The 115,356-nt window shown below is 35.0% G+C and overlaps 4 protein-coding genes across 6 annotated transcripts; 2 read left to right on the top strand and 2 right to left on the bottom strand.

The window, feature by feature from the left end:
• Positions 1–11,780: 11,780 nt before the first annotated feature.
• LOC111510336 (L-sorbose 1-dehydrogenase) lies at positions 11,781–43,621 on the bottom strand. 3 transcript variants are annotated; one of them, XM_074181561.1, is made up of 6 exons: positions 43,456–43,619; positions 38,881–38,991; positions 35,285–35,503; positions 21,418–21,528; positions 16,201–16,419; positions 11,781–13,315 (listed from the first exon to the last, which is right to left on the bottom strand). In XM_074181561.1, exons 1-6 carry the CDS (start codon positions 43,547–43,549, stop codon positions 11,847–11,849), a joined length of 2,223 nt encoding a protein of 740 aa, XP_074037662.1. In that variant the 5' UTR covers positions 43,550–43,619; the 3' UTR covers positions 11,781–11,846. The 3 variants fall into 3 exon arrangements, with proteins under 3 accessions (XP_074037662.1, XP_023022005.2, XP_074037663.1); XM_023166237.2 differs by lacking the exons at positions 35,285–35,503; positions 38,881–38,991; positions 43,456–43,619 and adding an exon at positions 26,624–26,783; XM_074181562.1 differs by lacking the exons at positions 11,781–13,315; positions 16,201–16,419; positions 21,418–21,528 and adding an exon at positions 28,921–30,419 and having other exon boundaries at positions 43,456–43,621.
• Positions 43,622–56,200: 12,579 nt separating this feature from the next.
• On the bottom strand, positions 56,201–68,105 carry LOC111502415 (glucose dehydrogenase [FAD, quinone]). Its single transcript, XM_074181563.1, has 5 exons — positions 67,958–68,105; positions 61,847–61,969; positions 60,022–60,132; positions 57,810–58,028; positions 56,201–57,733 (listed from the first exon to the last, which is right to left on the bottom strand). The coding sequence occupies exons 2-5, from the start codon at positions 61,941–61,943 to the stop codon at positions 56,268–56,270; spliced, it is 1,893 nt and encodes a 630-aa protein (XP_074037664.1). The 5' UTR covers positions 61,944–61,969; positions 67,958–68,105; the 3' UTR covers positions 56,201–56,267.
• Positions 68,106–77,267: 9,162 nt separating this feature from the next.
• On the top strand, positions 77,268–91,877 carry LOC111502414 (uncharacterized). The gene is made up of 4 exons (XM_023156490.2): positions 77,268–77,428; positions 82,120–82,279; positions 84,335–84,748; positions 90,221–91,877. The coding sequence occupies exons 1-4, from the start codon at positions 77,417–77,419 to the stop codon at positions 91,726–91,728; spliced, it is 2,094 nt and encodes a 697-aa protein (XP_023012258.2). The 5' UTR covers positions 77,268–77,416; the 3' UTR covers positions 91,729–91,877.
• Positions 91,878–106,135: 14,258 nt separating this feature from the next.
• LOC111502413 (uncharacterized) lies at positions 106,136–111,448 on the top strand. The gene is made up of 2 exons (XM_023156489.2): positions 106,136–106,282; positions 111,079–111,448. Exons 1-2 carry the CDS (start codon positions 106,271–106,273, stop codon positions 111,370–111,372), a joined length of 306 nt encoding a protein of 101 aa, XP_023012257.2. The 5' UTR covers positions 106,136–106,270; the 3' UTR covers positions 111,373–111,448.
• The last annotated feature ends 3,908 nt before the right edge of the window (positions 111,449–115,356 follow it).

Below are 115,356 nucleotides of genomic sequence, written 5' to 3' on the forward strand. Positions count from 1 at the left end.
CAAGACCGAAAACGCACGCCAAGTTCCATCAAATGTCGAAGTTTTGCTTGCTGTTTTTTTGGATTACCGTGGCGTAGTACATCAGGAGTTCTTGCCACATGGTCGTACGGTCAATAAGGAGTATTATCTTGAATTTTTACGCCGCTTGCTAGAAGCAATCAAAGAAAACGTCCGGTATTGTGGAAAATTATTTCATAGCTTTAGCATCACGATAATGCACCTGCTCACTCGTCATTCCTATTCCTATTTTTTTTTTGTCGTAAATAATACTGTAATCATACCTCAGCCACCATTTTGACCAGATTTGGCCCCCTGCGAATTTTAAATGCAGACTTCTACTTTATTTGAAAATTAAATTTCAATCACTGAATCTTTTCCATTTGTTTCATTTTTGCCAATTATAAATCTATAGATGAGGTCATTGACTGGACTAATTTTTCAAAAATATTCAATGTTTTCAAAACTTCCTCTTTCCCAATACGAGTAAAGTAGTTGTTATATGTTCAAACTGGAAGAGGTTCATTCTTAGAAGAGATTAGTTTTTGGAAAAGAAGGGTTTTTGACTTTTTACTTCTCCATCTTCATACAAAAAACTGTAGGAATCTTCAGAAGAAAGGAAGGAAACAATTGAGTAATTTCCATAGAAATTACTTTTAGATACAAACTGGGAGAAAACACCCTCCCAAAACGTCTACTTTCACATGAACATTGTTTTACACGGACCAAAACATATTTTCGAAACAAATACTTTTTTAATGAAAAATAAATCATTCACCATCTTCGGTCTTTGAATATAACAATATTCGAACAATATAACAATATTAAATCTGTTTATTGCAAACAATCAATACAACTTTAACATCGTAAATGAAGGAACATCCTATTTCTTATTAGACGAAGTAACAGTAACTGACTAGTTTATAATAAATTAATGGATGTAGCCGTTACTACGTGGTAAGAAATCATAATGAAGAAAAAAGAATTGAAACTTTTATTTGTAACTAACGTTACTGCAGTTTCATCCTATAAGGACATTAATGTATAAGTTTAATGTAGAAGTTTGAAAATGTCCTTATAGGACAAAACTGCACATTGTCCTTATAGGACAAAACTGCACATTTTCAAACTTATACATTAAACTTATACATTAATGCCCTTATAGGACGAAACTGCAGTAACGTTAGTTACAAATAAAAGTGGTAAAAACATAGAAAGTTTCAATTCTCTTTTCTTGACTATTTTATAGCATTAAAAAAACCTAAGCCAAAAAAATGTGCTGGTGTAGATATAGTATCCCATGTTATATTATAAAAGGTTGCTCAGAGTTTCCTCAAGAACCGTTGACTTATACAGGGTGTTCATTTGAAAACTTCCCACCACGGATTTATCGAAAACTACTGATTGAAAGAAAAAACGCCGAGACACGTCAGAAGATACATCAAAGGGGACAACTTTTTAACCAATAACTACTTCACCCCCTTTCACCCTCTGCACCCCAGGATCATTTCCTTGAAAATTTTAAATGACAAGGGGTATCGAGTGATAGCTTGTTTGAAAAGTCTTCCGAAGTCCTTCATTATGACGTTTATTTTTTTCAAATCGGTCGATTCGTTTTCCAGAAAATTAGAAAAATATTATTGATCCTAATTTGGGAATTTTCGAAACAATACATACAAAAATATTACATTTTATTTCAATAATTGTTCAAAATGTTGCCCGTTGGTGGCCAAACAATGATATAGGCGATGTTCAAATTCCTGACGGACATTTTCAAATACATGTTGTTGGATATCATGGCAGCAGTCGATAATGCGTTGACGAAGTTCATTCAAATTTGCAGGTTGGGGAGTGAACACAATGGACTTCAAATGGCCCCATAGAAAAAAGTCTAATGGCGTCAAATCCGGGGACCTAGCAGGCCATTCTATAGGCCCTCTTCGCCCTATCCATTTATCGGGAAACTCGTTGTCTAGCCATTGTCGAACCGGAAGAACATAGTGAGGAGGAGCACCGTCTTGCTGGAAATATATCTGAGCCTCATCAAGTGTAGGGTTTCCATCCTCTTCGATTTGGTTTTCAATGGTTTCAGTGATAAGCGGATTGATAGTAGTTTCCAACATATCCAAATAAATGTCTCCATTTAAATTTCTATCAATGAACAATGGCCCAAGCACTTTGTTTCCTAAAATGCCTGCCCATACATTAAATTTTGAGGGTACTGGGTGTGCCCTTCCACAAAAGCATGCGGATTTTCATTGCTCCAATACCTACAGTTATGCTTATTAACAAATCCATTTAGATAAAATGTGCATTCATCAGTGAAGCAGACATTCTTCACACGAATGGTATTATCATTAATCGCTGCAGTCATTATTTCACAAAACTCCACTCGCCTATCAAAATCATCTTCGGTTAACTCTTGCAATATTTTCATTTTGAATGGATGAAATTTATGGAGTTTAGTAACTGTGCGTACAGAGCCTAATGAAATATGAGTCGCAGCAGCAATTTTGCGTAACGAAGTATTAGGATTTATTCCAAAATGACCTAAAACTTCAATTTGAGCGGCTTCATCCAAAACTCTTCTATTATCACGTTTTTTATTTGCAACCGATCCAGTTTGAGTAAATTTAGTAACTAGGTCCAAAACATACCTATGCGAAGTTAACTTATCTGGATGTCTGGCATTAAACGTGACGGCAGTTTGCCGAGCACATTGATTTTGGGCACCATAAATCAGAATAATTTCCACTCTTTTGGCTAGTGTGTAAACCATTTTCGAAATAGATTCTGAATCAATGATTTACTTTTCACGATCTGAAAACTGTGACAGAGGTAACTGACAGGAAATTCAATTCCTTCTTTCACCTAGCAACTGAGAATAACTACACATGTAAACAATAAAAACAGTTCGCCTAGGATATCTGTGTTGATGAAAAAATCGCGGAAAAAATTGGGATTGGTATTTGGTTATTGCCACGTCTAATCATTCGAACTGCTGTTTATGTTGGTAGTTTTCGTTTTGAATTATAAACGAATTGTGGATTTGGCAAACCTTAAATGTAATTGAAATGAAAAGTGATATTTTCGTGTGTTTTTGTTTTCTATCGGAACAAATAAAAATTAATGCAGATTTTTCTAATTTTCTGGAAAACGAATCGACCGATTTGAAAAAAATAAACGTCAAAATGAAGGACTTCGGAAGACTTTTCAAACAAGCTATCACTCGATACCCCTTGTCATTTAAAATTTTCAAGGAAATGATCCTGGGGTGCAGAGGGTGAAAGGGGGTGAAGTAGTTATTGGTTGAAAAGTTGTCCCCTTTGATGTATCTTCTGACGTGTCTCGGCGTTTTTTCTTTCAATCAGTAGTTTTCGATAAATCCGTGGTGGGAAGTTTTCAAATGAACACCCTGTATATTATATATAATCTTTCTTTGAGAGAAAATAAGATTTCATCACGATGGAAGCGTGCTACCGTAACTCCTACACAAAAACCTGGTAAAATGTCACTAATAATAAATTACAGGCCAATTGCTGCGCTACCTGCTCCTGATAAATTGTTCGAACAGATAATATATCCAACAGTGTGGTACAAAGTAAAAACTTTAATACATGAAGAACAACATGGCTTTATGCCAAAGAAATCAGCTTCCACAACTATGTTATCTTTCAGTCATAACGTACTTGGAAGTATGAAAAATTCTACTCAGATCGAATGATGTATTGTTAAACAAACTCTATGTGAAGATACTGGAGGAACTATGAAATTCGGTGCTAACTATTCAGATGAGTACCAGTCAATATCAGGAGTGCCGCAAGGGTCACATTTTGGGCCTCTACTGTTTCTTATTTTTATTAATGAACCAACAGCAGAAATTGAATATTCGAATTGTTTACTCTTTGCAGATGACCTTAAATTTGATTGAAAAGCTGCAAAAAGATTTTGAAAACGTTGACCAATGGTAAAATGAGTTACCATTTAATACGTCAAAATGTGTTGTAATGACTTGCACAAGAAAGAGAAAAAAAAAGTATGCATCTAAAATGGAAAATATCACATTAGCACGAGCAAAAGTTGGGGGTACTATATGACTCAACCTTGTCGTTCAAAACCACATTGAAATAGTAGTCTCGCAGGGTTTACGGAGTTTGGGTTTTGTTTTAAGGCAAAGTAAATATTTTAGAAATTTAGAATATATCTTTAGGATATATAACGCTCTGGTGAGACCCAAATGGCACCCGTATCATTTCATATATAAAAATAATTTGGAAAAAAATAAAAATAGGCTATTATGGCATTCATATTCTGGGATATATGAATTCTACCCAAATTATTATTTTGTGAGAACTGATGATCTCAGGAAAGAATTAAAAATTTTGAGTTTAGAGAACAGAATAATCGCAATATGTTACAACATTTTTAATAACTATCTCAACTGTCCTTAGGGACGTAGTTTAATGAAAAGAAGAAACCCCATTGAAATTACAAGATCGACACCTCTTTTCGAAATTCCATTAGTCACCATGACTCAAGGTACCCCAATCGTAACGAAGTTGAAAGTCACAAACCCAGCTTTGTACAACCCCTTAAAAGAATTTCTCACTGGTTTGAAAAATTATTTAATGAGGATCAATCATTAGCTTATCTGTTGAATTTTTGGATTAGTTATTTATTCTTTCTTATAACATAGGTATATCTTTAGTTTCTTTCATTGTATACTGGCTTTGAATTCATGATACTTGTACAACTATCTTCTCATGTAAGTAGGTTACACCTGTATGAGATTAAATAAATAAATGAAGAAGTAGCAGGTTGCTGTAAAACAACATTTTGGAATCATCAATTTTGCTGAACTTGATATACGGAATTGAAACTTTCAGCGTGAAATGAGTTTAATGAAAACACAAAAAATTGAGTTCAGTTCTATGAGTTATAATCTCACTGCTGGTATTTTTTTCAGATCCTTGTCATTGCCGCTACTCTCGCTGTCGCTTGTGCCGCCCCCTCTGGCTGGGAAGGTTGGGGACATGGACATGGAGCCGCCTTCATAGCAGCCCCAGTTGCCCATGCAGCAATTGTTGCCGCTCCTGTTGCTTACACTGGAGTTGTTGTGGCTGGACTAGCTCATCACGGGGACGTGATTTCTCATGGGTGGGGACACGGTTGGGGTCATGGTGGATGGTAATTCGTAAACAACAATAAACTGTTTCTGTAAACGTTTTTGTAGTATAGCGGTCTTTAAAGAACAGTCGTTGTTCTTCTTGCTTCTGCATTACTGGAAATTGGTACTTTCTACTTATGCCGGTTTATGCATTGTTTTTTTACTGATTCCTCTCAGTTGATGATTTTTATTGAAATGTGTTTAATAAACATTCATTTGAAATACAAATATTTCTCATTTTCATAGTTATATGGAAAATGATATCAGCAGCTATTAATTCAGATGAGAATTCTAAGCACTAAAAAAATAAAACAAAAAATGGCAGTAGGCTAAGGACAGTTAAGAAAATCTTCATTTCTAAGCTGATTTTTTCATTAATATTTGTTTTATAATAACGATAAAGTTATCATCAAAAGTTTATCTTGCAAGGCCGCTTTAGTAAATGAAAAATGTAACAAATAATGGAAATTTAAATAGATACAAGGAACTCTCAATGAAGTTCATATTTGTCTGATTCACAATGAAGTAAATTTCAAAATTCAATTCAATTCAATTCGGTTTTAATGCTTATAATTAGGGACTATAACTAACTACAAAGTGTAATAAAATAACAGAAATAACATACTTTACAATGAACACGTATTATATCTGGAAAAAAAATACCAATGAACTGCAGGCAAATAATGAAATTGGTTACAGAAAGTATATGTTGAAAACGTGTAATAGAAATAAAATGCAAACTATGAAATTTCACTTATTAGATTTTTTTTCAATTGATATTTGAATTTTGTAATGGAATAATACTTCTTTATTTTTTCTGGAATTGAATTATATATAATGATCCCATCATGATATATCGACTTTTTTCCAAAATTTGTGACAAAAATTTGGTTTGTATTGTGGCATGATTGTGAATATGTCCTATTGGAATAGAATTTAAGTTTGATTTCTTTGTATTATTTTCCACAGAATGAATGAAGCAGCTAATTTTGATGTTTGTTTGAAGGTGGTTGACAATGTTTCGTGGTGTATTTCATCAGTTTGGACTTCCATTGTCTAATATAATATAAATTGATTTGAAATCTCTGAATAAAATAAAAAGATTTACCGAAAATAACAATTTTATTAAAAAACTGAAATTATAAGGAAATAACATACAAGCTACAACCAGAAAATAAAAAATTGAAATAATTATAAAAGCTGAAAATTAAAGAATATCATTAACAGAAATGAAAAATAAAAATTAAAAGATTCCAAACCAAGTTACGTCACGACGTTTCGGTTGTTAGTTTGGAATCTTTTAATTTTTAATTTTATTTTTCATTTCTGTTAATAGAATTTTTTAATTTTCGGCTTTTATTAATATTTCAAATTTTTTATTTTCTGGTTGTAGCTTGTATGTTATTTTCTTGTAATTTCAGTTTTTTAATAAAATTGTTATTTTCGGTAAATCTCTTTATTTTTTTTCAGGGATTTCAAATCAGTTTATATTATATTAGACAATGGAAGTCCGAACTGATGAAATAGGCTAATTTTGAGTTCATAGAGTGAATTCAAGTACAATAAAAGGTTTGGCTCATATAAGTTCAATGTTCACGAAAATTTCCATTTTGTGCATTTAGAAACTTGAGTTTCTAACAAACTGACCATGCCCCTACGGTCCTAAGGTATGATTGATTCAAGAAAACTATTACATACGGAAGCACAGAAGGACCACATATTTTTATTTATTTCTTGGAAATAACGACTTTTAAATTCTAAATTTTGACTTTAAACTTCAAATTTTTAATTCAGTCTTAAAATTTTGACTTCAATCTTGAAATTTTAATTCTAAATTCGGAATTTTCAGATGAAAGTTAACTCAAATCTCAAAATTTCGAAAATGAAGTCTAAAATTCAAGATTGGAGTTGAAATGTTGAATTCAGAGTCGTAATTTCGGGTTTACAGTCAGAATTACTGAATATTGAAGATGAACGAGGCTTCCCAAGGCGGTCAGTTGTAAAGTCGAATTTCGACATCGAATGCCAACGAGATACGCCCTCTATCTTTCACTGCAAGGCAACTAATTGTGAACTAGAGCACAAACACAACTCCTTCATGCTTCAACACCTGACAGCGCTGGGATATGATCCCATAGATGGGAAATTTCGACTTTAAACTCAAAATTTTGAATTTTCGGCTCGTTACCTTTTTGGATTTTGAGAACGGAAAGGGTTCACTTTTCGAAACGTTGACCATCTGAAGAAAGATAAGTAAGTAAATTTCATGTTTACTGAACATTCGGACTCTTCAGTAATTTGTTGTTTTTTAATAGGTCTATGAAGAAGTCTGCGATGCCATATGTCTATATTTTAAGGATATCTTATATATAATTTGATAGTTGAACGGCTATTTAGGCTGATGAAGAATAATTTTCATCAAATTGAATAGGAAAATTATCTGAACATTTCATACACATCACACAATACAACTCTAATAAATATGTTAGGAGCAAAATTGAAACCCTCGCGTGACAAAATAAATCAGGCGGCCTCAAAAACCGATTTGGCCCACCTGATAAAGAAAGATTTCAGTTGCATTGAATTTATTTCATATAGTGAATCACTTTGCAGTTTGAGGTACTTACCTGATTTGAAATTATTCATTCATTCGTTTGTTACAAAACTCCCAGACAAAATTATGCTGGTATATGGAAGTTAATAAAAATGTTCAAGGGGAAATTAATAACAACTTTTGATAATAAGAGAATATGAACATTCTAATGATTATAAATTGATGTTTATCATTGATCTAAAAAATGTTCTTTGACGTTTTTGGCACCATACATTTGTTCGAGTGAATTTTGTCAAAGGACATTACGGGTATTAATAGTTACAAGCTAATTACAGAAAAAGTGTAAACATTATATATTCTACTGCCTGTGCGAAGTTGGGTTTGGTCGCTAGTTACAAATATTTCTTATAAGAGACAAAGGTATGTAAATAAATGACTGTTCACAGCCTCACTATTTAGCTAATTCTTGTTTTTATATATAACTTCATTTTATCTAAAATTAACAAGTGTCTTACTTCAAGCAATTCAGATGTCTCAAGTGCTCAGAGGACTAGAATATGATGAAATACTTCAAATATAGTTGGTCATTGCGTGACATAGATGGGCTGAAATTACGAAATAACAGAATAGTATATTTACAGATTAGTATTTATGAATACTTATTGGTAAAGGTATATACAATGCACTATACTTTTTATGAGATTTTCAACTATTTTGTGAACAAACCCATTTTCATTTTTTGTACATATCCAAAACAATCATCAATCAAGGAAATACAAATCGATTAGTGTTTTCAATAAATATTTTTATTTTTCAGGTATACGAAACAACTAACGATGATGAAAAATGTTTTCTACAAGTACCCAATTGAACACAGTATGAAAAAAAAACTTTGAAAGCCTTCGACAACATGAATGATAAATTTGCGATGTTATCCAAATTGAAAATCCAGTAAATCGTAAAAAAATTGAGAGCGGAAAAATTCTTGTTCATTTTCGTTGAGAAAATGTTATTTAGGTGCAGTACAATTCGAAACCTTGATTATATATCGAGTGCTTTACGTCATTCTTTTCATTCTCAATTTTTCGACTTGTCGACAACGTATAAAATCTTAGAAAAATGTGCAATACAGTGCATTCCATTTAAAACGAGCCACCCTGAATAACTTTTGGTACAATGATTTGCAGGAAAAATTCAACCATATTATACAGAGGGACACATTTTTACATTTTCACATATGATGTTACTTCTCCTATCGCACCCCCAGAGCATGTCACCAATTTCTTCAAAAGGATCACCCTATATTGTTTCGCATTATCAGATGCTCCATGATGAACAGATTTCAACAAAGTATGAACATATGGTCTGAAGCTTATGGTTCGGGAGCTACAAATTATTTGAGTTGAAAACGAGCCACCCTGAATGAACTTCTGTATAATCGGTTACCTAGGTTTCATAGGTGTTTTTATGAAGTATACTTTAAAAAAGTCTTATTTTGCCTAATGAAGTTTGAATTCGATATCGATATATTCGATATATTCGATATCTTCATTTTGTATTTGTCTCATTCTACAATAACGATTATCTACCAGATAAAGTTACAATTGGTGTTTCTGTTTTTGTGAATTATTGAGACGCAATGGTTTATATGCTTCGAGAACGTAGGTATTAAAATAGTGAGTTTGTACTATCAGAATGGAAATAGTGCTAGAGCTGCTGCCCGTATGTTCAATGATAATCGTCTAGAAAGAAATGTACGACACAAATACGTTTCGGAATTATTGAACAAATTTATGGAAACTGAATCTGTTAACAATAAAAAGCATAACCGTTCAGGAGTTGCTAACGATGAAGCTATTTGTACTGCAGTTTTAGGGCACGTTTGACTAATGGAAAATTCGCAATCTCTAACTAAGTTATCACGAGAATCAGGAATCAGTCGCACGAATGTTTTCAGGATCCTTCATTAGTACAAATTTTATCCATATAAGATTAGACTAGTTGATGAATTGAACGAAGACGATTTCGATAGACTCATCGAGTTCTGTGAAACTCTCACTGAACGGATCAAATTGCATCAGAATTTATTGTATAAAATTTGTTTTTCGGATGGATGTACGTTAAGATTGAGTGGAGAGGTGAATCGGTAAAATTGTCGATACTGGAGTGATACGAATCCTCATTAATACCATCAAGTTCATACCCAACGACCCCAAAAACTGAATGTTTGGGCAGAAATTTTAGGTGACCACATTTATTTTATCGATGATAATTTGACTAGTGATAAATATTTGGATATGTTGGAGAACTGAATAATACTGTGCATCAATAGAGCAATAATTGAAGAGGATATAAATTTATTCGAAAACGAAATAGTTTTTCAGCAGGATGGTGCAACTCCTCATTATGCAGCTCCAGTGCGACAATTTTTGGATGATCATTTTCCTGGTCGCTGGATTGGCAGAAGAGGTCCTACAGAATGGCTACCGAGGTCTCCGGATCTCACTCCTGTAGATTCATTTCTATGGGATAATTTGAAGTCTGAAGTGTATGAGATAGAATCAACAACATTAGAAGATTTGAGAGAGAATATCATGAGGCATTGCAGAGAAATAACTCCCGAAATTCTTAACCATGTGAGGGCGGCAATGTAAGCTCGTTTGTACCATTGTATGGAAGTTGGTGGAAACGTTTTTGAACACTTACTCCTGAAAGTTTTTTTCTTCCATTGTCCAGTCATCAGAGTTTGATTCAAGAATTAATAAACAATCTTTTTTTTTATTTATTGCTTCCATATTTGTCTCTAGAACGAATATTTCAAAATGTGGCATCCTGTATAATTGTTGACCTGTTTTTTATTTTTCCTGAAAATCATTGTTCTGAAAGTTATTCAGGGTGGCTCGTTTACAACTCAAATAATTTGTAGCTCCCGAACCATAAGCTTCAGACCATATGTTTTACTTTGTTGAAATCTTCTCATCATGCAACATCTGATAATACGAAAAAATATAGGGTGATCCCTTTAAAAAAATTGATGACGTGCTCTGGGGGTGCGATAGGGAAAGTAACATCATATGTGAATATGTCATATTTTTCCTGACAATCATTGTACCAAAAGTTATTCAGGGTGGCTCGTTTTAAATGCAATGCCTCAAAGAAGCATACGGTTTTCACTAATGGTAGGAGTGATTCAAAATCAAGGTTTATGTATTTAACGACTGGATATGATTTATTATTGTTATGTGTGAATTCGTTGAAATGTGGCGATGTAATCGATGATAAGCCGGGGCGGTGGTGCTACCCTGTGAGTTTTATGGAGAATGCTGTGCCTTCTTTTATAGATGTACAAAATAGTTCGCGATGGCATATATCAGATCTTTTGAGGATGATTTACTTTACCCATTTTAGGGTCGGCACTTTGTGCCTCTGTTGAGATTAGTGAATCAGAGCCGGTAAATTATTCATATTCAAACTGAACATATTAGCAAATGCTCGTGCTTCGTGACATCGATAACATTATCTTGAACTCTTTTATGGTTATATTGATGACGATGACGATGACCAAAAAATAGATTTGTAAAAATGCCTAGAACACTCGGTAATTGGCATTGAGTATACTGACAATCTGTCATGCCGATAAATTTGTCACAGACATTTTTGAACATTGAATTTTTGATCAAGTGGTAGTCGGAGATAATGTGGTGATTGGGAAGTTATTTAGATAGATACGATTTCAATCCTCAGCATTTCATGCACATTATATTCGCCCTTCACACCTTACAATTTCAATTGATATCTCAGGAATGAAGAAAGGTTGCAATTGCGTCAGTTTTGTTCAACGTAGTGTATATTTTGAAGGTTGAGGTCATACTTTCGTTTTCTTCTATTTTGATTGTTGCAAACAAACTTTTATTGTTGTGTTTTGAAATTAAGCAATTAGGATGAAAATAGTATACATTATAGTACAATTCCATAAAAGTAGAAACTGAATTTTCAGAAGTATTATTGCATTAAAACGAGAATTCAGTGCCTACTATTTTGGAGTTGAAGTATAAACACAAATATTACATACGTTTTATTGTTTTCATATTCTCAGATAAATATAATGGATATTTACCAAAAAGCTTTTCAGCTATATTGAGCTTTGATGACATCGGATATTTTTTCACCGATCATCATACACGTTGCACTGGGAGGTGCAGATGCCGTGAGAGGAAATACACTAGCATCAGCAACTCTCAATTTTTTCACACCGAAAACTTCCAAATTATTATTTACCACTCCTGTTTTACGATCCGTACCCATTCGACAACTACCAGAGGTGTGGTATCCCGAAGAACTAGTGTACCTCAAAAAGCAGTACCAGTAATCTTTCGACATGAACTTGTGATTGCGACACTGAGGTAATGGACTACCTATATATTTTACACCAAATCTTCTAAAAGATGGAGTATCCATCAAACTGAATGCCCGCTTAATGCCATCGTACATCACAGCAATATCTTTATTCTCAGGATCGGAAAGGAGTTTCAAATCTATCAGAGGATATTCATACGGACTGTTGTTCTGGAGTTTGACGGTACCTCTGGATTGGGGATTCACAAACAACATCGTCATTTGAATGGCATTTGTATCATTGCCCCAAGTTTCATAATAGGTATCGTTTTGCCAGTTGGTGATCTTCGGTTCCAGAGACGAACGAGCAGTTGGCAGGCAATATAGCATAAAATCTGCAAGGTTAGAGTCATTATTCACCTCTGATTTATACCATGCTACTCCATGAGAAGGAGCTCCCGTAGTAAGTGTTCCAACCCCATGTAAGTAATCTTCAATTTTGTCTTCAAGTGTTTGCGTGGGAATGTAAAGATTTGATGAAAATGAAAAAAGAAGGGACTGATTTATAATATCGTCAGTTAATTCACTGCCAACCCCTTCTAGATCTTCAATCACATCTATACCTTTTTCTTTCAAATGTTTTTTTGGGCCCAAACCAGACAGCATGAGAATATGAGGGCTGGCGAAAACTCCCGCAGAAAGTATAACTTCTTTTTTCGCTTCAACAAAATAAATCTTTCCGTGTCTGGTGAATGTAACACCTTTGGCGGTTTTAGTACCTTTATCTATCTCTACTCTAGTTACGAAACTCTCTGTCAGTACTTGAAGGTTTTTTCGACCTGAGACGGGCTTTACAAAAGCTGCACCGGTATCGAACCTTCTACCATGTTTATTGTAATATTGATAAACCGAAGCAACATGATGATCAGGTCCATTGTAATCAGAGATGTTGAATCCTAATTGTTTGTTGGCTTCTAAGAAAACACCACTAAGTTCGTCTACTCCACCTTGCACCACATTCAGAGGTCCATTAGTACCATGGGAGTCCTTATCGTACGTTGTCCAAGGGTTGGTGTGAACAAAGTGCTCGGATTTTTTATAGAGGGGTAATACTTTGGAATATGACCACGAAGGATCTTTCAAGATTTCGGCCCATTTGTTCAGTGCTAGTGGATCTGCACGGCCGTATATTCCTCCATTGATTAAAGTAGTTCCTCCCATTCCTTTTCCTAATGAGGTTCTGCACCTCTGATCAACCATTCCTGAAAATGAAAAAGTTTTGCATATATACCTTGAACTGGAGATTGTATTGAAAAAAACAAGTGAACTTAATCTTTTGAAGGAATCTAAAGAAATATAAAAGGTGAAATGAGAAGATGGTGATTTCAGAGCCCATAAAACGTTGTAATCGTGACCCAATACCTTCTATACAGATCTTTATAGAGGTACCAGGCTAAGTTATGAATGCAGGTTTTCCATTCTTCGGATCTAGAAGAAAATACATAAGTAGGAAGTAGTCAAGACTGCTCTTCTTGCAGTGCGGCTATTTATGATTTCAGTAATGAAATTAAATCCCGAATGACAGGTGAATAGGATACGCTCAATTGTTTTCGCTTACCGCCATTGTGAATAACTAATACCTACGTCATGAAGATGATAAGTTTTTCTTATCCTAGAAAAGAAAAGTGATACGTTGAGTGATTAGGAGTCTTTTAGTCACACAAAGAAAACAAATTGCTCCAGAAGAGATCGTCATCAAAATGGCTACTCAAAGAAGCTGACAGAACAACTTCTATTTTCAAAAAATTTCAAGACTCACAACAGAAGAGGCATTTATCATTAGTACTTCCTCTTTTCTTTGGGTAAGAAAATAGTTGAGTGTGAATTAACGAAGACCAAGTCAAAAATTCAAATATATAACCCATGAAAGTCAGAGAAAGTCTATAAAGGACATTTTTGAAGAAGGGTGTTTTAAGGAAAACCAATGAATGTTTCCAAAAAAAATATTATCGTCATTTGAAAAAATTATCTAAAATCTCTATTGTGTCTGGAAGAAAATACTAGACTGAGGGTCGTAGCGAAGCAGTTTTCAGGTAAATCATGTTTTTTTACCAGGAAAAAAAAATTGTGATGTTACTTGGAGAAAAGATAGGTCAAGAGCTTATTCTAATATAAACACAAGTATTTATACCCAAACCAGGTAGGATAGACCAAAAGCATTCCGACCAATTAGTCCCACATCGTTCTTTTTAAAAACTATGGAGAGGCTATGTGAGCGGTACATAAGAAATGGAGTACTAGTTCACAACCCACTTCCTCCAAATCAGCATGCATATACTTCGGGAAGGTCTACCGATTTGACCCTTCACCATGTGGTTGGCAGAATCGAAAGATCGTTGGACAACAAAGAATCCATTCTGGGTATATTCATAGATATCGAGGGAACGTTTGATGAAACAAACTTTCCAACAATTACCCAGCAACTAAACTCCAGGAATGTACCTTTTTTCAGTAGGAGAATGGATACTCAAGATGCTCTCTAGTAGAGCAATAAGTATCAATGTAGAGTACATCACAGTGAGAGGACTGGTCATGAGGGGATGTCCACAGGGAGGGGTCTTATCACCCCTTCTTTGGAATATAGTTCTCGATACCCTGATTAATCACCTCAGCAATAATGGATTCTACACAATTGCATTTGCAGATGACATAGTTACCATGCAGATCGGCAAACTTGTGAATACACTGTGCGATAGAGCGCAGGATGGGCTGCTCGAATTAATAGAAACATGGTGTAAAGAACACTCAATATCGATCAATCCCGAAAAGACTGAGATTGTCCTTTTCACCAGGAAAAGAAGTTTATCGGGCTTAAACCTCCCGAAATCTTCAAAAGCAAACTGAAATTCTCTGAAGAGGTGAAACACCTTAGTACTATCCTCGACAGGAAGCTAACATGAAACTCTCATCTACAGAGTAGAGCAAAAACAACATATGCGGCTTATGAGCAATGTCAGAGGACAGTGGGAAGCGCATGGGGTCTTTCACCCCGTGTGGTCACCTGGATCTACACTGTAATAATAAGAAAATGTTAACGTACGGAGCCATTGCACGGGGACCAAGTTCTACAAGTGATGGCCATCCAAAAATTATATCAAATACAGTGATTGGCTTGTTTAAACATCACAGGAGTCATGAGAACAACACCAACCGCGGCAATCGAATTAATCACTGGTCTGACCCCTCTGGACCTGTACGTTAAGAAAATTCCCTTAATGGCCATGTTACGATTGCGCACGGCTGGTGTAAACTTCGAAGTAGAAATGGGTCAATTGAGGCTGAGCGTATGGTGAGAAGCGCTTACTGCGCAGCCTCTGCTGCAGGCTACTAGTGATGCAATTGAACCCAGGTTTATGTTCAATAAAACCTAGGAAATACAAATAAAACAGAACACAGAGTTAGATGCTACAAATGCAATATGCATATATACAGACGGCTCAAAAACCAAAGAAGGCTCAGGATTTGTAGTGTACTCGAGATCAATAAGCCTAAGGATTAAGTGAGGAATGGAAAAAAATACCAGCATGGTTCAAACAGAATTGGCTAGTATCTCAATCGCCACAAAAGAAATAACCAGGAAAGAAATTTCTGGCAAAAACATAACAATCTGCACTGATAGCAGACAGGCCCTATTAGCTTTTGTTTTTTTTTCTGATTGATTCGGCCGTTACCTGATGAAGATCCGTAGTAATTTCAAAAACTGGAGAATAAAATCGTGAGGTGTAGTTTTTGAAAAAAGGCCCTATTAGCCTTGAACAGACAACGTGTTACCTCAGGGCAAGTACTAGAGTGCCACCAAGATTTAGTCACCCTCCCTACTCTACAGATACAGAGATACCACAAGCCTTCGTCTTATAGTATGAATATGAATTTCGAAAAGTCAATGCATTTCAGTCATGTTAGTAGGAAGGTTTCGAATTATACTTACTCTCTTACTCAGTACCTTTATGCTGAAGGCTGACATATTCGTAGTTATTTATGATTATGTAATATTAGAAAATGTCTACTGTAACTATCTAGATTCAATTCGATGTCAAAAATATAAAATGATGCACTAAGTCTACCTTAACTTCCAGGATAAATTTACCTTGACAAGCTCCGGTTTGTGGTACGCTCATAAAGCCCCAATTGTACTCCGAAAGGGTGGATTGATAAAGGTAAGTGAGGAACTGAAGCAAACTGTAGTCTGGCCATCTTCCAGCTTCCAACACCAATACTGTGAAATCTTTCCTTTCTGATAATCTTCTAGCTATAACAGCTCCCGTTGTTCCTCCTCCCACGATAATGAAGTCGAAAGAACCATATTCTGCGTGGAAATACTTTCATAAGAGAAATTGAAACTGCATCTCCCCATATTATTCTATAACTGTTTCAAATGAATAAATAGTAAGAGAACATTTTCAAAAACGAATTTCTATTCGTTTGCTCTGAAAAAAAGAAAATGAATGTCAAATTTGTCAAGGTCAAGTTACATACTCCGTCCATTTGAAAAATGAGGTGAACTTTCATTAAAAAAAAATTCAATCAATTTATATTTTGTCCCCTTCAAAGTAGTCCCCCTCAGATATAATACACCTGTATGTGAGAGGTAGAAAAGTCACAGGGGGGCAAATCTGGTGAATACGGTGGCTGAGGCATGATTGCGGGGTAATTTTTGGCCAAAAAATTTCGAACAAGCAATGACGAGCGAACAGGTGCATTATCGTGATGCAAAAATCATGAATTGTTTTTCTACAATACCGATCGTTTTCAAAGTATTCCTTCTCGCAAGCGGCACATAACTTCAAGATAATACTCCTTGTTGACCGTACAACCATGTGGCAAAAACTCCTGATACACTCCGCCTCGGTAACCGAAGGAAACGGTGAGCAAAACCTTGACATGTATCGAACTTCACGTGCTATATTTGGTTGTGGCACTCCTTGGATCTTCCATTGGGACGACTGGATGTTGGTTTCGATGTCATAACCATATACTTATGGTTCGTCACCAGTTGTAAGCAAATCTGGATCGCCTTTGACGTCATTCAATAATTCCTGAGCGATACTCATATGACGTTTTTCTTTGAGCCAAATTCAGCAATTTTGAAACAAACATCGTTGCCACATGCTTCAGTCCCAAAATTTTCAAAAAAATTGCATAGCATGAGCTAATCGATATGCCAATATCCTCAGCAACTTCTGTAATGGTGATTCGACGATTCTTCATCGCATTTTTTTTCACTTTCTCAACATATTCATCGGTTGTTGATGTGCTGGGGAGTCCAGGGCGAGCTTCGTCATTCACATCTTCTCCACCTTCTGTAAAAAGATTGTACTACTTATAAATATGTTTCTGACTCAGAGTACAATCATCGTATGCCACTGTCAACATTTCAAGTGTTATTGAGCACTCAGTTCCATTTTTACACAACACTTGATGAAAATGCTCAGACTCATTTTTTTCTATAAGAGAAACTCGCCGAACACGCAGAAAGAAGTCTAACTTTTATGCCTCTCACCAACAAACTGTTAGTAAACGTTCGCGAGTGTACCATAAAAAAATCGCTAATCGAAGGAAGTCAGCGAAATTTGAACATTTAGCTCATTTTTTTAACAGTCCGCGTATTGTATTCTTGGAAAATGTAATGAATGTGAAATGTTCACTGCACACCCGATTGGCTTCGTCAGAAATGTTAATACTTACAGCTTGTTTAGGTGTGCGTTCGTTAGAAGACTATGAGAGCGAGAAAGAAAGAGAGAATTCCCAAGTCTCTTCCTAGATTTAACAAGCTGTACACCTGAACATTCATAGTCACATATGAAAACGCCTGAGGAAACTTCTATAGAGTGAAACACGTGTTGCAGTTCAGTAAACTGTTCACTAAAAATCTCATAATGAAGTGATACTTGAATATATTGTAATTTTGTAAATTTTTATAGGTATATATCGCGAAAAACTCTCATATCAAGTGAAAAGTGTTATGTAATGAAATTATGGGATTGGCTTTCTGCATACAAAAAATGTAGGAATCTTCTGAAGAAAGGAAGAAAGCATTTCATTTCAAAATAAATTTTATACAACGATGTGTAGATCATGCAAAAAAGTAATTTTCAGACACAAACTAGAAGAAAAAGCACTTTCGAAACAACTATTTTCCCCCAAAGTACGCACCATATGGGAAACTTATTCATTAAGGGTTTTTCGACAAAATGTTATTCTTGATAAAAGTTTGTGCACTCCCTAAAACTAAAGATTCACTAACAATATTCAGTGAAACACACGTAATATACGAGGAGCCTCCAAATATTTGATTTTGAGACAGGAGTATTTTGGAAAATTTCGAAAAATGTCAATTAGAAAAGTTGTTCAGCATCAAAAAATACATATAGATTTGAAGTAATGCCATCTAAATGGAGTTTAATTTTTTCACCCATTTTTTTTAATGGGGACTACGAAAAACTCATTTTTGCTAAAACGATAATTAGACTGCATCCTGTATATGACGATTCATTTCAAAATATTACGAATTACACAGCTATGGTGTTAACCACAGTGGATTTTTTTGAAGAATAAAATAATTTTCAAAGTTTTTGGTGCAAAGTTATTTTTATTTTTTGTTAACAACGAAAAGTACTCAAATTTATACAGTATTGTAACGAGAAATCAATATTCAATGTCTAAAATAATTCTCCAAAATAATCTACAGAAAATCAATGAGTTTATTCCAAAATAGCTATTTTATTTTGATGTTTTGTGATTTGATATTATTGAATATTAAGTTCTTGTTACAATACTGTATAATTTTGAGTAATTTTCGGTGTTAACAAAAAATAAAAATAACTATGCACCAAAAACTCTTCAAAACTGTGGTTAACACCATAGTTGTGTAATTCGCAATATTACAGGCTTTTAAAACGAAGCGTCGTATAGAGGATGCTGTCTATTCATTGTTTTAGCAATTTTTTTTTTCGTAGTCCCCATTTAAAAAAATGGGTAAAAAAATTAAGCATCACTCAGATAGCCATGACCAAATCTAGACGTATTTTCTAATGCTGAACAACTTTTCCAAATAACATTTTCCAAGATTTTTAAATTTTCAAAATAAGAGTACTTTACTCTTGTCTCAAAATCAAATATTTGAAGACCCCTCGTATACCACGTGTCTTTTACTGTATTTTGTTAGTGCATGTTTAGTTTTAGGGGATGCACAAACTTTTATCAGGAATAATTTTTTGTTGAAAAACTCTTAATAAATAAGTTTTCCATATGGGGCATACTTTGGGGATGACACTGTATAAACATTGAAATACACGAAGGAAAAAATACCTTCGATACAACTACTTCTATATAAACATTGAATCATTCGAAAAAATCTTTCTCTATTCAGTTTGTACTCCAAACATTAGTTATGTAATTGAATCAGACATCATTCACAGGGTTGCTATACAATGTGAAGGCTATAATCGGCCCAGAACCCTTCTGCGGATTAATGAAAGCATGTATAAAGACATCCATGAATTCATGGATACAAGTCGAATCGATAGGTTGGAAGAATAAGCTCCCAGGAATGAGGTAGGCTAAAGAGTTCATAAAGAAACCATCGCCCGGATTCATGGAAGATCTGCTAAACCACAACCGTACGGCTGTAAGGTTAGTGGTGGGTCTACCTATGGGGCATAGCCAACTCAGGAAACATATGAGCAACATGGGTCTGACAGAAGAAACCCAATGCAGGTTCTGTCAAGAAAAGGAAGAAACCGCGATAGCAAGGCTGAGACTCACAAGATGCGGGGAAGAGAAATCAGAGGCTGCCAGGTATATGAAGGGGTCATTGTTGAGGCTATGAAGTCCCATCAAAGAAATCAAGCTAGACAATGAGCTCTAACAACCAAGGAGCTTCACAATAAATCTGAAAAGGTTCCAGTGAATCAAGTAACGGGCTAGTTCCCCGTCAATCTAATCTAATCTAAGGTATTTGAAAGAGGTAGAATTTCATGGAACACTCAATGAAACTTCAATGGCGGATTTCCGATGTTTCGGGTATTGTATTTTATTGCCTTCTGGAACACTGTCATCCTCAATGGCGGACTTTCGATGTTTCGTGTGTTGAATTTTATTGCCGTCTGGAACACTGTCATCCTCAATGGCGGACTTTCGATGTTTCGTGTGTTGGATTTTATTGCCTTCTGGAACACTGTCATCCTCAATGGCGGACTTTCGATGTTTCGGGTATTGGATTTTATTACCTTCTCGGTACCAATTTGACTCATTTCATTCATAAACACACGTCGTTATGTCACGAATGGGTTGACTCTACTCATGTCATCCATGACAGTACGTATTGATATTCATTCGCTTATTTGATTCAAATAGAGCCATAGAAATTTCGTTCAAATCGAAAAGAATATTTTTCATATTTTTTTGTATACTAATAAAGGACGACAAAGCCAAAACCTTTTTTTCCTAAAATTGATCTCTTCTAAAAATATACACTTTTCAATTTAAACAGTACTTGAACTCAACGTATGTATTTTATTTTAAAATGTTAATATAATGAATTGAAGGGTTTGATGCAATGCGTTTCTTTTTCTAAGTTAGTAAATGAAAGTTTATATCCAACTACTGAAGTAATTGGGTATAACAAAAAGTAATTGTAATGAATTTTGTTTTACGTTTATTCTTCAAAAAATATTTTGTAATTGATTAATTTCGATAGTATTGCCCTCAAAATGGTCAAAAATATCAAGTATCATGTAAATAACTTGTGATTTATTTTTGGAAATAATTCAGTGAGGTAACTTCGAAAATTGGAAAAGACAAATTTCCATCGAACAAAAACGGTAATGCCGTCCTTAATAATATTCATTTATTTTCCTGAAGAAAATTGAAACAAAAATTCAATCTGTCTCGAGAGTTTTCAATAATATTACTTAAACAAATGTATACCCTACTTAATGTACGTATGGATATCAAACAGCATTTCGAAATAGATCGTACACATTTTTTAATTTTGAAATACTGTCATTTTTTTCATTTATTCGAATTTCGTTCTGTTGAGGTTCAAATATTGTATCTCCATGTATGATTATTCATACTAATAATTATAGAAGTTCCTCAATGAATTCTATAATTATGATCATAGGTAGTGTTATTGATTTTCATCAAGTAACGGATCAGAGTATTCATAATTCATATTTTCATATTTGATACTTCGATAAGCAATAAATAAAAGAAAAACACTTGTGATGTTCGATGTTCAAGTCATGGTTAATGACATGATCTCCAGGTTAAGCAGCAATTGAGAATTGTTATTTACGATTACCTGTGACTTTGTCGTCAGTTGGTTTATACATGTTGGCGTTGGTGAGTGGTTCATAGGTTGTGGCGTTAGAAAATCCTTCCTCTATTAGTTTCGCTAAACGTTTCACTTCATCTGGAAAGAAAAAGTCAAACAACGTAGTATTCAGTAACAAAATTCAGTCCACTATTAATTTTGCCAGAAATCAAAAATGTACTATTCGTACGTTTTGTTACCTAATAACTTTTTTATGTAGGAAAATATTATTGATTTTCCTTCAAAAGAAAGCTGCTGAAATTTCATGATATCCCACTCGTAAGCTTGTGAGTTATTGTGCTAAGAGTGAAACTACTTTTGATGTTATACTTTTACACGGTTTTTTGATGAGAAAAAATACTTGTGATGCACTGTTTGGAACCTTTGGTGTAGTAATGAATATTACTGGAGTTTTTTCCCAACACCAAATCGTTACTTTTAAGACCTCGACTCGTGTTTCGATCACCAAGTGATCATCTTCAACATTAAGATTGAACTATTTACTCTTCCTTCCACTTTACATAAAAAAATCAAACGTTGATTTCTGCACGCCAAAATTAAATCATTATTGTCGAAGAAATGTGTTCAATTCATCAGTTACTTGTCATTTACTTCCCAAAATAACTTTCTGTAAAAATATTATCTAGTTTTTTTGTACGGCGAAATTGGTACACATAATGAACCCAAGTAATCGTGTGGTAAAAACAAAGCGAAACACACTAATGACAACCATGTCAAAATAAAAATTATGGAAATTTTAGAAACAATTGGATACGACAATTTTTAGATTCACAGATGCAAATAAAAAAACACATCAATCATTATAAACAAGAAAACTCCTTATTCGTTTCGTACCTACTTTGATTCAGTTTTGTCGCTTAATTTCGTTCACATATACATTTCACTGCATACTTATGTGTCAACTCATTTTTGAAACTGATTAAGTTTTTCAAAATAACTTTTTATTTTTTATTCCTATGTCCAATTTTCTGTTCGATACTTTTGTCGCAAAATGGTGTCTAGTTGAAGTTGAGTTGATTCTGCTGCGTTAAATGGCAGTTATTAACATAACCTAGTCAGAACACGACATTAATGACCATAACAATCGATGACGTTGACTCCGAGAAAAACTAGAAATTTCATATCTTAATGCAGATTGGTTCAGAGACAATCTTTACTCAATGTGACAGTCAATAAGAAACAAATGTTAGGTAAACCCATGCATTAGGTTTCATTCACTGAAAAGGTGAATGTGCTATTATCGGTCAACGTACCAGGAATCGCGCATTTCAATAAGACCTCGTTCATCCTCAGTTTCGACTACTGAGGGTTGTCGATCGTGAGGGGGCAACAGCTGGTTGACAAAAACACATTTACAGAGGCATTTCTAATTTCTATTCGATATAGTTTGACAGCTGTGTACTAAAATTTGTTTTTGATGAAAAAAAGAACGAGTTTTTTTTAGTGATTTGCAAAAAAAAATCAGAATTTGTAAAAAAAATAATTGAGAAAATTGATAGTTTTCCACTATCACAAGGAAAAATCACCAGCATATATAAACAAAGTTGAAGGTAATCGAAATGTTACCTTCAATGATTTTTGGAACTATGACATTTCAAAAATAGAAATAATTCTGACCTTGGAAGTCATACTTTCAACGAACAAAACGTGTCTACTGATGAGAAAGCTGAGCTTCCTACAAAACGTTTTTTGTCTGTTTATGCTCCTACCAAAACTTAATTCAACGTAGATTTCTCATGGTGTTATATGAAATAATATCCACGTAATCACAGAAATTACAGAGGGCTGAGATAAATTAAACTTTGGAAAGTAACACCAGAAAGTCCATTTCTCCCTAAATACATTCTCAAGACTTGCAATGCATGTCTGAAAAGGTCTATACTGTAGGTTTAAAATTTTATTGACACAACTGAAGATTGAAAATAACTGCAATTACCTCAACACCTATATTGGGAAATATAATGGAAATAGAAAATTATTGTAGGTTATTTATGATATAATGATGGTTCGAACAAATAGCATATTTAAAATTACACAATAATAGAGACAATTATATAACACCACGATAACATGGTTTTCTGTGAAGTTGATCGATTTTTATAATTCTGAAAATTTTTACCAATAATACTTATACAGTGTGACCCATTTTTAATGGAAACACCCTCCTAAAATTTGAAGTTTGAATCGATTTTAATTATTTTTTTAATGCCAAGTACTGAAAGGTCTTCCTTGGGACAAAATTTGAATTGTTTGTTAAAGTTTCAGGGCATACTACGATATTTTTTCTTAGTCGAAAATCGGGATTTTTTATTAGCGATTTTTTTATTGGAAAAAATCACTATGCCACTGAATTCAGAGTGCCTCTAACTAGGTGTGACCAAAATTTCATGAAAAAATATTCATTATTAACAAAGTTAAGACAACTCAAAAATTCGAAAACTCACACAGCTAACAGTCACAATATATCTTTTTTTATGATTTCAACAATAAAGTACCGCCAGATGAAAAGAAAAACAAATAGTGTAAATATTTTTAATGAAAATAACGGAATCACATTAACACAATCCAACTAACAATGAAGCAAAAATTTTAATAAACGTAACTAATAACTAATTATTGAAATATTTCGATTCAGTGCAACTCATACTCTAGTAGCCTCTACTAATCCACCACGTATTTCGATACACGTGTCGTAGCGCTTACGAATGTTTCTGATTACGTTCCTTAGTTCCTGAGGCCTAATATCTGCACATACCTGTCGAATTCTTGCACAAAGTTCATTTCATCTCTTGAGCGGTTTTTGTAAACCTTTTGTGTGTCCCCAGAGAAAAAAGTCCAAAACTGTGAGATCTGTAGATCTGGGTGGCCACTCTATTAACGAACTACCACGGCCTATTCATCAGTTTGGAAAATGTTTGTTAAGCCATTGCCTCACAGCTCTGGCATAATGAACTGAACACCCATCTAACTGGACAATTAAATTTGATCGTTCGTTGATTGGCAGTTCGTGAATAGCATCCCAAAACTCTGTGTTTAAAAATTCTAGAAACCTCTGCGCATTAATGTTTTCCTCAAAAAAGAAAGGACCAATAATTCGTTCGTTCAATATCCCACACCAGACTTTAATTTTTTGGGAATACTGGCTTTTACAATTTGTTACCCAGTCAGGATTATCCGCTGCCCAATAGCGACAATTCTGTGATGACACTACTCCATTTGTAGTGAAAGTGGCTTCGTCGGTATATAAAATATTTTTAGGAAATTTATATTGTTTAAATATTCCCCTTGGGTCCATAAACAATATTCCAGGCGTCTTGCTTCGTCGCCTTCTTGAAGTGTGTGTAAAAATTTTGGCTTGAAAGGTTTAATATTCTTCGCCTTGAGACATCTCCGAATAGTTTCTCGTGGAATATTCATATCTAAAGTGGCATTCCTTATACTGACATTAGAATTATTTCCAAAATAATCAAAATTGATTTGATTATTCCTGTCATTCCTGTTTCGTCTTTGTACAGGATTACTTTTCAACATCATTTTTGATACTGCACCAGTTTCATTGAATATTTTATTTATTTTATTTACCGTACCGCAGCTAATACGAGGACGATCTGGATGTCTCTCATTAAATACTCTACAAACCTCTCTAGCACTTCTAATGTCATCTCCCGAAAGGCGTACAATTTCAATTTTCTCTCTTACTCACAATCTTGCAGCCATGACACAAAATAATTCGAAGAACTGTAAGGTGAATGTTGTTGACAATAGTACACTTAAATCTTTCACAAGTGTCAAACTGTAATATCATTTCCATGGCAACTAAGATTTAAATTGAAATATTAGGTCTTAGTTTTAGTTAATTTGCGTGAAAACTTGAATGTAATTCCGTTATTTTCATTAAAAATATTTACGCTATTTGTTTTTTTTTCAGCCGGCGGCACTTAATTGTTGAAATCATAAAAAAATATTCTCATGGCTATATCTGTTGATATAGTGTTTTTTTTGTGACTGTTAGCTGTGTGAGTTTTCGAATTTTTGAGTTGTCATAACTTTGTTAATAATGAATATTTTTTCATGAAATTTTGGTCACACCTGTTTAGAGGCGCTCTGGATCCAGTGGCGTAGTGATTTTTTCAATAAAAAAATCGCTAATAAAAAATCCCGATTTTCGACTAAGAAAAAATATCCTAGTATGCCCTGAAACTTTAATAATCATTTCAAATTTTGTCCCAAGGTAGACCTTTTAGTACTCGAAATTTCAAAAAAAAAATTATTAAAATCGGGTCACAACTTCAAATTTTAGGGGGATGTTTCCATTAAAAATGGGTCACACTGTATAACATTTACTTGAAGATATCTCTTAGCAAAAAGCAGAAAGGCATCAACTTTGAAAAAATCTAACTTGACCTTCTATTTGCTTTGTTCATCAACGACTCACCTTTTGTATTAGAGAAATAGCAATCCAGAAAGCTTTTTCTTAAAAACTACTGTCTGAAAAATAAAACTTTTTCGATTCAAAATCGAAGAAAGGTTAGGGACTTATGTCTTTTTCTCGAATACCTTTAGAAAGAAGTTTTCGATCGACTATTTTGCATGACTCCTTCAAGAGCAGTGTATGTCAAACATACGCATCATCATTGGTTCTACTCAATACAATTCAAACTGCACCTTTTAAGAACCTTTCCAGCTGGAGAAAGGGGTTTTTGTTTTCATTTCAGCACAGGTACCGCCCTCAAAGCATCTAAACGATATTTCCGCAGTTTCTGTGTCCAAATAATCAGTTACACTCACACATAAAACGCATGAATATCAATTAAGTTGTAGCTCAATGAACGATAAATAAAATATTTTCCGAACAACTTTCATTGAAAATTTTTCAAAAAATTCTTTCTATTTCTTAACGAAAAAGTGTCAACTTTGAAAACTGACGAATGTCTTCAGTGACAATTGTTTCTGATATAATTCTAATAACACCAATTGTCAAAATCCAATTTCATTTATTAATTATTACAGAAATAAATACCAATATGTTGCAGATTATATTGATGTTGCTGTATATCATTGATCACATTTAATATAAAATAGCATTCAAGAGGTGAAAAATCAAATAAAAAATTGCAAACAACTTTGAAAAAATAATAAGGATAAAGACTATATGAAAATATAATTTGCCCACCTGATGTTTTTGGACACGAATCGCCATTGCAACTACTGAAAAGTACGAACAAAATGAAAGATATACGAGTAGTTATTCCTAAAAAATGCATTACGAGCCTTTTAGTAATACTACCTGGTGATATACTGACACTGCAAAAAGTTTCAACTTTCTGGCGAATAAAATAAATTCTTATCAAAAATAACGACACCTGCTTGATATCGCAGCTTATCGGCGAAACACATACATATTTTAATTTATGAGCTCATATCAAGAAAAAACCTTTCCAGTACGTTATATTCCTTTTCATGAATACTAATTGGTTATATATAATATACCACATAATATATACCTCGCCACCGAGTGATTGGCACTTACTCGGTGGCGTGGTAGCAACCATAAAGAAAGAGGAAACAGAAAATATTTGAAATTTGATAAATGACATTCTATTTCCAAACTTCAAATGTGGTAACGGTGTCTGAGGACTTTCATACCGCCACCAAATAATCAGTCTTGACCCACTCGTCCTTCTGACGAGCATCAGTCCTAAGGTTAAGGGAGCTGGGCTCCAACCTGCTTGAAACGAAGATTACTTTCCACCACATTTTGTCTTTAATTGAGGACCACCTGCCCGGTACTGACGATGTCCAACAGGCTGAAAAAGCTGTCTACTGATGGCTTTTGAATTGAAATAAAATTGGGAATAATCAGAATAGTATTCATCTTCATCTTTTGGATTTCATGAAATTATTTCCAGCAGCTTGACTGCATTAACCTATTTTGAATATAAATATACAAAATTCAAATTTTTTAAAAAAAAATTCTTTAAACCACTGGTAAATGTATATTTCAACTGATTCAGAAGCGAATTCGGTATTCTTTCCATATGATTGATCATAATCCTAGTTGAGATTTTTATATAAACGAAAGTACGGCGGTGCAGCTGATTCATATCTGGTATCACATTTATTACCACATATTATTATCACATAATACCGCCATTTGTAAATAATTTGCTTAGTAAAGGTCAATATACCTAGTTTTTGATAAATGTAAACAACTTTCAGAAACTTCCGAACGTATTCCTCTTATTACCTTTTTTTGCATTATGAGATTCTTATCAACATGTGCAGATCCACCCCACATGGTGCTGTGAAAAAGAGCATGATGACTGATATTAACAACACTTTCATTTACAATATCCTTGACATTTTTCAAGAGTTAAGAGCCTTCTATGTCAACTCAAAATCTTATGTTACTCTCAAACATTCCACCAATGATTCATCTTCCAGAATTGAGTTGAGATTTAGAGTGAAGGGGAACGTATGTCTTTTTTCATTATCAAGACACAATCTTATCTTACAAAAACACTGTTTCCTCACTAGAACCAAAAAACTGTCTCGTGAGTCTCAAAATAAAAACCGCGGTAGTTTTTCAAAAATATTTGAGAAATTGCTATTGTTTTTTTCTCATTGGCTCACCTTGTATGACTTTGATGTTGATCAATAATAATTATTTCAATATTACTTCCAAAGAGAACCAGGTCCTCATTCAACTGAGTATTCACTGAGAATAGAATCAACCTCAACACGGCACCAAAAAAGCTGCAATCTGTTCGTTCTCCAGAATAATTTTTTAAACATTGGATAGACAACTCTGAAGGTACCTAATGTCTGTGTTAATTATTATTATTGTATTGCGCAGGACCAATCATATTTCAATGAAATTGATGATGTACCCACTCAAGTCTTGGCTGGATATCTTTTTTAAATAATCAACTTGTGCATCAAAACTGAAACATTTCTAGACATTCCTGAGAATGTTTTCCAATCTGGTAGGACGTGTCTACTCTAGAATGACAAAACATTTTCTGCGGAACAAATCTTTTGAAAGGATCGTATTTCAGTTATTAGAAGAAATAGTTGAAGGTTTAAATTCTGGAAAAAAATCATATTTATCGAAAGCTTTCGGTAGCGTGGATTATCCCACTCTCCTACTAAAATTAGAAAGCTGTGAGTATATAAATATTGGACGATTTGATAGGATGTACTCACCACTCGAACTGGTAAGTAATCAAGAAGCATACTCTGTTCCCTGTTATGGCTTCTATTTCTGAATGCTCCCCCAATCAGTTTCCGTTCAAAACTGTATAGTCTACAAACGACACTAGCTCGTGTTCCAAAAAAAAAACATAACACAATGGATATTTCATGAACAAACTCATGAAATTATAAAATTTACGGCAAATCCTTCATTTGCCAAAAAAAACAAGTATAACATACATTTTCATTATCAGTTTATATTTAGATTAGGGCAGTTCACATTTCAAAAGAATATTTATCAAAACATCAATTATACCGAGATTTGATGACCTCGGATATTTTTTCTCCGATCATTATACACGTAACACTGGGAGGTCCAGCTACCGTAAGAGGAAATACGCTAGCATCAGCAACCCTCAATTTTCTGATTCCAAAAACTTCTAAATTATTATTCACCACCCCATTTGAACGATCAGCACCCATGCGACAACTACCAGAGGTGTGGTATCCCGAAGAACTAGTGTATCTCAAAAAGCAGTACCAGTAATCTTTCGACATGAACGTGTAATTGCGACACTGAGGTAAGGGACTGCCTATATATTTCACTCCAAATCTTTTGAAAGAGGAAGTTTCCATCAAACTAAATGCCCGCTTAATGCCATCGTACATCACAGCAATATCTTCATTCTGAGGATCGGAAAGGAGTTTCAAATCTATCAGAGGATAATCATACGGACTGTTGCTCTGAAGTTTGATGGTACCTCTGGATTTGGGATTGACCAGCATAATGGTCATTTGCAAAGCGTTTGACTCATTTCCCCAAGTTCTATAGTAGGTTTCACTCTCCCAGTTGGTGATCTTCGGTTCCAGCGACGAACGAGAATTTGGTAGGCAGTACAGCATAAGGTCTGCAAGGTCAGAGTTTTTATTTACCTCCGATTTATACCAAGCTACTCCATGGGAAGGGGCTCCTGTAGTTAGTGTTCCAACACCATGTAAATAATCTGCAATTTTATCTTCAAGCGTTTGCGTAGGAATATACAGCTTAGACAAATATGAAAAAAGACAGGACTGATTTATGACATCGTCAGTAACTCCTCTGCCAACTCCTACCAAATCTTCTATGACATCTATACCCTTCTCTTTTAAATGTTCTTTCGGACCGACACCTGAGAGCATGAGAAGATGAGGACTGGCAAAAACTCCGGCAGAAAGTATAACTTCCTTTTTCGCTTCTACGAAGTGAATCTTGCCGTGTCTGGTGAATGTGACACCTTTAGCCGTTTTGGTACTTTTATCTATCTCTACTTTGATTACGAAACTCTCTGTGAGTACTTTGAGATTTTTTCTTTTCACAACAGGTTTCACAAAAGCTGCACCTGTATCGAACCTTCTACCGTGTTTATTGTAATATTGCCACATTGAAGCGACGTGGTGATCAGGTCCATTGTAATCAGAAATATTGTAACCCAATAGTTTGTTGGCCTCTAAGAAAACACCAGTAAGTTCGTCTACTCCACCTTGAACTACATTCAGTGGTCCATCAGTGCCATGTGAATTTTTATCGTATGTTACCCAAGGGTTGGTGTGAAAAAAATTCTCTGATTTTTTGTAAAGCGGTAACAATCTGGAGTATGACCACGAAGAATCTTTGGAAATGTCTGCCCATTTGTTCAATGCCAATGGATCTGCACGGCTGTATACTCCTCCATTGATCAAAGTGGTACCTCCCATTCCTTTTCCTAATGAGGTTCTGCATCTCTTATCAACCATTCCTAGAAATGGAAAACATGTATATGTGTCAAACTGAAAATTGATTTTCTAGAGGAATAAGTATCCTGAATCTCTTCAGGAATCTAGAGAAACATTAACGATGGATTGTTGGATGAATGTTGGATCATTAAGTTTCAAAGAGGATATTCATTAACTTAAATAACATCGCCCAAAAACATTTCGGGGTTAATCTTGACAATTTTTTTTGCCAGTTTCTTCACCTGTATGCAAGCATATTGGTCTCGATGTACTAGATTACCGGGTGTTTTTAAAGATATGATGGAGACAGAATAGTACTTGATTATCATAAAATATATGCTATTGATAGAATAATAGGCTACCGAGTATTTACCCGGTCACAGGCGTTCTTCTCGGAATTACTTTCAATATTTGGGTTCCTTCATTACTATCAGAATAGTTTTGTATAATCGATTTCAGGTGAGTGGAGAGATCTTTTTTTCAGTTTGTGTCTGAAAGTTACTTCTTTGCATGATCTACATATCCATGTATAGAGTTTCTTATTTTCAAATTGATTTCTTCCTTCCTTTCTTTGGAAGATTCCCTCATCTTTTTTTGTATCGAGATGGAGTAGTAGAAAGCCAAAAACTTTATTTCCCAAAAACGAAAAAATACTATTGAGAGTGTAGTGTAAATGCCATCAACAGCAATAGGATACTTTAGAAAGTTTTACATGAATTAAAATTCAAATGCGAAAAATTTGGCAGACAGTTAATGCTCGTCGATTCCGAAGGTATTGAATGTTGGAGATGAGACTAACTGAGGAAAATTTTGAAAAATAGGTCAGAAAACAAAAATATTTATTATTCAGACGAAACGTGGGTTAAAGAAGGATATTCTTCTATAGGAAGAGTTTGGATAGACAAAAACAAGGATGTTCAATTGGTCTCAACAGAACCAACAGGTAGGCATTGTTACCCATATTGGTAGTGTAAATAAATTTCTCGGCGAAGGTCTACTTTTGTTTAAATAAAAAAAATATGTGAGTATCACGAATAGATGAATGGCGTGTTTGAAAAATATTTCGAACAAATGATTGAATTCATACCTAAATGCAATGGAAGTTGCCACTCCAGATTATTTGAATGTTTACTAACTGTTACTAAATGTTTACTAACTTCAAATAAGACTCAACATCTGACGGAAGCAAAAAAGTCTTTCGAAGGTTCGAAATAGATGAACATTTCAATCTAGCAGACCACTGTTAAAATATTCATGCAGTCATTGTCCACTGTGGTTCTGGCATTGGTCAAAGACGAAACGGACTGGTTCAAGTTTGACGATGGATGTATCACGAAGTGTTCTGGCGATGTATTGAATCTATTGAAGCCTCTGGAGATACTCTACATTTTGTTTTATGAGAGAGAGGACATTGGCAGATCAAGATCTTCAGATGATGTGGTGCTGCAGGTGAAAAAGCAAATGCGCCACTGGAATCAATGTAGTCGCCCCGGAGCGCCAATTAATTTTTATTGTTGTTTTTATTTTTATGTTTTAGATTCAATATAATTTTACAGTAGAAATCTATAATTCTATATTTTCGAATACCTTACTTAAATATATGCTTTCAAAATTTATTAATATTGAATTAAACGTAGCATTTGTAAATTATGCACGCCTATGTATTTCCAGGTTTCAGAAATTGGTTTTCTGATAATTTACTCTACCTCATTCTCGATACATAATGTTAAATTTATCTTTTTCTAGGTCTTGTGTTTTTAAATGTAGGTTAATTGCCATTTTCTATAATAAACGATAATTCGTTTCTTATCTCTTCCATTGGTCTCAGTATTCCCTCATAATTGACTGTGCCTCGATGGCAATGAGCTGTGACTGTCATCTTTCCCCTTGACAGTTCTTCACTAGCTCTTTGGTATCCCCATTGTATGTTTTTAATTTACCGCGGTCGAATCACTGATATGAAAGTTGCTCAACGACAGTGTACTCGATTCTACTTGGATAACTATTCTTGTTCTTGGGATAGCTGAGTTTCTGTTATAACCAAACACCCCCTGAATCTTTCCCGCCAGCTTTTTGGCGGGTTGGCTGTCTTTGTTCATCTTTCACTGCCTGAACCACTGTGCATGCTGTTTTTGGCGAGTACATTGGCTTGGGATATGGGGGTTGAGCAAACCGGCCATCGGATGCCTGCTTCCACGTAGCCCCGCTGGATACGGGAATGACAGAACCACTTGTAGTTCTGTTATTCCCTAACTGAATGGCATCCCAAGGATGGCTTAATCCTAAGGTGTGTGTATCCGTACCGAGAGGATGAATGACACTGAGCCTATCAACTGTCTTTACGGAACCTTCGAGATACCGGGCGCCCTCTCATCGTTGCATCTCTGTCGTGTTTAACCTTCTTTCCCTAGTTACTCGTGGGACTTTTATGGACAGATTGAACTTAAAAATTCTTTCTGACGCTGAGTCTACAGAGGAGATGGATGTCGAGCTTACGACTACAACTGACCTCCCTGTAAATTTAGATCAGGAGCGAGAGCTTCTCAACTCTCCAATTCCAACCGTCTTGCATCAAATTATTGAGCGGCCTAGGCAGAATCTGTCTCAGGTGGGGAAACAAACCTCCCCCCCACCCATGAGCAGGTTAGCAAACGTTTTCGCTCAAGTGATGATTTACCAAAACCAGAGGCGAAAAAGCGCTGCACGATTGAATATAAGGCATTGTCGGGTATAGCTGACGTACAAAAAATCTCATATGGGAAGGTTGTCGTGGGTATCAAGGTGGGAATCTTGCACCTTGACTATCCGACTACCTCATTAACGATGAAACATCATATCCTTTGTGCCTGCTTCGCTGGAGATCGAATCAGGTTTTTAGAGTTCGGCAGAGCCGTACTCTTACCATCTGACCTGAAAGACAACTCAACATAAAAACTAATCGGCTTCGTTAAGAAGCTGGGTTTATTTGGTCGAGTGTGAATATGTGTGAGCCACAATAAACCCTTACGTGTTGCGGTGGAGGGTCGAATAGATCCACTCACTTTGGACCTAACCTAACCTAACCTAAATGCCATTTTCTATAATAAACGATAATTCGTTTCTCATATCTTCCATTGGTCTCAGTATACTCTCATAAAGGGCTATGCCTCGATGGCAATGAGCTGTGAATGTCATCTGTTCACTAGCTTCACTAGCTCTTTGATATCCCCATTGTGTGTTTTTAATCACTGATACAAAGGTTGCTCAACGACAGAGTACTCGATTCTATTTGGATAACTATACTTGTTCTTGGAATGGCTGAGTTTCTGTTATAACCAAATACCCCCTGATTCTTCCCCACCAGTGTTACCCTTTCCATGCTATCAAAATGATTTGGTCTAATTATCAGATCGAGTAAAACAGTTCAAAGCATGTTAAACAATTGCAAATGTCTCAATTTTTGTATACGAAAATTTTTGAGAGAATTTATTGAGAGTAACCACTAGAACGAGTAAATAATGAGGGGTTAAACAGATAGACTTCTATCGATGATATGTTGGCTCAATGATACAGTGCTAAGCTCTTCACCGAAAGGTCTCGAGATCGATGCGCCTTCGACCAGATACTTTGTTCGCGAGAATTTATTCAGTTGGAGGTGAATTGATTTAAGACTGACAAAGCTGTGAATAGCCATGATGGATTCTAGGTGGCTCGGAAAGTTAATAACTTATATTAAATTGTTTTGAAAGTTTTGCTCGTTTTTATGTGCCCCTTTTGAACTGCAATGTCTCGGTGATTCACGTATTTAACTTAATCGAAATAAGCGCCATTAAAATCAGTGCACTTTTTCCAACGTAACACGAGTCATCAGCACAAAATTGTGAGCTCTGGATTCGATGAAGTCGACGAAGACCGTTTTTGCTTGGTCCTGATTGGCGAAGGTTTTACCAGTGAGAGAGTTATAGAAGTATTTGAAAAGATGGTAGTCGGTTGGCGAGAGGCCCGGGGAGTATAGGGAATGAGGCAGAAATTCGACGATAAATGTTTATAATTCTCCAATGGTGATTTGTGAAACGTGCGGACGGGCGTTGTCGTGAGCGAAATTGGACCTCTACTGTTGACCAGTGCCGGTTGCTGCTGACGCAATGTTTGGTCAATTCCGTCGCTTTCCTCACAATTTGACTGTTGTAATGGTTTGGCAGAAAGTTATAGAAAGTTTCAGTATATCTCACAAGTTCTGAACGTATCGAGCTGTCGTAGAGGATCCACATTTCATCATACGTGACAATCCGATCCAAAAAACGATATTTTTGGTCCCGCAAAAACAAAGAAGAACAGACCTCGAAACCTGACAATTTCTGTAGACCGTTCGAATCGTGGGGCACCCATTTTTCGAGCATTCCGACCTTTCCAATATGTTTCAACCCATCAAAAACCGCATGGGAGCTGACGCCCAGTACTTCTGCCATCCCACGCACCATTTGTGGTGAGTCAGGGTACTCCAATCTTCGTCCTGAATCACTTCTGGTCTACAAGTTCGAGACTCATCTTCGAAGCTGAAATTACCGGAACGAAATTTCGCAAACTATAATTTCCAAATGCCTGGTTCATTTTTCTGAATGTTTCGGCATCGCACTGGTTCAATTTAACTTCGTAGAGAAGAAGTGTTCAAAAATCGCTCAACGACATCATATCGTAATGAGCTGAAAAGAGCCAAAAATTGAAATTTGAAAAAACGTTCTGTTTTTCGGTTAACTAGTTACAGAAACACATGATATTAAAATGAACAGAACTTTTGAAACAAACTAATATTACCTAGAGCACGCTGGAAATGACCATAGTTGCCGATAATGGGAACACCAAACATAAATACTAGTAGCATATCTCTTTCGTTTCAAAATAAACTCACCTTGGCAGGCTCCAGTTTGCGGTACGCTCATGAAGCCCCAATTATACTCCGAGAGAGTAGATGGATAAAGATAACTGAGAAACTGGAGTAAACTATAATCCGGCCATCTACCAGCTTCCAATACTAGTATTGTGAAATTGTTTCTTTCTGATAATCTCCTGGCTATAACTGACCCTGTCGTTCCTCCTCCTACAATCACAAAGTCGAAGGAACCATATTCTGAAATATAACATCTTCATCAGTTGGGGAAGAGAACCGATTGAAATTCAATTCCCTATACCTACTGGAGATCGGAAACCACATTTTTTATTGTGTTATTTATTATATAGCGTTCGTTCCTTATTTATTATTTTGTGAATATTTTGTTATGTTCATATTGATGCCCATCCTGTATTAATTTGAATGAACTTTTTTGGGATTTCTCAATTTTATTCAAAAAAATTTATTGTTTGTTTATTAAATATGCGGAAAAAAATTAAGGAGCTATTCCTTGGACGATTCTAAAGTTATTTTGTCCTTTGATAATTTTTGATTGGGCTTGTTACGTAATTTATCAGCTTTGAACTGTACAAAAAAACAACTATACCAAATGGTTACGTAAACAAGGTGAAGTAAAGGGTTATGCTCACAGCTAGCCTGAACAGTGAGAGAGGGGTGAGTTCCTGAAATACTAGGTGTCACTTTAACGGGCGCCAATAGATTCAAATATTCAACCCTGATTCAAAATAAAGAAATTAGAGAAATTGAATCTATAAGATCTACTCTAAAAAGTAACCAATTGATAATGAACTTTGGCAGGTAACAATTAGAAAGACTACGGTATCAATTTAATAGAAATATATTATATACTGGCTTATCTATATAATGAATAAAACAAGACTTAAAATAGTTGGGGGGGGTTCGTGCACTCAGAAAACTCTCATGAGAGGGAAGAAGAGGAGTGGATGAGATCTGTATTATAACCTAGGTCTTCGTCCAGTCCCCTAAAGACATTACGCAAAACTTACATAACTAATACAAATGACAGAAAACATTTAAACAATATTCGCTGAGAGTAATTACCCGTTGATGATCACTAAATGTAGATATTGGCCCGTGGAAGTTACGGAAAGCAAAATAAATGATCAAGAACAAATTCCGCTATGCGGTACTTAGCCAGATTTCTGGATTGTGCGGAGTACTGCACTTCCTGGAACGGGTGTTCACTCCCTTAATTATATCCTCAGAAGGCGACCATGAATATTACGGTATTGTGACCAGCGATTGATAACTATATATTCTCTTCCGAGTATCTTTTATTTCCTCGAGATGATTTCAATATATGGGGTTAAACGCCTAGAAAATCATATTCATGATTGTAGTGATTTTATTATAGAAATTTGAGCTGTATGAAATATAGGAAACCTATTCAACTTAGTGAAATTATAAGAACTCACCTCCGATTACCGATTCCCTAATAATCGCGAGACGTTGACTTCCTTTTCCACCAAAAAAAAGACTGATATCTAAAGTCCTCCGTAGAGACAAATCGACAGTTGATAATCTAATCCGACGAATTATTCAACCAAATATCACTGTCGAAAGAAACACTGTTCAATTAAAACCGCCTAAAGCGTAAACTATGAAATCGACAGAATTCAGTGTTCAAGACATTCGAGCCATTTTCTGAATTAAAAAAAAATCTCCAATCCCTTTTTTTCTACCCGATAGTTCCTATCGCTACAAACAAAAGTTTTCCTCGTTTCATCGATGATGGCAGCAGCTCTCGTATGCGATATGAAAGATAATTGAAATATATTCCTGGTTGCCTACCTTTTAGGGGTTTTCCTAAAATTTTACGGATAACGTAACAGGTTTTTTGTTTCGAAGATACGGAGCGAAAAAGAATTTCTACAATGACAATTTTGGTAATTTCAAAATTATTAACGTAGCCGAAATGAACGTATTGCGTTTTATACTGCACCTACCAAGTAATAAAAAATCTAACAATTCCGTTGATATCTATCAACAAAATTCCGATTACTACAAACTGCTGCAAACATTCAATTTGAATAGTATGTCTCGTAATTGATCATTTGTATATGTCGAATAAGTTTAAACTGATTGACTTTGTCTATTTGAAGTGAATTTTCTGTGTTTAATGTTCAAAATCTTGTTAGTGAAGTCCTCTATCATGAATGGCGATAGTAACGCAGAGATACCTGACATGCATTTCATTTATGGACTTGCTGATGGTAACTCATTGGAACTAGGTGGTTGTACAGTGAACGATTTCCTAATCGTAATATGCCTAATAAAAAAACCTTCCAAAGTATACATCAATGACTTCCTGAAACAGGAGCATTGAAGCGAAATGGAGGACCAAGAAGGCCAATGACAGTAAGAACGGTAGAAGTAGAAGAGAATATGCTGGCCATGAAAGAAGAAAATCCAGGTACCTCTACACACAATAACTATGTTTGGGCTGAAGAAAATCCACATGAGGTGCTCGAAGATAGCTTACAACATCAGTTCTCGTTAAACATTTGGGTGGGGATTGTAGGTGACTTCCTAATTGGACCTGTATTTCTGCCAGGAAAGACTTATCGACGAGGTATACAAACGCTACCTTAGTTTCTGAAGTTTCTCAGTTTACAAGAAATACAATGTGGTTTATGCACGATGGTGCACCAGCGCATTTTAACGTATTGGATTGAGAGTTTTTAACAGTAGGTAACAAACGGAGATCGCTGGATTGGTCGAGATGGACCTCACTTATGGGCTTGATCACCCGACATTCATTTTTGGGACAGATAGGTTTTGGCTTTCTACTTCTCCATCTTTAAACAAAAAAAGTGAGAATTTTCCAAAGAAAGGAAAAACGCAATTAATTTCGAAATAAACTCTTAACAAAAATGTGTAGATTTGATTCCATTACAATTGTTTGGAGTACAGACAGAATAGAAAATAATGTTTTTCGTATAAAAGTAGTTGTTTCGAGAAGGTTTTTTCTTCCAGTTCATGTCTGGAAAACACTGCTTTACCTTTTACTTTTTTCGTAGAAGACTTAGATAACTCGTGCTTCTCTTTGAATTGACATGAAAAATTAGTTAGTGCCTGAGTGCGGAGGAAAAATAGAAGAGATTGGCAACTAAAGTCAAAAATTTTTCACAATTAGAGCATCAAAAATTCATATTCGGGAAAATGTTATCATTCTGAACAAATCATCTCGATGTACATATGTACATTCAACTGCCGTTGAAAAAAGAACAGGAAAACAAAATAGAAAATAGACCTGTCTCAAATATTCAACGTATTTGAATAACATTTCATAGTGATATCTTCTCTTAACATTTTATAAAAACAGGGTACGTGTTCTACTTTATAATAGCTTCTTCAGGCCTGAACACGCCTGAAGAAGCTATTATATAGTGAAACACATGTCACGGTTTTGTAAATTTATATACGTATTTACTGTTATACTAGTATGAGAGTCGTAACAGTAGCTATTGTAACATAAGGCACGGTTTTTTAAACTGTTATGGAAAAGTATTGAATATGTTATAATGGATTTTCATTAAATATCGGCAACCTAATCAATTATTATTCACGATTACCTGTGACTTTGTCGTCAGTTGGTTTGAACATGTTGGCGTTGGTAAGTGGTTCATAGGTTGTGGCATTGGTTAACCCTTCTTCTATTAATTTTGCCAAACGTTTTACTTCCTCTGAAAATAAAAAATAATTAGATAAAATAGAATCCAATAACGAATTCCGTCCAGTTTTAGGTTTTCACAAAAATCTAGTTCATCATTAATAAATTTTATTACATAATGTCTTCTTCGAGAAGTATATTATTGGGATTTTTGATTTTTCGATTGTATATTCTTTAGGGAAAATTTATGATAGACATAATGAACAACTTCGTGATGTCTTCACCCGAACAACCTGAGTAATGACTGCTTTGCTATAGGCTCAATAACCTTTTAGGCCACTCCTTTTTCCTTCTTCTTCTTTTTGATCAGTACAAATACAATCGATTCCAAGATTATTCCAAAGATCAAGGAAACTATTGTCAACTTTTCTAGCAAGTTGTAGAGATCGTTCATTATGTACGTGTTTCATACACTTTTTGAATCAAAATCAATTAATCTTCATGTTGTTGAAGAATGTTATTTGTATCACGTGAATTCCGCAACATCTCGTATGAAAATGTTCATCACTTTGCCTTAGGTGTTTTGTTCCTTTTTGGATTCTCCTACTAGTCCGGGCTATAAGCTTAGATTCGTGTTAAATAGACATACTTTTAGTAAAATTAAGTGATTACGCTCATTCGATCCGGTTAGCTCATAGCTCATAAAAAATGAACAAATGAACAAATAATCAACTGCAACTGTAAGATAATTTATAGTTTACCAAAATTGCTCTGAAGTTCAATATCCGAATTCGCATTATTTACTGAGCTGTAAGCCTGAAAAGTTTAAAAAAAACCCGAAGAAATCGTTAATTTTTATAAACAAATGCCTAAAACAACAAATTAACAATAACTAAAAAATATATGCAAGATGACATTTGAAAGATAATGTAATCATCTACAAAAATGACCTGAATGTTTACTATCGTATCTTATTAAAGTCAACAGATGGATCAGCTGCTGAACTTTTGCAACTTCAAGGATCTTTTTTCAAAATTCAAAAATATTTATAGTTTACGAACTATAAAAAACAAAACACTGCTTTTTAGGGTCTTTAATTGTTTATGACTTTTGGTATTCTTCTTTTCTTTTACTTTTTTTTCACAATGATCTAGACAATATTCCGGATCGAATGAGCCTTAACACTTAATTTTACTAAAAGTACGTCCATTTAACACGAATCTAAACTTATAGCCCAGACTATACGTTGATCGATAGCAGTTGGCAATTTGTTATGTTGTTGCCTTCAATCACTTGAAGTAGCTTTTCAAGGGATTTATAAATCAAAATAAAATTTGTGAAGATCAAATCGTGAGGTGTAGTTTTTGAAAAGTTTGTATAAGTTTGGACGAAACTGCAGTAACGTTAGTAAGTGGTAAAAAACAAAGAAAGTTTTCAATTCTCTTTGCTTCATGATATGATTTTGGAAGTCGACAATAAATTTTTGAACAGCCGCCTAGAATGTCAAATAAAAAAAATATGTTATCAAGGAAAATACGACCCTAAAAAATAAGTTTTGACCCACCTACTATGCTGTTTTGGTTTTTGAGTCATATATAGTTGAATTGGAGTGAAAGATACCTTTCCGACAGCATAAATCATCAGAGAAACTCAGAGTTTGGTCAATTACTTGGTTAAAATTTGTTTTTCCGTTAACCAGCTGTCGCCCTCTTACGAACGACAACTCTCAAAAGTCGAAACTTGTGCGAGCTGAGGACTAACGAGGTCTTACCTTTGAACATGTGATTCCTAACACGGGTTGGACAATAGGAAGTGAAAATCGATCGTCCGGCCTTGCGGTTCGAACCAACGGTTCGCACAGCGGAGGATTAAGTGAGTAGAGCAAACCACCCACGTCAATCCACCAGGCTACCATTTCATATGAACTCAACTGAATTTTTTTGAGTAGTTCTGAGAAATCATGAAAAACTCAACGTGATAGAGAATTATTCAAAATAAAGGGGAAGGAGTAAAAACAAAAAATCAGAAATACAAAAATGAAAGCATCAAAAACGAAAGCTACTTTTTTTACAATGCACATTTTAGAATACATGTTGAATTGATACAATTGTCGTTTTAAGTATTTAATATAGACACGATGAGATTGACTTGACGGTTGTGTTAGTTTTGCGAATTTCTTTATAGGTAACATAATTCGATTCTCGAAACTATCCATTGCTTAGTGCAGTTGGCATATTTTTTAAGTTACCGTATTTTTGAAGTAAAAATATAAATTACTAGCTGTTGCCTGCCGCAGCTACTGAACCTAGAATCTTGAAATGTGCAGGTAGGTTCTTTGTTAGCCTAAATGAACATCAAAAAAGGGAATCAAGAATTTCCACCGTCACGGGGGTAAATAGGGCTTTAAAGATTGTATTGAATTTCGTCAGTTTTGAAGTTGAAAAACTGTAGTTTTGTGTTGATAAAAAATATTGTAACTATTTGTTTAAAATGGCGAAGCAGCGGGCAAAAACCAGTTCAACTATATAGTATTATTTAAAATATGCGGTGTTTGTTGTTGATGATGTTTTTCAATTCTGTTCTTGATTTAGTATTACTTGGTTTTCATTATCAGTACGGCGACATCGAGATACTTTTGCAATCTGAGAAGTTTTTGAACGAGAATTATATATATAAATTCTGAACAACTGTACCTGAAACATTGAAAGTCAATAAAATAAGGTGTACAGTGTGCAGTTACTTCTGATACTGGAACTGGGGAAAAACACTTTTTCAATATAATGTAAGTATAGGTACACTGTGTTCAATGTACACATGTTAAAGACCGATTCAATAATTGATATACCTTCAGGTAACCAACTCCTTTTAGAAAATGAAAATCAGAGATTTTCGTAAGAAAATTTTTGAGTTGATCATGAAAAGGTTGCTATTCGATGAATATAATATGAAAATCACTAATCACCTCAATGAAATATTTATTTATTGCTCAACAGCACATTATGCATTTATGTTCACAATTACCATAAAGATTATATACCAACTGAAAAAAATCAGTGAAAAAAATGAAAATATGTTAATCAGTGCATAAAATCACAATAATATATTTTACAATACATGGAATATGCTTCTATAAATGAATAACTTACTACCTTCTTTGACCTTCGCTTCATGAATGTGATATAGATGTTTGTCAAACATAAAAATCTACTAATTAAAATTTATTCGAATAATTGCCTGATTGCTAAGATTTCATATTCTTCCAATGATTCATTTGGTGGTTAATCGAATGATTTCCAAGAATAATATTCAATACATATTTCTCTATAATAGGCTTTCGTCAATGTTTTGGATGGTTTCCGGATTTTTCCATAATCTTCTTTGGTTATAATCTGCAAACGTTTCGACTGCAACTACGACAGTAATCTTCAGTGGCCTAGTCGACCACGCTAGTAAGGAGACTGTCGCAGTTGCAGTTGAAAAGTTTGATATCTGGTATTCAAACTCACAAAGTTTTACTTACCAAAAGAAAGAAATGCAAATGCAAGGAGCCATCAGCAGAAGCCAGCCGCACATTTGTGGTATGGTATGTGGTATGCCCATTCTCACACTTATGTACACCATACTGCCGATGTGCCAAAAGCCCGAAACACGTGTCTATAGTTTGCCAATTTCTTGAGTGCTATGTCCAATTATTAACTTCTTTATTCATTTCATGACACTCAATGAACTTCATATTTGTATGAGTCCCTGCACCGGATGTCACGCAGGTAGCTATAGCTGCCTCCGTTGAGATTTTGATATTTTGTAAACACAAGATCTATCTACCATACCACTAATGTCCGGCTGGCTTCTGCTGATGGCTCCGGGCATTTGTATTTCTTTCTTTTGGTAACCAAGTAGTGCCCATCCTTACACTTGGCTGCACCATACTGACGATGGGCCAAAAGTCCGAAATACGTGTCTGTGGTTTGACAATTTCTTGAGTGCTATGTGCAAAACATCCCAACTAACTTCGATATGGTAGATGCTTGAGTTATTTACTTCGCAATAAGCGGAAAACTATAGCCGCCAATACATACACCTCGAAGAATAGTTTTTCAAAAACTCTTTCATGTGGTGAAAAGAAGTTTTCGAGATCGAATAAATTCCAACGTGTTATCACTTTCGCAAAGGTACCGCTTTTAGAGCAGTTTGAGGATATTCATGCAGTGCTTGTACGTTTACATTAAATATAAGTGAGTTTGAAACGTTTAGGTCAACTTTTGTTCTCAGTTAATCATTTACTCAGCCCAATTAAATTTATCAGATGTCTACATTCTCAAATGACATTTATCAAAATATCTATTTCTGCTTTACTGATTTCTGATTTACAAGATTCAATTTCATTTATTCCATTGAGTCCAATGATATATAACACATACCAAATATAAGTATGATTTTTCTCGGAATTCAAAATGTGAAAAATCAAAATTGAAAGTTCCAACAGTCTTAAAAAATTAACAATGATACAAACCGTATTAAAAATTAATTTGCCCACCTGGTGTCTCTGGACATGAATCGCCATTGCAATTCCCAAAAACTTCAAACAGAATGAAGAATATGGTTATTTCTGCGAAGTGCATTACGAGCATTCCACTTAAGCACAAGGTACTGTACTTTGCAAAATGATTCAATTTTCTGAGTCACTCACTGGCAAATAATCCTTATCAAAAACAACGACATTTGTTTTATATTTTCGCTTATCTACGAAACTCAGATGTTTTTCAATATATTTGAATATATGAGCTTATATAAAGAACAAAAACATGCTTATAGTACATGGGTCGTTCAGACAATCTTAATTTGTAGTTTTCATATATTTTCATGGTACTTAGCTCCAATAAAATATAAAAAATTTCAAGTCGACAACCTTAACCAAAATCAAGATATGCTTCTTTAAAACGCGCGTTTGTAGAAAGCTATAATGACGTCACGACATTTGATGTTTAAATGAATCTGAATTCATCTAATTTTTGAAAGAGATACTGAAAAATACTCAAAAAATACCATTAAAAAATACGCATATTATTTAATTATGTGATATGAAAACTGAGTGTGACTTTACAGAATTGAAAATGGGGATTTATTTTGAAAAGGTGTACGTCAAAGGGGGGATACCTTTTCTATTTTATTATTAATAATAATAATAATAATAAAAATAATTGATTTTATTGATAGGAACAAAATGCAAAGAAAAAAAAATATTTAAACAGAAATATTACCTCCTATCAAAGGGCAGGATTCAATTTCTGACTATGCTACGGAGAAATCGCAACATGAGCAGACCTTGCTCTTCCATCCAACCAAAATTCTCGGTAACTAAATATTTATATGATAGAAGCAAGAGTGGAACTTTAACAATATATATTTGAGGAAGTTCTAAGTCACCACTTTCCACCATGTAAAGAAAATCCAGTTCTTTGAATCTGCTAACATTCTGCATAATTTATTTGTATGCTCAGTATATTATAAAAAGACAAACTGTCACAACAAATGAATGAAATCAATAGCAGTAGTCGTAGTGATAACTGCTGAAAATGGAAGAGAGGGAGGACTTGAACTATTTGCATTACAAAACTGACTTCCTCATGTTAAATAATAATAATAACGTTTACTTGGATAAAATTCAACATTATATCTTATAAACCATGTAAAACAAATAAACAAGGAGAGAAACCGCAAAGCTATTAGCTGTCCGCGGTGAGGGTGGTTTATTAATAGTTATTTCTTTCTTAGGTATTTTAAATTTGAATTATGTTATACAATATAGGTTGCAAATTTTTAACATAGACGAAATTGATGCAGTACAATGTGTAAAACAAGATAAAAATATAACAATAGTAAATATAAATCATTACAATACTAAAAGCATATTATAGATCATTAAAAAGAGTACGATAGAATTAGTAATAATAATGTTTAGTTACCAAGTGCATGGATATGGTGAAGTTTACAGAATAAACCTACAGTAAACAAACATGAATCCCACAGAAACTTGAAATTGTACACATGTCAGTTGGCAATTAAATAATTATCCCTTGTACATATGTATACCTTAATTGATGAATTTATTTGCTAACACGAATTCAAATCTAATGCCTATTTCTCATTTACAATTCAGGAAGTCATGTATATTATATCTCTGCAAACTCAAAACATATTGTTTTATCCTTTTTTTGATGACACTGATAGAATTCGTCATGATTATTTTAGTCTGTCCAAAAATTTTTCAGCCCTGTCCAAAAATTACGACCAAGGTGTCATTCGATTCGTATTTTTGCCTAGAAAGTTTAAGGAACGGTCCGAAAACGCGCCGATAAAAATTACAAAAGTTATAAACAGATAAGTGAAAAAAAAATGGGCTTTAGTTTTTTCTTAATATCTCGGAAAATTTTCAAAATTGTAGAAATTTAAAAAAAAGATTTGAAAAGATCAATGAATTTGCGTAAAAAAAGTCCCGACTCCCAAAACTGCATCTCGATTATTTATAATTTTTACAGAGCCCTGAAAATAGAGCCAAAAGCGGGTAGTCTGGCTTCCGTGCGCCTTTCGTCTGACATAAAAACAATAAAAATTATTTAAACATATTAAATATAAATATTAAGGAATTAAAAATTCATGTAATGTTGGGATACATCAATAAACAATAATCCGCAGTCAAAAAATTTTTATCCCAATTTTAACGTTAATTATGAATTTGTTAATTACGAAAACGCGCCGATAAAAATTACAAAAGTTATAAACAATTAAGTGAAAAAAAATGGGGTTTAGTTTTTTCTTAATATCTCGGAAAATTTGCGTAAAAAAAGTCCCGAATCCCGAAACTGTATCTCGATTATTTATAATTTTTACAGAGCCCTGAAAATAGAGCCAAAAGCGGGCAGTCTAGCTTCCGCGCACCTTTCGTCACTCTGACATAAAAACAATAAAAATTATTTAAACATATTAAGGAATGAAAAAATTCATGTAATGTTGGGATACATCAATAAACAATAATCCGCAGTCAAAAAATTTTTATCCCAATTTTAACGTTAATTATAAATTTGTTAATTAATAACTTTTTCTGAATTGAAAGTTAATATAAAAATCCCTATAATTATTAAACTAACACCCTGGCATTTTTTCCTTTGGTGAAGTTATCCTTAATAGGCAAAAAAATAGATTACCGTTGCCAAAATGGAAAAATTGTTATTTTCTTTTTTTTTTTATTAACAATTGAAAATGATAATTTTATAAAAAATACATTACAAAAATTTTGTTTTTAATTCTTTATCGTTTCAATGTCTCATGGCTAAAAAGTAATTGATATTTTTTTTTAATTTTTTACAGCTATTGTTAATAAATTTATTATGAACAAATACATTGTTTATAAGCAATTCGAAATTTTTTTTTGCATTATGGTAATTGAAAAAAATCATGATTTTTAGTAAAAAAACGGTTTCTTAAAAAAATTTCTTTGTTGCTAAAAAATGCGTTTGTTAATTAACAATCGTTTTTTGCAACTAAATATTAAAATTAAGAAACCGTTTTTTTTAAATCATAAATTCTATTGTTCTTTAAGGTTTTGAAAAAAGTCGGAACTTTTTTTACGCAAATTCATTGATCTTTTCAAATCTTTTTTCAAATTTCCAAAATTTTGAAAATGTTTCGAGATATTAAGAAAAAACTAAAGTCCAATTTTTTTTTTCACTTAATTTTTTATAACTTTTGTAATTTTTATCGGCGCGTTTTCGGACCTTTCCTTAAACTTTCTAGGCAAAAATACGAATCGAATGACACCTTGCTCGTAATTTTTGGACAGGGCTGAAAAATGTTACAAAAAAAAAGTACATGTGAGCTAGACTATTTATTTTTTCAAGTTTTCAGGTACATGGTTGAATACTCTTTGGCATAAGTAATAGTGATTTCTCTGGCCAAGATTCCTTTTAGTTGCAGTTGTTTTCGTATACAAATTTGTTTTTTGTCTAGTTTGGTAAGTGTGGTCTAATTTTTGTAGTATGTTATTTTTGTTTTTGTAGGTATGTATCATAATGTTGAAAAAGTGGAGTTGCCTCAAGTAAAAAATCTTTGTTTCAGTGAATACTCTTTCAGATGGGTAAGTCCTCACTTTTTATGAACAATTTTTAGGAACTATTTTTACAATATCATTAACTGTTTCAGGTGTTCTTCTAAGGCACTTCCCCAAACCAGGATCCCATACTGCAGGCTCGACTCGATAAGGGCATAGTACAATATTCTCATATGATTAGTATCTAATATATTTGAAAAATATTTGAATCTGTAGAGCATGCTCCTGAGAGTGTTTACAACATTCCGTACGTGCCTATCCCATCTAAGGTGTTGATCAATCGTTATACCCAGGTATTTAATGTCATAATTTGCATGTATATTTATGGACTTGTTTTTATGTTTAATGGATAAGCAGTTAAATTCTGGGTGTCGATTTTTATAACAGGTGTAAGACATGTATTTCGTTTTTTCGTAGTTGATAGTTAATTTTCGTGAACTGAACCAGTTCAGGATTTTTTCCATATCACCTTCAGATTTGGATTTGAGATTCATGCAACTCGTGTCTGTGTAAAATATCACGGTATCATCAGCGAAACTGATTACTTCACCAGTTGCATCCAACACCATCAACTCGTTGAGGAATATTATAAATAGAACTGGTCCAAGTACTGTGCCTTGGGGTACTCCACACAGAATCTCTTTCTCATTGCTATAGATATCATTTATTCTTATCATTTGTTTTCTCCCTGAGAGATAGCTTGAGAAGAGCCTGTGGGGGGTTCCCCGTATACCTATTCCCTCCAACGCTTCTAGTAGTGAGATATGATCCACTGGGTCGAAGGCTTTGGAGAGATCTAGGAAGATGCACAGGGCTGGGTACCCATCATCGATAGCTTCATAGAATCTCTTTAGATTGCTAATGGCGTCATTTGTTGATTTTTCTTCCCTGAACCCAAATTGCTCTTCAGATAATAGTTTAAATTTATTTAAGTATATTTCTAGTCTCAGTTTTATAACTTTCTCGAAAATTTTTGTTAGGGTAGTAATCAGCGAGATAGGCCTGTAGTTGATCGGTAGGGTTTTGTCCCCTTTTTTATATACAGGTTTGACTACCGCCAGTTTGAATTCTTTTGGGACATAGCCCTCGTGTATTATTAAGTTAAATAGATGTGCTAACTGATGAGGTATTTTTCCAGAAATAAGCTTTAGTGTTTCGGTTTTGACGAGGTCGTAGCCAAGGTCCTTGTTAATTTTCAGATATATTATTGTTTCAATTTCTGTATGATTTGTTGGTTCTAGAAAAAAGGATTGGAGCGCGGTCAACCCTCGCGATTAACCGTCTTCCTTGAATGGTGAGGGGGACTCTCTTAGAACAGTTACCCCTCTGGTAGAAGAATTCTATGTCAGCAGTACTCATTGGCAAGAGATCTACTAGAGTTTCTAGCAGATATATTCTTGCAGATTATAAGATGTTAGAGTTCACTCACCTAACAAATCCTATTGTCTAATCAAAATAAATCTATCTGGATCAAAATAGATAGTCAAACAGATGTCTGATCAATTCCTCTTGGATCTTTATGTTATGGTATTCTCCCAAAGAAAATTACAGTTTAAAAAAATATTTCTCAACATTTCCTGGTTATAAATACCTTTTCAAATAGTTATTAAAAAAATATTTGATGGAAAAATGAGACTTGACGTTTATTTTATAAACACACAGTATCTATATTTGTTGTGAGACGTAAACTTCTAGTTTAGAAACTTTTTATATATTTTTTACTTCTTTTATATGATGACATTAATTTTATTTATGTTTTATGTATTCGCAAGATATTCTAATATATTCGAGACGAGATGTAAATTAGTAATTAATAATTCTGTATGTATGAGTGTGTATATATGTGTGTGTATATGTATGTATATATACTTTATTGTTTTATGTATTCGCAAGATATTCTAATATATTCGAGACGAGATGTAAATTAGTAATTAATAATTTTGTATATATGTGTGTTTATGTATGTATATATACTTTATTGATTGCAGAATTTGCTGAATATTAACATCAATATATTTCAATGATGTGGATGTATAATGGTTTTTAATATCCAATCCAATTTGACAGATACCATTTTTGTTGTTATTGTTGTTAACTCTGTATGAATACAACTGTTACAATTATCTAATTAAAGATTTTTTCTTGTAAAAGTTAGGTCTCGTCGGGTGCCTATTTTGCTGTATATTCCGTGTCATTAGTTTACATTCCGAAAAATATTTGTTCAGGTTATTTTTGGATTGAATTTTACCATTACTACTACAATGTATACCACCTACCGTTTCAATTTCTCATTCTTCATTTCGGTACCAAAGTATTACAAATTTTTCAAGTAAAATTCATCGATAATTTCAAAATCGACTCTTGGTAAATTGTCGGAGTCAGCTTTAACAAAACTAGGCTCAACATTCAATTTGAAATTATTTTAAATTTTAACAAAAATACTAAGTTATGTGTGAAAACCATTGACAGTAGAAACAGCACATTGTCGCATACACTACAGAGAGCGCTGGCTGACTGGATGACAATATGGCTAATATACCAGTAACGTTGAATTTTTGGTGGGTGGCATGAATGCATAATTGATTTATTTTATTAGGGTTTATGAGCATTCGAAAACCATTTGAAAATACAGCTCGTTTAATTCTATTCAGAATCATATTTAGATATAACTTGTACTATAGCAATTATCAAGGCTAATATTATTGTCAATTTTTATGCTTAATTCGTGGATTCGAGCGATCTTATTATTGTATATTTAATTGTTTATTGGCATTATTCTTTAAAAAAACGAATGAATAATTACAGAAAATTTTAATTGATCGTTCTCAGGAAAATGGAGTACACATATCACAATTTATTGTTTTTTTGGCATTAAAAATATATGTCATATCGGATCCATTATGCTTGTTTTTGCAACATTGAGTTTCAACTTCTTCTTACCTGACAGCTCGCGTAGAAACAATTCGTTTTTTTATCGAGTTTAGTTTGTGTGTGTTTTAAAAGTGTTCTAGAGATATATTTGAATATTAATATGGTGCAAGTGAGTTATTTCATATAATGAGTTTAGGTTCCCAAAGGATAAAATGATGAGAAAAAATGGGTGGAAGTATTAACAAAAAAAAAACTACAATCCTCTTCCAAGACTTTACAGAAATCATTTCAAAAGTGACTATAAATGACAGGGAAACGAAAATATGGAATTTGATGACAGTTTTTTATTTCAACTTCAAGTATTCTCCACAGAAAGTATTATCTGGAGTTGATACTTTTGCTGAAAGTATGAAAAAAAATCAATTAATATTTTTATAAAAATATCAAATGCTTTTTATTTTACTTCATTAAATTTTATCATATGATTAATGGTATTATTACCTCCGAAGCTTTGGTTGGATCAGTTCGAATACAATCAATTCTGTCTATACTTGACCTCATTCAACCTTTCTCTCAAGTTTGGGAAGATTCAACAGACTACCCAAGCGAGCCTATAACGCTTGAATTTAGTAGCAATATTAGACAGAGATATGTATGTAGGAATCTTTTTTGTCATAAAAAATTGCAGTTGTACAGATTGAGGATTGTGGAATAAATTGAATATCTGAAATGATTCTTTAATCCAGTTTGCTATATTTTTTGATTTTCATAAGTGTATATTATTAAATAATGCATAAAATCATAGTTTAGGTTTGTGCTCTTTCGAATTTGTGTACTGATTTTAGATATAGAACATAGAACATAGTTCCAAACATGATCATTTGTATACATTTTATTTCAAGTGTAGAATTTTTCATTAATTGAAACGTTAACGGGTTCATATACACTTCCATGAATAAATTGATAATTATAGGCTCCGTAAATTTTACGATTTGGCAATGTTGATTATTTCTATTGTTCCTATTGATCAAACGAACAAGAAGCGGGAATAGGGTCGTGACGTCACCACCCTACCAAATTCGATTTTCAATAATTAATTACTGTTTTTCAATTTAAAATTTCTATCAAGTGAACTATAAACCAAAAATCATGAAACAAGCCCATTGCGAAGAGTATAGGTAAAGATAAGAAAATTCAAAAGAAAGAAAAAAGAAGCTATGCAAAAAATGAAACTGTGAACCGATAGGTATTCGATACCTACTACAGTACTACCCGCCTCGAACTGGTGTATTCAATATGCGGGATAATAATTTTTCGATAAATTGTTCTAGGTACTGTGCGAAAACCTCAACTTCCAACTCATTAACAATAAATAACCCTTCAATTCTTCACATTTGGCATATCTCAGAGTTTGAATCACAAACTGAAATTGAGGACTGAAGCCCTCGCGACAGTAATTTAAAAATGATGAAATTGTATGATAAGATTCAATAAAAAAAAGGTAACAGAAAGGTTTCAGAGTCTTGAGTAAATTATCGTAACCTTGGTTACTAAGGTTCCTGGTACTAAGAAAATATTCTATTCACATTTTTACCAACAATGGATAGAACTGCATCACACCAAACCAGTGGATTCACTAAAAAAATTAATACACCAGTATCCAAGAATTTACGTTCAGGTCAAAAATCAGAGAATTTCCTATTGAATTCAACACTACTCATACAGGAGATTCTAAATTATCATATTTGTAATAAAACCACGATTCAAATAATCGAAACTTGATGGATGGACCAACTATTAGAGTATAACCCTGTTACGAATTTCAACGAATTTTATTTAAAAAAAAATATGTTAAAAATATCTGTTTGGCCGATAACCAGCTGTCGCACCCCTACGAATGACAACCCTCAGAAGTCGAAACTTGTGCGAGTTAAGGATTAACGATCGTTCAGACTAGGGCTTGAACCACCGACTAACACGACAGTCAATTCGAGTGAGTGAACAAAGCACCCACGTCGAACCGCCTGGCTACCGACCGCCATGTGTCTCAAATCATCATCAAATGATTGAATTGAAGAGGTATATTTTTAGGAGAGAATAATTTTTGGAAAAGAAAGGTTTTGGCTTTCTACTTCTTCATCGTGATTCAAAAAATGTGGAAATCTTCCAAAAAAAGGAAAGAAGCAATCAATTTCAAAAATCAACTCTTCACAAAGATGTGTAGATCATGCCAAGAACTAACTTTCAGACACCCACTCTGGAAGAAAAAATCATCGTTCCGAAAGAGCTATATCATATAAATATTAAAGTACAGGAAATAAACATACTTTTGAAACAAACACTTTTAGATGAACGCTGAATTAAACGAAAACCATTTTATCTATTTCCTTTGTACTCCAAACATTCGTAATGTAATCGAATTAGATATCACTTATAGGATTTCTACACAATATAAATAATGAATGAAGTAAAATGTCACTTACATGGAACAGTGTCATCCTCACTGGTAGACACCCGGATGTTTCACAGTAATACACTTGCCTTATTGGCTCTTAGTACCAAATACGGATAACATTATAAGAAAACACACTCAATTCGTTCATAACTTCATAACTTTTTATCACGGTAATGGGTCAAATCCAATCATGTCATCGATGACAGTACGTAAATGACATTTATTCGCTTATTCGATAAAATCCCAGCCAAAGGCATCTTGTTTGAATCGAAAGGGTTTCTTTTTAGGAGAGAATAATTTATGGGAAACAAATGTTTTGACTTTTTACTTCTCCATCCTGTGAATGATATCTAATTCGATTCCATCACGAATGTTAGGAATATAAACGAAATAGAAAAAATGTTTTTCGTAAAATTCACCGTTCATAGAAAGTATTTGTTTTCGAAAGTATTTTTCTGTCGTGTAATTCAACAAAAATTGTTGAATCGGAATGGTTTTTTTCATGTTTATGACTTCTAAAGGTGACTTCTGAAGGTGACTTCATTTCCCAAAAATCATCAAATGATTATTGATGATTTAAATTTTTCCAGTTCACTCGGAAGAGAGCTATGTTGCCCCAATTGCTATCGAAACCCTTAGTGTTTGCCCAAATCCGTTTCATTTTTTCATGGGACACGAATTTCAGAAGGTTTTTTCCAATTGAATAAATGAGAGAAGGAATCATGTGGCCTCGAACGATCTTAAGGTGCGTATTCACAAAAAAAGCGAGCACGAACGAGCATGAGCATGAGCACGTGCGAGCAGTGCTGCTTTCGTTGTATTGACTTTATTGAAAAAAAAATAAAAAGGAAAAAACTACGACATCTATCAGACAATGAATGAAAATTCCTGATTTACCAAAAACCAAGAACAGGATAGATTAAAGTACAATAAAGTAGACTGAAACTTTATAAATATTTAAAAAATTTTGAAAAGATAGCAAACCTTACGGAAAAAGTCCAATAAATATTTAAATACCTATAATCTTAAAGTAACGATTTTAGGGTTTGAAGTTTTATGACTCTATCCCGTTACATTTGCAACAAAACATTATCAAAATAAAATATGAATAAAAATATGAATAAACGGAGTAAAAATTATGCTCGCCTTATAACAGTTGAGATGAGACTAAAAAAAAGACAACAAAATTAATATTTATCCAAAATGTAAATATTATAACTATACCTGGTACGGTCCAGTTCACAAAACAACCCGATAATAATAATAATTGATTTTAAACTGTAAATACAAATTTTCCACCTGGCTGCCCGGCATAGTTGCATGCAGCAAACGGCGAGCAGTTTTGAAGATTAAAATCCCGTTCACACTAAACGACCGCGACAAGTATTTCCTTTGATGTACCACCTTCTTCTCGATCTTTTCTGAACGCGAACAAGCATACGCTCGCTCGCTCGCTAGCCCGTACTCACCAGACGATTATTGATGCAGAATGCTCGTTCACTCTTGTTCGCTCTTGTTCGCTCTTATTCGCTCGTGCTCGCTTTTTTTGTGAATACGCACCTTTACGTAAATTTGGTTTCCGTTACAACGTCGAAAATTTTTAAAAAGCTGATTTTGTTACTGTGGTCTAGCGAATTTAAATATTATGGAAGATAATATGGAATGAATTGAGTATTTTTGAAAAATTGAGTTTCCAACGACATCTATTGAAAACATGTTTCCACTAGGCAAATTATTGTCATCAAATAATGGCAATCAGATGGCATCCGTGTTAGGAATCACACGTTGAATGGTAAGACTTTGTTAGTCCTTAGCTTGCACAAGTTTTGACTTCTGAGGGTTGTCGTTCGTAGGGGTGCGACAGCTGGTTAACGGAGAAACAGATTTAAACAGATGAGTGTCATGAAATAATATCCAGTGTCAGTTATAGTGTTATTGAATTTTATCTCTATGCTCACCTCCGATTTAGTTGTAAAATTTAGTTTTAGTCATCCTCTGAAGAAGCAACTTGGTAAGCGAAACGCACGTCGATACAGTGTTTTTGTTCTACCGTTCGAAAAGTGTTTTCAATAGAATAATTTCTTGAATATTACTGGAGTTTTTTCCCAACACTATACCGTAATTTTTTTTCAACACCTTGATACGTGTTTCGATCACCAAGTAATCATCTTCAAGAGGAAGATCTAACTGTTTGATCTTGTTAAAATAACGGTTTGGTGTTGAGAAAAACTCTAGTAATATTCATTACTAAACCAAAGGTTCCAAACATTGCATCACAAGAATAATTCCTTGTTTCAGAGCTTCATGAGAACTTGGGTATGTAACTTTCCTAATAGGGGTTAGGGTTAGGTCCAAAGTGAGTGGGTCTATTCAACTCTCCACCACAACCCACAAGGGTTTATTGTGGCTCACACCTATTCACACTCGACCAAATAAACCCAGATTTTCAACGAAGCCAATTAGTTTGTATGGTGAGTGCTCTTTCAGGGCAGATGGTAAGAGTACGGCTCTGCCGAACTCTAAAAACCTGATTCGGTCCCCAGCGAGGAAGGCACAAAGTATATGCTCTGCTGTTTCATCGTTGATGAAGTAGTCGGATAGTCAAGGTGCAAGATTCCCACCTTGATACCCGCGACAACCTTTCCATATAAGGGTTTTTGCACATCAGCTACACCTGACGATGCCTTAGATTCAACCGTGCAGGGCTTTTTCGCCTCTGGTTTTGGTGAATCATCACTTGAGCTCAAACGTTTGCTAACCTGCTCATGGGAGGTTTCTTCTTCTGCCTGAGACAGATTCTGCTTATGCCGCTCGAAAATTTTCTGCAAGGCGGTTTCATAAGGTACCCCGCTTTTGAGGAGACGACTCAGTCGTTTCCTGGCTGCACCACCAATCCTTTTTTTAGGTTCAGTTATTGAATGAGGGGTTGGAGAGTTGAGAAGCTCTCGCTACTGATATAAATTTACAGGAAGGTTAGTTGGAGTCATAAGCTCGTCATCCATCTCCTCTGTAGACTCAGCATTAGAAAAAAAATTTAAGTTTACTCTGTCCATAAAAGTTCCACGAGTAGCTAGGGAAACAAGATCAATCACAGCAGAGCCCCGCATTACCGTGACAAGGCGATGCTACGACGAGAGGGCGCCCGGTATCTCGAAGGTTCCGTAGAGACACCTGATAGGCTCAGTGTCATTCATCCTCTCGGCACGAATACACACACCTTTGGATTAGGCAATCGTTGGGATACCATTCAGTTAGGGAATAACTGAACCACAAGTGATTCTGTCATTCCCGTATTCAGCGGAGTTACGTGGAAGCAGGCATCCAACCCACACATCCCAAACCAAAAACAGGATGCACAGTGGTTCAGGCAGTGAAAGATGAACAAGGACATGCAACCCGCCCTTTCCTAATATATCTAATAATCTTTTTCACTGTTTTTTTGGGTTTATAACCTTCCACAATCTGAAAAAATAAAAGATGGATCAATAGTGAATCTGCTGAAGTGTAGTAAAGGGTGAACTTAAAAGTTCACCTCGAAAAGTTACTGCGTAATATGAACTACTGGATAGTCCAATCAGTCCGTAACTTGTCGTGTTCTTAAATTTTACCCACAATTTTTTTTTCAGTTTTCAGTAGTTTATATTACCCAGTAACTTTTTGAGGTGAACTTTTCAGTTTGCCCTCTACTACACTACAACAGATTCTCTATTGATTTATCTTTTATATTTTCAGATTGTGGAAGCTTATGAACCCAAAAAAGCAGTAAAAAATATTGAGTTCTCCACAAAAAATGTCGTTTAAAGAATATCAAATATTAATTATCAATGGCACATAAAGTAAAACACTCTCTTACTATTACGATATATTTTCAAGCAATATCTAGATTTGGAATATTGTGACCCACGAGCGATAATATTCAAGCATACTGAGCTTTAATTACTTCAGATATTTTTTCACCTATCATCATGCACGTCCCACTTGGAGGTCTAGCTACAGTAGTGGGAAAGACACTAGAATCCGCAATTCTCAATCTCTTGATTCCAAACACTTCTAGATTATTATTAACCACTGCTCCTTTCTGTGGATCGGTACCCATGGGACACGTACCTGTGGCATGGTATCCGAAAGAACTGGTTTGTCTCAAAAAGCAATGCCAGTACTCCTTAGACAGAAATTTTTCGTGTTGACAACCAGGAACTGGGCTCCCCTCATATTTAACCCTGAGTTTTTTGAATGGAGTAGTTTCTATCAGTTTGAAAACCAACTCGATACCTTCATACATCACATTAATATCTTTATTTCCAGCGTCTGAGAAATAGTTCAAATCTATCAAAGGATAGTCGAAGGGACTATTGGATTTCAGTCTGACGGTACCTTTCGAGTGGGGGTTGAGTAGAAATACAAGAAGTTGTATGGCATTCGTTGTGTTACCCCATACTGCCTGGTATGTATCTTTTCTCCAGTTGTTTACTTTGATTTCCAGTTCTGTAGGTGCAGTTGTCTGGCAGTATAGCTCGAAATCGGAGAAGTCTGTATGTTCATTCAAATAAGACTTATACCACCCCACTCCTTGAGAAGTAGATGCTGTTGTTAGAGCGCCAACACCATGCAAATAATCCTGAATTCTTTCCGCTTGCGTTTGAGCAGGTGAGTAAATTTTAGAAGAAAAGATTAGGGAGTTAGTAACGACATCGTCTATGAATGCACTGCCAACTTCCAAATTCGCTATAACATCTATTCCTTTCCCTCTCAGATGGTTCTTCGGTCCGATACCGGAAAGCATAAGAATTTTAGGGCTGGAGAAAACTCCTGCTGAAAGAATAACCTCTCTTTTTGCCTCAACGTAATATATTTTGCCATGACGGGTGAACGTTACCCCTTTGGCAACCTTAGTACGCTTATCAATTTCTATCTTGGTCACAAAGCTCTCTGTGGAAATATTTAAGTTCCTTCGATCCAAGACTGGTTTCAAAAAAGCAGCACTTGTATCGTGCCGTCTACCATTTTTTGTATATAGCTGAAAAGCTGACACAACTTGGCTATATGGTCCATTACAATCAGAGACGTTGAATCCTAGTTTTCGATTGGACTCAAAGAATATACCAGTCAGTTGGTCTGGTGGCAGACTTTCTTCGACGTTCAAAGGCCCTTCGGTTCCATGGTAATCTTCATCGATAGGTGTCCACGGATTTCTGTGGTCAAATTTTTCTGACTTTTTGTATAATGGCAAAACGTTTTCGTAGGACCATGAAGGATCTTTCAGAATCTTTGCCCAATTTTTCAAAACTGCTGGATCAGCATGGTTATAAATACCTCCATTGATTAATGTTGTACCGCCAAGTCCTTTTCCTTGAGAAGTGCTACAAAGTTGGTTGACCTTACCTGGTAATGAAACAAAAAGAAATAGGTAAAAGAGTCGTTGATGTCTTCCAAATAACTGAATGATTTTTCGATTTACCTAAACATGCAGTAGTTTGTGGTACACTTGTGAATCCCCAATTGTACTCGGAAAGAAGAGATGGAAAAGTATAAGTGGGAAACTGAATGAAATCATAATTGGGCCATTTCCCAGCCTCCAATAATAAAACCTTGAACTTTCGAATTTCTGAAAGTCTACTAGCTATTACTGCTCCTGTGGTTCCTCCTCCTATTATTACAAAGTCGAAGGATCCGTATTCTGAAAATCAACAAAAATATCATATGATACAGATGGAATCATTTCAAACTTCAATTTTTATTCTATGTAAAAAATATGTGAGGAGTATAATGATCGTAAGAATCGTGTATATGATCATTATAATTATATATTTTTTATTTTTAATATCGCAAGTATGTAAAATATTTACTTTGATAAATACATTATAAAAAAAGTAGCAAACTTCAGAGAAAAATAGGATATCTGGTTGTCGAATTAAATTAAATTTTCCTGCAGCTGAAAAAGCAAATGCGCCACTGGAATCAATGAAGTCGCCTCGGAGCGCCAATTAATTTTTATTGTTGTATTTATTTTATTTTTATCGTTGTCTTAAAATTGTATATGTTGTAAATCAATCTTGGGATATTGACCAATACATGATGAAAATTTGTAACCGCAACACGTGTTCCGGTTTTATGAACTGTCCAGTAAAAATATCACAATAAAGTGTTACTTGAATAGGTTATCTAATTATCTCCAATCACATAAAAAATCACAAATGAGGATACAGGTAGCAGTCATCACACCACTGCCCTCAGCAATCTGCGGTATTGATCAGAAAAAAAAAATCGTTGGGAGTAGTATCCACATATTTACCTACTCAGGTTAAGCTACGCCCAATATTTTTATTTTCTTTATCTGATCAATACCGTAGAATGTTGAGGAGAGTGGTATGATGACCGCTATATAGGACCTAACAAATCATTTTTTTGTTTTCAATACATTATCTACATCATTATTATTTTCTTTGATAAAATCGTTCAACATGAAAAAAAATTACTTATTTTATTTCCATTCAGTTTGTACAGTTTGGAATTGAATCAGATATCATTCATAGAATTGCTACACAATATAGTACATGTTTGTGTCTGAAAGTTACTTCTTTGCATGAACTACTCATGTTTGAATAAATTTAATTTTGAAATCATCTACTTTCTTCCTTCCTTTTGAAGATTTGGATTTTTTTTTATGAAAATAAAGAAGTAGAAAGCCAAAATGTTGTTTTTCTCAAAAGTTATTCTCTACTAAAAATATACCCCTTTCAATTTGTGTTCAATAGTATCATCTAGATTGTTTTGAAGATGAAGATAGATTTGCTTTTCGAAACATTACGTTTCTTATGAAGATGGTTTCTTATTATTTGAGTATTTTGTAGTGAATAAGTTTAGAATACCTTGGATAAATTTTCTGTTGGTTTAGCGCCAGACATAGTAGTCTGCCTTACTATACTTGCGATACCTGATGAAAATCCATAACTTATTTCAATACCACTTTATTGTGGTTTACAAAACCACAAAATGTGTTTTGGTATATAATAGCTTCATCGAACGTTGTCGTTGTAACCAAACTCTTCTATATACTAACAATTCCAGATAACGACCAAAACCTTCATCTGTGTTTATGTAGAAACCAGTTGAAATTTTTAAATATCATAACAGAAAATTATTCCAACTCAACAAATGGACATGTATAATATAAAAATAACTTGAATCATATGACAACTCAATGACTAACAATTTTACCTGAGCTTAGGTGAAAACTCTCACTATGAAACATATAATAAACTAACTAACAATTTCCCCATCAGAAAACAGATTCAGAAACTGTCTAGTGAAAATTTCACGAAAAGTGTAACTCTTTTTTCTACTTGTTCAGATTTACAATATATATTTTTTAGGGTGTGAGAGAAATTCAAGAATCAATGAAAAAATATTTGCAAAAAACAAGAACCAACTAACTTACTTTAGCTGAAATATGAAAGCATCTTCAATAAACTGACAGTAATCTAGACACTTATGTTCACAAATTTTAGTTTAATTGTCAATGAATTTTTTGATTTCTAACAATTATTGGTGATACCTAAAGCAACTGATTTCAACATTGCTTCAAGATATGAAGACAAATCTATCTTGAATTGTTGATTAACCAGTAATACCTGAATTATTTAAGTATAAACATATCAATAGAAAGTCACCTATAACTTTGTTGTCAGTAGGCGCATACATTTCAGCACTGGTGGGTAATTTATAGGTGGACACATTGGCTAATCCTTCTTCAATCAGCCTACCTAAATATTCAATTGTCCCTGGAAAAAAATAAAAATGATAAATTAATATTCAAACCATGTCATCAACATCATAAAAGACAGTGACTGATTTTTTATTGTTGCAAATTAGTACGGACTTTGGTAGCGCTATTGTTATTCTGAAAGAAGTTAGAAGAAATGAAGGAAACGGAAGGAATAGAGAAAATAATTTCAAAAACAAGAGAGAAAAAAAAATAATTAGAGAAACAATAATAGAGGAAAAAGTCTGCACCTCTCGCAAAAAAGGGAGAATAGGGGGAATGAAGTCGAGAGCTTTTGAATAAATTCAGCCAAGATCTTCCGTGAAAAATAGCTGAAAAGACCAACAAGTCTGAGTGATGAAGTTAGAGATTAGACATTTAACATTAGAGTAAGAGATACTGAAAGTGAGTTGGAAAAATCAACAAACGTTTTATAGAACATAATCCCGGAATCATGGATCGAGACCACTAGAATCTTATATCTTCACTCTAGCTCTTGAAGGACAATCATCGTTGAGGATCGAAGCAGTAGCCAACGATAACAACTAGTCTAAAAAATGACCACTGAAGATGCACACTGCCGATATTGGACTTGTCCAGATAACGACAGTTTTTATTGAGCAACCGCACTAGTTTTAGTACGGAGAGATCTCACTGAAAATACTTAAAAACATTCCAGAAAGCATATAAAATGATCATTCGAAGATTGGGAATCCTCAAACATACGAAAGGAACAACAATAGTTGAAATAAATATATCACAGCCAACTTAAGAGCAAACATCAGCAAAAAGTTCCCACTGATGAAATTGAGTAGAAATTTTCTACAATAGTCTGAAGTTCAGAAAAATATCAAAAATAAGAAGTATCCAACTACTGATTATCTTTCTACCCTTGCACTAGATGAAATGTACGAAGTTGTCTGAAGAATCAACACTGGAAGGATAACAAGAGTTCAAGTGAAAGAAATTTACCGAAGCAGAGCGAAAAAGAAATGCTAAAAAACACTGATTATGAATATCGTCTGAATATTATTTGGGGAGGTACTTAAGTTATTCCTGGCATTTATGGGTGTTCACTACCTTGATCTGAGATAAAAAATTAAATTAATCGAATAAAAAATTTGGTGGTTTGTCCTTCTTACTTGAATTAGTTCAATCGTTTTGATTCTAGAAGAGTGAAATACCATAAATGCCAGGAATATTGGTAATGACATTTTAAAAATATGGGATTTTCAATGTCCATAGAAAGTAACTTCTAACATGTAATTGGAATGAATAGGTGAATAGGTTGAGCAATTAGTGAAATCTCGAAGTCTCAGGAGCGACTGAGCAAATTTTCAAATAATATCTTATTGGAGTGAGGTTTACCCATTTTTTTTAGATTAATGCATAGTTGATTGAAGGATATCACCTTTCAATTCCAATAAGTTGACTGTATAAAGTTATGTGTAAAACATTTTTTCTTGTTCACCCTAAAGACTACCAGATATTTTAGCAAAATCAACAAAATTTCTATTTTGGACGCCCAATATTTCATTCCAATTTGGCACATTATCCATAAAATTAGTACACAGTTGAATACAAAATCAACAAAATAGAATCTGATACGGATTCTGTAGTACACCCATGCTCGTATATTCAAATGAGAATTAAAATATCTTGTGTCATTTATTCAATCACGCATCAGTTACTCAGTAGAGAAATTAATAAAAATTCATTGCCTGAAATCTTACCTGGGTTATTTTGACTAGCCACGCCATGGCATTTACTTGGATTCATAAGTGAGACGATGCAACATAATGTTAACTTGATTATGTGAGTATTCAACATGGTTATGAAGTTGTGCTATAAACAGTCTGCAACAAAAAAACAGTTCCAATGAACGTGTTTCTTGAATTGGTTATATTATCGAAATTGTGCGCATCAAATGAAAACATAAGCAGGCGTCTATCGAAGTAACTTGCATTTATCATATAATCGACCAGTTCAAAGAAACACATCATTCATTCAAAAAGTAGGTTTACCTGATATGGGGATCTACATGGTGATCAGAAACAAACTGGAATGGTTTCACTATAAACAATAGGTTGTTTTAAAAAGTTTTTTCCTTTTTATAATTAGGAACTATAACTAACTACAAAGTATAATGAAATAGCAGAAATAACATATTTTACAATGAACACATATTATATCTGGAAAAAATACTAATGAAATGCAGTCAAATAATGAAATTGGTTAGAGAAAGTATATGTTGAAAACGAATTCAAGTGTAATAGAAATGAAATGCAAACTATGAAATTCCACTAATTAAAATGTTTTCAATTGATACTTTTCTAATGGAATAATGTTTCTTTATTTTTTCTAGAATTGAATTATATATAATGATCCAATCATGATATATCGACTTTTTTCCAAAATTTGTTTGTATCTTAATTTGTGATAGTACCTAATTTAGTTTGTCTTCTGTCATGATTGTGAATATGTCCAATTAGAAATATTTAATTTTCTGATTGATTCGGTCGTTACTTGATGAAGATCCATAGTAATTTCATAAACTACACTTTACGATCTGATCTTCACAAACTTTATGTTCAAAAAATATATCACGACATGATTCGCTGGCACAGTAGCTTTATTAAGTGATTTGAATCACATGTGATATATTTTTCAAATAAAGTTTGTGGAGATCAAACGGTGAGGTGTCGTTTTTGAAAAAAAAAAGAAAAGATACAAGTTGATTTCTTTGTGTTATTTTTAACAGAATGAATGAAGCAGTTAATTTTGAGTTTATAGAGCAAATTCAAGTCCAATAAAAAGTTTGGTTCGTATGAGTTCGATGTTGGTTCCATATATGGTAATTTATAAATGCTACTTATTATCTGGTTTCGTGATATTTTCAGAGGTTTGATTATAGATTTACTTGCTGTTACCCGAACAGAAATAAGATTTATTTATTTAAAATTTGGGATACACCAGGTAAATACCCATAGAAGCATCCACTGATAGTAGTGGTTACAGAGACAAGAAAAAATACAAATTAATGAATTAATAAATTTCGTACACACTAAGCAATTTTTTTTGCTATGTGTTGAATATTCTTTTCATCGTTATTTTAAAGGAATTCAACGTAATAGAGAAAACATTTACATTACTACAATATTTGTTGAAAGAATCACACATTCTAGTAATTGGGGAGTTTTTACCCAAATTTGTGCTGAAATTCGGACTAGCAAGTAATTTTCTGTTTCTAGTGTTCCTATGAGGAACGTGATAAGAAATCATTGATACTAAATTGGGTGAGTCATAACAGTTTGTTATAATTTTATAAATAAAAACTAAGTCGGTTATTATCCTTCGTTGTTCTAGAAGCTGTATTGCAAATGTGAATAAATGAGGGTGAAATATATATTTTTAAAAAATTTCAAAGGTATAAAGTTTCTAATTTTGCAAAAAATTCCAATAAGATGAGTGAATAATACTTATTGAATTTATTCGAAACACGCGCCATTTGAATCAGTATATTTTTATTTCATCAGTTCGGACTTCCATTGTCTGATATAATATAAATTGATTTGAAATCCCTGAAAAAAAAATTAAAAAGATCAACCGAAAATAACTATTTTATTAAACAACAAACTGAAATTACAAAGAAATAACATACAAGCAACAACCAAAAAAATAAAACATGAAATATTGATCTATTCCATCACTTTCACAATAGAGAAGGAAATCCACAACGAATTGCTTTTTTAGACGTATTGGTGAAGAGGACCGACACTAAATGGAAAACATCTGTTTATCGAAAACCCACTCACACAGGATAGTATCTGAACCAGAAATCCAACCACCATCAATCGACTAAGAATGGAATCATCAAGACTCTACTAGACCGTACTTTCGGGCTCTGTAAGACAAAGGAAGGTCTTGAAAAGGAACTAGGCATCATTAAAAATGACCTTCAACGGAATGGTTACTCCAGAGTGATGGTAGAACAGGCTTTAGCTAGAAGGAAGCAAGAGCTACACAAGGAAGAGAAGCCTCCACAACCAGTACTTGTACTTCCCTACATCAGAGGATTATCGTAAAGGATAAGATGTCTTGGATCCAAGTATAACATCAGGACCTGCTTCAGATCTGGGAACACTATCCGTAGCAGCTTCACAAAAACCATGCCACCAAACGCGGACTGCGATTCCAAGAATTGCATTTACCGGATACCCTGCGAGTGTGGAGAATCATACATCGGTGAAAGTAAGAGGCCATTGAAAATTCGCATCGCTGAGTACAAGAAACACACACAGCGAGGAGAAACCAGCAAATCCGGAATAGCAGAACATGTTTGGACTCATCAACATAGCTGATCAACAAGCTGAAACAAGGAACACTGGTTAAGGAGAAAATTCAAGGAAGCCGCGTATATGTTATCCAACCTCTAATCAAGTGGAAAACGACCAACTCCCGCCAAACGGTCATCTCCCGCTAAAACCACTGAAGCGGAGAGGGGGAAGAGGGGATAGGTGAAAGCACTCGAATGACCTATAAATAGTCAGATCGCGGAGGAATAAGTCCAGTTATCACCCAAAGACGATTGTGGATACTAACAATCGAAACGTCGTGACATAACTTGGTTTGGAGTCTTTTAATTTTCATTCTCATCTCTTTAAGGATTGAGCATGGGTGTAACATTTGACTAGTTCAGGCTGTGGGTGCCACTGGGTCCTAGTTTTTTAATTTTTTTTTTAGGTATTTCAAATCAATTTATATTAGACAATAGAAGATCGAACTGATGAAATACATCACGAAACATTGTCAACCACCTTCAAACAAACAGTATATTTTTCCAACGTAACACAAGTCTATAAATTCCGTCAGCATAAAAATTGGATGTTTGGAATTCCATGAAGTCGACAAAGGCCGTTTTTCCCTGGTCCTGATTGGCGGAGGTTCTATCGATGAGAAATTTATCGAAGTTCTTGAAAACATGATAGTCGGTAGGCGAAAGATCTGGGGATTTGTGAAACGTGCGGACGGGCGTTCTCGTGAAGCAATTACCAGTACATTTCGTGGATTTCCTCACAAAAGGAATCTGCTGTGATGGTTTAGCCCGATTGCGGAGAGTTATAATGAATCACACCAGCCCACTGACCACCATACAGTAACCATGGTCTTTTTAGTGGATTTTTACCTTCGGGAAGTGCCAGGGTGCCTCATTAGTGCCCAACCACTGCCCTGATCGTCTTCTGTTGTAGAAGAGGAAACACTTTTCATCACACGTGACGATCTTTTCCAGAATATGATCGATTTGGTTGCCGAGAAGCAACGAACGAAAGAAAAGAAAAGGAAGAAAAAAAAAATTTATTGCCCAACAGATGAATCCATTTACATGACAATATATAATACAATAATGCAGTTTAAATAAAAGCTACTTAAGCTAAATATATAACAAAAGATTGACATATTAAGGATTTGAGAAATTAAGAGATAAATTTACATATATGATCGAATTAGGAAAAAAATATGACATATTAATTAATTATTATTTGTAAATAACATGAAATAAAGACAGTAAGCTAGATGATGGGTGGTTCAATTTTGGATAATATGGTCTTCAGTGGATCGAAATTAAAATCGCTATGATTGCAGTCGGTATATAATTTTTCCACATCAAATTTATAGAAGACACTTTCCCAAGGTTGAATCTAGTGAAAGGGGTTTAGAAGTGATCTGTCTACATGTAGTACCTTGAGGTACGTTGAAAGTAATTTGTTCTAGTAAAAAGGGTGTATCAATGGAACAATGCAAAATTTTGTATAACATAATAATACCTGATAAAATTCTACATTGCTTCAACAAAGGCAGACCGAATCTTTGAAGTAGTGTAGAGTGGTCAATTCCTCTAGCAGGGTACACGCCATCAGTTCAAAATGCAAAACACTTCAGAAAAAGGTTTCGCACATTTTTCAAGGTTTCCTTACGTACATTATAGAGGGGATACCAAATCAAAGTAGCGTACTCTAATAAGTCGTCTGCAAAAAGTGAGTTGCTACACGAAAGTTCGGAGATGAGATCATTTATGAAGATGAGGAAAAGCAGGGGTCTCAGATTGGAGCCCTGTGGCACACCGGATGGTGATAAGTATGGTGCAAACGAAAATCCATTATAATAAACAAAATTGGTTCTCCATCCAAATAAAAGCGTAGAAGTTGAGTTAATGAGAGGTTTGATCCATTTGAGCTATTTTCTCTAGTAAGAAGAAGTGACTAATTCTGTCGAAGACCTTTGCAAAATCTGTGTATATAACGTCAAGTTGCATTTTTCTGTTCATAACTTCTATCAAAAACTGCCTGATACTGCAGAGATTCGATACAGAAAGCCATGATGGTTTGGCTTGTGGCATTAGCTGGTCATACACAGATATCTCAAAGGCCTTCGAGAAGTTACACAGAATAGATATTGGTCTGTAGTTCTTAATATTCCCTGTGCAGATTTCTAAATATTTCCATCGTTCAGGAAAATGAGATGACAATGAATAAGCAAAAACCTGAGCAGAGTCCCTCACTGGGAAGCTGGGAATAAGATCATATCCAGAATTCATTTCATTTGGTAATTTCCTAAGTGAAAGTATTACTTGTTCCTCTGTGAAAGTTGTTATGAAAATATGTTCTCCTGTCATCTGTCATAGTATCAGAGTTGTACTCAAGATTTGGATGGTGGGAGAATACATTGATAAAGAACGCAGCAAAACCGTTTACTATCTTGAGGGGCATCTAGGATGGTGTCTTCCATAAATAATCTATTGGGTATTCTGGAAGATCCTTTTTTGTGTTGAACGAAATTCCAGAAGCTTTTGCGAACGTTTGGCTCAACAAAATGTTGGTAGTTATCATAAGCTACTTTCATTTGGTTTTTGATCTAACTTCTGATACGAGAGAAATCTAGGAAAAATCTGTCGTTGCCAGTTTTTTTATAGCATGATACACAATACCATTTCAATTTCAAACTCACTGCATACTTCATTTATATCAGTTATGTGATCTAAGAAGGCCCACTCAATGAAGTTTAGGTGTTGATACATTTCTTGAAAGTTTGCTTTTTTGAAGTTGTCGGATTCATTTTGACAACTGGTGGGGAAAAAAAGAAGAACAGACTTCGACACATGCCGATTTCTTGTCGATCGTTCGAATCGTGGGGCACCCACTTTTCGAGCTTTGTGACCTTTCCATTACGAATGGGAACTGGCGCCTAGTTCTTTCGCCATCCCACGCACCCTTTGTCATGGGTCAGTCTCCCCCAAGAACCTTAAATCCTCGTCCTGGATTACTGTGAGTCGACCACTTCAGGGATCATCTTCGAAACGAAATTTCGCAAACCACGTCAAACAGTGCGTTCATTGACACTATCTTTTCCAAATGACAGGTTAATTTTTGGACTGTTTCGGCAGCGCTTTGGTTCAATTTGAATTCATAGAGAAAACCGCTCAACGATATTATACAGAACAGAAAAGAGGTAGAAAGTTAAAATTAGGAAAAAAAATGAACAGCATCAATGCATAGAGTACAAAATTCTCTCTAGATCAGTATACACCACGACACGGCAGAGTAAATAATAACTGAGATATGGAGCTACGAAAACACATGAACTCAAAACGGACAAAACTTTTGAAACAACCTAATACTTTCTAGATCGATATTCCAGTGTCATTTAAAACTACCATTCACATTGTAATGTTACGAAATGTTGTGAAATTGTCTACAGATATGCAAAACAATGGAAATCATGTGGGTGCTTTTCACAAAACTTTGATACTCAATGCATGGAAAGAAACGGCATACAAAGTTACTTACCAAAAAATAGAAATTTTCACGTCACTAGTGAAATATAGGCAGAATAATCTATAAACAAACAAACTCAATGCACAACATGAAATAAATGAGTGCCATTGTCCGATGAAATTACCTAGTAATCTCTAGTACGTCTCATAATTGGATTTGGAATTAAAAAAAACCACTATAAATTTAAATACTTTGTTGACTAGCTTCGTGGCGTGTTTTCCATCTCTAAAATCGTTCTTTAATTCGTATGTTTTTCATTTGAATGTATGATTGTTGAATATAAAATGTGTTGCATGTCTTTCTTTGTAACAAATATAAAGAACGCGATATGTATAATTGGAATCTCTGTAGTAAAATGATTATTTTAAAACACTTACTTTTTCCACACCAGCTCACAAAAATAATGTCTCTCGACGCGCATTTTGCGAACCAAGTTAGCATCATAAGGAAATGACTAAAACGGAATTTTACTCATCACGGACACATTTGGTTCTATTTTTTCCTTCCTTCTTTGTAATAACTATTATTTGTGTTTTATTGTTACTATATATAATGTCAAGGCAAGGTCCATGTCTGGAAGGGTAGCTTGTAATATCCTCCAAAGCACAGTTGGTGCCTAAGGGAGCAGATGTCTGTCAACCCCAGTAAAACTGTGATAATCTCCTTCACCAGAAGAAGAAAATGGGACGATCTAACGCCACTTTCCCTCAATGGTGAGGTCATTCCATTTGGAACGGAGGTGAAATATCTTGGCATTGTCCTTGATAAAAAAACTCACCTGGAACGCTCACTTAGAGAAAGTTTTACACAAAGCCAGACTGTCCCTATCGACATATCGAAGGATTTGTGGTGAAACTTGGGGTTCAGGTCTCAAACAAATCTATTAGGTTTATGTGATGATTGTATGACCAATGATCACTTATGGTGCAATTTCGTGGTGACCGAAGGCTTTACAGAACTGTCAACTACGAACTGCCTTGTAAAGTACTGTTTCCGAGTAGAGTGGACTGAATACTCCAGGAGAAGGAAATATCAAGAGCAGATAATTGTTGGTTCACAGATGAATCTGTGAAACCGGAACCTTCCGGTTCCGGTGCAGGTGTTTTTAGTTGCAGACCCAGGACAGAGATATCAACCTGCCTAGGAACCTATGCGACTGTATTTCAAGCGGAAATTTACGCTATTGAATTGTGTGCGAAGAGATTGGAAGAATCCAACCTCATACACAAGTCAATAAAAATATTCTCGACAGTCAAGCAGCGTTGGAAGCTCTTGGCTCCTACCGAGCAACGTCTAAATTGGTAGCAAATTGCCAAAAACGACTCTCCTCGAGAGCAAGACTTAACAGATTGTCTCTGGTCTGGATTCCTAACCATACTGGCCTGAAAGGCAATGAGGCTGCTGACTCCCTTGCATAGAAGGGTGGTGCAAGCAGCTACATCGGACCAGAACCTGTCACTGGCATCACTTTAGCTTTGCCAAACAAACACCTGGATGGAAATAAGATTCATAGACTTCTGGCAGAATCTTCAAGGATTGGCTCACTTCAAGGCGTTTATTCACCCTTCGAAGCTTGATACCAAACAGTTGTTAGCCTGCAGTAGGGATGAACTACGATGTCTAACAGGCCTTCTTACAGGTCACTGTTATTTGAATCATCATATGCAGAAACTCGGACTGTCAGAAGACAGTGTGTGTAGCCTCTGTTTGGAAAATAATGGAACAGCAGAGCACATACTTTGTGTCTGCCCCGCTGGGGACCGAATCACGTTTTTAGAGTTCTGCAGAGCTGTACTCTTACCATCTGACCTGAACGACCACTCACCATACAAACTACTCGGCTTCGTTAAGAAGCTGAGTTTATTTGGTCGAGTGTGAATAGGTGTGAGCCATCATAAACCTTTGCGGGTTGCAGTGGGTGGTCGAGTAGACCTCACTCAGTTTGGACCTAACCTAACCTAATAATTTTTACACCATGATCTATCGCAATATATTTCTATTATTTTATTTTTATACAACATTTACAATGGTTCATACTAATTGCACTCGTAAGTATTTCCGTCAATTCTAAAAAATAACGTTATTGTTGCCATTATCTGTTTGGTTATTGTAACGACACTTTTATCATTACTGATGTGAGCATAATTTATTTATGGTGTCAATTATGTTGGTGCATCAGATATGAGTAAATAAAGTTATGCTTCTAATGAACTAGATATGGAAAAATATATCAGTACACCACCAAATTATATTTTTCATGTGCTTATATTCTACTCATAACTTTTTGAAATAATCGATGATCAGTTGAGAACATGAATGTAATATTTGGTAAAGAAAGGTTTTGCTTTCTACTCTCCATCTTCATACCAAAAACTGTTGCAATCTTTCAAAGAAAGGAAGAAATCAATGAAAGGTAAACTCTATATAGAAATGGGTAGATCATGCAAAGAAGTAACTTTCAGACACAAACTGTACCACACCGTCAGCGGCCATGGAGATTCTTCTAGGTCTACCTCCTCTCCACATTTTGCTGGAGAGGCTAGATGGACCAATTGCACATATCAATTCAATGCAGAGTGCATTGGTTGGTTGACACTGGAAGTATCAGCATTCTGGAACCCCTGAATTTTGCCTCCAACTGTCAACTACGAACTGCCTTATGAAGTACTATTCCCGAGTAGAGAGGACTGGATCCTGCGGGAGAAGGAAATATTAAGAGCAGATAGTTGTTGGTTCACAGATGGATCAAAAATACCTTCCGGTTCTAGTGTAGGTGTTTTCAGTCGCTGACCCAGGAAAGAGATATCAACCTGCCTAAGAACCTATGCGACTGTATATCAAGCGTAAATTCACGCCATTAGGAGAGATTGGAAGAATCCAACGTCATACACAAGTCAATAAAAATATTTTCGAGCAGTCAAGCAGCGTTCGAAGCTCTTGGCTCCTACCGAGCAACATCGCTTTATCTTTGCCAAACAAAGATTGAACCCTTGGACGGCAAAAAGATTTATGGACTTCTAGCAAAATCTTTCAGGATTGGCTTACTCCAAGGCGTTTATTCACCCTTCGAAGCTTGATATCAAATAGTTGTTGAACTACAGTAGGGATGAACTAGATGTCTAACAGGTCTTCTTACAGGTCACTGTCATTTGAATCATCATATGCAGAGACACGGACTGTCGGAAGACGTGTCGCCTCTGTTTGGAAAATTATGAAACAGCAGAGTACATACTTAGTGCCTGCCCCGCTGAGGACCAAATTAGGCTCTTAGAGTTTGGCTGTACTCTTACCATCTGACCTGAAAGACGACTCATCATACAAACTAATCGGCTTCGTTAAGAAGCTTGGTCGAGTGTGAATAGTTGTGAGCTACAATAAACCTTGCGGGTTGTGGTGCTCACTTTGGACGTGACCTAACCTAACATAATAATTTTTACACCATGATCTATCGCAATATATTTCTAATATTTTATCTTTGTACAACATTTTCAATAATTCATACTAATTGCACTCGTAGGTATTTCCGTCAATTCTAAAAAGTAACATTATTGTTGCCATTATCTGTTTGGGTATTCCAGCGAAACTGTTATCTTTACTGATGTGAGCTGCATTTATTTATGATGTAGATTATGTTAGTGCGTCAGAATTTGATAAATAAAGTAGCTATGGTTCCAATGAACTAGATATGGAAAAAATCTGTCGGTGACTCATAAAAATATATTTTTCATGTGCTTACATTCTTTTTATAATTTCTTGAAATAATTCATGATCAGTTGAAAACATGGATGTAATATTTGGGAAAGAGAGGTGTGTAGATCATGCAAAGAAGTAATTTTCAGACACAAACTGGAAGAAAATTCTTCTGGAAACAGCTACTTCCATATAAACATTGAATTACACAAAAAAAATCCTTTCGAAACAAATACTTTTATGTGATCGCTAAAGTTACTTTTTGAAGTATATGTCCGGTCAAAACTAGAACATGACATTGTTTTGTGGTATCTTATTCAATGACAATAACACTCTATTGCGCTAAGATGTATAAAAGGAAAAATGTACAAGCAAGTCAAAGTTACATTTACATCAGATATGCAGTTTTTATGAAAACTATAAATTTATGGTTAGACTTATATCAGATTGCAGAAAATTATGTTTGCCTTATCAAAGTCTATATTCATTTCAAGAATTTCCCCAACCAGAAAACATCAAACTCATAAAACAAGTCAGTAAAAGAAACCGTATGAACACCTGGGAAAACCTAAATATCCATAAATTCAATAGTCTTCATTCACTTATCGAGGAAAAAATACAAATCGAAACTCAACAAGGCCTAACATTCAATACACTACACAATACAATACATATTTCTAGAAACAATGAACCTAGAGAAACACCAACACAAAAGATATGAACTTTTCTGAAAGAACAATTCGTTCAAGCCAGTCTCAAATTACCTACACTGTAGGTTAATCAGAAAACAACTACTCCCCTGGCTAATATCACGAGGGCATTGGATTATATCCGACAAGTGAAAGTGCAGGATTCATTACTGAAGTTATTCCTGCATATGCAGTTGTCGATACAACTGCCGCAATCGATTATTGGAACATACTTGCAGACCGATTTCTGGATGATCAGCCATTCGTTAATGCAAGGTAGTGTCTATCATCAACACAAAGTCGATAATTTCCAATAATTGAAAATCGAATTCCTCGAACTGGGCTGAAGCGAACGACAAACAAGTTTGTTATCACCCCATCTGCCTGTGAACGAGGTAACCAACCGCATATCCAAAATTTGCCTAATTTCTCGTATAAGGAAGAAAACTTCACAAATTGGGTGGGAATACTTGTACAATGGCTATTAATCAAATTATCTCAAAGAACAATTCGTTCAAGCCAGTCTCTAATTACTTACACTGTAGGTTAATGGGATATTACCTGATACCTATTGGGAAGCTTCTTCAGGGCCTAAATTTAATGAGTTGTGAATTTTTCGCCAGGCAAATTTAATGAGACATCCGCCATTAAATAACATTACAAGAAAACAATTAATTGAACATATAAATTGACGAAAAGGTTAAACATGTATAAGATTTTTTGTGGGTTTGACAAATGTCATACCTTCACATAAATGTCATTTCTCAACCCATTATTTAATGGCGAAAAAATTCACAACTCATTAAATTATAGGCCCTGAAGAAGCTTAACAATAGAAGCGAAAGCTTGGCAAAGTAGAGCAGAGTTTGATTTTTGATTTTTTGACTGAGAGACCTTGTCAATCCATTTTATTGTACATTTCTCCAGTCGCTAAGATTGTTCACTTTATATATATATATATATATATATATATATATATATATATATATATATATATATATATATATATATATATATATATATATATATATATATATATATATATTATATATATATATATATATATATATATTGGAAATTACTTTTAGGGGTTGCGTTTTCCACTCATTACAACCATGGGGTTAACCAAATAAATTACTGGCTAAGTGTCTTTTTGGTAGTATAAAACGATGAGGAATCACCTCTTTAAATGTTTTACACTTATTCAGTTACACCCTGTATATCTATATATATATATATATATATATATATATATATATATATATATATATATATATATATATATATATATATATATATATATATACACATCGGAAAAGTCTGGGGATATTTTTTTAACATACTAAATATCATAAAAATAAATGCATGAGGTCGTTTAATTTCGATTAAATTGGTACACTCGACCACCCTGTAGATTTCTATGGGTTGAACAAAGCCTGCAAAAACGGTAACTAATCTTTTATCAAATTTTTTTCAAACTGTAGGTTTTCGGCTAAAATGAATAATCTGAAAGTGTCGAGTTTGTACATTCCATGCAGTTCTTGCTCATCAATTAAACTGGAAATATTGTGCTTTAAGATGGAACGCCATCACTTACCATTGGCTGAGATGAATAGAGCTGTAGGGCTTCTTCAAGGTGGCATGCGACAAAATGATGTAGCTCTTTGTTTGGGGGTCTCCCAAAGTGTAATCAGTCGATTGTGGCGGCGTTTCCGTGAAACTGGCAGTCCAGCCGAACAACATCCAGGGCGAAGACGCGTTACAAATGCAGTTCAAGACCGATTTTTGGTCTTAACTGCAAGAAGATAACCGACAATCACATCACCTGAGTTGGTTAACGTGTTGCAGCAGACGCACCAGGTAACCATTGGTCTTGATACTGTCAGAAATCGACTGCATGAATCAGATCTCCACAACAGAAGTCCACTTAGATGTCCACCTTTGTCGAGAGGCAATCGCGGTAGAAGATTAGAGTGGTGTCAAGAACATCAAAACTGGGATGCAATTGATTGGGCCACAGTTTTGTTTACAGACGAATCCAGATTTGGATTTCATCCAGATTCTCGTCGAGTAAGACTGTGGAGACGACCTGGAAATAATTAACGTTTGAGACACGTCCAGGAAGTCCACACATACAGAGGTGGTACAGTAATGCTATGGGGCGGAATCATGATCGGCGGCAGAACCGATCTCGTTTTTCCAAATCTCTCCCTCACAGCTCGACAGTACCTCGACACCATTCTTCTACCTATCGTCCGTCCGTTTGCTGGTGCTGTTGGTGAAAACTTCCACCTAATGCACGATAATGCTCGTCCACATGTCGCGCGTCTAGTGACTGACTGGCTCACCAACGAAGGAGTTGATGTATTGCCATGGCCAGCACAATCACCGGACCTGAATCCCATCGAACATGTGTGGGACATGCTTCAACGAAAAATTACTCCGCATATGGGGAACATTCACAAAACGTTTCAATTGAGAGAGCTTTTAATCGCTGAATGGGCAAATGTACCTCAACAAGACATTGACAATCTCATTTTGTCGATGCACGATAGATGTAGGGCCGTAATAAACCAGCGTGGAGGCCATACTTTGTACTGATTCCATTTTTTTTTGTATTATGATTTTTTTTCGGGGTGCCAAAGAAGAGCCATATTTTTTTTAGGTTTGCTTATATGCGCACTCAGTATTTTTGACCATTTAATAAATTTTGTTGTAAGTTACATTCGTTTAATAATCACCCTTCAACTTTTTTTTCCCTAAAGCGATTTAAAAAAAAAATTTCACGGATGGTAGAATATGATGTGTTGCTTTTCCGGGTGTTCATCCATTGTGTACTATTCGATAGTCGACGTTTCGCCATCATCTCAGATGGCATTATGAAGACGAGTTACTGCTTCGCTTCGAGAGGTGTAACTGATGTTAGGTTCTTCTTGTGGTGTTTTTATATGGCTTCGCTTGCGTAAGTTGTATGGATTTGTTACCTGAGGGTTGTTAATGGCTTCTGGCGGTTCTCCTACCTGCGATGGTTCATTATCAATTTGTGGTTGTCTTTGGTGGTTGTTTTTAATTATTGTTTTCCAAATCCTTGGAAAACGGATGTCGATAGCAGATAGCACAGGTGCAAAACCCAAGAATTCGACAAATCAGGGAAGCTATCGAAATCGAAAAGCAAGGCCTCATCAACAAAAGGGATGACTCACTAAACATCCCAAGGATTTGGAAAACAATAATTAAAAACAACCACCAAAGACAACCACAAATTGATAATGAACCATCGCAACTAGGAGAACCGCCAAAAGCCATCAACAACCCTCAGGTGGAAAAACAGGTAACAAATCCATACAACTTACGCAAGCGAAGCCATATAAAAACACCACAAGAAGAACCTAACATCAGTTACACCTCTCGAAGCGAAGCAGTAACTCGTCTTGATAATGCCATCTGAGATGATGGCGAAACGTCGACTATCGAATAGTACACAACGGATGAACACCCGGAAAAACAACACATCATATATATATATATATATATATATATATATATATATATATATATATATATATATACATATATACACATGTACACACATATATACATATATATTTTCAATTCTTCAAATGTGTATTGATTGTGTTAAGGTATTTTTCATTAGGTTTTTCAATTTCTTTTCGAATGAGTAAATAGATCGATTTTGCTGAATGTCTAGAGGTAGACTATTATACAATTTCGTACCCAAATAATAATAGCTTCGTTGTCCAATGGATCTTTGTGTCTGAGGACATTGAAATTGAATGTGACGCCTTGTATTATAGATATGGGTGAGTTTGACCGGATTATTTTTATATTGTCTGATATTGCTTTTTTTGAAATATAGCTGTCTGACGTCTAGTGCACCCGATTCTTCATATAAACATTCACTTGGAAATCTTAAACTTTTGGTTAACATCAGTTTAAGGAAACGCTTTTGAATAACCCTGAGTAGGCGTAGGTGAGTTTCAGATATTCCTCTCCATCCTAGAAGACCGTAGCTCAGGTGACTTTCAACTAAACTGTAATATATTTTTTCTTGTTTCAGATCAAGAATGACATTCAATTGCCGGAATTTATGGAGAACAAAGCGAAGCTTTTTGAAGATCAAATTCACATGATAATCCTATCGCATATGTGTATCTATCATAATTCCGAGATATTTGTAGGTTACTTGGCAAAGTGAGTAGTTGAAAACTTGGCAAGTTAGTTTCATATGTGGTAAAGGGTATAAAGAATATTTTATCAATATTTATAGTTTGTAATCTGTTGTCAAAAAATGTTTTTATTAAATCAAGATCTACTTCCACACAGTTTTTGAGACTGGTCCAGTCTTGTCCCTTATAAAGAATTACGGTATAATCCGCAAAGCTAATTATTATTCCTTCAGACTGTATTGAAAATAATCCATTCACATAAATCGAGAAAAGAATATGCCCTAGCACCGTAACCTGAGGCACACCACATTCAATTTCCCTGAACTCACTGTAGGCTTCATTCATTTCAACACATTATTGGCGCTTATCAAGGTAGCTTTTGAAGAGTTCTAGACAATTATAATACGTTGTATAGCGTTCCTGTTTCACTTCCATTACAAATATTTGATATACAAAGTGAATGGTAGGAAGTGTTGTATTTGAAAGAAACTCATGATCATTGCATAATCCACACATCTTTGTAAAAGGTTTCTATTCGATGTATTAAATTTTTTATCACCTTTTCTTCGAAAGTTTCCGATTTAATATATCCATATAATGTTGGAGAAGTGGAAACCCAAAAATAGCAGAAAAACTCCTTTAACAAATGATTTCATCATCGTACTGCGTTTCAGAGTAAAATGCAGGTGGGAGAAAATATAACAAACATTGATGAAATATCAATAATCACACACAAGAAACAGTCTTATTATTGGAATTTCATAATGGTGAATAAGTTAACATGTGAATAGAAGGTGTGGTAAATGAAAATAAAATTGTAGCAAGGTTGCATAGCGGTATAAAACAAGAGTTTAAAGATAAATGACATTCATGTTATATTCTAGTGTCAGTTCACGGATCCTGCAATGAAGCTTATGGTAATTATATTCATTGGTCATTTATTTTTATAGTCGTTGTCGTACTTGTCCCACACATGATTGATAGTTGAGATTATATTTAGGGTTAGCATTTCTTGAGGGTGGGAGGGAAATTATGAAGTGTTTGAGTTATACAAAGTGTTATGCAGAAAAATGCTCCAGAACGCATATTTTCAATATGAATTTTGAAAAGCACCCGTGAAAATCGGCAGAAAATGGTTTTCACATATTTCGTTTCTGAAAAATAGTTTTTTTATAATACTTGTTTCAAAAGATCAAAGTAGAATATACCGTAATAGAAACATTATCTAAATTCCAATGCTAAATCTTGTAACATATAACTAGGGATTCTGACATAATTTTGAAATATTCAGGGTAAGTACTCTGAAATCGATAGAAACAATTTTTTCATATTTGAAATTAGCTTTTAGAAGAAATTCTCTCAAAAATAAAGTGTTTTAGAAAACTTTTTCACAATGTTTCAAAAAAAACCTGTAGAAAAAATGTTCTTCTCGACAATTTTGAGCATTGTCTTGTCTGAAATGGAAAGCGCCAATTACTGAATTTCTTCATGAACTATACTAAATTCGAATAAAATTTGAAAAACGCTTCTGTTTCTTTTTAAAATCCTTGAAGAATGATTTGAAAACTGTGTTATTGCTGTAGAAATCAGTTGAAAATCCTTCGACATTGAATGGCATATCTGCATATTCAGTATAAACTAGATTTAGGTGATATTCCGAGTTGAAAATGAATAAATCATTTAGCTTCGCCTATTAGCATACTGAATAGTAATACACAATTCGTAGTAAAAAAATTGTTAGAAATGATCTACTATTTATTATTTGTTTTCTACAAATTCTGAAAAAATTTTTACAGATCTTGTTTCACTAACAATACACTTATCCCTAACACCATGATTCAATAAATAGCATATATTTATTATTATTATTATATATTCTACTGAATTTTTTAGGGATTGGAGCAATATGGAGATATTTTTATTTTATAATTTCAACCTGATTCATTCAAAATTATTCAATTCAACTATCAGATAGGGTCTTCGAAAATACATCAGTTTAAATTCAACCTCATCAATAAAATTGATATTCTCTGGTAATGAAATTTTGTGATTTTGATTCTGATAATTACTTCCACGTATTTTTTTTTCGATCCGATATCGACAATACCACCACTTTTTCTGCTTCAATTATTCAAGTAGTTTCCTCCTCATATATTTTGAAAATTGGAACATAATCGATTGGAAGGAAACCATTTTGATTTCAAAAAATATTATTCATTTTCGTGAAATATAGAGCCTTTTTTATCAGTATATGGAAAAGTTGAAAAATTAATTAGATTCTTATTTTAGTGTACGGCGGTAAAAACTCATGAATAACGTAAATTGAGGATTCTAGCAAATAAGTATAGTAGAGATTTTATCAAGCTACTTTTTGAAAATATTCGAATTTTGACAGCTGTAGGTGTCACCTGTTCATAACAAAAATACTAAGACAAAGCTTTAAAAACCACTACCAAAAATTTCAATAGTAACAAATAAAAGGTTTACAGGCGTCAACAGGGCACAGCTCACTCATCAAAAATAAGATATGACCCTGACACTATTTATTTACCACTATCAATCAATGACCAAATACTACAAAGCAGTACGTAAAGTGAAATAGAACAAAATAGAACAATAATAATACAATTTCTCCATTACTATTGAACAGATGTATTCGGTTTGAGTTAACCCATTTGTGCCCAATTGATCTTTTTCTTTAAAACACAAATTTTTTAGAGTTTCATTATTAGATTTATGTAAATTAAAAAGTATTCTGGACAGAATTTTTTTTTTGACAAATACAAGAGAAAAATACGTGTACTCAAACGAGTACAATGAGAACAAGAGAGGTAAAATGTTATCTACGTAATATTTTTATTCGCTACTAACATTACTAGTGTGAAATTGTATAAAACAGTTTCCTTCTGAACATTAAGTTATGTTACATTTTTGGCAGCTCCACCTTGCACGTAAGTGGCACTGGTTGCATCTCAAATGTTTTTCTAATTTTCTTGGGTAGTGTCCTGTCCCATCATTCATCAAACTTCTTGGAATATTTCTTGAAGAAAGTCTAGATGACTGTGGTTTCCTATAACTTCTTAAATAGTGTCCTGTGATGGACCGTGTGAAATCTAGCAGATCAAGTTTTTTTGTGTTGACGAGAGCACATGTAATTCCCATGAGTTAACAACTGATAGATTTAGCATGTGTGTCCATAAAGGCCACCACCACTTTTTGTCTTGTACCGAGACTCTATAATTGCTAACTCCTGGTCTGAAAGGTCAACATCTCCTATCCCAGAATTGTAATTAGCAATCAGTAATGGTTGGGCCACATCAATTTTTGCTTTTGCCAATTGTCTCAGAGTAGTTAGCAAACCATGACTCGGGAACCATTTGTCGAAAAAAATAACATGGGCTCCAGATTGTTCAATGACTTGAATATAATATCCACTTCATGGCCATCATCAATGTGATCTAAAGCAGTTTCTAAAGTTTTCCATAAAATGTTGAGGTGTTTATTGCATCGAAACTTCGTGATCTCGAATCCATTACAACTGAAAAAAGTATAATAACTCAGTGAAACTAGCACTATTTGCCCAATATACTCATATGAGTACACATGGAAAGAACAACGTCTGGAATTCCAGACAATATTTTTTTTAGTTATCCAGCTATCTGAAAGTAACTTATACTTACACTTTTCATCAATTATCACAGATATTCACAAATAGAACAACAATTTACTTTGTATCTTCACTAAACAAACAGTGATGCAATACTCATAATTTTCGCGGTTATTGATATGACCGTTATTATTTTACTTCGGGGAATTCTAACGGAAAACTAAGTTTCTACTATGACACCGGTTCGAATCTTCTGCATTTTGTCTATAAATGTCGCTGTAAAAAATTTAATTTCAAAGTGTACTCAAATGAGTGCGATGGTATGAAATGGGTTAAAAACATATTTTTCGTTGATAAATTCTATATTTGTCATAATTCAATCAATAACTTACCTCAACTTAATTGCCAAAAACGACTTTCCGCGATAGGAAGACTTAACAGATTGTCTCTGGTCTGGATTCCTGGCCATACTGGCTTGGAAGGCAATGGGGCTACTGACTCCCATGCAAAAGAAGGTGCTGCTTCATCGGACCAGAACCTGTCATTGGCATCGCTTTAGGCTTTGCCAAACAAACATTGAACACCTGGATGGCAAGAAGATTTATGGACTTTTGGCAGAATATTCCAGGATTGGCTCATTCCAAGGCGTTTATTCACCCTTCGAAGCTTGATACCAAACAGTTGTTGGACTACAGTAGGTGTTTGAGAATTTGAAGAAATTAATATTTATTTTGTTCCCTTTTTTAATGTTTTTTGTTACGCCAATGTTTATTGAAATAATTGAAAAACGTCACGTAATTGTCAAAAATTACTTTTCAAATTGTACAACTTTTACGGAATAAACACAGTTTTAGAAACTATGAGCAGCCCAGTTTCTCAGTAGTACAACGTAAGCGGTTCAGACAATAAAATAATTTGGTAGCAAAGAGTGATTACTACCATAAGAAACATAACAGTAGGGATAAACTACGATGTTTAACAGGCAACTGTCATCTGAATCATCTTATGCAGAGACTCGGACTGTCGGAAGACAGTGTGTATCGCCTCTGTTTGGAAAATGATGAAACAGTTGTTCGGTCCGTTGTTCGGTCCGTTGGGGACCGAATCAGGTTTTCAGAGTTCGGCAGAACCGTACTCTTACCATCTGACCAGAAAGACCACTCACCATACAAACTAATCGGCTTCGTTAAGAGGCTGGGTTTATTTGGTCGAGTGTGAGCCATCACAAACCCTTGCGGGTGGCGGTGGAGAGTCCAATAGATCCACTCACTTTGGAGATAACCTAACCTACCTCAACTAGTCTTTTTGCCTGTATGAAATTTTATCAAACATCTCTCAATCTTTCATTCCTCAATTTCAAAGTGTGAAATCCACTTCATGAACACGACATATTAAATAGGTATATACAGTGCGGACGTAAATAGTCCCACCTCTTAACTTTTTAACGGGACAAGATATTGTGGTCGAAAAAAAATTACGTTTACAATAGTGTTGCCGAGAAGGCGCTAGCAACTTTATAACGTTAAAAACACCTAGAGACGACAAACAAAAAACTCTCAATTTTGATTAACTTATAGTTATAAGTTTACTTATAACTATTTCTTGGGAGTATTATAAACATTGTGGTACAGTAACTTTGCTATTCGTAATCCGAGTTTTTTCTCAATTTATAGCAAATATTGCGGTTAAAAAAAGTTCAAATTAAGAAAACAATCAAAATATTTTCAAAATCAGTTGTTCCTTTATAATACAAGGAATTATAAGGGATTTACACTTTCTCCATTATTTATATGTTCTTTCGTCACAAAACATTTCAATTAGCTTCCAAAGATAGAAACTTAATACGCCAATGAAGCCAACTGAAGGCTTTCTAACTAATAATCTTGTTTACACATTAAATGCACTTTTTGCTCTTCAGTAATATTTGTAATTGACTTACTATATCTATTATCATTAACTATTTATAGATTATCATTTTATTATTATCATTACACTTTTCAGCTCTGGCTTCTAGCCCTCTCTGGCTATATCATAACAGTCCGATGCTCCCTGAGTACGATAGTCGCCAATCCTGGGGGGATTGGTGGTATTTATCGTGGTCCAAACTCTGAAACAGTTATCAAAGGACCAGATGGAAGTCTCATAACATCTCAGGAAACAGGTATATGCTTTCGAATTAAAATTCAGACTCGTAGAATGCAAAAATATTGTGTTCCTAAAAACCCAAATTGACATAACGTTAACTTCCTTATTCTGATCGGTAGACTATCTGTAGGTACCTAATATTCAATTTCGAAATCAATAACTCACGGATAATTTGAAAGAGTCATTTTGAGCTTGCCAACTTCATATTTGAGCGTACTATTGCGTGAATTGAGAACCAAAATATCAATAGATATGATTAAGACTGGGGACAATTTCAGTTTATTGATTGAATATTGGTACTCAGATTTTATAAAATATTCAACAATAAGAAATTTTGTGATGCACTGTTTGGAACCTTTGGTGTAGTAATGATGTAGTATTTCAAACCACTGAATAGTCCAATCAGTTAGTAATTGGTCACATTCATTAACTTATTTTGCAGATTGTGGGAGGATATATACCCAAAAATATATAGTAGGAAGAATTATAAAATGTCATCATACTTTTTTATCAGGTCTGAAAGTAACTGAACTTTTTGAATCGTTCAGTATGAAATTCAGCAGATAAATTACTTTTTATGTATCTATCCGTTATCTATATACATAACAGTACAAATTGTGTTTTTCGAAAAAACAATTTTCCTTGACGGGTTGGCTGTTCTTGTTCATTTTTCACTGCTGTGCATGCTGTTTTTGGTGAGTGCTTTGGATTGGGATGTGTGGGTTGAGCAAACCGGACATCGGATGCCTGCTTCCACGTAGCCCCGCTGAATACTATAATGACGAAATCACTTGTGGTTCTATTATTTCCTAACTGAATGGCATCCCAACGATGGCTTAATCCTAAGGTGTGTGTATTCGTGCCGAGAGAATAAATGACACTGAGCCTATCAGCTGTCTCTACGGAACCTTTGAGATATCGGGCGTCCTCTCGTCGCGGCGTAGCATCGCCTTGTCACGGTAATGCCAAGCTTTACCGTGACTGACCTTTCCCTAGCTACTCATGAGACTTTTATGAACAGAGTGAACTTAAAATTTCATTCTGGCGCTGAGTTTGGCGCTGGCGCTCGATCAGGAGCGAGAGCTTCTCAATTCTCCAACTCCTGATCCAATAACTGAACCTAAAAAAAAATTAGTGGTGAAGCCAAGAAACAACTGAGCCATTTCCTCAAGAGCGGGGTACCTTATTAAACCGCCTTACACCAAATTCTTGAGCGGCGTACGCAGAATCTGTCCCAGGTGGAGGAACAAACTCCCTATGAGCAGGTTAGCAAACGTTTGCGCTCAAATGATGATTCACCAAAACAAGAGGCGAAAAAGCTCTGCACGGTTGAATCTAAGGCATCGTCAGGTCTAGCTGACGTGCAAAAACCCTCATATGTGAAGGCTGTCGCGGGTATCAAGGTGGCAATCTTGCACCTTGACTATCCGACTACCTCATTAACGGTGAAACAGCAGCATATACTTTGTGCCTGCCCTACTGGGGACCGAATCAGGTTTTTAGAGTTCAGCAGAGCCGTACTCTTACCATCTGTTCTGAAAGTACAAACTAATAGGCTTCTGTAAGAAGCTGGGTTTATTTGGTCGCAATCCTTGCGAGTTTGCAGTGGAGGGTCGAATAGACCCACTCACTTTGGACCTAACCTAACCTACTAAAACACTAAACGATTGTTTATGGTTTCCACTCAACATTCAGTAATTTCAAAGTCACTTAACTTTAACTTAACTTTCAATAATCATTTACAGCTGAAGCAGTTCTTTAGACATGGTACTTAAGAAATATTTCATATATTTTTTCTTTCTTCGAACGAATTTCCAAATTTGAATTGCATAAAAAGGATCTTACAGGTGTTTTATTCAACTATGAATTTTTATCTTCATTTACAGCAATATAATACTACATTATAACTTTTATATACACTTGTATATGTATATGTATTGTATGTATATGTATTGTGAATTGTTACTACAAGTCTGATTTGAAAACATACTGAATATCTATATTTTTTATTTTCACATATTTCGAAATTAAAACAATTCCTTATTTCACTGATCATAATAGTTTACAACAGGCGGCTCAATTCAAACCAACTCCAAACTGGAACCCATCATAGTAGCTGAATCAGAAATCGCTTCTCCAATCGCACCAGAAATAGTTCCTGACGTCAGCCCTGTTCCATTAGCTCCACTATTAACACCAGACGTTCCTATAGCCACTCTCATTCCGCCTCTGGAACCAGTCATTTCTGCCACGGTAGCTCCAATAACAGCTTCGGTATCTCCGGTTATTGCATCAGTCAATCCAGTAGTTGAACCTCATGTGGTGGAGATCATAGAACAGGATCCTCATATCATTGAAACCGAAATAGTCGATGCTCCAGATGTTGAACCTGAACTGTCTTCCGATCTGGTAGGACCGTCAGGAAGTATTTCTACTAGAGGATCTAGTTCAGTCGTTTCTGGTCCAGCTTCAACGACAATATCAAGTGAGTAACTTAAAATTCTCTCGTGAAGATAAATGAGTACCTGCAGGGATTTCATTGGTGTGGTATCAAATCCAAGTTGATTTTTTTTTTCGAAATTAGGAAAAATCTAAACCCGAGAAAGTCATCACTGATTAAATGTTGAGAAGAAATGGAAATAAAGTAATTGAAAACTATGTAGGTACCTTTCAAACCAACGAATTGATAAATTATGCCCTGAAAGTTCATACTAAGCTGATACTCCGACACTCCATCGTAGTTGAAAGGCCCCACTCCTGAAAAACAATATCAGACGGCTATACTTGGATCGATCTGATGATGAAGAGTCACACTCCAAAACTGGCCTAAAGGTTATCGTCGTCATCATCCTCATCACCGTTCAGTCGGTTCTGAGTACAGCTTATGAGTCTTCTTTTTCTATTTATGATCACCATTTACTTACGTCCTAGCTAATTCAGTTTTGATTTTTTACATATTTCACTATTTTTGTATTTCTTTTTCCATCGTTTCATTTTCAGTGTTTATAGGTATTTTTCTATGTCATACTACCATCATGATATCGGTCTTCCTTGACTTTTTCGTTGGATATGTTAGAGGAGAATATTGACATTTTCAGCGATGTATTCAAAATATTTGAAACTTATATAATTTTATTTGTCGGTCGATAGCCGGTCGGTTTGACGTGGGTGCTTTGTTCACCCGATCAAACGACCGCCGTGTTAGTCGGTGGTTCAAGCCGCAGGCTAAACGATGGATTTTCACTTGCTGTCATCCAACCCATGTTAGAAGTCACACGTTTAAAGGTAAGACCTCGTTAGTCTTTAGCTTGCACAAGTTTCAACTTCTGAGGGTTGTCTTTCGTAGGGGTGCGACAGCTGGTTAACGGAAAAACATATTTTAGAGTCTCATGTGTTCTGAAACTCGCATTTGATCACCATAGCATTTGGTACAGCTTTCACAGTTCAATTTTAATACTTCGTTGCGGTGTTTCAGTTTTTTGTTTTGAGAAAACATACTTTTCAACTGTATTTTCATTTGAGAAGGTCACTTCAATACGTTCGTTACTAAGTAACATTTCAATTTTTTTACACAAATTTTCTACTTATGGTATTTTTTAATATTTGGTGTTGACTCTTGTATTTTGGGAAGTGGAACTTTGATTATTTTTCGGATAAGGGAACTATTGTTTGGAATATGGCCTAGAACCCCACATTAAACCGCCAAGAAGTATGAACATTCATCCCGAGGATATTCTCGGCAGAAACACCTGGTATGCAGACGGGTCGATAACCAAACATAGGACGAGAGCTAAAATTTGCAGTGCGTGAAGAAATCTTCATTTAAATCATCCGCTCGATCAGAACACATTTGTCATCCTGGCTGAAGTATGCAATCTTTCAAGGCACAAGGAACATCAATTTGAGGCCCAAACGAAGTAATCTGATCGATATTTATAGACAGCCAGGTTACAATTCGGGCACTAATGAACCCAGAAGAGACATCAAGACTAGTCTAGAAATAGCGTGACGAACTGAGAAAATTAGCGGACGCAAATATATTGACTCTATACCAAATACCAAAACACTCAAATATCTTACAACAAGAAATCTGATGAATATGCCAGACCTGAATTATCTCCATACATAGGCCCTGAACTAACTGTGCAGGTACCAAAATCTTTCGTACGCAACCAATAAACTTTTTCCGTATCAAATTATCACGAAGTAAAAAACAGTATGTGAATTTCTGCCAATTTAAACATTTAGGATATAACACATGGGTTGAAAAGTCCCGTGCCTATGAAAGAAAACGTAATCTCCATCAAGAGCTACACAATCATTCCAGCGCCGCTTTAACATTTCAATACCTCATTTGCAGAACGATTCATCTTTTGCCCCAAATTAGGCAGCAATAGCCTTTCCATTCGAGCAAAATTCCTTACCGGTGAGCATTTTTTTAGGTCTGCGAACAGCCAGTAGTCGCTAGGATCCAAATCTGGCGAATACGGTGGATGTGGGGGCAATCCGAAGTTCAATTCATGTAGTTTGGCCATTGTTTTGATTGACTTGTGACACGATGCGTTATCTTGATGAAACTTTTTTTTTCTTTGCCATATGTGGTCCCTTGTTGATTGACAACTACCGACCAATAACTATTCCTAGTGTGTTGAGAAAAGTAATTGAAACATGTATCTATGAACAACTACTTTGCCCTACAGCTTTCTTGGAAAATATCTATAGAGGAATTGACAAACGAAAATTTGTGGCCACACTCTTCTTCGATTTATCAAAGGCTTTTGAGTCTATAAACTCCAATATACTGGCCAAGAAAATAAGTTCAATTGGAATTCGAGGTAAATTTCTATCTCGGATTATATCTAACTCACAAACTAATGAGTCGAATATCATGAAATTTCAACAGATTTCTTTTGGAGGTTAGTACCACACTGTACTATATACAGTAATTCCACTTCGGGTGATTTTTGGTTAAAATTTTCTACACGCAGACCCAGGAGTTGCAGCCTCAGGTCTACGCAAACGACGAGTTCAAGACAGGCACGCAACCCTTCCATAGTTGTCGAATTTCATGGGTTTCACCCAACCTACTGTGAAATGGAAATATATTTTGTCACATCAGAATATGAACATCTGCCGATCCCATGAATTTTTAAAATTTACTCGGAACATAGTTCATCATTGTCCAAATGATCTGGCTTACTTGAATATTACACAAATGCAAAATTATCATTTGTACAATTTTCTCGGGTGCCCAACATGGTTTTCATCGACTGTATTTTTTTGAGCAGTTTATATGAATAGTTGTTATGTTGAGCAGTGTTTAGACGCTTTGGTTGAGATTGTAGTAGGGAGAAATGTCATTAGTGTCAAATACGTCAGCATTGTAAAAACTGAAACTCCTGGACACCAACATGGGTAAAGTCATCTTCGTGTCGTTCAGGCTTGGAGTCCAGCTCCCTTACCCTTTCGGCTGATTTTTGGTCTCGAGAAGGACCAATGGGTTCATGACTGATGGTATGGCGGCATGAAGTTCTCAGACATCGGTACCGCCCTTCACGGGATACCCCTACCTGGCTAGGGTGGGATGGATGAGAAAGCTATTCATCCGTTAACGGGAGACATGAGGGCCTCATTCGACAGAGTGTCGGGGCCTTCTATATCGGGAGGGGTCGTCTACAGCATTATCTGTGGCTTCCCTAACTAACGGGTTTTCGTGAGTTTCCGTACTCTAAAAAACTCGCTGATTCCTCGACTGAATGGACTGCCGAATGGAAGGCAGCTACAAATCAATGCCGATGGCTTCGTTCCGCACGAACCAAGGAGCATTCACAATCATCCTGATTAACTCATTTTGTAGTCTTTCCAAAATGGAAATGCTGGACGGAGCCGCTTGGCCCCAGACGCCTGAAGCATACATGATGACAGGCTTGAACATCGTGTTGTAGATGGTAATTTTGTTCTTTGAATTTTCTATTGACCAGAGGGTACATACTAGCTATCCGACCCTCGATCTTTGACTTAAGCATATGATGTGCGGGTTCCAAGTGAGCCTACGGTCTATTAGAAGGCCGAGGTACTTTACCCGCGCTTGCCACAGTCAATCTCCCTTCCAGAGATTCTCACTTTTCTGGCCGGAGAAGATAGTAATCTTCCCATGGTTATCGCCTGAGACACCAACATCTAAGTGGGACTACTGTTTATAAGTATACTGTATTAGTACTAACTGAAGAAGCACTAAATGTAGTTAGTACATGTGTTTAAAGTCAACAGGAGAACTTCCAATATTCACAATGTGAGAGAGAAGGTTCCAAATGACATATTTGCTTGAAAAAAATTATTGTGTTGATAATTTAAACATTGCCATCAATATATGTAGTTATACATAGATATATAAAATATTTCCTTATCAATATTTGTAATTCGATGAAAGCTCTGATTAGAATAAATAATCAGAATTGACGTATGAAATGTATTGAAATTTTACTTATTTTGTATGAATACATTTCAATTACGTTTATCATGAACTCAAAAAACATTATAAGAATTCCATGGAAATCAGTCCAGAGTTCAATAAATACGAATTACAAAGTGGAAAATAGTGAATCACCTTTTTTTCAAAATTGATATATTTATTCATGAAAATGATACATCTTTACCAACTGAATTTTTAAAGAAGGTTTTTGTGTCAATAGTTACCTAAATTTATAAACAAACTCATTATAATGCAGTAGGATAATAAGTGTAGGTTTTATGCCATAAAAAAGGCATCTGCTTTCGAAAGAAATTCATTCTTGAAAAAAATTGTCTCTTCTTATATAAAAAGTTTCAAGTATTGGAAAAAGTAGCAGACAAGAAACGTATATATAACCGATATTTCGTCAGTCTGTTATCGTCAGGGTGAAACTAAAACTACTATTAGAGTTAGAAAACAATGAGAATGAGATTAGTAAATACAAGGTTGTTCATATAATAGATGTTCATGTAATAGATGTTCATAACCACATTAAAAACTGTAGATATATCCAATATTTATGATCAAACAAAATTTTGTGTTAACACACATGTCAAGAAAACATTGAGCACAAATACGCCAGAACAGTAAAGAAAGCAAAATGTATTCCAAATGAAATTTTTCGTACTAATTTCTAAAAAAAAAATATTTTGGAAAACCTGAAAAGATCACAAAACACAAGAACTCAAATAAACTATCAAGAAGGAGAATTAATTGACATAAAACATCTGACATTGAGAAAGAACAATTTTCCTAGTTTGCCACTGTTACTAATCATCTTCTAAAAGGAGAGGTTTCGATATCAAATTCATAGATTTCATGCAATGCTATTCTAAAATGAAGAATTTTGAAATCTATATGATATGTATCTAGCAAAGGAAAAAAAATAATTTCACTCAAATCATTGAGATCAGTTTTTTTCATCCACATATTAATCAGATTGTAAAATCCAGGCCATCTCGAGAAACAACCTCACAATATGGCCGATTAAGTTGACATATTCACCTTGAGTACATCTATTAGGAGCTAGGCTGCAGTCAATTTTATGGGATGTAATTGGGTCTTACAAAAATCTTGATTGTCCAATGTAATTTTTCCGCATTGAGAGTAAGGAATTGAATATATTACTTCCCTATCATGTCACAATCAGTTATTGAGAATGCCCAACAGACTTAAACAGCTCAAATATATGAAAATAATATTGTTGCACTATGAATTTCTAAAAATAGCATATAGAAGGCAATTATTACTCGCATTAACCCCCTTGTATATGCGAATACTTCAATATATTTTCAATAAGTCATCTCTAATGATTCACAAACATGTTCTGACTTGTTAAAACAAATACAGATAATCTGAGTATGTGTAGGTATTGCAAACAGCAGTTAAAACTGGGAAAATCAACACTTTCCAGACACACAAGAATGAAACCTCTTTTCTTTTCAGAGCCTGCTAGAGTGGTGATAGCTGCACCTGTCCTGCCTATTGTTCCAGTTATATCATCGGTCACGACCCATCTACATTCCACACCATATGTTGAAGTTAACAACGAAATTCCTCTGAAATCAATTTCCAGAGCAACCGTAGCTGCCGATGTATCGCTTGTTCTATCAACTATTGCTCCCATTGGGATCAGTACAGTATCCACCTTGGCACCACCAATAATCAGAGATGTTTCTAATGTAGAAACAGGTCTGAGAAACACCGGAATCAATATAGTGTCTACATCATTACCACCAATAATTAGAGATAATCCTCCCATAACTGGGAACATTGGAGTCAACGTAGTGTCTACGTTAGCACCACCCCCTAGTGATTTGGGTAATATAAGAGGTTATGCTGGATCCAGTTCAGTTTCTTCAACAGTGAGAGATTTTCGTCCTGTGGTTTCCTCTACAAGTCGCCCACCAGAATTTTGGAACCCTGATATTTATGAACAAGTCAAATTACAGGTGTCAACGCCTCTTCCCGTAAGTAGATTCTCCACTGCTTATAACAGAGTTTTGGTAACCCCAGCCTCACCTAACAGCTTGAGTGAAGACAGTGCCATTGTTCAACCGGCTTCCTCATATGGGTTCATTGATAATTCAGCAAGATCTGACCAAGATTCCTCAACGTTCTCGCCTGGAGTTATTTATTCATCAACTCTGGGACCTCCGCCTATTGTCACCCACGACACTCCAGTTTCAAGTGAAAATATACAAGGCCTAGATGAAAATCTTCAAAATACTAAACAAATTATCAATACCAATGTTGGAGCCAATTTACAACCAGGTTCTTCCAATGAATTTATTAGAAATTCGCCTTTCTCCGGAGAAATTTCTCCTACCCCAAGCCCTAGAGTAATATATTCATCAAAATTCCCGCCAGGATACTCTTTTGGTAATGATGTTGCCTTGCCGGATGGAAATATTCAGAGACTTGAAGAAGCAGTTGTAAGTAACGGACAGTTTTTTATTGACCCGACCAACATTCCATCACGAAATATCATACCACCAGAGATAGGTCGTCTTCCACCTGTTTCCAATGGAGCTACAGACTTGGGAACAACCGTACAAGTTTCTTCAGTTCCAAGAGCTCCTGGACTACTCTCGCCTGAGTCACCCAACGTTCAAAGAATCGATAACGCAGGAAATGGAGCAGCTGATAACTACAGGAACATCCCTGATCGAAGTGAAGAGAATCTGCAAAACGAGATAATTCTTTCTGATTCCGGACGGGATTTGAGTAATGAGGTATATCAACTGCCGGTTGGATTTACTTCCAATGTTCCCCTGTTGAGAAACACGAATCCTATAGTTGACAGTGGAGATTTTCGAAGGCAATTCGCACAAGTTCGATCACCTCTCGCACCTGATAGTGGTTATCCTCTTAGGCCAGGAGATTATGATGACAGTGGTTCTGTTAGTTTATGGAATAGGTATGGCCGTACGGCCCAGCATAAAAACCAGTGAAAGTTTTTATGTTCTCGGTGATTAAGACTAGTCAGTTCATACAAAGAGGTGGGGGATAATTAGTCTGGCACTGTTATTTGTGTCTGCAATTTCATATTATGTGTTCTTATTATAATTTATTTGAGTTTCAATAAACTATATATGATCAAGTTCTTTTATTTTTGAACCTATGAGTTACTTCACAATAAGATTCACACACACAACACACAACACAAAATACTACCTAGAACAGATCACTTCTTGTAATTTTATTATCATTTCATCTCAAAAGGATCTATTTCGCTGCATTCATAATAAGACAACTCTCAAGTTTGTGTTCTGAGTAAGGGCATTTATCGGATGATAACAGACTCCTGCAATTCTCCGGCCAAAATTCTTGTCAAGACATTATGACCTTCAGGTTGAGACTAGGAAAAGTTTCATTTCTCTAAGAATTAGTGAACCAACCACTTTAACATTAAATTAAATTGAAAGGGTATACTTTCAAAAGCGATTATTTTTTGGGAAAAAAAGGTTTTTTGTCCTTCTACTTCTCCATCTTGATACAAAAATGTGGGAATCTTCCAAAGAAAAGAAGGAAGCAATCAATTCAAAAATTAACTCTATACAAACATGTGTAGATCATATCATGCAAATATGTAACTTTCAGACATATACTGGAAGAACAGCTATTTTCATATAAACATTGAATTATAGGAAAGAAAACTACAGTGGGGCCTCGGTAATCCGGACTCCCGTTTGTTCGGTGATCGCTGTAATCCGGCCGGTTAATGGGCTTCTCGGGGGAGGCGGGCATTAAAAGACAAATTGCTAATTATAGAAATGTTGGATAAAAGTGACAGCTACCCTGTCATTGCTCGGAAGTTTGGTATAGGCAGATCAGTAAGCGACATAAAGAAGAACAAAGACAAAATCCTTGAAGTTCGTTAGCCTAACAGAAAGTGGTCCCAAAAAACACTGAAGAAATCGGAAAATCCTGTTTTAGAATATGATTTGTTTAGATGGTTTTTGCAACAAAGCTGATTGCATGTTCTTATAAGTGGTGATATAATTTGTGAGAAAGCTCGCATTTTTCATCGCCAGATTACAAACTTCAATATCGAGTTTAATGCAAGCCGGGGATGCTTAGACAAATTTTAAAAAAGCCACGGAATAAGACGTTAAAAAATGGCCGGTGAAAAACTGTCAAATGATGAGGCCGCTATCAGACCATTTCACTAGAGTTACAGAAAGTTATTAGAGAAAAAATTTAACAGCAGCATAGGTTTGCAATGCTGACGAATCTGGATTATACTGGCGATTATTACGAGATCATACTTTAGCCTCCAAACTTCCTCCGGAAAGAAAATGATAAAGATGAGAGTGACATTCATGCTCTGTGCAAATGCGGCTGTAACCCGTAAACTTCAATGGTATGTTGTCGGAAAATCAAAAAAATTGCGGGCATTTAAACACGTCTTCCTGTTTGTTATCGTGCACTAAAAATGCTTGGGTTACGAAATACTTGTTTCTTGAGTGGTTTACAACAGAATTCGTTCCCGCGGTCCGTCGCCATCTTTTGTCTGTTAATTTGCCTCCTCAGGTACTGTTATTGTTGGATAATTGTCCTGGGCATTCATAGGCACATGAAATTGTCTCTGAAGACGGCAACATTTTTGCAATGTTCCTGCCACCTAACACCACGGCATGTATACAACCAATTAATCAGAACGTTATACAAAATGTGAAAATAAATTACCGAAAATCACTTTTGGTTAACTGGCTTGCATTATGTTCTGAGAATCTCATGGACACGTCAAAATCGATAACTTTAAAGGACACAGTTTTTCTTTTGGCTAATTGCTGGGCCAATGAATATTACTGGAGTTTTTTTCCTGGGCCAATGTTAAGGAATCGCTAATTAACAAATCATGGAAGAATTTGCACCCTGGATTTCTCACTAATAATGACCCAATGATTCTCAAATAAGGGAGGCAGAAGCTCAAGAAGCTTTTAAATGGGCTGAAGAAAACGAATTTGATAGCCACGAAGTTATGTTTCTCCGTCAACTTAGAGACCGGGCTTTTGGAATAAAGTGCGAAAATTATAAACAGAAAAATATTACAGACTTCTTCAAGAAGAATCAACTAATGTTTTATTTTAACTTGCTGTTTTTTTTACATGGTTGTAATTTTGAACATGTACACTTCAGTCTTTATGCTTTAATTTAAAAATTGATTGAAGAAACTAACGTTAAACATGTGTTTTATAACCATTGAATATGGCATACTATAATCCGGACGCCTCGATAATCCGGAAAGGGTCTTGTTTTTGCCTCTCCGGATTAACGAAACCCTTCTGTACTTTCAAAACGAACACTTTCATATGAACACTCGAAAAACATTTTTTCTATTTGATTTGTATTCCAAACATTCGTAATGGAATCGAATCAGATACCATTCACAAGATTCCTACATAATATAATTGATGAAAAAAGTGAAACTCCACTTGCATGGAATACTGTCATCCACACTGGTAGACATTCGGATGTTTCGCCTAAGACACTTGTCTTATTGACGGGTGGCTGTCCTTGTTCATCTTTCACTGCCTGAACCACTGTGCATGCTGTTTATGGCGAGTGCATTGGCTTAGGATGTGTGGGTTGAGTAAACTGACCAGCGGATGCCTGCTTCTACGTAGCCCCACTGGATATGGGAATGACATAATCACTTGTGGTTCTGTTATTCCCTAACTTAATGGCATCCAAACGATGGCTTAATTCTAAAGTGTGTGTATCCATGCCGAGAAGATTAATGACACTGAGCCTATCAGCTGTCTCTACGGTACCTTCGAGATACCGGTTGCCCTCTTGTCATAGCACCGCCTTGTCACGATAATGCGGGGCTCTGCCGTGATTGACCTTCTTTCCCTAGCTACTCGTAGGACTTGTATGGACAGAGTGAACTTAAAAATTCTTTCTGACTCTGAGTCTACAGAGGAGATGGGTGTCGAATTTACGGCTCCAATTGACCTCCCTTTAAATTCATTTCAGGAGCGAGTCTACAGATGGGATAGATGTCGTGTTTACGACTCCAATTGACCTACCTGTGAATTTAGTTCAGAAGCGAGTCTACAAAGGAGGTGGATGTCGAGTTTACGACTCCAACTGACCTCCCTGTAAATTTATTTCAGGAGCGAGTCTACAGAGGAGAGGGATGTCGAGTTTACGACTTCAATTGACCTCCCTGTAAATTTAGTTCGAGAGCGAGTCTCCAGAGGAGATGGATGTCGAGTTTACGACTCCAACTGACCTCCCTATAAATTCATTTCAGGAGCGAGTCTACAGAGGAGATGGATGTCGAGTTTGCGACTTCAATTGACCTCCCTGTAAATAAAGTTCAGGAGCGAGAGCTTTTCAACTCCCCAACTCCTGATCTAATAACTGAACCTAAAAAGAAAAGTTTGGTGGTGTAGCCAGAAAACGACTGAGTCGTCTCCTCAAGAGCGGGGTACCTTATGAAACCGCCTTACACCAAATTCTTGAGCGGCGTACGCAGAATCTGTCTCAGGTGGAGGAACAAACAGCAGATAAGCAAACGTTTACGTTCAAGTGATAATTCACCATAACAGACACGAAAAAGCCCTGCATGGTTGAATCTAAGGCATCGTCAGGTTGTCACGGGTATCAAGGTGGGAATCTTACACCTTGACCTCATTGATGATGAAACACCAGATCATATACTTTCTGCCTGCCCTGCTGGGTACCGAATCAGGTCTTTAGAATTTGGCAGAGCCGTACTCTTACCATCTGACTCAAAAGACCACTCACCATACAAACTAATAGGCTTCGTTAAGGAGCTGGGTTTATTTGGTCGAGTATAAATAGGTGTGAGCCACAATAAACCCTTGCGGGTTGCGGTGGAGGGTCGAAAAGACCCGCACTTACTTTGGACCTAACCTAACCTATTGGCTCTGCAGTACCAAATACGGATAACATTATATGAACGAATTGAGTGTTGTTTCACAAAATATTATCCGTATTTGGTACTGTAGAGTCAATATGACAAGTGTCTTTTCTTCCAGTTTGTGTCTGAAAGTTACTTATTTGCATGAAGTACACATCTTTGTTTAGAGTTTATTTTGAATTCACTCACTTCCTTCCTTTCTTTGGAAGATTCCCACATTTTTGTATCGAGACGGAGAAGGGCAAAAACCTTTTTTTCCCAAAACAATAAATTATACTGTTTGTTGTATATGTGAGTTAAACAATAAGTACAGTTTATGCAGCATGACTTCACTCATAAGATTCACAGGGGATAGATTAAAACAACGTTATGATTTAATCAATTCTAGATATCAGCATAGCACGTTAGTGTTGCTTTTATTTGTCGTTTGTCCATCTAAGGGGTTAAACTATATTGTATGAGCTACAATGTCAATAAATTCTATTCTTCTCATTCCTCACAATATTTTTTCACTCCGCAACATGAAACGTACAGACGCTAAGAGTCTAGTACAATCAAGTCATGTTGATGGATATACCATACCAACAGCAAATTAATGACAGTATCAACAGGCTGTTTCCAAATCATCAACTGCGAATGTTCGGTTTTCTTATTATTAGGTAACTAAGGAATAGACATGACAGAGTATGTATATCATACCTATAGAAATGGATTGTTTCAATGAAAAACTTATATTGACATCTCCTCAGTCTTGGCAGTTTTCTCAAAATGTCACATGAATGGCATTTTTCTCACAATTATACAATTCATAGAATAAAACACACGTTTCGAATGCAAATCAACAAAAATACCGATAGTTACAACACAAAAATGGCTAAGATCTTTCACGTATATCTACTAATGCTGTACGCTAATACGAAAGATAAACGTTCATTACGTGTTCAATCAGACTTCAAAAACATTCAACTATACTGTAAGTAGTCCTACATATGCAGGACTACTTACAAGCTCCAGTCTGTCGTGTAGGCTCTGCAAACTCTAAGGTCCATGGCCTCCCTGTTGTCGGGAAATGAACAACCGTGAAACGGACAATTTGGGATGCAAACGCCTATTATTTTTTTTACCGAAGTATGCACTGGTCAGGCCCTATCCCCCGAAGCCCCGATACATTCGAGAGGGCGCGCCAGCATTATCAATCAACGACCACTTCTCACACCGTGGGGGTAAGTGATCATTGGGTCCGGGACTCATGTACCCTGAGCAAGCGCAGTGAGCCAAGAATGACAGTATTCTGCATCTGTCCGGCTAAGATTTCTGCCTTAGTGCGGCAAGCCGGTATGATTTCAAGATTCGAGAGTAGAGAGGGCATCATTCCACCAAGGACACCAATATTCAGAACAACCATCTTGACAGAGTGATCTGGATAGAGTCTGCGGAGTTCGAAGAGAAAATCTCGATATTTTATCCGTTTTTCCTCCTCTTTTCTGATGATATTCGTCTTGCCAGGAGCTGAAAACTCCACGACAAATATCGTTTTGCTCTGATGATCGAGGACTACAAGCTTATTAGCTTGTATGAGCCTGAGGGAGGAGAACGAATAGTTCCAACAAATTCGGCACTTCTCGTTCCCCACAACGTATTGTCTCGTCAATACCGTAAGAGTGCCGTAGATGGTAATATAGCACTCTCAGGGCCGCGTTATGTCGATAGATATAGGCCGAAACCGCATATGCTAAACATGCTGATAGCAAGTGCATTAGGGTCTCGGGCGCCTCGTGGCAGGCCCTGCACCTTGTGTCAGGAACCTCTATACCCATCACGCGACTGCGGTAGACTATGGTGTTGAAGACACCATCCTGGCAATCCATGATTAACCCCTAAGTTTCCGACTTCCGCCCACTCGACCTGAGAAAAGCGAACGTCAGGCGCTTTGATAAGCCAAGGTCTCCAATGTTATTGAAGAAGACCTCATGCATTGGCTTATCCTTGTGTTTCCGCAGAAGTGAGGTGATCTCTGCGGCTTTTATCTGATCTTTTTGCTGAAAGGGTTCCAACTCGGTGACAGAATTGTGGTCACCTTGTTCAGTGTCGAAAACATTACCGAGTTTATCAGCTGCACGGGCATCTGCCCTAAAGAGAAATGCTTCCTGCTCTCTCATGGTCACGGACAATTCAGAGAAGGGGATTCGAACTTCTGACGACTTTACAGGCTGTATCCAGTACCATTCTGTCATGTAGACACTTCAAACTCAAAAGTCCACGACCTCCCTGTTGTCGGGGGAAGTACAACCGTGGAACGGACCATTTGGGATGCAAACTCCTATAGAGATGCATCATTTTTCTGGTCTTTACGTCGAGTTGATACAGCTCCTCCCGAGTCCACTTCACAACTCACTATTATTATTATTATCATTCCCTTCCGACACAACAATCATGTTACCTACCTACATATATGTGTATTCAGGTACATACTTCCACACCCTTGCAATATCAATTACTGTTGTATTGTTGCATATTTTTTTCCATCATACTAAAAGGAATCAACCAATCATTTTCTTCTAAAACCATGTACGAACATGTGATCATACTAGAAACATTGCGAAATAAATAGTAAAAAAATGCATTAAACTGAAACGGTCTACTGATTTAACCGCGGTTCACCTTGTAAGTTACGCATTACATTTTTACATTTGAAAATGAAGGCGTCGTCTAGGGTGGAGTACTGCATAACAATAGATCACGTTTCAAGTACCTGTTGGCGTGTTACGCTTCATAAAAGGCTTCATTAACTGGAATATACAAGGTGGGAGATTGAGACAGAATTTTTCAGTATGAATCTTCCGTTTCAAACAGTTGACATGGGACGGAATATCGAATAATATCAAAAAATCCATGGGCTCAATTTCAGTTGTTTCTGTCGGTCACTGTATTGAAGCTCTTCACATAATTCAGTAACCAAAGACGTTGAAACAATCAATATATTTCCAGCTATTTGAATTTTGCAACGAATATTTGAAACTAATTAAATTTTAGTCTGAATATTGAGTTGAATAGCAGGTATACAAAGTAGGTATGGGAAAAAGGATAACAATCATCAATATTTCAAAATTACCATTAGAAAATGAAAATTTATGACATTATTCCGTCGAAATTTGTACATCAGACAGACGTACAGATTGGTTCCATAATTACTATCATTTTTTTAAGGAAAAAACACAAGCACTACCGTAAAATCCTTAAAGCGATCTAAGAGCGGTGCCTGAACGAAAGTAACGATACACATTGGATTTGAATGGCTCTCAGGAAGTTTATTCCACATAAACGCAGTTCACCAAATGAAAGATTTCTTAAACAGTGAAGTTTGTATAATTATGTAAAGTATTTCTAATCGTATTTTTTTTAAGAGGGAACAAATTTTGCTCTTCAATGCCCGTAAAGGAGAGAGTAGTTGTTTCAGAGACTCTTCCTTTCAGAATATATATGAAAGTGAAAGAAATGTATGTAGATGTTCTGCAGAACATTTTTCTGGGAGCTTTCGTTAACCTTTGTTTTTTTATTTATCATCGTATTTATGAACGAGTAGAGGTTGGAAACTGAAAAGGTGTCTCTTTATGAGTTTTCCATATTTTTGTAATTGCACTTAATCAGACGAGTTCATGTGCAAATGTGCCGTGTGGCGAAAAATTTATTGCACACTTTTGCTATATCGTTAGACAAAACAAGTTTTATTTACCAAGAAATAACATTTCGCTCGAAGAGCATAGAAGAAAAAAAGTTTCATTTTTTTTGGTAATACGAAAGTTTCCAAAATATCATATTTAAACTGAGTAATATTTTTGGAAATATCAATTTTCTTTTCCATTTCTTTACTTGATGGTAGAGTCTATCGAAGAGAGTCGTCATGAAATTCATTAAGATAATAGTACACTTTAGTCTGTAGTTCCCTGTCTGTCAAATTTGAAAAATTACCAAACTCGATAAGAGATTTGAGATAGGTGAAGTTAGAAATAGTATATTCAAGTAACCCTTCATTGGCTCAATATGGTCATATATGACATCATAGTGCTGCCATTTAATGAAAATGATCACTTGTATTGATATCATTGACGAGATAATTTCATATTCTATCAAATTCTTGACTTAACGGTTATATCGAGAGGAACTTCTGATTGTTGAAAACATCGACTTCGGATACGTTTATCATTGATTTAAATTTTAAATGGGGCTGTGTAGGTACAATGACTTCGTTATCATGCTGTATATCATTGATACATAAATACTCATAATTTCAAAACATCCGCTTTCAACAAAAAGTACATTCCACTCGATATTTTATGGAAATAAGTAATTTCATTGAATTTTCATGGAATTCGTTGAACAATCATATCAGGGTCCTTCGAATAATATTTCTGATAAATATTTATAGTATTTTCATGCACGGGATCATTCGAAGGAAAAATATAGATGTAGTTAAAATAGTGTGCCACTAGCTACACAAGATTATGCCAGTAGCTACTTTTAATGCTGGAATACCTACTTGATGAAAATCCATAACGTATTCAAGTAACTCTTCATTGTAAGATTTTCATTGAACAGTTCAAAAAAACCACAGCACGTGTTCTGTAAGACAATAGCTTCTTCAAGCTGAATTCTACCAAATTAGTGCTTTATATGATACAATTTTTATTTCAAGATCTTTCAGCTATAAATGACTGATGATTTTACAAGAGTTCAGGTAATAACTAATAAAAATTTTGAACATTATGAAAAAACAACGTGCCCAATGACTGATAATTTTATCGGAATTTAAATATAAATCAATATGTGTGCAATTAGTGCTTTATATGATACAATTTTTATTTCAAGATCTTTCAGCTATCAATGACTGATGATTTTACAAGAGTTCAGGTGATAACTAATAAAAATTTTGAACATTATGAAAAAACAACGGGCCCAATGACTGATAATTTTATCGGAATTTAAATATAAATCAATATGTGTGATCGATGACTTGTTTATTTTGTGGTAATTCATGATCACTTTGATGAAATGAATAAAAACACTTTTGTCTAATTACCACTAGTTAATTTTATTTATACGAGCGGTTTCGGGTTAAGCCCCATCATCAAGTATAAAACTGAAATGTGAAGTTTGAAAACTCGGTTATATCGGAGTTTTCAGGTAAAATGTAAGGATAAGTACTTATGATGCACTGTTTGGAACCTTTGGTGTAGTAATGAATATTACTGGAGTTTTTCCCAACACCATCGTTATTTTTAACATCTCGACACACGTGTTTTGATCACCAAGTGATCATCTTCAAAGAGGAAGATTAAAACTGTTTTAATCTGTTTATGTTTATGATTCTGGGGGTTATTAAGGATGCGGGTATTTTCTAGTGTGACCATAACTTAAAAGTGACTTAATAGTGAGTCTATAAGGATAACTGACTTTTGCAGATTTAAATTATTATTATATTTGATGAAATTATGTTTCAGACATGTATCAAGCAGTTTGCAAAATTCGGTAGTTATATATGGTTTTGTATTATAATACGAAAGATGGGAAATTCTCATTTTCGAAGGCCCAATCTCCACATCTTGTTAATTATTAATTTGAGCGGGAGTAAGAATAAATTTCAGCAAGTGATCTTGGCGGTTTTTTTTGGAAAACAACCCAGCCTTCAAAAAATTTCCTCCTCGTGATTCAGAGTGTTGTGTCTGAAAAAAAATATATATCACCCAAAACGCAAAAAATTGCAAAACTTCTTCGCAACGTTTAACCCTCCGTTAGTGTACCCAAATAAATTATCTCGGTTAGTGTACTGGGGTATGGCATACCCCAAATAAAAGTCATTTCAGAAATACTGAGATAACAAAGTTTTATCGTTTTGATAACTATATATGTTTTTCTGCATATTTTTCAGTGAAATGAAGCAATAACAGCAGTTGAATATTTCTCTTTGAAATTCAAAAATCATCAATTGAAAAATATATGTTTATTATATCCTGGAAAAACACAGTTCAAGTATATTTATCATAAAATATGGAGATCATAACATGGCATATACAACTAAAAGAAATATTCTAAAAAACTGTTCCACAAACAAAACATTGCAAAACTGAGAGTGGTAACTTCCCAAATAGAAGAGTTACGGGCTCTTGAAATTGGCACAATTTTCGCATGTCATCATTGCGTGCTCCATACAAATTGGACTATGTCTTCCTGTCTTTGCTTCTTGGACAAACAGAATATCCATTGCTTGAGATTCGTCGCTTAGGTCCCGGTTCATGACGTTTGTATTTCTGCGTATTTGCTTTGAATATAACTTGAGCATTCACTCCAGCGGAATTCATGAACGAAAAAAATAGTGTCGAAGGCCAACGGCGGTTGTTTCTCGACACACTGTAATTAGTAGATAACTCATCCAATATGTCTACACCGCCTTCGGTGGAATTATAGAAGCTGATAATTTCAGGTAGTCATGATGTAATGTAAATAAAAGTATGATATTCTTTCCCTTTTTGGCACTTGTTTTTTCTGCCAAATCCAACCGATGTCAGCTTATACTTCTTGAGCAAATTCATCATAAGAGGGTAGCTGGTAAACCAGTTATCAAAAGTAATGTTTTGTTTAGTTCCAGATACTGGTTCAATTGAACGCTCGACTATGTCTTCCAGATATTCCGTCTCAGAAACTATTTTCCGATTCGTCCCGTGTGTGTTTTGTTTCTTCTCCAGCAGCATGTTCTTCGTCTATTTGTGCGACTCCGACTTCTTCTAGCACACCTTCATCTTCACCTTCAGAATTTCTATCAATAAATAACCCATCATCATCAGAACTGGCGCCAAACTCTTCCCATAAACGTTTGAGTCTTTTTTGTTCTTCTTCGTAGGACATTTCACAATTTTAGTGAAACTCCTGATATAAGCATGAAAATAATCAACAATATTTTGCAGAATATTATTTCAAATGAGAAATTCACCTCCAAGCTTGATGATACAAATAGTTACATTAAAAGTGTTCCGGAGTATGTCGTACCCTGACTGACTTCTAAGATGTCTCGCTTACAATTGAGACGTTGGAGAGAGATGATAGTGTGTAGTATCTGGAAGAATATGTTTCAACTACAGCTACTAAGCACTAGAAGTCGGTATTTCAATTTGTTTTGATATGTTATACCCCAGAACACTAACGAAGGGCTGAAGAATGAAAGGATGATGTAACGAATCCTACAAACAAATCCTAGAGGTACTTTGGAGGTTATATAGTTTTTTCTTTATTGAATAGGGGTATACATTTACAAATTGCTAAATCAACTCAGCAGGTATATTGCAATGTATATTCTGGAAATATAATGCCTTGCCTCTCTCAGCAATGTCCATTGTTAAATGAAAGCAAAAAAACTATGCGCTACACACACCTTGAACATAATAAATTACCATCGAATAAAGATGATCCTATGCCGGTTATTGGGCACTTGAGTAAACAGGAGTGATTCACTCACGGTATGGTGGGAAATATTAGCAATAAACGTCTCACCAAGTAATAATGAAAAGGTGGAACACTCATAAATTCCAAACTTTTGACTTAACTGTTGCTCACCTAAATTGATGATTTTGCCGTGTGTACGACGATCAGGACAATGGTCGGACACCGATGAGCTACCCAGGCACTTCCCGATGCAAAAACTCACAAAAAAAAATCTTGGTTACTGTATGATGGTCAGCGGCTGCTGTTATTTACCATACCTAACTTTCTGCAATCGGACCAAACCATCACAACAGGATCCTATTGTGAGGAAATTGACGAAATGTACCGGAAATTGCATCAGCAGCAGCACTGGTCAACAGAAGAGGTCCGATCCTGCTTAACGACAACGCCCGTCCTCACGTTTGACGAATTGAGCCTCGGAGTTCTGCCTCGCCCACCCTACCCCCCAGACCTCTCACCTAACCGATTAGCATCTTTTCAAGCACTTCGATAACTTTCTTACCGGTAGAACCTTCGCCAATCAGGACCAGGCAAGAACGATCTTTGTCGATTTCATCGAATCCCGAGCAATTATTTTTATGCTGACGGAATTTATCGACTTGTTGGCAAAAGTACACTGATTCAAATGGCGCTCATTAGGATCAAAATGAATAAGTTTTCACCGAGATGTTCACTGGAAACAGACTTAGGGCTCTAAAACAAACAACAACGTTGATGAAAGAGTGTAAAATTTGAAACAACAACGTTGTTTTGATGTGCCACAAAAGTTATCGGTGACACTTTGCTAGGTAAAAAAACGCATAGTTGTAGATGAGATGTCTTCAAAACACAATTCTGTATTCCTAAGAATATCTTGAGTGAACTGGACTTGAAACGTTATTGGTATATTCTTTTGTAATGTATGATTTGCTGAAGATATAGTTGTGGAGTTGGCCGCGGTGGTAGTGCGCCCAACTCACGATCGGAAGGCCGTGGATTCGATTCCCGCCTCGACCAGATATTTTTCTCGAGAGAATTTATCTGGTTGAAGCTGGGATGATTCTGCAACCGTGTAAGGAATCACACGTTAAAAGGTAAGACCTCGTTAGTCCTTAGTTCGCACAAATATCTCAACTTTTGAGAGTTGTCGTTCGTATGGGGGCGACAGCTGATTAACGGAAAAACAGATTTTGAAAACAGATTTTTTCAAGAACAGATTATCAACTGGTATTTTGAAATTTTGACCCTACTGGTCAAGCTTTGTCAACAAGTAATCTTATGATAATGAAGCATATTCATTATTATTATTAGGCAAAACACGCTCATTGCAGGCAACAAAACATCATACAATATTTGTTTTTTTTTGTTTTCCTCATTCCTTCCATAGTCGATGAATCTAGCAGCTAAATTATACTTTATGGGATACTCACGGATTTTCGCGATTTTTTCTGAAATGATACTACATGATGGTAGGAATTCAGAACACTTTTATTTTTTGTCGGACTCAATTAGTTTTCGAGATATCTCCTGGCAAAGTTTGTATGACGTTATATTTTACCTTTTTTTTTTAAGCAATAAACGATTGCAATTCACATATTTTTTTATTCAACACAACTTTTTCCATATCATCGCACCTTTTTCTATCCCTTTTCATTTACTTATTGGCGAGTTTTCTGAAATTAGAATGAAATTTCATAATTTGTCAGGTGCACACAAATCATTTTTTATAAATTGCATTAAGTTTCACTATTCGAAAATACGTTCCTTTTAGAATTCGGAGGTCACGTTAGATGTTAAGTTTAGAGATAGTTTTTTTAAATTCTAAAGTAAGGTTAGACTGAGTTAGTTTAGGTCGGGTTAGGTTAGGTTGAGTTAGCATGTGACAAATTATGGAATTTCAATCTAATTTCAAGAAACTTAGCAATAAGTGAATAAAAAGGGATAGAAAAAAGTGCGATGATTTGGAAAAAGATGTATTGAATAAAAAATATGTGAATTTCAATCATTCATTGCTAAAAAAAGGTAAAAAATGACATCATACAAACTTTGACAGGCTATATATCTAAAACTGATTGAGTCTGACAAAAAATAAAAAGTGTTCTTATTTCCTACCATCATGTAGTATCATCACAGAAAAAATCGCGAAAACCCGTGAGTATCCCATAAAGTAAAATTTCCCCAATCTAGCTATATCCCTCAAATTTCAATATATCTACATTACCTAAACGTAGAACTTAAAAACCGGCTTTCTGAAAGATGGAAATTATAGGAATTAAAATCAATACAAAACTCGAACTCGAACAATCATTAGCTTTTCTTTTTCTCAAACCCTGGTATTTCAGTTGTGTTAGAATATTAATAAATTTTTTTTGGGAAAGAAAGTTTTTGGCTTTCTACTACTCCATCTGATACAAAAAAAAAGGGGAATGAGAGAATCTTCCAAAGAAAGGAAGGAAGTAATCAATTTGAAACTCTATACATAAATGTGTAGATCATGCAAAGAAATAACTTTCAGTAACAAACTGAAAGAAAGTCCTCCTGAAACAGCTACTTTCATATAAACATTGAATTACACGAAAGAAAATAATTCTTTCGAAACAAATACTTCTATATGAACACTGAATTATACAGAAGATACTTTTCTTTACTCAGTTTGTATTTCAAATATTTGTTGTGGAATAAGAATCAGATATCATTCACATGAGTTCTACTTTGAATGAATGGTAATAAATTTTACTCACATAGAACACTGTCACCCTCACTGGTATCAGATGGAGTAGTAGAAAGCCAAAAACTTTCTTTCCCAAAAAAAATTAATCACTCCTAAAAATATAACCCCTTCAATTAAATCAATAAAATGTTTGATACAAAGAGTAAAAAAGAGATGAATATTTTTTCATTTCAAGGCATGCATATTACATAAACAAAGTATCCTACTACTGGTAGACATACCCATAATCAGGAGTGTTTGCAATAATGCAACATATGCTTAAAATGCGTAAGATTACCGAATGGAAGGTGAAGGCCTCAAATACATTAATGATCATTTGAAGTTTTCTACATATAAATACTAGGGTTGAAGAACAGATATTCAGTTTTCAATCGACTGTGAAAATAAGTACACCATGAACTCCTTGGTAAGGTTTTACTCTTAGACTTCTTTATTTATATATCGAAAATCCCTTCAACCCAATTTTTATATCCATTAGAAGTCCCATGTTCACTGAAAAACTAAAATTAGTTTCTTTCTTTCACTTTTCATTAGTAATGGACGTATAACGAAAAAATAAACTTGTGACGCATGTGAAACACCGTGACACCGTGAACCTCCATACCAAATTTGAAAATATTTATTATTGATTGTAATAAACCAATAGACAATATTGTAATAACTGATAAAATACCCACAAAAATTGAAAATCACTTTTGGAAATACTCCCTTGTGTAGTAATCGTAGACTAAAGAAATCTTAAGCATTAATATTCTTCACATTTTTTTCCAACCCTGATAAATGATTTTGCAGAAAACCTAAATATATTTTACCAATTGAAACACTCGTTAAAGGACGTTCACCCTGTTTTCTGATTTCTTTTCACCGAAACAAAAGTTTTAAACATTTTGAGTGGCTCGAAGTTGTGAAAAACATGTCACGGTTGAAGATAACATAACAATGAAGGACATATTAAATTATTTTCCAAAAGAAAATAAAAACGATATGCTAAGTTGACACAGTTCAACTGATGTCAGTTCAATGTCACTTCAATGTCAAATATTAAATGAATTGAAGGGGTTATATTTTTTAGGAGTGAATAATTTTTGGGAAAGAAAGTTTTTGGCTTTCTACTACTCCATCTTGGTACAAAAAAAGAAGGATGAGGGAGCCTTCCAAAGAAAGGAAGGAAGTAACTCTATACATGGATGTGTAGATCATGCAAAGAAATAACTTTCAGACACAAACTGAAAGAAAGTCCTACTGCATGATCTACACATCCATGTATAGAGTTACTTCCTTCCTTTTTTTGGAAGACTCCCTCATCCTTCTTTTTTTGTATCAAGATGGAGTGGTAGAAAACCAAAAACTTTCTTTCCCAAAATATTAAATGTTATGACATACATCCAGCAATAGGCCTGTACCAACTAGTACAAGGAATAAGATTATTGTGATGAATAAGCTTGGAGAAAAATGCCCATGAGACTGCAGTGTTTTCCAGACTCATGAGAGAAATAGACAAAAAAGACGGCTTGAAAGTAGTAGAAAAAAATCTGAATTCAAGAATCAATCATCCATTTTCTATATAGATACATCAATTGATGCAGCAGTGATAGCTATCCAATTTTTCGATAACCAAAGATATACTAAATATCACTTTCGCAAGTCCATTCTAATAATGTTTAGCTAACTGTAAATTATGTAGCCCTCATTCATGACTGAAATCATTACTGAGTTTTGAATCCATGTTATTCAGAATTGGAGGCTCTTCAGGGATCGAGTCATGAATTAGTATTTGAACTGTGAATTAGAAAATTGCATCCACCGTAACCATTTTTAAAACAACATGATAAAAATGTTTTTAGTTTACTTTACTCAGTTACTTTCGATCAGTTGTTCTAGAAAATAACTATCATCAAACATAAAATCAGTGAACTAAACATCTTCTTGACGTGCTTGTGATAATGATGTGTTCACGATGTTATCAACAATATTTATCGTGCGCCTCTATTTGACACCTCATTATTAAAAGTTTTTGTTTCGTGTTAGGAGGAACGCATTCGTTTCTCATTAGGATCATAGTGTTATCTATTTGACTGTTCTCAAATTTCAGCATCTTCTTTCATTCTACTCTTTAGTTTAATGACTGATGTCTAATACTTCAATATCTCTTTCTTTTTATAGCGTGTTTCTTGTGGAGTTTTCTGCATATTTCTTTAATTTTCAGCTTATTCGTTTTTTCATCCAGTTTCTGTCTATCATCTCAGTGACTAACTGTGAGTCTTATCCAAATTTTTAAAACTTTCTTAAAAGTTCATTGTGATTTTACACAAAACCCCGACACATTTTCCATTATAGAATAGCTTAAACTTCAGAAACATGAATTATTATCTAAAGTTCAATCAGATATTTCATTGTATACTAGATTCAACTACATGAAAAGAGGAAATATAGTCTTTGATTTACTAGAGAAAGCAGGTAGAAACAGGTCAATCATTTATTTTATATCACAAATCAATTTTTGTAGATGGACTTAAATCGATTATCTGGTACGAACAGATAAACAGAAGCAAAGCAGAGATATTCAAATTGATTTGATCGTTTATTAAATCACAGGCATTTCTGAATTTATTATTTTCCATACTTTCCAAAAGGATGAGTATGAAACTTTTCTTCTGGAGATGAGGAGTTTCAAATTCATGATTTAACTCATATATCGCTGTGTAGAGGTGAGTAGCATAAGCCGAATTGAATTTTTTTCATTTTGGAAACATTTTGGAGTGCTTTCAATATTCTCAGATCGGTATATGGCAAACATCGAAAATTATATGAACAAGACAAATTATAAATTTCTGATCTACCCGACACCAAATTAGTGTTTTTGTTATTTCAAATATCCATGTATTATATCGCCCGTTCCCATGTGAACCGCTGACCATGCTGAAGCAGAATCTCGCGATTCTGGGAAACTGATGTACAAGAAATCTTATCTTCATGGGAGAATATTTTTATAATTTAGTCTTAATTTTGCTCTCACACTGTTAACACCTGTTTTTATGAATAAAACTTAATTTTTAAAAAAGGACTTTGACACCCGAAAGTTATATTTGGCGCAGTCGGTAGGATACTCAAAATTGAACGTATCGAACGTGCAGTTTGCGTTTCAACGATTCATCGGGTATCGAACTTGTTGTTTTGTCTTGTGGAGGTGTTTGTGAAGGAGTGGCTCTTCAAACTTCAAGAAACCAAATCCATCGTGGACCTTTCAGCTACCCTCAACAGGCAGATCATCGGGGAGTGGAGAAGAATCGTCCAGTCTCGCAAGGAAGTCTACCTGGAAATCAAAAATCGAGGAACCAGTCGTGTACCTTATAAAGTATGCCCAAAGTTCTTACAATTTTAATATTATCTGAAACTCTCGGACTTCAGGAAAATATATCTAAACAAAACCTAAAAAACAATCCAGGACTTATTTCTCTCAGACTTGGAACAGCCAGAGTCGAAACGCACGCATATACACTTATTCGTTACTATGATTTAAATCCAATAATCATGGAAGTACATAAACTGAAATCCAACTCAAAAAATGTAAGGACACTTGTAGGCGGTTACAAAGACTACTCATGGGATACATCTAACTATTTAAAAATATTATAATTTTCTGAAAAAGGGGTGAGTGATAGACTCGACAATATTTTACCACATCCACTCAGAACAGAACCCGGTCTTATAAATGGCGTTGGATCCATTTCCAAATCAATCACAGGAAATTTAGATTCCAGCGATGTTGAAAAATATGACCGTCGGATCAAAGAATTACAAAATAATCAAAATAATCTAGTAACGAACATCAAGAAGCAAAACTCACTCTCAATGTCATTAATTGATCAGTTCAATAGTACAGTTCAGCAAATAAAACATAATGAAAGGCTGGAATCAAAAATAAATCAAATAGCAAAAATTGTTGAAAATTAAACGTATAAAGAAAATTCTATGTTCATCGAAGACATCGTGAATCAGATAATCATAAATTCAATTTTGCAAGATGTTGAAAACTCAATACAATTTTTCAGAACGAACATTCTTCATTCTAGTATGCTTTGCTCTCACACTATTAACACCTATTTTTGTTAATGAAATTTAATTTTCAAAAAAGGACTTTGACACCCGGAAGTTATATTTCATGCTCAAATTTATTATTGATTCTATACGTTATATTCATATCTTTATTTTTTTGAAATCTTCACCTATTTTAGAAACGGGTAAATTTCCTTTTCAATTTCGTTTGCCTTACTATAAACTGCATTAGTAAGTTTTTGTTGGCAATTTATAGAGTATTCGTTAGTATTATCACGTAACATACATCTCTTCTCTATATCAGTTTCAATATCAGATTAATTCGTACATTTTCTGGTTGTTCTTTTTTTTTCATCAATGTCCTCATTTCGTATTATACTATAAAGGTAGAATTCAGAATTACAACTTGAACAACAAAAAAGTACTTTCCTGATAGTGACTTGACTTGTTGTTTTTACTGATGTCATTCAACATTGCTTCACATACATATATTTTTTTACGAACATGACAACTCTTAATATATTTTTTATGTAAAAGAAGTCGTTATTTTTAATAACATGTAAAACACATATTTATGCTAAAGTTCAATAATTGTTAAAGAATTCCTCTTCGATTTGTTACGAATAACAAGATTAGGCTTTCCTTTCGATGCTTCTGGAATTAAATTATATCCATCTCATACACTGTAAAGTAATGATATTGACGAATGCTAGCACAAAGTGAATTATTTGCTTTGTACGATTTAGTGGTAAAATTTCCACTTCAATAACTGATAACTGTTTTTTTCTTGGAATTCTTTGGTAAAATTCATATACATATCAGATTTTACCCGATTGTATAGTTTTCAAAATATATTCAAGAAACACATTATTGTGGCATCTTCACTAAACAGTTTTACGCGTTTCGCTATACATAAGCTTCATCAGGCGTGTTTATACTCTGAGTATACTCTCAGTATTAACATACCTGATGAAACTATTGTATAGCAAAACACGTGTAAACTGTGAAAATCTAACAATGGAGTGTCACTTAAATATATATTATATGTACTTTCAAACAAAAATTACTATTCAAATAAAAGATTGTAAACAGATGATAATTTTTTTAAGGAGTTGACATTGATAACTATCATTCATTGACTTTCAGGTCGCTATCCTCCTAGTCGCCACCTTGGCCTGTGCCCAAGCCTCCGTCCTCGGTTGGGGGGGAGCTGCCACCCTCGTAGGACCTGCCAATCCAGGAGCTCTTCTCTCAGGCCCCGCCGCTGAAGCTGTCGTTGCCGGACCAGATGGCAGTCTTATTTCCGGAGCCGCTCAAGCTGGAGTCCTTGCAGCTGCCCCCATTCCTGGTGGAGTTGTCAGTGCCGCAGTCGCCCCTGGAGTTGTAGCCCCTGGATGGGGAGCCGGCTTGGGATGGGGACACGGAGCGTGGGGTAGATAAACAGTCGGCTAGTCTTTGAAAATTGTGATTTTCGTCGGAACTGATCTTGAATGTTAATAAATGATTTCTTTTTTTATTCTTGTACTTGCTTTAGAGGGTGGTGAGATGAACAGCTGTAACTTTGCTCAAGTTCAGCATGTTCAGATATTGGTAAGATTTTTTCACTGATAAATGCAATAATAGAATATCGTGCCCTATGAGTTTTTTAATGAAGTTTGAAAAGCATTCGAGTGCTTCAAAGTTGTTTGTAGATGTTTTCATGTGAATCATAACATTTTTTCACTTCAATATGAAAGATACATGTCAGGACCTTGTTAGGAATCACACTTTAAAAGGTAAGACCTCGTTATTCCTTAGCTTGCACAAGTTTCTCAACTTCTGAGAGTTGTCGTTCGTATGGGGGCGACAGCTGATTACCGGAAAAACAGATTTTAAACAGATTTTCAAACAGTGGTTTGCTACTTACATGAGTATTTGCAAGTGATATGTAACAAAATCGTTTCGAATTTTAGATCTGAAAATATGGGTGTACCTCAAATCTAAATTTTATGGCCCACTTTACCAATAGTTCATCTATATACGAGTACTACTAAAATTCTCGAAAGTACTGCTAACTGAATTTGTTGCCCTCGCTAATTAATATTTCAAATATCCTAAAACAAGTCGAGGTTGTGTACACAAATATATGTGAATGGGATGACAAGAACAAGTTTTGCCTGGATTACAACTGTAACATTGTATGAAATAAGTCGAGCAAATACTCAACATCTTGATCATATCTTTAAATGATTCATTGATTCATTGTACATGTACATGTACATGAATCACTAAACTACCAGGACTTGAAATAAATTGAAAAGAATCGACAATGAAGGCACATTATGTATAGAGTATGCTTTACTCATTATTTCGGGTGCTTTCATTCTAACTCAAAATATAGGCAAAATTCACTCAGGAGTCTATTCCGATGTTTTTTCTATTATAGCTAAAATGAAAACAACTGATTAATGTGGAAGTATGTACAAACTTTGGAATTTCAACGATGATAAACATCACTTTGTAAACCAATTACAATCTTATTTCTTGGACAGAAAGTAAAATTTTGAATATCAATGAAATTATTGGTATCATAAAAAAAGGTTTACTTTCCAGTTAATCGTCCAAAAGGGAACCCGAACATTTACCCTTATTTATTTCCAAGAACTCCTGCAAGTTCAACTTCTGTCCCTCAGCTTCTACATGAAGTAGATCGTACAAAATGTTGAAATCATGATTGTTCTTCAAAAGGTGGCAAGCATAGGTGGAACTGGTCTTCTTCAGTTCGAAACTTGTTTTATGTTCAGAAATTCTCGTTTTAAAATTTCTTGAAGTCCTACGTACACTTTTGGACATGATCCGCATGTTAGTATATAGACACCTGATCTGTTGTTCTTGTCTATATGTGATTTGTTTTTCCTAAGAACAAGTATTTACCAGTTGAGGAGGCTACGGTGTTAGCAAAACCCATCTAGGAATAAAAAATTTTTGTGAAAATTGTTTAATTTTTATCATGGGTAGAGAGACAGCGAATCTACTTCATTGTCATGAGAGTATTCTTGTGGACGAAGTTTCGCTTAATCTATAATGCAGTGTATACGTAAAAACAAAGTGTATTTGAATTAATCAATTTTCACTTCGCCATAACGCCATTCAATCACACGGCTAGCTTTTTAATTGAATATTTGAGGCGCTCAAAACGTTCAACACTACAACTGATTCAAAAGCCGCCGTCTAATTGAATTAGTTTGGCGCTCACCACCGCGGCGCTAGGTGCGTTTTGGTACATATAACAAGGAATGTATTTGGCTAGCGTTAGAAGAAAATGTTAAACCAATTTTCCACAAGCCTCATCCGGTTCCATTTGCTTTTCGGGGAAAGGTGGAGACATAATTGAATAAATTAGAAAAAGAAGGTGTAATTGAGAAAGTGGACAATTCTAATTGGGAAACGCCATTAGTGCCATTAGTAACCATTAGTTATGAAAGCAAATGGTAAAGACATTCGGATTTGTGCCAATTACAAAATGACGATAAACAAATATCTTAAAGATTTTAACCACCCCTTACCTAGAATAAATGAAATTTTTGTAGCTTTACAAGTCACCCTAGTTGATTTGCCATTTAACCAGTTGGCTAAGCGTCTTCTAGCTGTAGTGTTGAACGTTGCAGTCAACAAGTCGGCTAAACGACGTATAGCCGTGTGATTGAATAGCGTTGTTGTTCTGTCAAAGGGCTAGCTATTTGATTGAACGGCAATTTTAACCTGTTGGCTGCGACATATATAAATACATATAAGTCGTACAGGATACTGGAAAATAATAAAAAAAAAATTATCATTATCAACTTCTTGTCTATTACAGTATATCACTTAAAAACCTTTCACAGCATTCCTGAAGCATTGTAAAGATTTTATTTCTGTTACATTCTTTGGCAAATGGTTAAACATTCTACAACCATTATAAACAATGGAATCCTTTTTGACTGATGTCACTGGTGTTGGGTTGCCTTGCCATATATTGGGTTGGTGAGGATTGAAATTTGTTCAAATATTATTAAATCAAACACACTATTTCCATTGTAAAGATAGAAATCACTTTTATAATTCCATGAGTTCTTCCAAGAGTCTGTACGTTTTGATTTGCACGGCTCGTTTTTGCAAAATTAAAATATTTTGTAGAAGATAACCACTACTATTATTTGATAATCGTAAAACTACCAAACCCTTGGGAAGATTGAACAAACTTCAGTTTCGTGATATAATATGAACTTCAGCAATCATAAAATTGTTAAAACCAATACAGGTTCATATTTTAAATTCCAAATTTGAAAGTTCCTCAAGTAGTATTGTATTATATGTTTTTAAGAACAAAACATAAGCAATACTCTACACCTATTACTACGCCTGTGCGTAAGTAGCGATTCACGTTGGATTTGAATCGCTGGAGATTAAATTCATTTGGGAAAACGTTCTCAGAAAGTTTATTCCACATAAACGCAGTTTTCGAAATGAAAGAGTTCTTAAAGAGTGAAGTTCGAGGTGTACTGAGTTGGACCTCAAAACTATGAACATTCACAGTCCGTCGCGTATTTTTCATATGTACCGCTCTTGGTGGAATCAATTGTGCCAAGTCACTTGAACACTTTTCGTGAAAGTATATAGAAGATATCTCCAACCTTTCTTCGATGTTCCAGGCTATCAAGATTTCACGTAATGTTCGCATCTCTAATCAGACGGATGGCTCTTTTCTGGATGGAATCCAGCAACTTCAGAGTATGTTTGGGGCAGAGCATGAGAACAATACTCCAAAAAAGGTCTGATCTGAGCTTCATGAAGAAACAAAAGTTGCTGAGGTGTTTACAGTTTTCTGGTTCGGAACAGTGTTCTTAGCCTTTGAGAAGCAGCCTTTGCTATTCCAGCGACATGATTGTGCCAAGATATATTGGTGTCCATTTTAACCCCCAACAAACTTATCAAAGCAAAAAGCGGAATTATCTGACCTGACATTATTATATCCGGTTCGGAGACATCTATCTTGGAGAAAATCGATGCCTGAGTTTTTGTGGCATTGAATTAAACCTGGTAACTTTCACCACAATTCGAAGATCCTCATTAAGATATGCAACCTCCAGTCCATGTCAATGTTCTGAAAGCACAATGAAAGTTCCAATAGCGAAGAATCAATAAATTTTTTCTGTAAATAAAGAAGAAACAGCAAAACATTGAATTTCGAAATTTTTAGGTTTTTCCGTATATTTTCGGAACCAAAAATGCTATCATTCAGTAGAATCCAAAATTAAGTATTTTTAGCACGGTTCAATCAATTTTCTTGAGTCTTACTGTTTACGAAATACCAACGAATAGACTTGAATTTGAATCGCAGAAAAAGAAAAATTAATTATGTTTGTCATTTGTGCTAGTGAACCACCCTGACTCGTGTGATATAAA

The sequence above is a fragment of the Leptinotarsa decemlineata genome, unplaced genomic scaffold (assembly GCF_025532065.1).
Source record: "Leptinotarsa decemlineata unplaced genomic scaffold, Ldec_3_MD MMD2_tig00026314_RagTag_RagTag, whole genome shotgun sequence".
Classification (NCBI taxonomy): Eukaryota; Metazoa; Arthropoda; class Insecta; order Coleoptera; family Chrysomelidae; genus Leptinotarsa; species Leptinotarsa decemlineata.

Excerpts from the sequence above, each read along its gene's own strand:
- LOC111510336 (XM_074181561.1), bottom strand. The coding sequence starts at position 43,549 with ATGCTCGTAATGCACTTCGCAGAAATAACCATATTCTTCATTCTGTTT. Across the intron at positions 38,992-43,455 it reads TTCATGTCCAGAGACACCAG|AGGAAGTAAAACGTTTGGCA; the intron begins GTGGGCAAATTA and ends TTTTATTTTCAG. Across the intron at positions 35,504-38,880 it reads AACTGACGACAAAGTCACAG|AATATGGTTCCTTCGACTTT; the intron begins GTAATCGTGAAT and ends GTTATATTTCAG.
- LOC111502415 (XM_074181563.1), bottom strand. The coding sequence starts at position 61,943 with ATGTTGAATACTCACATAATCAAGTTAACATTATGTTGCATCGTCTCA. Across the intron at positions 60,133-61,846 it reads GGCTAGTCAAAATAACCCAG|GGACAATTGAATATTTAGGT; the intron begins GTAAGATTTCAG and ends ATTTTTTTCCAG. Across the intron at positions 58,029-60,021 it reads TACTGACAACAAAGTTATAG|AATACGGATCCTTCGACTTT; the intron begins GTGACTTTCTAT and ends GTTGATTTTCAG.
- LOC111502414 (XM_023156490.2), top strand. Across the intron at positions 82,280-84,334 it reads CATAACATCTCAGGAAACAG|GCGGCTCAATTCAAACCAAC; the intron begins GTATATGCTTTC and ends AGTTTACAACAG. Across the intron at positions 84,749-90,220 it reads AGCTTCAACGACAATATCAA|AGCCTGCTAGAGTGGTGATA; the intron begins GTGAGTAACTTA and ends TTTTCTTTTCAG.